Genomic DNA, 141,244 nt, shown 5'->3' with positions numbered 1-141,244 from the left:
ACCGAGGAAGGCGAGCGCGGGACACCAAAATACTTTGCGCCGGAAGTAGCTGCACGTGAACTATGCGGTCGCCCCGCAGATATTTTTGCCCTTGGCTGCATATTTCTAGAGATGATGTGGATGTACGTTGAGACAAATACCCTCGAAGATCTCAAAGAGCTCCGCCCGAAAGAGGACAGCCTTTTCAACTTCTCATATCAAGCCAACCTCGATCAGAAGGATGCCTGGTTCTCGAGACTCCCGGTTGCAGCCGTGTTGGATCGTCATCTCGCCCTGGAAGTTCGACAAATGTTAGCGCTCGAGCCAGAAATTCGTCCTACGGCATCGGAGCTGAAAACTTTCCTGACAGCGATCGAGGCCCTGAATATCGCATCCACGGAGCCTCTACTACACGCTAACTGCTGCATACCGCGGTCTCTATCTAGCGAAGGTAAAAAACCGCTCCCAGAGCAGCAATCGCAGAGTGACGCCAATCCATCAGCAGCCTCCAGCGAGCCTCCAGCAGCGGCTACTGATGTGGTTCTTGGCTTCGAGCGCTGGGAAGCTCTTCCACCACATTGGGAGGGCCTGACATCATACTGGATTCGCCGCCTAGATCTGAATTCTGAGGTATTGCAGCGAGACCATTTAGTGGAGCAGATGTTGCGACAGATGACCGACCTCACGGCCGCGGGCGCGAACCTCTTTCATGCCGTCGTCGAGCTGCAGCGCTTGCGTGCGTCGTCCGAGCGCAAGTTCCAGAGGTGGTTCATTGAGACGCGGCAGGAGCTTAAGGAGAACCTCGGGGAGCGTGGTAGGCTTGTTGCCGCGTTAAAGGCGGAAAAGGCACGACGTAAAGTCGCTGAAGCCAATGCCGCATCTGCTGAGGCAGCATGGAGAGAAGCGGAGGGGAAAGTCGCGGAGAAGAAAGACTCGGAGAAGAAAGACGCAGGTAAGAAAGACTCAGATAGGAAAGAGACAGGGTGATGGGGATCACTCAAAATTGAGGAGTTGAATGAATCGATGGTGTTTTGATGACGTGGCTTTCTTTTATATCCACAAAGGGACAGTAATCTCTGCTACGATCCTTCTAACTATCAGGTCACACAAGCAACAGCCTCTCCTCCCGACTGCATCAGAGCGCAGGAAATGGCTCCGATTAAAACACTTATGTAGGTGAAGATTGTCGCAAACGGCATATAAACCGTCGTATCTGTTACCATTACTTGCTAGAGAGGCGTAGGCAGTGAGGAAGAAATAGGTTGCGACTGAGAAATAAATATTCGGAAGTTATTATCAGTTAGCCGAACAGACTCTACAGTTGCTAATATATTAGAAGTTGTAAAGGAATATCTATGCTTTAATAATTAGATATAATAATCTATACAATTATAGTAATAATATTAAATAGTATAGTAATCCTAGCTAAGACGAGTGGGATAGGACACTAAAGATAGCATAGATGTCAGGTGAAACCTGAGTATATAGTTATATAGCTGCGAGGCACAGGCGACTCGCATGCGACTCGCCTGTGAGGCACGTGCTCTGCACGTGCCTAGGGAAACCCCTTCCTTACCTCGCACCTCAGACTCCTCCTTCTCCCTTAAGGATTCGTCTCTGTCTATACAATATACCTATTGTTCTATCATTGGACTCCCTATCCACATCCTCACCTTACATTCGAATCCTTACCAATCCCTTTGGGAGGATAGCCGGTTTAATCCTTCCACGATGCCTCCGAAGACAAGATCAACGCCTACGCTCGACGGCAACACGCCTACGACACGACGGCAGAACGCCTCAGGGTCTAGTGCTAGAAGCACATCAGCAGAATCTACGCGACCTTCCGAATCTCAAGACAATCAGATATCTACGAACGCTAGAGACCAGTTTGACTTATATACCTAGGCTTAATAGGAGCTTAGTAAGGTTACTAGCGTCCTACTAAATACTACTGACCTAAAGGAGCTAGATGAGCTGGCTAATAAAATAGCTAACTTACGGAGCATTATTAATTTAATAAAGCTCTCCTGTTATCTCTCTAGCGAAGAGTATAAGTCGCGCAGCGAACGTATATAACAAACAAATCTCGACGCCCTAGTTAAGAAGTTACCGCCTAATATTAGTGGCACTACTTAATAGAAGTTTAACCGGTAGATTGCCGCAATTAAGAATTAATTTAAGATCTATAACACTAACTACAACTGCGAGCAACGTACGCGCTAGGCCATTAAAGGTCTTATAAAAGAGAAGATAGTCGCCTAACTAGTATATCGCCGCCTAGGCGCCAAAGATAAAGGTCCTCTACTATAGGACGAACTTAAGACTATAGTACAAGACCAGATTAAGAACCCTATAGTAAGACGCTTTAAAAATGCTACTATATACTATATAACTGTAATAAAGGAGAACTAGAAGTTTAACACCTTCTTAGCCCATATACGTAGCTTAGAGGACCTCTTCTTATACACCCCTTTTATCAACCCTAATTAATAGGTAGACTTTTAGTTCTTACGCCTCCCAACCTACCTATAAGCAGAGCTCTTCCGCCAAAACTTTGCTGCATGGGTGAGAACCGCTAAGGACCTCTTCGCAGAAATCCGCTATATAGAGTAACTACTTAACACTATAAAGCTTACGGAAGATTGCGTAGTTGGTAGTAGTAAATCCTTGCGTTTAAAGCGCGGTCGTACCTTAAGCTCTGTAGGATTAGGTTTAGAGGACAGAACCTTAGGAAGGCGACGCTTTCCTAACCAAACTCCCGGGGAGACTACTCAACAGCTAGATGGCTCAGAGGACCCCCCGGACACTGGCGCTACGTATATAACTCACACGAGGAACGCAGATAGCAGCTGTAGTAAAGATCACTGGTAGCAAGCCACCCAAGACTAGGATAACGCATACCCCTGAACGCACACCTTGCGTAGGCGCATCGCGACCCGACGTCAAAGAACGAGACGAGGACACCGCATACCCTAAACGCACATCGTGCGCAGGTATATCGCGACCTGACGTCAGATGCTAAGACCAGGACACCGCATACCCTGAACGCACATCGTGCGCAGGACATCGCGACCTAACGTCAGATTCGGATACCGTATACCCCTGAACGTACACCTTGCGCAGGCGCATCGCGACCCGACGCTAGATGGGGAGAAAAGGAACGCATTGTGGTACATATCGCGATGGATACGCCCCAAGGTAAAGTCCTCCTACGTGCTTAATACAACAATAGGTGCCAAATCAACCCTTAATGCTATATAAAAGTTGCGGGTTATAGACCTTGTAGGCGGTTTTAGTGCTACTACACCGATAACCTGGCGCCGGCGGACCGGAGCGTCTTGCCATTCTCACTAAAACTTTAACTAACCTATGGCGCTAGACCCTTGGCCTAGGCAACGGTCCCCCGCGACAACCCTGCGAGTTACTTCACTGGCACTAGCTTTGCGCAGAGCCTCGTGCCATAGTAAGTGGTAGTAGTAGCTACCTTAGCTGAAACGGCTTACGGAATACCCCTAAGTTACTAGTCTATCTATGGAGTATAAGGGACGCCTTTATATGCTCTACACGTGACTACCTAAGGGCGAGCTCTTGCTAGTAACACTTAAGGACTCCTAAGGCATGATAAGGTCTGGCCTTATTAAGGACCTCCGTAAATACCTAAGTACTATAATACCTACTAACGCTTAAATCGCACCGCTATATACCTTATAGTAAGCTGCAGCCCCTAAGGCCCCTATACGAGCCTAGTAGTATTACTTACTTAACTGTTATAGATCTCCCTAAGGCTAAGACACCTCTTTATCCTTATAGACCGTTTCACAAAACTAGTATACTACTACTTAGCCTTGCAGCTAAAGCGTAAGCGAAAAGCAAGCGCTGCTGCTAAGATATAACTTATATACCATTCTATGTATATACTAGGTAGAGAACGCGCAAGGCTAAAGTAAGGGTTAGCGGCGGGTTTAACAGGTATACAGCCCTACTATCCTAATCTGGCTGCATATAAGTAACCTATAACTTACCCGTAAAGTATATACGGCGCTACGCCGGTATAGCGTAAGGCTAAAGTAAGGGTTAGTGGCGGGTTTAACTGGTATACAGCCTTACTGTTTATAAATCTGGCTATATGCGAATAACCTATAACCTACCTATGAGGTACTAGCGACCTACCTACATAAGCGAGCTTTTGGAATATTTCTTATCTACTAAATTTAGACAATAGTATTAAGCTACTAGCTCTACCTATTAAATAGACTAATTAGGATTTTCTATACCGGGTATATAAAATTACTATTAGCTTAGTGAAATATAGGGAAGTTTTAGCAAGCCAAATCTAACCAATTAGACAACTTTAACCGGCGGTTAAAGTTCCTTAATATCTTCGCGCAAGTGTACTACCTATCTCTCTATGCGCAAAATTAGAATGCTCTTTCCCTTCTGATTTTTTCCTTATTAAGGTTTTTATAGGGTTTTATTAAGGCCTAAGTATATAAAGGATTAGGGACAACCCTTTTTAAAGGGGGGGGCATTATTTGTTACGGACGCTTTAAGTACAATATTACGACTACTTGGAGAAGAGATGGAAGAAGCTAGTTAGTTAATTTAGGCACGGTCCAGAATAGAGCCAATAGAACTATATGACGAGGAATAGTAACTAAGGTTATATAATATGCTATGTATTAAACGAGAGGAACGAGAGGAACTTATATACCTTACGTATAAGACGTATATTACGTATAAGAAGGATTTCATAGAAGTACGGTTATGTATTTAAGGACCCTCAGTCCCTACCTAGATAGTTCCTTCTTTATAGTGATTCTTAGAATATAATTAGAGTTAATCTATTAGGCAATTACTCCACCAGTTATTATTACGTTCTTAACTTTTATACTTGCATTTCCTACACACCTAGCCTAATAACGAGCCTATTGTAGTTCTTGCTATAAGGTTCCGTTATATAATTACTACCTAGTTATAGTATTAATATAAGAAGTTAAATAATATACCACCAAAAGCAGCCACCACGACGCTATTAACGGCAGCAACTACTTTAAGGACAGAAGGTGATACTAGTATGGTAGATACTAACTTATAGCAACCTGTAACGGTCGGACAGCTATAGGAAATAGTTAACTAGCTAATAGCTAATAATATAGTGTTAGAAAAAAGACTTAACGGGATAGGAGCAGCAAAGATTAAGCTATTATTAATTAAGAGATTTATAGGAGAGAGGTTAAAGCTTAAAGGATTTCTTATATAAATACACTTTAAGGTCTTATAGGAGGGAGTAAAGTTACCTATACCCGTAGATCGGATAGCCTATATAGGACTATTCTTATTAGGAAAAGCACTTAAGTGGTTTAAACCTTACTTTATAAAAATACAGGCAAACGGAATGACGACCACTAACCAAGATATGCGATTTATATTCTTAAGTTAGGAAGGATTTGCAGAATAACTTACGCAGATATTTAGAGACCCGGAAGAAATAACTATAGCGGAAAGAAAACTCTAGAACCTCATATAACGAACTTTAGCAATTAAGTATATAATATAGTTCCAGACACTAGTAATATAAGTAGAGTGGAATAATAGGGCGCTTATGGCATAGTATAAACAGGGACTTAAGGCTAAAGTTTAAGACGTAATTATTCTAATAGAAGATGCGGACACCCTAAAGGAACTAATAGATTAGGTAATTAAGATTAACAATTAGATCTACTAAAGGGAATAGGCTAAGAGAGGTTAGGATAGAGTTCTATAGTTATATAAGGCGTAGAATACGCAATAACAAAAGCTAAGTTAGAAACTATGGTATAGCGCAGAGCTAATAGACCTAAGTAGTACTAAAGAAGCCTATAAGAGATAGAGTAAACTATAGAAACCTAGAGGATAAGGATTAAGTAATTAAAGGTCTAAGGAGTAAAGGCTAAATTAGGGATCTTAACAGCAGAAGACATTTAGGCGGACTCTATAGTAAGAGAAATGGTTTAAAAAAGGAGCTTATATAAATTACAGAAAACAGGGTTATTACGTTAAAGACTATAGAAGTGGGCAGAGTCACTACGTAGTAAAGGGTATAAGACTAGCAGATAACATACACATATAGAGGGATAACAATATGCTGTGAGGAACAAAAGAATGTTTAATTAGAAGTTTTGCGTTTTGTTATAATAACGTATACTAAATTTATAAGGACGCTAAGTATAGCGTAAGCTATTAGCTATAAGAGCCAGCACCTATAGGATATAGAGGAACTAATAAACTAGTTCGCAGATTAGATATTAAGGACGATAAATTTAACCTAAGCGAAATATTCTATAATGATAAGGCAATAAGGGCCGCTTATTAGGAGCAAGTAGACCTTAGAGATGTTATACTAGAGGTAGAGGATAATTCCACTATAGAATAAGGAACATTAGTAGGGATCGAAACCCCATTAGATATAATGTCTATCGCTTTATAAGATATAAGAGAAGTAGAACAGTAAACTACTTTAGCACTCAATAAAGGCAAAAGGCTAAAGGCTTAAGATTCTTAAGATAAGATAAAAGACAACTAAGATTCTTAAGACAAGATAAGGCATACCCTAGGACCTATAATGGACGAAAACCGATAGAGTAGGGTAGTAGCTTAGTTCAGAAATATATAAATAAGCTTAGGATAAAGTTTCCCATATATATAAGACTCTTAAGACAAGATAAGTAAGATTTAAGACTCTTAAAACGAGATAAGAACACTACAGACGCCTAGTTAAACTAAGGCAGGAGCTAAGCTTAAGTTAGAAGTAAGCTCAGGATTAAAAAATCTAAGGGACTAAGATTTTAGAGTATAAATAAGGGCACCTATAGATAAGAGGCAAGAAGCTTCTTTATAGATTAGAGAATCTGTAATATAAATAGCAGTTAGACTAGGAGATAGATATATAGACCTAGAAGACTTACTAGGGGAATGTAGTGTTTAGCCTAAAGATCAAAAGTTCGATACTAGGATTAAGAAGTAAGATAACTTTAAGGATTAAAGCGCAAGGCGTAAACTAAAAGAAACTATAGAAGAGTTTAGGCAAAGAATTATTATATAGTAAGAACAAAAACTAGATAAGAGATCTAGTATATTAGGACGTATAAAGGACAGAGCACTAGTATAAAGAATTACTAATAGGTTAAGAGCAGGCATACTAAGAGCTAAGTGGCTTATTAAACTGGAAAGTGAAAAGGATCTAGGGATTCTAACTAGGTTCGAAAAACAATATATAAAGGGCTATTATAATATAGTAATAAGAAGATACTTTCTTATAAATAGACCGTATACACTCTAGTAGCTGTACTAAAAGTAGTATAGGCAAAGGCATAATGATAAGTGGGAAGATTTCTATATGTAGTTGGATAAAAAAGTTATTTAAGACTACCCAATTATAGAAAAGGCTATAACGTATATTAAAGGAGCCTTAATTATAATATTAAAGGATCTAAAGGAATGTTTAGAGGACTAAAGAAGCGAGAGACGCATCTTAGTACCTGTGAATAAAGTTATAACGTTTAGATTAGCACGACAAAGGTTTAAACTTAGGGATAAAAATAAGCTAAGAGTTAACCTAAAGCACCTAGTATACTACACGTTATTATAGATTGCGTGTATAAACGATATATACAAAATATATAAGAATCCAAAGGAAAAGAATTGGAAATACCCTATAAGAATGTACTGGATAATAAATAAGTAATAGTATAGGAATGCCAAATATATATATAGATGGCATCTAGTAGAGGTCTAAGAGGAAGGAAGCGTAGTACTTTAACTAGGAAGATTTCTTACGGAAGAATACTTAGACAGACGATAGTGGTGGGAATGCCTAGAAAATACGTGTCTATAGTATATTAAAGATAAAAAGCGAACTAGGCATTGGCTAAAAAGTAAGCCAAGTGCACTAGGATTAAGCAGCCAATAGTTAGGAAAAGTAGAGGCCTATAGGACTAGAGGGAGCTAGTGGTAGAGCCTTAGACCCTTAAAGGAATTTAAGGACAATACCTAAATTTATAAATTAATTAGTAAGATTAGTAGTTTAAAGCGCTAATAGATAGTAGAGTAATACAAAACTATATCTTACTAGTAGTAGTTAAGAGAATAGGACTAGCTTATAGATAAAAGGAGCAACTTTACCTATTAGTTACGATTTTAGGGGATCTAATAACCTATAGAGGAGGGATTATTAATCTTAAAATAGGACCTATTTAGATAACTATTAAAGGAAGACAAATTAAGATGTCTTTTAATATCCTACCATTAGGACGGGACGAGGCAGTATTAGGTATACCTTAGTTATAGGAATATAATCTAAGGATCGATTAAATTATAGGTCAGGTCGATATTAGAGATACTTAATGCTATAAGATACGATAATAAGCCAAGTTAGTATAGTACCAAGTAGGAGCAACCTATAAAAAAATAGAAAAAGGACTAAGTTATATACCAAAGAGATACTACAAGTATGGCAAAAAACTATAGTTACCAGAAAGTGAAAAGCTATTAGAATATGTAGTATAGGATTATAAGATAGAATTAAAACCAGGGATAAGTCTAAAGTTCTTTCTAATCTATAAGCTTACCGAAGAAGAAGGTAGAGCGCTAAAAGAGTTTATTTAGGAAAATCTATAAAAGGGATATATTAGACCATCGCAATTATTAGCGGGTTATCCAGTACTATTCGTACTAAAGAAAAATGGTAAACTAAGGCTATGTATTAACTATAGACAGTTAAACAGCATTACTAGGAAGGATAGGTATTTTTTACCCTTAATTAGCGAAATCTAAGACAGGATAGGTAATGCGCAAATCTTTATAAAGATAGATTTGAGATAGGCGTACCATTAGATTAGGATTAAGGAAGGCAACGAATAAAAGGCAGCCTTTAGGTTAAAGGAAGGACTATATAAACTATTAGTTATATAATTTAGGCTTATAAACGCACTAGCAACGTTCTAGAAATATATTAATAATATATTAGGAGAATACTTGGATGAATTTATTATAGTATATTTTAATAATATTATTATCTACTTAATAACTAAGGAAGAATACGGGGAATACGTTAAATGGGTTTTAAAGAGACTATAGGAAGAATAGATACTAGTAGTAATTAAGAAATATAAGTTCTTTACTAGAAAGACCAATTTTGTTTAATTTATTATTAAACTAGGCTAACTTAGTATAAATCTAAAAAAGATCAAGGCTATAGTAAATTGGTAGGAACTAGAGAACGTTATATAGTTAAGATTGTTTCTAGGGTTTTACAATTACTATAGAAGGTTTATAGCGCAGTAGTTAAAGGACATTAAGCTATTTACGCGGTTAATAAAGAAAGAAGAACTATGGGCATAGGGAGAGAAGTAAAGAGAACTCTTTAAGAAAGTTAAAGAGTTATTTACCTAGGAACCAGTTTTTAAAATCTATTAATTAGGACTAGAGACGGTTATAGAGATAGATGCATTAGACTATACACTAGGGGCGTGCTTTATATAAAGGCATTAAGATAAATAGTACCTAGTAGTATACTATAGTTGGAAGATAATACTACTAGAGCTAAACTATAACATCTATAATAAGGAGTTATTAGGTATAGTTACAGTATTAAAGGAATAGAGGGCATTCTTATAAGGCATAAAGAAACTATTTATAGTTAAGACGGATTATAAGAACCTAACAGGATTCCTAATAATGAAGAAACTTAACTAAAGACAGGTTAGATGGGCAGAGATGCTTACGGAATACTATTTTAAGATTTAGTATACTAAAGGTATAGATAATACGCGGGCAGATGCTCTAAGCCGTAAAGCTAAACTATAAAATAAGGAAAAGCTATTAGGGGCTTTATTGCGAAAAGATATAGATAAATTGATTAGGTATAATTATCCGAAAATTATAGCAACTTAAAAAGATAATAAACTAGAGAAAGTCTACAAAATACTAGAAAGCTTTTAGGTATAAAGAATTCTAAAAGTATAGCTAGAAGATCTATAAACGGATATATACGAAAATTAAGAAGTAAAGTATATCCTAAGAAGTATAGTAAAGTAGTTTATAGAAGACTTCTATAAGGGACTAATTTAAGGACATAATAGGGCTACGGGCTTAGTGTTAAGACTCTAGAAGGAATACATTATTAACAAAATCTGGAGAATAGCCAGAAAAGTTATAAAGGAATATTTAGATTGCTAAAGGAATAAACTGACGAGGTATAAGCTATATAGAGGGCTATAACCTATCGAAATACTAAAGAGACTATGGGAGGTTATATTATAGGACTTTATTATTAAGTTGCTAAAATTAAAGGACCCTATTACCGGATAAGATTATAACGCGATCTTAGTAATAGTGGATAAGCTTATAAAGTGGGGATACTTTATAGCATATATAGAAGAAATCTCAGCGGAAGATGTCGCTAGAATCTATATTAAAGAAGTATTTATAAGATATAAAGCACTAAGCAAGATTATATCGGATAGAGATCTAAGATTCGTAGCAGTATTTTAGGAAGTGTTTTTAGCGAAGTAAGGAGTTTAAGCAGCAACTTCCACTATATATTATCTATAAATAGACGGTTAAACGGAAAGATTAAACTAGACACTAGAACAATATCTAAGGTATTATATCAATTATATATAGAACAATTGGGTATCGCTATTATTAGTTATATAGTTTGCATATAATATAACACCTTAAAAAGGAATAGGCATATTACTATTTAAGGCAAATTATGGATATAAGCTAAGAACATTATTATTACCACAGTAAATAAAGAAAACGAGTAGTATAGCTAAAGAAAAAATAAAGGATTTAATAAATCTTTATATAGACCTTATAGAGACAGCTAAGGTAGTATAGCAGAGAATAAAAAGGTACTATAATGCTAAGAGATCTAAGGGACTAGATCTTAAGGAGGGAGATAAAGTATAGCTACTATATAAAAATTTTAAGAGTTGACAACTAAGTAAGAAATTAGACTATGTTAGACTAGGACCTTTTAAAATTATATAGAGGATTTCACCGGTTATGTTTAAGTTAAACCTACTAGCTAAAATGAAGATCTACCCTATACAGCACATTGTAATACTAGAGCTAGTATATAGGAATGTTAAGCTACCGGTTTATAAAGCAGACACGTATAGAGGACAAGAAGAAGATAAATAGCAAGTTTTAAAGATCGTTAATTATAAGGACATTAACGATAAAATATAGTATAAGGTTAAGTAGATAGGCTACACTAAGACTACCTAGGAGCTACTAGAGAATTTAAAGAACGCTATAGGAAAGGTATAGGAGTATTAAAAGAAATTAGGTTAGGCAGCATTAATAAAAAAGAATTGTTAAAGAATAAGTTACTTAAGGGGGACCTAAGAAGAGCAGTTACCGAACTACTTAAATCTGTTTCTTTCTCTATTAGAGGAGAATCCGTTTTTTTATTACTTAGTTTCTATAGACCTTATTTTATAAGTTTCTACTCCTTAGAATAAACCTTCTTATAAACCTTTTTAAGACAAAGTAGACGAGCAGACGCCGCAATTTAAATATTTAGGGCCTTCTGTTCCGCGTCACGGGAATGTTTTAACTTAGTAAGGGCTTATAACAGTTCACTATCTAGCTATATAGTAGTAGATTAAATATAAGACCCTAAGACAAATTAATTAGGGAACCAGACGACTATTAAGAGTAATAGGTCGCGTATATTTAGTATTAGAAGTAAAGCAAACGTTATAGAATAAATAAATATTTACTTTAGTACACTCTAAGCAAAAGGACGGTTGTTATAAAGATAGGTTCGCCAACGTAATATAAACTAACCCCTCTTTTAAATAACGAGAACACGGAGACGGCATAATCTTACTAAGAGATAATATTGCAGTAATAGTGCGGGCACGACGTTAGGCGTATAAAGAAGAAATTGCTTTAGGTATAATAAGTAATAATATTAACCAAATTAATTAGACGGATATTACACCTCTAGTAAACAACTTAGAGATATTTTAAATCTTTAAGGACGAAGATAAAGAGGAGGGAGATGGTATTACGGACGCTTTAAGTATAATATTATAACTACTTAGAGAAGAGACGGAAGAAGCTAGTTAGTTAATTTAGGCACGGTTTAGGATAAAGCCGATAGAACTATATAATAAGGAATAGTAACTAAGGTTATATAATATGCTACGTATTAAATAAGAGGAATAAAAGAAACTTATATACCTTACGTATAAGACATATATTACGTATAAGAAGGATTTTATAAGAGTACGGTTATATATTTAAGGACCCTCAGTCTCTACCTAAATAGTTCCTTCTTTGTAGTAATTCTTAGAATATAATTAGAGTTAATCTGTTAGGCAACCACTCCACTAGTTATTATTACGTTCTTAACTTTTATACTTGTATTTCCTACACACCTAGCCTAATAACGAGCCCATCGTAGTTCTTGCTACAAGGTTCCGTTACAGCATTATTAGGTAAAACCTAAGTATATAGTTATATAGCTGCGAGGCATAGGTAACTTATATGCAACTCGCCTATAAGGTATATACTCTATACATACCTAGGGAAACCCCTTCCTTACCTCACACCTTAGACTCCTCCTTCTCCCTTAAGGATTCGTCTCTGTCTATACAATATACCCATTATTCTATCATTAAACTCCCTATCTACATCCTTACCTTATAATAGATTACTATCACAGAACCCTACCGTAGGGGCCTCTATAGGAGAGCCCTATACTCTCGCGTACACCTTACGTACAGCTTATGTCAGCTACGCGTAGGTATAACATATCTCACCAGTTAGTGGCGCATACTAGTTAGTAGCGCATCCTAAAACCCTACTAAGAATTAGAAAAACTACACCTTAATATCTTAATAACGGCTTAATAATGGATTCCAAAATTTTATAATTAGCCTTTTATACCTATTTTAAACCTCTTATTAGGTTTAAAAAGTAATCTATTAAGTAGCTCTAGAGATATCGCAATTTAGCTTATAATTAGGGGCTAAACCCTAATATTTTAATAACGGCTAGGCTTATTACACTAAAACTTTATTAAAAGTCTTAATGTAGGTATGAAAGGCTAATTATAAAATTTTGGAATTTATTGTTAAGCCGTTGTTAAGATATTAAGGTGTAGTTTTTCCGATTTTTGGTAGGGTTTTAGGATGCGCCACTGACTGGTGTGCGCCACTGACTGGTGAGACACGTTATCACCTCCTTACGCCCTCGACCCTTACGATCGATCGCGTAACGTCTTGTAGACTCCTCGAATATATACGCTCTGTAGCTACTGCCTCCGTTCCGTAACATTATGTTGCGCCTTTTTACCACTAACGCTTAGCCTATAACTAATTCTACGTCTTTATAATACTGTAGGCGCTGCTAAAAGTAGCGTATCTATAAATTACCTTACTTTATACTTCTAAGGAACCTATAATAGTAAGATAATATTCCTTATTAGCCACTATATTAAACCTAAAGAATAATCTAATACCTATACTTAACCTATAACGCCAATTAATCCTAGGAGAATTTAATTTATTAGCCTTAGCCTTAACCCCTAAAAAGATAGACACTAATAATATCTTATCTTTTATTAATTATATAACTACGGATAAGCAAATAAAAGGGCTGCTACCTATTAAAATTAAAATATAAAACGCTAAAACGTTTATAAAAATAGTAGTATAAGATCCTAATAAATACTACTACCTTTTATAGAACTACTACTTAAAGCTTATACAAGCTAAGATATATACTGCCTAAGATTATAATATTATCTAAGACCTATAAGCTTATAAGGCGCTCGCTAATAATATATATTAAGAAACTAAAGATAACCTCTATATGTCTAGATGCGATATTTAATAGTTAAAGAAGAATAAGATTATATTAATTGCTATAGTTACTAAAAAAGAAGGCATAATTAAATACCTATAATCTTAGCTTAATAAGCATATTTATAATAACGCTAGATACCTTTTTACTATATATAACACTACTTAAGTCTTTATACCCCTAGCAACTTTACCTACTTAACGCTTAATAGAGGGTTAGCGCTAAGTAGCTTTATTTAATAGGAACCCCTACTAAAGCAGTAATAATAAAAGCTATAATAATTGGACCTAAACTGCTACTATAGGGTTTAATATATGCTACCTTAATCCCCTAATCTTTTAGGGAGACCGTAAGGAATATAGCTACTAGAAAATATAAATCCGTAAAAAACTAACTTAGAGCGCCTACCTTTTTCCTATAAAAGATACTAAGATTGGCTATATTATCGGGCAAATAAAGGGTATACTATTTAATAGACTCTTCGCCTAATAGGAAACTAGTAGCTTTTAGAAGTAGTAGTTTTACTAAAAAGTCTTTAATAATTTTAGCCTAATATACTATAACTATAACCTACTAGTTACTAACTAAGCTAAACTATATACCCTAAAGATAAGCCCTACTAAATTATTTAATAAGTTTTATATTAAATTCTAGGAATATACTAGAGCCCTTATCTAAGATAATACTAAAGACTAGGAAACTCTTTACCGCACATACAACCTTACTAAAAGGTAGCGCTACACTTTAAAACTTACGCATACCCATCTTACTATTAAAAACAATCGATTTTCTAACTTTTAAGACTTAATTCCTACTGCCTAGCGAGCTAGAGGTGGATTTATTTATCGTTTTACCCCCTTTCCCCTAATAGAAAATTCTTCTTAGGGGTGGTCCTAGCTTATAGGCGAGGCATAGATAGGAACACCAAAACCAAATACTAAAACCACGAAATATAGAGGCTAGATTTTCTACTACCTTTTAGCCTAATCTCCCCAGAAATCTTCTAGTAGGATTAGTAAGGAGAAAAGGTATAAGGATAGTAAAAACTAGGAACCCCTATATAAGATACAAAATGCCAAGGCCTAATAGGTCTAAAAAAAGCCTCCTATAGAAATAATTGACGAAGAGTCTACATCCACTTTTTCTCCCCCTTCTCCTTCTCCTAGCCTAGTTAGGGTAGGAGAAAAAAGAGGACATCCTTAGTCTTCTCCTAAAAACGAAAACTAAAAACCTATAAAAAAGACAATAAAACTAACGCCTACTACGGCTAGCACGGCCCTTTCTCTAAAACAATATCTAAACGAGGCTTTAGAGAACCTAATTAAGGCCTATAAAGGGATATAAGATAAAGAAAAATAAAAACAAGTTGGACGTCTAATAGACTATACAGAAAGTATCCTAATAGGAGAAAACCCCTTTGCAAAAAAAGAAGAAGAAAAGGCAAAAGAAGTCCTAAAAGGACTAGTTGAAGAAGTAAGAGCTCTCCGTAAGGAGGTGGCCTCTACTAAAGAAACCTACGCAGAGAGGCTAAAGAAGAACCTCCCTACTTCGTCGTCCCCTCTACCCTCGTCACTACCGTCTCCTGCCCTTTCTACTTCTACTAGAAGTAAGAAAAAGCAGCTATAAGAAAGGAAGCTAGTCCTAATTACAGACAAAAAGGACTAACCTTTAGATACCTTCTCTATACAAAACAAAGTTAACTAACTATTTGCATTAAAACTGTAAGTAAAAAAGCTAGTACTAGCGTCTATAGCTAGAACTAAAGGAAAACAAAATATTCTCCTTACGACTATAAAAGAGTATAATGCAGATTTCCTAGTCAAATATAAGGAGATCTGGCATAACTGCTTTACCTTTTAAAGAGAACAAAAATTAGAACTATAGGTTTAAATTATAGCCCATAGGGTTCCTACCCTACCTTTCTTAGGAGAAGGAGGCTCTAAGCTTCTAAAAGAAGAAATCGAGACCTTTAACCCTATAAGGATACAAGGACTACCTAGATGGATTTTATTTAGCGAAAAAAGACACAATCTATAGACTAGATTTGGCTCTATAGTTTTTACTATAGAGAACGAAGAAAAAAGACAAGAAATCCTTAAGTAAAAAGAGATATTAATCGCAGGTACAGCTACTAAGGTAGTAAAATACCTCAAAGTCTCTCCTACTACGCAGTGCACTAGCTGCCAAAAATTTGGCCATATAGGAGACAGATGCTCTACTAGAGCCTATAGATTTTATGCGGCTGCATATTTATCTAAAGACTACTTCTGTTCTACTTATATAATAATAGGTAAGGCCTGCAAGTATACTACCCCTCTTTGCATTAACTGTAAAGAGAACCACTTTACTAATAGTAAAGACTGCGAGGTCCTTAAAGCAGCTAGGCTAGTAGGTAGTACTAGTTTATGTCACGGCACTGACCTGACGCGTTGTTATGGCTCGTGTACGCGTATGCATGAGCACGGACCTGACCCCTGAGCGACGTGTATATATACCACCTCACCTCCTACATAGATCCTCACACGACATCGTTTGTCAATTATATACAGTCACCTCGTACATCGTACCTTGACAGTCCGCACGTACTGTGACAGTATGTCGTGTCATCTTATACGCCCCTGGTAGGGCTTTATTTCCACCGTTCCAAAGCTACGTTCTAAAGCTTCGACCCTACCCCGGGCGGGATTCTTACCCTTGTTCTACGACAATCTCTGCACGATTAAGTTAAATCCATTTGAGTTCCCGAGCCGACCTCCGTCTCCTCTTTGAGTTTTTAAGCTGGCAGCAGGGAGACACCCTGCGGGCTATAGTTTCTCTTCTTAATCTAAGTTTCCTAGGCTAGTAGCAGGGAGACACCCTGCGGGCTATGGTTTCTCTGTCTTAGTCTCCGAGTCTCCGTATCTAGCCATGCTACTACTTCACATCTAAGTTTCCAAGCCGGCTGCAGGGAGACACCCTGCGGGCTATGTTCCTTGTGTCTTAATTACAGTGTAAGACTATAGGTTACGATCTCGATCTCTCTACCCCCGTCTCCATCTTCGAATTTGTATAGATAGTACTTTAAGTTTACCATGACAAGAATCTACGTCTTAACCTCGATCTCCGTACTCCGAGCCTGTTAAATCTATACCTTGATCTCCGCACTCCGAGCCTTTCGAGTCTACGCCTTAACCTTGATCTCCGCAACTTTGAGCCTTTCGAGAGTTAATATCCGCAATACACCCCGCGGTTACATTTTTTTTTCCTTTGTCTCCCCCGTTTTACCCCTTCGCCTTCGGCTTTATTTAGTGCTCGAGACGAGCACTAGCGGAGAGCGATATAGTAGGGATATAGGTAGGAGGGTCTAAGGACTGTAAGGACGAGGACCTTTAAGGACTGGAAAGACGAGAACCTTTGAGGACTGGAAGGATGAGGATATATGGTCTATTTTTTTTTACCTCTGTGTTTTTACTGCCGTCACTTAGCTCACAGGAGCTCGCCTTGTTGGGGAGGGATGTACTGTCACGGCACTGACCTGACGCGTTGTTATGGCTCGTGTACGCGTATGCATGAGCACGGACCTGACCCCTAAGCGACGTGTATATATACCACCTCACCTCCTACATAGATCCTCACACGACATCGTTTATCAATTATATACAATCACCTCATACATCGTACCTTGACAGTCCGCACGTACTATAACAGTTTAGAAGGCTTTATAAAAGAATAAGATAAAATAAATAGGATTCTAGAAGGAGGTAACTCCTACTAGGCTTTTAAAAAAAGATATTAGGGAGCAAAAGGACAGAAATAAATTGCAAAAGGATAGTAATAGGTGTTAGGATTTCTTATAGTTTTTCCTACCGTTTTCTCATTCCCTAGTAGTTGTAGTAACTTGGTTTACTAAGGAACTATAAACTACTAGGATATAGCTACTAGTATATATTAAGCTGCCTAGAAAGGATTTATATATATAGAACTATAGCGCCATAGCCTAGAGGCTGCATGCGCAGTATTGTACGTAGTATAATACAATAGATTAAAAAAAAAAACTAAAGACTAGGAGGATCTCCTTAAAAAAGTTACTTATTACCTTAGTCACGTAGCTACTAGCTATAACTATAACAATATTTATAAAATAGTAGCAGCCCTATAAAAGATTAAACGATAACTAAATTAGATTGCTACTATTAACTTTTATTTAAAAACCTCTTTATAGAAGCCCTCTAGGCCTATTAAACCTATATATACTAAGCCACTAACACCTACTACCTTAAGTACTACTAGAGCTAATATTAACCTCTCTATACTAACCTTTCTATAAAAACTCCTAGATAGAGAGCGTAAGCTACTCTAAAAACTAGGACGCTACTATAGATGCCGTTAAAAAGGCTATTATTATAATAACCTAAACTACCTAATAGCTAGGTTTAGTACCTACTGTAATGGAACCTTATAGTAAGTACTACAATAGGCTCGTTATTAGGCTAGGTGTATAGGTGATGTAAATTAAGTCAATAACGTAATAATAACTGGTGGAGTGGTTGCCTAACAGATTAACTCTAATTATATTCTAAGAATTACTATAAGGAAGGAACTATCTAGGTAAGGATTAAGGGTCCTTAAATACACAACCATACTCCTATAAAATCCTTCTTATACGTAATATACGTAAATCCCTTTTGTTCCTCTTATTTAATATATAATATATTATATAACCTTAGTTACTATTCCTTATTATATAGTTCTACTAGCTCTATTTTAGACCGTACCTAAATTAACTAACTAGCTTCTTTCGACTTTTCTTTAAGTAGTTATAATATTATACTTAAAGCGTTCGTAATACCATCTTCCTCCTCTCTATTTTCATCCTTAAAGATCCCTAATATCTCTAAATTGTTTACTAGAGGTATAATATCCGTTTAATTAATTTAGTTAATATCGTTACTTATTATACCTAAAGTAATTTCTTCCTTATACGCCCAACGTCGTGCCCGCACTATTGCTGCAATATTATTTCTTAGTAAGATTATACCGTCTCCATATTCTCGCTATTTAAAAAAGGGATTAGTCTATATTGCATTGGTAAACCCATCTTTATAATAACCGTCCTTTTATTTAAAGTGTACTAAAGCGAATATTTATTCGTCCTATAATATTTGCTCTACCTCTAATACTAAATATACGCGACCTATTACTCTTAATAGTCGTCTAGTTCCCTAATTAATTTGTTTTAGGGTTTTATATTTAATGTACTACTGCGTAGCTAAATAGTGAACTATCTTAAGCCCTTACTAAGTTAAAACGTTTTTATAATACGGAATAGAAGGCCCTAAATGCTCGTATTACGGCATCTACTTAATTGCTCTGTCTTAAAAAGGTTTATAAGAAGGTTTGTTTTAAAGAGTAAAAACTTATAAAATAGGGTCTATAGGAACTTAGTAATAAAAAACGGATTCTTTTCCGGCCGAGAAGGAAATAGATTTAAGTAGTTTAGCAACTGCTCTTTTTAGGTCCCCCTTAGGTAACTTATTTTTTAGCGATCCTTTTTTATTAATACTACCTAACCTAATTTCTTCTAATACTCCTATACCTTTCTTATAGCGTTCTTTAGGTTTTTTAGTAGTTCCTAAGTAGTCTCGTTATAGCCTATCTACTTTACTTTGTACTATATTTTATCGTTAATGTCCTTATAACTAATAATCTTTAAAACTTACTATTTGTCTTCTTCCTATCCTCTATATATGTCTACTTTATAGACTAGTAGCTTAACATTCCTATATACTAGCTTTAGCATTATAATATACTATATAGGGTAGATCTTTATTTTAGCTAGTAGGTTTAACTTAAACGTAACCAGTAAAATCTATTACTTAATTTTAAAAGGTCCTAGTCTAACATAGTCTAACTTCTTACTTAGTTATTAACTCTTAAAATTTTTATATAGTAGCTACACTTTATCTCCCTCCTTAAGATCTGGTCCCTTAGATCTTTTAGTATTATAGTACCTTTTTATTCTTTCTTATACTTTCTTTACTAATTCTATAAGGTTTATATAAATATTTATTAATATTTTTATTCTTTTTTTAGCTATACTACTCGTTTTCTTTACTTACTATAATAATAATAATATTCTTAGCTTATATCCGTAATTTGCCTTAAATAGTAATATACCTATACCTTCTTATAGTGTTATATTATATATAAACTATATAACTAGTAATAACGATACCTAATTATTCTATATGTAATTAATATAGTACCTTAAATACTGTTCTAGTGTCTAATTTAATCTTTCCGTTTAACCGTCTGTCTGCGGATAATATATAGTAAAAGTTACTGCTTTAACTCCTTATTTTGCTAAGAATACCTTCTAAAATACTGCTATAAATCTTAAATCTCTATCTAATATAATCTTATTTAGTGCTCCATATCTTATAAACACTTCTTTAATATAAATTTTAGCGATATCTTCTACTAATATTTCTTCCGTGTATGCTATAAAGTATCCCTACTTTATAAGCTTATCTACTATTACTAAGATTATATTATAATCTTATTCAGTAATAGGGTTTTTTAACTTTAGTAACTTAATAATAAAGTCCTATAATATAACCTCCTATAGTCTCTCTAGTATTTTAATAGGTTATAGCCCTCTATATAGCTTATGCCTTATTAGTTTATTTCTTTAGCAATCTAAATATTCTCTTATTACTCTTTTTATAATATTTTAGATTCTATTAATAATATACTCCTCCTAGAGTCTTAATACTAAGCCTATAGCTCTATTATGTTCTTAAGTTATTTCTTTATAGAAGTCTTCCATAAAGTGCTTTACTATACTTTTTAGGATATACTTTACTTCTTAATTTTTATATATATCCATCTATAGATCTTCTAGCTATGCTTTTAGAATTCTTTATACCTAAAAGCTCTTTAGTAACTTATAAACTTTTCCTAGTTCTTCCTAAGTTGCTATAATTTTTAGATAATTATACCTAATTAGTCTATCTGTGTCCTTTTATAGTAAAGCCCCTAATAGCTTTTTATTATTCTGTAGTTTAGCCTTTTAACTTAGAGCGTTTACTCGTATATTATCTGTACCCTTAGTATACTAAATCTTAAAATGGTATTCCGTAAGCATCTCTGCCCATTTAACCTATCTTTAGTTAAGTTCCTTTATTATTAGAAATCCTATTAGGTTCTTATAATCTGTTTTAACTATAAATAGTTTCTCTATACATTATAAGAATGCTTTTTATTTCTTTAGTGCTATAACTATACCTAACAACTTCTTATTATAGATGTTATAGTTTAACTCTAGTAGTGTTATCTTTTAACTATAATATGCTACTAGGTGCTATCTATCTTAATATTTTTATATAAAGTATACCCCTAGTATAAAGTCTAATATATCTATCTCTATAACCGTTTCTAATTTTAGTTAATAGATCTTAAGAACTAGCTCCTAGGTAAATAGCCTCTTAACTTCTTTAAATAATTTCTATTATTCCTCTCCCTATACCTATAGTTCTTCTTTCTTTATTAACCGCGTAAATGGTTTAATATCCTTTAACTATTGCGCTATAAACCGTCTATAGTAATTGCAAAACCCTAGGAATAATCTTAACTATATAACGTTTTCTAGTTCTTACCAATTTACTATAGCCTTAATTTTTTTTAAATCTATACTAAGTTGGCCTAATTTAATAATAAATCTAATAAAATCGGTCTTCCTGGTAAAGAACTTATATTTTTTAATTGCTACTAGCATCTATTCTTTTTATAGTCTCCTTAAAACCTATTTAATATATTCTCCGTATTCTTCCTTAGTTATTAAGTAGATAATAATATTATTAAGGTATACTATAACAAATTTATCTAAGTATTCTCCTAATATATTATTAATACGCTTCTAAAACGTTGCTAGTGTGTTTATAAGCCTAAATTGCATAACTAATAGCTTATATAGCCCTTCCTTTAACCTAAAAGCTGCCTTCTATTTATCGCCTTCCTTAATCCTAATCTAATAGTACGCCTATCTCAGATCTATCTTTATAAAGATTTATACATTACCTATCCTGTCTTAGATTTCGCTAATTAAGGGTAAAGGATACCTATTTTTTCTTATAATGCTGTTTAGCTATCTATAGTTAATATATAGCCTTAGTTTACCGTTTTTCTTTAGTATAAATAGTACTAGATAACCTACTAATAACTGCGATAGTCTAATATATCCCTTTTATAGGTTTTCCTAGATAAACTCTTTTAATACTCTACCTTCCTTTTTAGTAAGCTTATAAATTAGAAAGAACCTTAGACTTATTTCTGGTTTTAACTCTATCTTATAATCCTATACTATATACTCTAATAGTTTCTTACTTTCTAGTAACTATAGTTCTTTACTATACTTATAGTATCTCTTAGGTACGTAACTTAGTCCTTTTTTTATTTCTTTATAGGTCGCTCCTACTTAGTACTATACTAACTTAGCTTGCTATTATATCTTACGGCGTTAAGTATCCTTAATATTAACTTGACCTATAACCCAATTAATCTTTAGGTTGTATTCCTATAACTAAAGCATTCCTAGTACTGCCTTATTATTCCCTAATAGTAATATATTAAAAGACATCTTAATTTATTTCCCTTTAATAGTTAGCTAAATAGGTCCTATTTTAAAATTAATAATGCCTCCTCTATAAGCTATTAGATCTCCTAAAATTATTTACTAATAGGTAAAAGTACTCCTTTTTCTTGTGTGGTAGCCCTATCCTTTTAACTAGTACTAGTAATACGTAGTTCCTTATTACCCTACTATCTATTAGTGCCTTAAACTGTTAATCTTACTACTTAACTTATAGGTTTAGGTATTATCCTTAAATTCCTTTAAGGGTCTAAGGCTCTACTACTAGTTCCCTTTGGTCCTATAGGCCTCTACTTTTCCTAACTGTTAGCTACTTAATCCTATTTATACTTGGTCCACTTTTAGCTAATACTTAGTTTGCTTTTTATCCTTAATATACTATAAATACGTATTCTTTAGGTATTCCTACCACTATTATTTATCTAGGCATTCTTCTGTAAGGAATCTTCTTAGCTAAAGTATTAAGTCCCCTTAGCTTTATACTTCTACTAGGTGCTAACTATATATATACCTAGCGTTTTAATACTTCGCCTTATCTGGTACCTAATATATCCTTACTAGATACTTCTAGTTCTTATCTTTTGGTGCTCTATATATATTATATATATTATCTATATATGCAATCCATGCCAATATATAGTATGCTTAGTGTCTTAGGTTAACTCTTAGCTTATCTTTATCCTTAAGTTTAAACCTCTCTTATATTAATCTAAGCGTTATAACTTTATTTACGGGTACTAAGATTTGCCTCTCGCTTCTCTAGTCCTCTAATTGCTCCTTTAAATCCTTTAATATTATAATTAAGGCTCTTTTAATATAACTTATGACCTTTTCCGTAATTAGGTGGTCTTAGATAACTTTTTATCTAGCTATATATAGAAATCTTCCCACTTATTATTGTGCCTTTATCTATACTACTTTTAGTATAGCCGCTAGAGTATATACGGCGTATCCATAAGGAAGTATCTTTTTATTACTATATTATAATAGCCTTTTATATATCGTTTCTTAAACCTAGTTAGAATCCTTAAATCCTCTTTATATTCTAGTTTAGTAAGCCACTTAGCTCTTAGTATGCCTATCCTAGGCCTATTAGTAATTCTTTATATAGGTACTCTATCCCTTATACGTCCTAGTATACTAGATCTCTTATCTAGTTTCTGCTCTTGCTATAAGGTAATTCGCGCTTGGAATTCCTCTATAGTTTCTTTCTTTTCGCGTCTTATAAGTAGATCCTTAAAGTCTTCTTACTTCTTAATCTTATTAATAGTCCTTATTTATATCTTAAAGTCTTAGTTTTATAGGATTCTTAATCCTAAGCTTGCTTTTATCTTAAGCTTTGCTCTTACCTTAGTCCAACTAGACTTAGGTGTTCTTATCTCGTCTTAAAAGTCTTAAATCTTACTTATCTTGTCTTAAGAATCTTATACCTATAGGAAACTCTATCCCAAGCTTATTTATATATCTTTAAACTAAGTTATAGCCCTACTCTATCGGTTTCTGTCCGTTATAGGTCCTTAGGTCTACCTTATCTCACTTTAAGAGTCTTAGTCGTCTCTTATCTTATCTTAAGAATCTTAAGCCTTTGGCCTTTTACTTTTATTAAGTAATAAATTAGTACTAGTAGTTATCTGCTTGCTTAATCTCCGTAAAATACTTTCCTTTTATCTTATAAAGCGATAGATACTATATCCAACGGTGTTCTAATGCCCGTTACTAAACCTTACTCTATAGCGGTCTTAGTCTCTACTTCTAATATAACTTCTTTAAGTTTTATACGTTTTTAGTAAACTGCCTTTATTACCTTATTATCTGTAAATATTTTACCTATATTAAACTCGTCGTCTTTAATATCCGGCCTATGTAATAGTTTATTAGTTCCTCTATATTCTAAGGATTTTAGCTCCTATAGCTAATAGCTTACGCTATACTTAGCGTTTTTATAAATTCGGTATGCGTTATTATAATAAAACGCAAAACTTCTAATTAAACACTCTTTTATTCCTTATAGTATACTATTGTCCCTCTATACGTATATATCCTCTACTACTAGTCGAGTTCCCTTTATTATATAGTAATTCTAACTATCTTTATAATCCCTTACAAAATAACCTTATTTCCCGCAATTTATATAAGCTCTATCCTTAAACCACTAACTTTACTATAGAGTCCGCCTAAACGTCTTCTGCTATTAAGATCCCTGGTTTAGCCTTTACTCCTTAATCCTATAATCACTAAATCCTTAACCTTTAGGTTTCTATAGTTTCTTACTCCATCTCTTATAGGCTTCTTTAGTACTACTTAGGTCTATTAGCTCTGCGCCATACCATAGTTTCTAATTTAGCTTTAGTTATTGCGTATTCTACGCCTTATACAACTATAAAACTCTATCTTAACCTCTCTTAGCCTATTCCCTTTGGTAGATCTAATTATTAATCTTAATCGCTTAATCTATTAATTCCCTTAGGGTGTCCGTATCTTCTATTAGGATAATTACATCTTAGACTTTAGCCTTAAGTCCTTACTTATACTATGCTATAAGCGCCTTATTATTCCACTTAACTTATATAGCTAGCGTCTAGAACTACGTTATATACTTAATTACTAAGGTTTATTACGTAATGTTTTAGAGTTTTCTTTCCGCTATAGTTACCGCCTCTAGGTCTCCAAATATTTATATAAGTCGCTCCGTAAACCCTTCCTAGCTTAAGAATATAAATCGCACCTCTTAATTAGTGGTTATTATTCCATTTGCCTGTATTTCTATAAGGTAAGATTTAAACTACTTAAGTGCTCTTCCTAATAGGAATAGTTCTGTATAGGCTATTCGATCTATAGGTGTTAGTAGCTTTACCCCTTCTTATATAACTTTAAAGTGCATTTACGTAAGAAATCCTTTAAGCTTTAATCTTTCTCCTAAGTACCTCTCGATTAATAGTAACTTAATTTTTACTACTTTAATCCTATTAACCCTTTCTTCTAACGCTGCATTGTTTATTATTAACTAGTTAACTATCTCTTATAGTTATCCGACCATTCTAGGTTGCTATAAGTTAGTATCTACTATACTAGTATTACCTCCTAACCTTAAAGTAGTTGCCGCCGTTAATAGCGTTGTGGTGGCTGCTTTTGGTGGCATATTATTTGACCTTTATATTTAATACTGTAACTAGGTAGTAATTATATAACGGAACCTTGTAACAAGTACTACAATAGGCTCGTTATTAGGCTAGGTATGTAGGTAATATAAATTAAGTCAACAACGTAATAATAATTAGTGGAGTAGTTGCCTAATAGATTAACTCTAATTGTATTCTAAGAATTACTATAAGGAAGGAACTATCTAGGTAGGGACTAAGGGTCCTTAAATACACAACTGTACTCCTATAAAATCCTTCTTATATGTAATATACGTCTTATATATAAGGTACGTAAATCCCTCTCGTTCCTTTTATTTAATATATAGCATATTATATAACCTTAGTTACTATTCCTCGTTATATAGTTCTACCGGCTCCATTTTAGACTATGCCTAAATTAACCAACTAGCTTCTTTTAACTCTTCTCCAAGTAGTTGTAACATTGTACTTAAAGCGTCCGTAATACCTACCGCCTAATACTTAACCTAATGCCCTAAATACTAAATATATCGCTATATACTACTACTATATAAAATAAAGATATAATAATAATAGTAGAATTAGATATAAAAGCGGAAAATACTAAGTCCTAGCCTTAAGTTATAGGTTAAAACGCCCTAATAATAAAGGGATCTATATATTGGCCTACTTAATAAATAACTTAGTAAAAATAAATAGACAAAAATAGATAGTTTTACCTATAATAGGAACTACTGCTAAAAAAATAATATAAAAGCCGTTTTATAATTAATTACGGAGCTATTAACTAATTTATAAATACCTAACTTATGCGTACTTATAACCTATCTACCTTACCCCTTATTAAAGCCCGCGCCCTATAACTCGCTAATAGTAGTTATACCGTATAAAAGATTACCTATATAGTATAACTCTACTTAAATATAAATAGGTACTAAAAAGAGCTTTAGACCTATATTATACTACTTACTAACTACCCTATTATCCTTAGAATAAGCTAGCTTAAATAATATAACCCTACTATTAACTAGGAAAAGAAAGAAGTAACCTTTAACTCTAAATACTATAAAGAGACTTACCTAGGGCATAGCCTAGCCACCTTTATTTACTTCTTAGAATATTAACCTACGGAACCCCTTATTACTCTACCTATAACTAACTACTACTATATAAGTACCCTAGCCTTTTACTATATAGTATATAGGAAAGGCTAAACTATTACCGCAGCTTCCTAATTATAACTATATAGGCTTAATAAAAAATAAAACTATGTCCTCTATAGTAATAGGATAGATATAGTTAACCTTTTAGAAAATAATACCCCTATAGAACTCTACGGACTTTTACCTTTAGACTTTAAGAAGTTTATAAAACTTAAAAAAGAACTTACTAATAAAGAACTCCGTAAGCTCCTCCCTAAAAAATATTATAACTTTATTAATATATGCTTATAAAAGGGTATAGATATACTCCCCCTATATTAACTTAATAACTATACTATTAATATTAAATAAGGAAAAACGCTACCTTATAAAAGACCCTATTTAATATTAAAAGATAAACTTTTAATTATAAGAAAGTATATTAATAAGCACCTTAATAAAGGATTTATTTATCCTAGTATATTACTAGTAGCTGCCCCTATTCTTCTTATTAAAAAACAAAAAAAGGTATTTAATTCTATATTAACTATAGAGGATTTAATACTATTATAATTAAAAACTAATATCTAGTACCGCTTATATATAAGACCCTTAAGCGGCTTAGTTAAGCTAAAATCTATACTAGGCTTAATATTATCGCTGCCTTTAACTATCTTTAACTATAGGAAGGTGATAATTTATATTACGCTTTAGCTAATTTAAATATACTATTATACCCTTTAGTATATATAACGGCCTAGGCACCTTTTAAAGCTATATTAATAACGCCTTATAGGACTACCTTAATAACTTTTACTCTACGTACCTAGATAATATACTTATTTATAGTAATAACCCTTTTAAGTATACTAAATATATTTAAAAAGTCCTATAGCGCCTTAGGGATATAAGACTTTATATTAATTTAAAAAAATTTAAATTCTTAGTTATAGAAGTAAAATACCTTAAACTAATTATTACTATTAAGGGTATCTATATAGACCCTAAGAAAGTATATATAATTACTAAATAGTAAGCTCCTAACTATATTAAAGACATATAAGCCTTTTTTAGTTTTACTAACTTTTATTAAAAATTTATATATAACTTCTTAGGTATAGTAGTACTATTTATAGCAATAATATAAATAAAGGGCCTTTCTATAAAAGGAAGAAAAACGCACCTACGCTTTACCTAGACGTCTAAATATAAGAAGGCGTTTTAAGACCTTAAAAATACCTTTACTAAAGCACCTATTTTAGCTTACTTTACACTAAGATAATAACTCTATTTTAAAACTAACTCCTTAAACTATATTAATATAGGCGTCCTTTTCTAAATAAGTAATAATAGTCTTCTTTACCTAATCGCATTTTACTCGTCTAAGCTTATATTATAAAAGTATAACTATAAGATCTATAATAAAGAACTCCTTATAATTATATAAGTGTTTAAATTTTTTTAATTAGAATTCTTTTTAATAGAGCTTAACTAGCTAACTAAAGTCCTTACGGACTATTATAACCTTAAGTACTTTATAACTATAAAGTAGCTAAACTAATACCAAGTATATTAGAACGAGTTTCTCTCTAGTTTTAACTTTAAAATTATATATAGATTAGGAGTATAAGGTACTAAACCTAATAGCCTAATACGCCGCTTATAAGACCTTCCTTAGTCTAAAAATAACCCCTATAATTAGTTCTAATAATAAATAATTCTAAAAGCATAAATTTTGGCCCTAGGTATACTACCTATAATAGAGCTAATTATACCTTAACTTTATACTATAGAACTAAAGTTACGTTTTAAAATTAATAAACTTATTATTACGGTATATAACACCTCTATTAATCTATTACTATATTAACTTATTACCGTAAAGACTACTAATATCTATATACTACCTACTAACCTCTAAAGCTTAGGCTAAATTAATATAGCAGCCTTAGAAGTAAAAGAAAATAGGCTCTATTATAGAGGTTGTCTATTTATCCCTAACTTAGAAAATCTATAACAGTAACTAATCTAAATGGCCTATAACCTCCAATTAAGCAGCTACCTAAGTAGAAAAGGAACCTATAAGCTTCTTAGCTAATACTACTTCTAGATAAAAATAATAGACTTAGTTAACCGCTAGTTAAAGTTCCTAGACATCTTAATAATATTCCAGTTACGTAATTACACTTTACCGCAATTTAACGGCAATTTAACGGCAATTTACCCTTACGTAGTAATATATAACAGTTTAACTCTATAAGGGCTCCCATAGAGAATTAGGTATAAATCTCTACTTAGGCCTAGTTTCTATAGGTTTGCGTAGTAAAAGTTACTAATTAAATCCTTTATATTTTTAAAGTCTTCTTATAGTTACCATTCTAGTTAATCTATATTAAATCCTATATATATAGCTCTATAGTAAAGCCGTCGTCCTCTACCTTTACTAAAGTATTTAGAGTTAATAATTTATTTAACGGTCCACTCCTTATAGTTCTTATCTTTATTCTTATCTTAGATTAGTACTAGTAAGGGTTTAGGCTATATCTACCCTAGTAAAAGGTTAGGCTAATAAAGGTATAGTAGCTATAGGTAAAATATAGGCTATATCCTATAAGTGGCTAGGGTAAGTAGGAGTTCTAGCTTATATACGGCTCCCCTATTAATAACTTGTTTAATTAAATAGGGGCTAAGGTTCTTATAATTAAGTAACTTTATAGGCCTCTATAGAGAGATATTATATATATTTAGCTATACCTAGTTACTAATATATATTTTTAGTGGTGGTATTTTATAACAGTTAGCGAAGTAGGCCTACTTTACTTAAGCCTAAGCTATTTCTCCCTTGTAGTAGTTAAGTAGATTTTTTATACGGTCTATATACTAGTTAGTAAGTAGCATCTTAAGGCATTTTTTATATAGTAGTTTCTTATTAATAGGTTCTAGTAGCTCTATGCCAGATTAGGGGTAATAACCCTTATTCGCGAAGAATAGGGTAAGTCCTATAGTAGTTAAGACGTAGTTATTCGCTGCAAATTTACCTAGTTATCTTAACTATAGGCGACTACCTATTATAGGTATGCTTTTATGCTAGTATTAGCGTTTTTTAGTTACCTAGTGGTTTTATAATAAAAGGATATAGATATCTTAATAAAGATGCTAAGGCGTTAACAGATTCGTCTCTATATATTAGAGTTAAATTATATACCTTAGTTGGACGTAATTAAGTTAGGTAACCTATATAGTTAGTAAACTTTATAAAAAAAGGCGTTAGTAACGTTGCTAACGGCTATACCTTTAGTTAGAACGTAGTGGCGCTCTTTTATAAGTTAGTATATTATTATAAGGATATTCTTATAGGTATGGCCGTATTATTTATAGGGTAGTAGGTTAATAATAAAATCTATAGTAATATCTGCCTATCGTTATATAGGTACTAGTAGAGGGTATAGTAATCCTTAGTACTTTATATTAAAGGCCTTAGCGCGCTTATAACTATAATAGGCGCCTATAAAGTATTTAACTAAGTCTATTATTTTTAGCTAGAAGTAGTATCGGCTAAGGAGCTTATAGGTTCCTTTTTTACCTAAATAGCCGCTTAATCGGAAGTTATAGGCTATTTAAATTAGTTACTGTTATAGATTTTCTAAGTTAGGGATAAATAGGCGGCCTCTATAATAGAGCCTATTCTTTTTTACTTTTAAGGCTGCTATATTAATCTAGCCTAAGCTTTAAAGGTTAGTAGGTAGCGTATAGGCGTTAGCGGTCTTTATAGTAATAAGTTAATATAGTAATAAATTAATAGAGGTATTATATACCGTAGTAATAAGCTTATTAATTTTAAAAGGTAACTTTAGTTCTATAGTATAAAGCTAAGGTATAGTTAGCTTTATTATAGGTAGTATACCTAAGGCTAAATTTTATACTTTTATGATTATTTATTATTAGAACTAATTATAGGGGTTATCTTTAAACTAAGGAAGGTCTTATAAGCGGCGTATTAGGCTATTAGGTTTAGTACCTTATACTCCTAATTTATATATAATTTTAAAGTTAAAACTAGAGAGAAACTCGTTCTAATATACTTAGCATTAGTTTAGCTACTTTATAATTATAAAGTACTTAAGGTTATAATAGTCCGTAAGGACTTTAGTTAGCTAGTTAGGCTTTACTAAAGAGAGTTTTAGTTAGAATTCTTTAAATGCTTATATAATTATAAGGAGTTCTTTATTATAGATCTTATAGTTATACTCTTATAGTATAAGCTTAGACGAGTAGAATATAACTAGGTAAAGAAAACCGTTATTACTTATCTAGAAGAAAATGCCTATATTAATATAGTTTAAGAAGTTGGTTTTAAAATAAAGTTATTATCTTAGTGTAAAGTAAACTAGGATAAGTACTTTAGTAAAGGCATTTTTAAGGTCTTAGAACGCCTTCTTATATTTAGGCATTTAGGTAAAGTATAGGTACGTTTTTCTTCCTTTTATAGAAAGGCCCTTTGTTTATATTATTGCTATAAGTAGTGCTACTATACTTAAGAAGTTATATATAAATTTCTAATAAAAGTTAATAAAACTAAGGAAGGCTTATATATCCTTAATACAGTTAGGGGCTTACTATTTAGTAATTATATATACTTTCTTAGGGTCTATATAAACACCCTTAGTAGTAATAATTAGTCTAAGGTATTTTACTTCTATAACTAAGAATTTGCATTTCTTTAAATTAATATAAAATCCTATATCCCTAAAGCGCTATAGAACTGTTAGTATTACCTAGGGGGGTATTGCAATTGCAATATAAGGTAACTGGTTCTTGGTTTATTCGTGTCTTATCTCTCTACTAAAGGAGAAAGTAAGGGGTAGTAAAGGTCGGGCTATTTATCGGGCCGTAGGTAGTTAGGTAACCTACGCTACGTATATAGCCCCTACCGTATACGCTCTACGCTATTCATCTAATAACAATATTTATAACCTCTACTTGTATAAACACTAGCGACATTTATAAAAAGGAAAGAAGGTAAGAAAGTATAAAGAAGAAGTATATAGGTTAACAGGTGCTCGGGGCAGTAATCGCGGATATTTTAGGTATTGCGAATATTACGGATATTGTAGACGTTGCGGATATCGTTACGGATATTGCGGATATTGTAAATATTGCGGATATTACGGTGGAAATAGGTAGGTACGTATAAGGTGTTACCGGGGTATCCGTAGGGGAAAACAGGTAGAAGGGCTAAGTCCTATCCATTATTATTAAAATGATAGTTAAGGAAGTCGATATTAACTGTAAGGTTCTCTATATTAACCTTATTACCGCGCCTTGCTATACTAGGTTCTGTACTACTAGGTTTTATACTACTAGGTTCTATATTACTAGTAAGGCCGTAAATAAAGGCATTGTTGTTTATAAACGTGACTATATTCTTAGCGGTTTTAATTAGTATTGGCCTATTTAAAGTTATAAAGTGCTTAACACTATAGTCGTCGTAGAAGAAATTGCCGCTAGTAGTAGTTAGAACTATATTCTTGTTAAAGTTGTTATTAATATTGTTATCCGCGAGGTACTAGTGGATATATCTCTTAAATCCTTCTCTTGCTTTATTACGTTCTTCTTTAGTATACCTAGTTAACTAACAGTCTCCTTTCTTACATACGAAGCACGTCCTAGCGTTATTGCCGTAACGATTATTTAATAAGCTTAGTTGAGACGTCGGTTGGTAGTAGCGACGGTTAGTAAAGAATACATTAGCGGGCTATTCTGTAGGCCGTAAGAACACATTAGTAGGTTGTCCTATAGTACTATTAATCTTTCTATAAGTAATAATTAACAATTATAGGCTGTTTATAAGGCCGGTAAGTATAGTAGGTGGGTTAGAGCAAGCTGCCTAGTAAGTAGCGACGTCTTAGCAAGCGACGATAAGCTTATTATGGAGGAAGTCATTATTATAAAGGTTGGCGTTAAGACCATGCTGTAAGTGACGGAGGTTGTTAAGTAATAGCTGTAGGCAGTCCTCTGTAGACTTACCCTTTTTTAAGAGTTATAGCGTTCTACTTTATTAGAACTCCACGCTTATATTTTAATCCTTTAAAGTAGTTGCGTATAGCGTTATAGATGTCGTTAAAGGTAGTATAGGTTGCCTTATTTTTATAGTAGAAATTAAGAGCAATACCACGTAGCATTATTAGAAAGCCTTTAATCTTTACCGCTTATAGTATATTAACTCTATTATAAAGGTCGTTAAAGATTATAAGCTTGCGGTTAAAGTTGTTATCCTCTTCACTATATTTGCTTTCCTCTATATATATCTTTACTAGGGTTACTAAGTCTCTACCATAGTTGCTAGTAGCTGTAACTTTTATAAAAGGAGCTATGACGTTTGTAGGGGGAGCCGTGACGTTTATAGAGGGAGTTGTGACATTCGTAGGCGAGGGGAGCTCAGCCGTAGGGGGAGGGTTATTTAAGACAGCTGGAATTAGTACTGGGGTAGTAAATAATATTAAGGGAGTTAATAAACGTGATTTAAGACGACGGTTAATAATATATAAATTAAAGGGTCCTTTATTACTAAGATATAGCTTAATTTCTACATCTGACTATTCCGTAGGGTCGTCCTTATAAGCGACGTCGTATAGTCAGACTTGCTAATAAGCAAGCAAGCAAGCAAAACACCCCTCTGCTTGCTTAATTGCCCGATTTAGAAGCCCTTTGCTTGCTTGCTTACTTATTAGCCTTAAATCATATCTACTTACTTGCTTGCTTGTTTATTACTTACTAAGACAGTATAGAATTTAAAGTTGAGGTTTTATAGAAAATCCGTTATAGCTTTGCCCCCTAGTAGTGTATTGCCCACTAAGCCCGTCTACTATTAATTAATTATAGTATAAGCTCGTTCGCACTGCTTAGAGGCAGTTTATAAGGCAGATGCGGTAAAGGCAGCGCGTATATCGTGATCTTAGTATGGTGTAGAGGATCGGGAGGTAGTAGAGGAAGTAGGTATAGTAGCTGCTCCTTTATTAGCTATTAGCTTTATATAAATTAATAAACTTACTACCTTTTCTAGCAACCTTCTTATAGCCTATCTTCTTTTAAGAACGCGTGCATTGTAAAGCAGTAATTATTATTAGCTGCAACCTAGATCGACGAGGCTCTAGTAGATCACCAGCTTCACTAAATCCTTACTTATAATCTGCGCTTATAGCTAGTATAGTTAGTATATTAAAGGCGAACTAGGCGAGGCGTAGAAACTTAATTTATATCTGCCACTAGTACCTAATTAGATCCTAGGCTAATGGGTGTTCCTTTAGTAGAGGATTAAGCAACTTCTACTATATATACTCGTCCTTATAAGCTATCTAGCTTAGTGTTAAGGCACTAAAGTAGGCATTAATATAGCTTTTACGGCCGGCGGAGGCTTACACGCGCTTTAGAGGCGGTGCCTTAGGTTCTACTAATAAAGGTAGCGGATGATCTTTGTACTAAAGCTAGAGAGTTTAAAAGGCAGCGTCGCCGCTAATAATCTAATCGGGCCTACCCTTCCGCGCGTTCTGGTAGAAGCGCTTAAAATAAGGATATAGAAGGACTGCTGCGTAATATACTAGAGTATTATTAAGCTTAAGGTAGTAGTCGTTTAGCTTTACCCAGGCTGCGTTTATATTAATTATAAAATAATCCTCTATAGCTTCCTAATTTGGATAGTCCTCTATTATAGCTTTAGCGACACAATCCTTCTTTTCTTTAAAGACTCTAAGCAGCCAATTAAACGTAGGAATAACCTCCTAAATTGCGCCGTGTTTACTAGCCTTGCCTCTGCCTTCTACTAAGCTTATAGCTTCTTTAAGAGGGCTAAGGATCTCCATATATTTATTAATAATTAACTAATTATATGCGTTTAAGCCGCCAACGGCGATATAGCGGCGAGGCTTGGGTACCTTCTTGCCTTTGGATCTGAGGGAGGCTGTTTCCTTTTTATACTTTATAATCCGGTACTAGGAAAACGAATTAAGAGGTGCTTGGAGCTTAGTAGCTTGTTTAAAGGCAGCGTGGTAGCTATTTTAGCGGGTCTTAATAGGCTTAATAAGCTGCTTAATTCGGAAGCCGTCCTACGGAGGCATGTTCTCATCGACTTAATATTGCTTAAATAGCTGCATAAGCTAAGGCGTGTTAATTAAATTAATAAGGTTATAAAGTGTACTAAGCGGTCCTTCCTTCCGCCACTGCTCTAGGAACTCTTCTTCTTCCAGTATGTTTATATCCTCGTTTTTAAAAGCTTCTTTATCCTTTCCAAACATAAGCTGCTAAGCAACTAGATTTAGGATATAGTAAGCGCAGCGCGCGCGCCTATAGGCCTTGTTAAAGTTAAATTTGACTGCCAGATAATCCAAACAAGTATTATTTATACGGGCGTTGTCAGTAACAAAGTAGCCAAGCCGCTCCTTTGTAATCTTAAACGTATTAAGGATATTATTAATAACTTTCGCGTAGTTAATTCCTAAGTGCTAGCCGAGCTACGCGGGCAGAGCGAGCATGTAGTCCACTACACGGCCTTCCTTATTAAGGTAATATATATACACGCCAGTAAGAGCAAGTTTGCCGTTAGGAGTCTGCTAGCCATTAAAGGATATATATAGGAGTAATTTAGCGGCAGCGAGAGCCCTAGTAATAGAGGGGAGGTATGCTTTGTAGTTGGCTAGTATATAGTCTGCCACCGATTAATAATTAAGCCAGATTACGCGCTTAGCCTTAGGATTCGCAATTTGTATTATACGGCGGAAAGATAGGGTTTTAAACTCTCGCAGTAGGTGGTTGTTTTTAGTAAGCTAATTAATAGCTGCTTACCTAAATATAGATGCATTAAAGCCGTCGATAATCGCGTTGGCAGCTTCTTAAGAGACGTATTAACCTAAAGCCTAGAGATACTTAAGAACAGTTTGCCCACGCTTCTTTAATATAATCTTTCCATTTTTATTATATTTATGGCCAGGAGTATTTTTAGCAAGATGCGTTTAAGCAGCAGTATTAGCATTTAATATATTATAACGACCAGGGCCTCCGCAGTTAAGAATTTTATATTAGTGGCAGTACTTATAGATAAAAATAATTTGCTCTAGCTTTACCTAACTTTGGCACCTATACCCGTATTTATAGATAAAGCTAGGCGTCCGCTTTAAGCTATAATAAGGCTTTTAAAGATCCGGTAGTCGTTTCCAGTTAATGCCGTTATAATTGTTAACATTATCGTCGTCTGTAAGCTCGTTAGGTGCGGCAACTTCTGACGGTGGAATTATAGGGGCTAGTAGGTTTTCTGCGGGTATCGCGCTCACGTTTGCGTCGGTAGGGTCCTGTGCTATAGCTATAGCAGCGGCTAAGCGGGTTCTATTGAATTGGTGGAGTTAGTAGTAGATAAAGATAGGAAGGCATTTATTGTTTATATAAGCTACGCGAGACTTTTAGTTGGCGCGGAAACCCGTTTTAAATAGGCTTAGCGATTGCCTAAAAGGGCTTATTTGCACTATTTGCATTACTTTAGACACTGGAAATTAACCCCAAAAATACTAAAGGTCTATTACCAACTACTACTACTACTAAGTTAACTATATATAAGTAATTAATAAGCAAGTAAGCAAGCAAGGCCTTCCTTTACTTGCTTACTTGCCTAAATAAGGTCTTCTTACTTACTTGCTTACTTCCTGCTAAGATAAGCAAGTAAGTAAGTAAGTAGGGGTTTGCTTGCTTATTAGCAAGTCTATATATAGTACTTATAGTACTAACTTACTCTTTTTGTTAAAGACCTATACTCTATTATATCGGAGCAGTTATTTAAGTCTTTTAATTGTAGACCTATTAGTGTTCTTAAATGTTTGTACCTTAAAATTATTAAAGTCCTCTTAGTATAATTCCCATAGGCTTTTATCTTTAAAGTTATACTTAGTATACTTATTAATTTTAAAGTTAATATAGTTGGTAATATCTTCTGCAGTGGTCTCGTTAGTTAGGGTAATTCCGTTGCCCTAGCGCGGACGTTAGATTCCTATGTTGGATATAATAACTAATATAGATCGTGGTGTAGGTAGGGGGTGCTGCTGACGCTGCTAGGTTGTAAGGGGTACTGGCACTCAGTAAAGAGGTCGTACTAGGTATTAATTTGTGTGATGGACGCGAACCAAACGAAGCCTTGGTAGGAGTCGGTTCTTTAAGTTCCTAGGGCCTTAGTAGGAAGGGTTCTCCTTAGTAAACGCGATGAGATTGACGGGCCTTGGTAGGAGCGATCGCGTATTATCTCTCTTCGTAATAACACCGGATTTTGATCTGTAATATCACTGATTAGTGTCGGTATCACCTGGGGGGGTACTGTAATTGCAATATAAGGTAACTGGTTCTTGGTTTATTTGTGTCTTGTCTCTCTACCAAAGGAGAAAGTAAGGGGTAGTAAAGGTCGGGCTATCTATCGGGCCGTAGGTAGTTAGGTGACCTACGCTACGCATACAGCCCCTACCGCATACGCTCTACGCCATTTATCTAATAACAATATTTATAACCTCTACTTGTACAGATAAGGACCTTTTAAATGTATTTAGTATACTTAAAAAGGTTATTACTATAAATAAGTATATTATCTAGGTACGTAGAGTAAAAGTTATTAAGGTAGTCCTATAAGGCGTTATTAATATAGCTTTAAAAGGTGCCTAGGCCGTTATATATACTAAAGGGTATAATAGTATATTTAAATTAGCTAAAGCGTAATATAAATTATCACCTTCCTATAGTTAAAGATAGTTAAAGGCAGCGATAATATTAAGCCTAGTATAGATTTTAGCTTAACTAAGCCGCTTAAGGGTCTTATATATAAGCGGTACTAGATATTAGTTTTTAATTATAATAGTATTAAATCCTCTATAGTTAATATAGAATTAAATACCTTTTTTTGTTTTTTAATAAGAAGAATAGGGGCAGCTACTAGTAATATACTAGGATAAATAAATCCTTTATTAAGGTGCTTATTAATATACTTTCTTATAATTAAAAGTTTATCTTTTAATATTAAATAGGGTCTTTTATAAGGTAGCGTTTTTCCTTATTTAATATTAATAGTATAGTTATTAAGTTAATATAGGGGGAGTATATCTATACCCTTTTATAAGCATATATTAATAAAGTTATAATATTTTTTAGGGAGGAGCTTACGGAGTTCTTTATTAGTAAGTTCTTTTTTAAGTTTTATAAACTTCTTAAAGTCTAAAGGTAAAAGTCCGTAGAGTTCTATAGGGGTATTATTTTCTAAAAGGTTAACTATATCTATCCTATTACTATAGAGGACATAGTTTTATTTTTTATTAAGCCTATATAGTTATAATTAGGAAGCTGCGGTAATAGTTTAGCCTTTCCTATATACTATATAGTAAAAGGCTAGGGTACTTATATAGTAGTAGTTAGTTATAGGTAGAGTAATAAGGGGTTCCGTAGGTTAATATTCTAAGAAGTAAATAAAGGTGGCTAGGCTATGCCCTAGGTAAGTCTCTTTATAGTATTTAGAGTTAAAGGTTACTTCTTTCTTCTTCTAGTTAATAGTAGGGTTATATTATTTAAGCTAGTTTATTTTAAGGATAATAGGGTAGTTAGTAAGTAGTATAATATAGGCCTAAAGTTCTTCCTAGTGCCTATTTATATTTAGGTGGAGTTATACTATATAGGTAATCTTCTATATAGTATAACTACTATTAGTAAGTTATAAGGCGCGGGCTTTAGTTAGGGGTAAAGTAAGTAGATTATAAGTACGCATAAATTAGGTATTTATAAATTTATTAGTAGCTCCGCAATTAATTATAGAACGGCTTTTATATTATTTTTTAGCAGTAGTTCCTATTATAGGTAAAACTATCTATTTCTGTCTATATATCTTTACTAAGTTATCTATTAAGTAAGCCAATATATAAATCCCTTTATTATTAGGGTATCTTAACCTATAACTTAGAGCTAAGACTTAGCGTTTTCCACTTCTATATCTAACTCTACCGCTATTACTACGTCTTTATCTTATATAGTAGTAGTATATAATAACGTATTTAGTATTTAGGGTATTAAGCTAAGTATTAAGCGGCGGCTACTAAACCTAGTTATTAGGTAGTTTAGGTTATTATAATAGTAGCCTTTTTAACAGCATTTATAGCAGCATTTTAGTTTCTAGAGTAGCTTACGCTTTCTATTTAGGTGTTTTTATAGGAAGGTTAATATAAAGAAATTAATATTAGCTCCGGTAGTATTTAAGGTAGTAAGTATTAGTGACTTAATATATATAGGTTTAGTAGGCCTAAAAGGCTTCTATAAAAAGGTCTTTAGGTAAAAATTAGTAGTAGTAATCTAATTTAGTTATTATTTAATTTTCTATAAAGCTACTACTATATTATAAATATTATTATAGTTATAGCTAGCGGCTGCGTAACTAAAGTAATAAGTAACTTTTTTAAGGAGGTCCTTTTAGTGTTACGAACGCTTTAAGTACGATATTACGACTACTTAGAGAAGAGTTAGAAGAAGCTAGTTGGTTAATATAGGCATGGTCTAGGATGGAACCCGTGGAACTATATAATGAGGAATGGTAACTAAGGTTATATAGGGTGCTATATAAGGAACGAGAGAAATAGGAGGAACTTACGTACCTTACGTATACTACGTACTTTATATATAAGAAGGATTTCATAGGAGTACGATTATGTATTTAAGGATCCTTAGTCCCTACCTAGATAGTTCCTTCCTTGTAGTGATTCTTAGAATACAATTAGAGTTAATCTATTAGGCAACCACTCCACCAGTTATTATTACGTTATTGACTTACTTATAATACCTATATACCTAGCCTATTAATAAGTCTACCGTAGTTCCTGCTACAAGGCTCCGTTACATAATTACTACTACAGTTACGGTTTTAATAAGTTAAATAATATGCTACCAAAAGTAGCCACCACAACGCCATTAACGGCGGCAACTACGTTAAGATTAGGTAATAACACTAGTATGGCAGACACTAATTTATAACAACTTATAACAGTAGGATAGTTATAAGCAATAGTTAACTAGTTAATAGGAGATAACGCGGTACTTAAAAATAGGATTAATGGAATAGAAGTAGTAAAGGTTAAGTTACCATTAATTAAGAGATTCTTAGGGGAAAGATTAAAGCTTAAAGGATTCCTTACGCAAATATACTTTAAGGTTGCGTAAGAGGAAATAAAACTGGTAATAACTATAGATTAAGTAGCGTACGCAGGATTGTTCTTATTAGGAAGAGCACTTAAATAGTTTAAGCCTTACCTTATAGAGATATAAGTAAATAGAATAATAATAACGAACTAAGAGGTACAGTTTATGTTCTTAAGTTAGGGAGGATTCGCAGAGTAACTTATATAAATGTTTAGAGATTTAGAGGCAACGACTATAGCGGAAAGAAAACTCTAAAACATTACGTAATAAACCTTAGCAATTAAGTATATAACGTAGTTCTAAACGCTAGTAATATAAGTTAAGTGGAATAATAAGGCGCTTATAGTACAGTATAAATAGGGACTTAAGGCTAAAGTCTAGGACGTAATTATTTTAATAAAAGATGCGGATACCCTAAGGGAACTAATAGATTAAGTAATAAAGATCAATAATAGGATCTACTAAAGGGAATAGGCTAAGAAGGGCCAGGATAGAGTTTTATAGTTATATAAAATATAGAGTATATAACAACCTAAGCTAAATTAGAAAATATAGTATAGCGTAGAGCTAATGGACCTAAGTGGTACTAAAGAAACCTATAAGAGATAAAGTAAGAAACTATAGAAACCTAGAGGTTAAGGATTAAGTAATTACAGGATTAAGGAGTATAGGCTAAACTAAGGATCTTAGTAATAGAAGACGTTTAAACGGACTTTATAATAAAAGTAATGGTTTAAAGAGGGAGCTTATATAAATTGCGGAAAATAGGGTTATTTTACTAGAGATTATAGAAGTAGTTAGAGTTATTACGCAGTAAAGGGAATTAGACTAGTAGTATATAATATAAATATATAGAGGGATAATAGTGTGCTGCGAGGAATAAAAGAATGTTTAATTAAAAGTTTTGTGTTTTGTTATAATAACATATACTAAATTTATAAAGACGCTAAGTATAGTGTAAGCAATTAGCTATAAAAGCTAAAGTTAAGAGGACTTAAAGGAACTAAAGAGTTAGATAAAGAATAAGATCGACTCTATAAGCTAGATTAAGATATTATAGTAATATGCGGATAATAATTAGTAATAATAATAATAGAGTCGGAGTACTTATTAATTAATAGCGACGAAAATAATAAAGGAATTAACTGGGGGTATCTAAACCTTAATAACGTAATAGAAGTAAAGACTAAGACCGCTATAGAGTAAGGTTTAGTAACGGGTATTATAACACCGTTAGATACGGCATCTATTACTTTATAAAATAAAAGGAGTAATATCTAGAGATAATTAAGCAAGTAGATAACTGCTAGTGCTAGCTTACCACTTAATAAAGGTAAAAGGCTAAAGGCTTAAGATTCTTAAGATAAGATAAGAGACGACTAAGATTCTTAAGATAAGATAAGGTATGCTTAAGGACCTATAATAGACGAAAACCGATAGGATAGAGTAATAGCTTAGTTTAGTAATATATAAATGAGCTTAGGACGAAGTTTCCTAAAGGTATAAGACTTTTAAGACAAGATAAGTAAGATCTAAGACTCTTAAGACGAGATAAGGACACTAGTAAAGCCTAGTTAAACTAAGGCTAAAGCGCAGCTTAAGAAAGAAGTAAGCTTAGGGTTAAAGAATTTAAGGGGTTAAGAATTTGGAGTACGAATAAAGACACCCGTAAGAAAGAAGTAAGAGACTTTGCTATAGATTAGGGAATCTATAATATAAATAGCAGTTAGATTAGGAGACAGATATATAGACCTAAAAGACTTACTAGGTAAACGAAGTGTTTAACCTAAAGATTAAAAAGTTAATATAGCGATTAAGAAGTAAGAGAACTTTAAGGATCTAATTATAAGACGTAAATAATAAGAAACTATAGATAAGTTTAGAGCAAGAATTATCGTATAGTAAGAAAAGAAACTAGATATAAGATTTAGTATACTAGGTTATATAAGGGACAGAGCACCTATATAAAGAATTACTAATAGGCACACTAAGAGCTAAGTGGCTTACCGAACTAGAAAATGAAGAGGATTTAGGGATTTCTATTAGGTTCGAAGAATGATATATAAAAGGCTGTTATAACGTAGTAATAAGAAGATACTTCTTTACGGACAGACTGTATATACTCTAGTAGCTGTACTAAAAGTGGTATAGGCAACGATATAATAATAAGTAGGAAGATTTCTATATGTGGTTAGATAAAAAAAGTTATCTAAGACTACCTAATTATGGAAAAAGCAATGAATTATATTAAAGGAGCCTTAATTATAATATTAAAAGATCTAAAGGAATAATCAGAGGACTAGAGAAGTAAAAGGCGCGTCTTAGTATCTGCGAATAAAGTTATAATGTTTAGATTAGTGTGATAGAGGTTTAAACTTAAAGATAAAGACGAGTTAAGAGTTAACCTAAAACACTTAGTATACTATATACTATTATAGATTGTATGCGTAGATAATATGTGTAAGATGTATAAGAATCCAAAGGAAAAGAACTGGAAATACCCTATAAGGATATACTGGATAATAGATGAATAATAGTATAGAAATGCTAAGTATATACACAGCTAGTATCTAGCAGAAGTCTAAAAGGAAGAAGATTTAATACTTTAACTAGGAAGATTCCTTATAGAAGAATACTTAGATAGATAATAATAGTGGGAATATTTAGAAAATACCTGTCTATAGTATATTAAAGACAAAAAGCGAACTAGGTATTAGCTAAAGAATAAGCTAAGTATAATAGGATTAAGTAGCTAATAGTTAGGAAAAGTAGAGGCCTATAGGATTAGAGGGAGCTAGTGGTAAAGCCTTAGACCTTTAAAGGAATTTAAGGACGATACCTAAACCTAAGAGTTAATTGGCAAGATTAATAGTTTAAAGCGTTAGTAGATAGTGGAGTAATACGGAACCATATCTTACTAATAGTAGTTAAAAGAATGGGGTTACTATATAGGCAAAAAGAGCACCCTTATCTATTAGTAATAATTTTAGGAGATTTAATAGCCTATAGAGGAGGCATTATTAATCTCAAAATAGGACCAATTTAGATAACTATTAAAGGGAGATAAGTTAAGATGTCTTTTAATATATTACTATTAGGGAATAATAAGGCAGTATTAGGAATGCCTTAGTTATAGAAATATAATTTAAAGATTAATTGGATTATAGGTTAGGTTAATATTAGAGATATACAATAACGTAAGATATAATAATAAACTAAGTTAGTATAGTACTAAGTCGGAGCGATATATAAGGAGACTAATTAAGGATTAAGCTATATACTAAAGAGATACTATAAGTATAGCAAGAAGCTATAGTTACTAGAAAGCGAAAAGCTGTTAGATTATATAGTATAGGACTATAAGATAGAGCTAGAACTAGGAATAAGTCTAAGGTTCTACCTAACTTATAAGTTAACAGAAAAAGAGTTATAGGCACTTAAGGAGTTTGTTTAGGAAAATCTTTAAAAAGGATATATTAGACTATTGCAGTTATTAGCGGAATATCCAGTACTATTTATACTAAAGAAGAATAGAAAACTTAGGCTATGTATTAACTATAAATAGTTAAACAGCATTACTAGAAAGGATAGGTATCCTTTACCCTTAATTAGCGAAATCTAAGATAGGATTAGTAACGCGTAAATCTTTATAAAGATAGATCTAAGATGGGCGTACTATTAGATTAGAATTAAGGAAGGCGACAAATAAAAGGTAGCCTTTAGGTTAAAGGAAGGACTGTATAAACTACTAGTTATATAATTTGGGCTTATAAACGCATTAGTAACATTTTAAAAGCGTATTAATAATGTATTAAGAGAATACTTAAATTAATTTGTTATGGTATACCTTAACAATATTATTATTTATTTAATAAGTAAGGAAGAACACGGAGAATACGTTAAATAGGTCTTAAAGAGACTATAAGAAGAACAGATGCTAGTAGTAATTAAGAAATGCGAGTTCTTTACTAGGAAGACAGATTTTGTTAGATTTATTATTAAACTAGGCCAACTTAGTATAGATCTAAAGAAGATTAAGGCTATAGTGAATTAGTAAGAACTAGAAAATGTAACATAGTTAAGGTTATTTTTAGGGTTCTATAACTACTGTAAAAGGTTTATAGCTTAATAGTTAAAGGATATTAAGCCACTTATAAGATTAATAAAGAAGGAAAAACTATAGGCATGGGGAGAGGAATAAAAGAAACTGTTTAAGAAAGTTAAATAGTTGTTTACCTAGGAGCCAGTTCTTAAAATATATTAACTATAGTTAGAGATAGTGGTTAAAATAGATATATTAGACTATATACTAGGAGCGTGCTTTCTATAGAAATATAAAGATAGATAGTACCTAGTAGTATACTATAGTTAAAAGATAATACTACCGGAACTAAACTATGACATCTATAATAAGGAGTTATTAGGTATAGTTGCAGCACTAAAAAAAATAGAGGTTATTCTTGCAAGGTATAGAAAAACTATTTATAGTTAAGATGGATTATAAGAACCTAACGGGGTTCCTAATAACGAAAGAACTTAATTATAGATAGGTTAGATGGGCGGAGATGCTTATAGAATATTATTTTGAGATTTAGTATACTAAGGGTATAGAGAATGCATAAGTAGACGCTCTAAGTAGGAAGGCTAAACTATAAAATAATAAAAAGCCATTAGGGGCTTTATTGCGAAGGGATATAGATAAATTAATTAGGTATAATTATTTAAAGATTATAGTAATATAAGAAGAGAAGACCTATGAATTATTAGAAAGTAATTAGATATAAAAAATCCTAAATGTATAAATAGAGGATCTAGACTTAGAGTAGTACGAAAATTAAGAAGTAATATATGTACTAAGATCTATTATAAAGGAGTTTGTTGAGTTATTTTATAAAGGACTAACTTAAGGATATAATGGAGCTATAGGCTTAGTATTAAGACTTTAAGAGGAGTATATTATTAATGGAATCTAGGGACTAGCTAGGTAAGTTATAAAAGAATATCTAGATTGCTAAAGGAATAAACTAATAAGGTATAAGCTATATAGAGAGCTATAACCTATTGAAATACTAGAGAGACTATAGGAGGTTATATTATAGGACTTTATTATTAAGTTACTAAAGTTAAAAGATCCTATTACCGGATAAGATTATAATATAATCTTAGTAATAGTAAATAAGCTTATAAAGTAGGGATACTTTATAGTATATTTAGAAGAAATATTAGCGGAAGATATTGCTAAAATCTATATTAAAGAAGTATTTATAAGATATAGAGTACTAAGCAAGATTATATCGGATAGAGATTTAAGATTTATAGTAGTATTTTAGGAAGTGTTCTTAACGGAGCAAGAAATTTAAGCAGTAACTTTTACTATATATTATTTACAAATAGACGGTTAAATGGAAAGATTGAATTAAATACTAGAATAATATTTAAGGTATTATATTAATTATATACAGAATAATTAGGTATTACTATTACTAGTTATACAGTTTATATATAATATAACACTATAAGAAGGAATAGGCACGTTATTATTTAAGGTAAATTACGGATATAAGCCAAGGACCTTATTATTGCTATATTAAGCAAAGAAGATAAGTAGTACAGCTAAGTAAAGAATAAAGAGTTTAATAAATCTTTATGTAGACCTTACGGAAACAGCTAAGGTAGTATAGCAAAGGATAAAAAAGTACTACAATGCTAAGAGATCTGAGGGACTAGATCTTAAGGAGGGAGATAAAGTGTGGCTACTATATAAAAATTTTAAGAGTTAACGACTAAGTAAGAAGTTAGACTATGTTAGACTAGGACCTTTTAAAATTATATAGAAAATTTTATTAGTTATATTTAAGTTGAACCTACTAGCTAGGATAAAGATCTACCCTATATAGTATATTGTAATACTAGAGCTAGTATACGGGAATATTAAGCTATTGGTTTATAAAGTAGATATATATAGAGGATAAGAGGAAGATAAATAGTAAGTTTTAAAGATCGTTAGTTATAAGGATGTAGACGATAAAATATAGTACGAAGTAAAGTGGATAGGCTATAATGAGACTACCTAGGAGCTACTAAAGAACCTAAAAAATGCTATAGGAAAGGTATAGAAGTATCGGAAGAGAAAAGGTTAGGTAATATTAATAAAGAGAAATCGCTAAAGAACGAGTTACCTAAGGGGGACCTAGGAAGAGCGACTGCCGAACTACTTAGAGTTGTTTCCTTCTCTATTAGAAGAGAATCCGTTTTTTTATTACTAAGTTCCTGTAAACCTTATTTTATAAGTTTCCACTCCTTAGAATAAACCTTCTTATATACCTTCTTAAGACGAAGTAAATAAGTAGAGGTAGCAATCTAAGTATTTAGGGCCTTCTGTTCCGTATTATAGGAACACTTAAGCTTAGCTAGGGCCTACGCTAGATCGCCATTAAGCTTCGCAGCAGTAAATTAAACATAAGACCCTATAATAAATTACTTAGGGAATTTAGAGACTATTAAGAGTTATAAGACGCGTATACTTAGCGTTAGAGGTAAAGCGAATATTATAAGACGATTAAACGTTTGCTTTAGTGCACTCTGTATAGGAAGAGGGCTGCTAAGATAAAGGACTTGCTAACGCAATATAGACTAACCCCTCTTTCGCATAATAAGAATACGGAGATGGTATTATCTTACTAAGAGATAATATCGCAGTAATGGTATAAGCGCGACGTTGCGCGTATAAAGAAGAAGAGGCTTTAGGTATTATAAGTAACAATATTAACTAAATTAATTAGATGGATATTATACCTCTAGTAAACGACTTAGAGATATTAGGTATCTTTAAGGACGAAGATAGAAAGGAGGAAGATGGTGTTATAAACGCTTTAAGTACAATATTATAACTACTTAGAGAAGAGTTAGAAGAAGCTAGTTAGTTAATATAGGCATAATCTAGGATAGAACCCATGGAACTATATAACGAGGAATGGTAACTAAGGTTATATAAGGTGCTATATAAGGAACGAGAAGAACAGGAGGAACTTATATACCTTATGTATACTGCGTACTTTATATATAAGAAGGATTTTATAGGAGTACGATTGTGTATTTAAGGACCCTTAGTCCCTACCTAGATAGTTCCTTCCTTATAGTGATTCTTAGAATATAATTAGAGTTAATCTGTTGGGTAACCACTCCACTAGTTATTATTACGTTGTTGACTTACTTGCAATACCTATATACCTAGCCTATTAACGAGTCCACCGTAGTTCCTGCTATAAGGCTCCGTTATATTTAGTCTTTAGTATTATCTTAGGCGAGGGCTCCGGTATATTCCTAGAATTTAATATAAAATTTGTTAAATAATTTAGTAGGGTTTATCTTTAGGGTATGTAGTTTAGCTCGGCTAGTGGCTAATAGGTTATAGTTATAGTATATTAGGTTAAGATTATTAAGGACTTCTTAGTAGGACTACCACTTCTAGGGGCTATTAGTCTCCTATTAGGCGAAGAGTCTATTAAATAGTATACCCTTTATTCGCCTAATAATATAACTAATCTTAATATCTTCTATAGGAAAAAGGTAAGTACTCTAAGTTAGTTTCTTGCGGATTTATATCTTCTAGTAGCTATATTCCTTATAGTCTCCCTAAAAGACTAGTGGATTAAAATAATATATATTAAACCCTACAGTAGCAGCTTAGATTTAATTATTATAGCTTTTATTATTACTACTTTAGTAGCGGTTCCTATTAAGTAAAGCTGCTTAGCGCTAACCCTCCGTTAAGCATTAAGTAGGTAAAGTTGCTAAAGGCGTAGAGACTTAGGTAGCGTTATATATAGTAAAGAGGTATCTAGCGTTATTATAAATATGCTTATTAAGCTAAGATTATAAGTATTTAATTATGCCGTCTTTTTTAGTAACTATAGCAATAAGTATAATCTTAGCCCCCTTTAACTATTAGATGTCGCGTTTAGACACACAGAGGTTGTCTTTAGTCTCTTATCGTGTATTATCGGCGAGCGCCTTATAAGCTTACAGGTCTTAGATAATATTACAATCTTAGGCAGTATGCATTTTAGCTTATATAAGCTTTAAGTAGTAGTTCTATAAAAGGCGGTAGTATTTATCAGGTTTTTATACTACCTTTTTTACAAACGTCTCGGCGTCTTATATTTTAATTTTAATAGGTAATAGCTTTTCCGCTTACTTATCTATAGTTATATAGTTAATAACGGATAAAACATTATTAATATCTACCTTATTAAGGTCGTTGTAATCTTTTAAGCTACTAGGCTTCCCTTTAGGGGTTAAGGCTAGGGCTAATAAGTTAAATTCTTCTAGGGTTAATTGGCGGCGTAGGTTAAGTATAGGTATTAGATTATTCTTTAAGTTTAATATAATAGCTAGTAAGGAATATTATCTTACTATTATAGGTTCCTTAGGAGTATAGAGTAGAGTAACTTATAGATACGCTACTTTTAGCAGCGCCTATAGTATTACAAAGACGTAGAATTAGTTATAGGCTAAATATTAGTAGTAAAAAAGGCGTAACGTAATATTATGGGACGTGGGTAGTGGCTATAGAGCGTATGTATTTAAGGAGTCTATAAGACGTTACGCAATTAATTATAAGGGTTAAGGGCGTAAGGAGGTAATATACCTACGCGTAGCTAATATAAGCTGTACGCGAGGTGTATATAAAAGCATGGGGTTCTCCTATAGAGGCCCCTATAGTGGGGTTCCGTGATAAATAACTACTAACCTAGAGGTTAAGTATATATTCTTAGGCTAAGAAGAATTTATAAATATATTTAATAAATATATAGAGATCTAGAAGTAGTTATAATAGCTAAAAGAAAGCTATATAAACTAGTATAGTAAAACCTCTTTAATACAATACCGTTTTTGCAGCCGAGCATATCGTAATACTAAGGGTATTGTTATACTAAATAGTCACGTAATACGTTAATAAGCAGAAAAAGGGAGGCTAACTACCTTAAAAGGGTATAAGACACTTACTATATGGGCTAAATAGGACTCTCCCCATACAAAATCTTATCTAGTTGTAACGATTTTGGTAAAGCTACCTTAACAATATTATTAAAAGTTAGATTATCGTAATATTATACCAAAAAGGCTTAATTAAGGGGTGTAGATTGTAATATAGAGGATATCGTTATATACCCCATATCGTATTAAGGGGGTTTAACTATATAATAAATATTAGCAATAGAGTATATAATATAGTTTTAAACGCTAGTAGTATAAATTAAGTAGAACGCTAAGGCGCTAATAGTATAATATTAATAAAGACTTAAAGAAAAGGTCTAAAATATAAAAATATTAATATAGGATATAATAGCTATAAGATAAGATAAGATATTTAATTACGCTATTACGGTTTCCGTTAGGGTCTATATAGCGGGTTTATATAGGTATATATATATATATATATATATATATATGCATATATAAGAGGGAAACCATATAGCTAGGCCAGATAAAACCTTTCCTTCTTCTATTATACGGCCTATATAGCCTCTCTTATAATTAGTGGCTACTAAGTATAAGTAAACGTCTCTTTAAGGCGCTATAGAAAGGCTATCTTAATATATCCTTTTAGGTTTATCTAGCGGGGTATATAGCTAGGGCTTAGATTTTGTTCCTAGCTGCTTTAGTTATTTAGGTAGGGCGTAGGCTAGTAGTATAGAATTTTAGGGGGGAATAAAAGGGGGTTTATAGGGGTTTAATATATAACATATAACCACTAACTATATTATTATATTGTTCTGCGCGGCTCTATAGCTATAATAGTGCTAGTATTAGGGTATATTACTTACTAGATTCTGCCAAGTTCTACTAAGTTACTATTTCTATTAAATTCTACTAACTTACTAAATTCTATTAAATTCTGCTAACTTACTAAAATTCTATTAAATTCTGCTAGCTCGCCAAATTCTATTAAATTCTACTAACTTGCTAAATTCTGTTAACTTCTATTAGCTTACCAATTATTAAGTTCTGCTAAATTCTATTACATTACTAAGTTCTACTAGATTTTACTAGATTCTACTATACCTGTAGTATTTTACTATATTTAGCAAATTGCCGACATATTTAGTAAATTGCCGCCATATTACCGCCATATTGCTATAGCTTGCTATACTCTACAGTTCTCCCCCTTTTAGAGCACTTCTTAGCCTCCTTTCCCTATTGCCCTAGTTAGCTCTATTACTAATAAGAGGTATAGTAGGAGGGTTATTTATATAAACTAGTCTATAACCACCTTAGTAGCTTTTAGCTTAGCTAAGAGCACTCTATATAAGGACGTTCTAGTATAGTAATATATTTCCGCTTAGCTAGCGGTATACCTAGGGCAGAACACTACTATATATATTATTAATTGTTAGTTATAGCCATATAGGTAGGCCGGAGTTAGGTACCCTAGTACTTTTTAGTAGTAGAGGTATCTATTAAGCCCTATATACTTAGTTCTAAGTAGCGTATTAATTGTGCTCCCTACTTTAGTAAGCCTCGCATAGTGTTTAAAGACCTTTTTACTCCATGGCTTAGCCTAGGCCGTTATATAATAGGTAAGTAGGCTCTAGTATTTTCCCTACTCCCTTTTCCACCGCTTTTTAAATACCTCTTATACCTTGGCCCTTCTGCTCTTCCTATACTAGGCTTTAAATAGATTTGCTAGCCGATTATCTATCCCTAAGATAGTAGCCGCTATCCTCTTAAGCTTACCCCGTCTAGTAGGCCGTATTACTAGCTTTATTCTAGGCCGGAGCTAGTACTAGTAGGCTATTATAGCCCGTATAGTATTACATTCCCTCTTAATATACTCTCTTACTAACCCCTCCTATATCCTCTCCGCGTAGGCTATAGCTAGCTTTTTAAAGTATATCTAGAGTGGCGGAAACCCCATCTTATACTCTAGTACTACTATTAGCGTTAATTTATACGCCCCCGCAATAGTGCAAAGGTATAGGTTTTACACTACGTCTAGTTAATACAGCTTAGTTTTACTTATCTCCTTAGGCTTTATTTACTCCGGTAGCGAGTATTAGGTACTATATTTATATAAGATAACTAGCCAGACTACGGCGGAGTATATTGTCCGCGCCTTTTAGAAGGAGGCGCCCTATATAAAGGCCATAAGCCAGGTTAGTACGGCCATTTAGGTAACCGTCTTTACCTTAATAATGTTAATATACGGTCCCTATTTAAGCTTTAAGTTAACCTATACCCTTAGTATACGTAGGTTACTAACTAGCCCTCTATAAAGCTATATATATTAACTATAGCCTTTATATTAAACTTCTTATGGTTCCTTATAAAGTAAATAAGGTAATACTTTTTAGGGGTAAATACTACCCCGTACTGGCGTGCCTATATTATATATACTTTATACGCCCTCTCTAGGGCTTTACAGTTCTCCTCCATGGTCTTACTATATATTAGTATATTAGAGTTATTAACGAACCTAAACGCTGTAGTAGTACCCCCTTATAGCTCTGGTAAAGGTATATAGGCGAAAAAAAGAAATAGAATTGGTAATAGTGCTAAACCTTAGGGTATACTAGTGTTTATCTATATTATTTACGCTATATAGCCCCTAATTAAGAGCCTTATTATTTAATCTTAAAGGAAGGACCTTATAAAACCTACTATCTAGTTAGGTACGGCCTGGGCCTTTATATTATAGATTATTCTTTTATAGAAGACTCGGTTAAAGGCCCTAGAAATATTAAGGCTTAGTAATGCCCTTACTAGGCTTATAAAAGGCTAAATATATCCTTTCTAAAGATTGTCAACTATATATTAACGTAATACTGCTAGCTTATTTTTTAATAGGTTATATAGTAGTCCAAAAGGAGGTTGCTTATCTCCTATATCTATTTTATGCTTAACTAATATAGGGTTAAGTAAGATTTGTGCGGCCTTTTTATTAGAAATATTCTCTAAGTCTATATATTCCTATAGAATCTCTAGTTCTTTAACTATATATAGCCAGATATCCAAAAATAAATACCTATATCCCTATTCTTGGTATTAAAAATTGTATACATAGTATATACCTACCCTTCTTCTTATACGTAGCTTAAAAAAGTCTTTTAATATATCTGGATTAACTTATTAAAGCTATAGGTATCCTAAAATAAGGTTATACTCCTTAATTTCTGCGGCGTAAAAGCGTATCTCCTATATATCCTATTAACTATCACGGTCCTAGCTAGCTACGGGAAAAGTCTACTCCCTATAATATAGAATCTAGTAGCCTCTAATGCTTTAAACAGTGCGTACTTATAAGCCGCTAAGGTCTAAATCTAATTCTTTTACTAGTAGTTAAGAGATAAACCTTATGGTCACGCCGCTGTCTATAAGGCAGTCTTATATTACCTATTTATTATTAACTTAAAGGGAGATAGAAATAACTATATAGTAGCTTACTTCCTTCTTCTCTTGCTAGCCTAGTATAAGGAAGTAAAGATCTACTAGGCTCTCTCTTTTCCCAATTAAGCTAACTCTTACTACTTTTACTAGCAGAAGTACTTTATATAGCCCTTTTTCCCACAGTTATAATAGACGCGTAACTTATTTAGATTAGGTTTCTGCCTATTATTATTTTAGGGTTAACTAGCGTTACTCTAGGGCTGCGAAGCCTGCTTATATTATTTTTCTATAAAGCGGTTAGGTTAGAATCTACCCCTATTCTTAAAGCTAGGTTTAGTTTTACGCTCTTTATTATTAGTATCTTATTCCTTTTACTTACCTAAAGAGTTTCTTTTAGTATTCTTAATCTAAATAGCTTTAGAGATAAGCTTTTCTTAAAAGGTAAGAATTTTACCCTTCTCTTATATAGCCTGTTAAATCTTAAGTTATAACTTAGTAAGTAGCTAGTAAAGTTATATAGCGTTATCCCATAGGTTCAAGTAGGGTATATTATTTTTTAGCTCTTTTAAGTAGTTTATAAACTAGACTATACTTTAGCCTTCTTGCTATTTAGCGTTATAGTATTACTAGTTATAATCCATCCTTTAATTAGTAGGGTCTTGGACCTAATTAACCAACTAGGACTTAAGTTCGCTAAATTTAAGGGGCATAGTAAGTTTCTTCTTATAGCGTGTTTATAAACTCTTAATAGTGCTACATAGAAAGGTAGAAGCAATTAGTATCTAATTATACTCATTAGAGTAACGTTTTAGGTCTAGCTAAAACTTAGTTTTATATTAATAGATAAAATAATTATAGTTCTAAAGACTATTACTATTATACTTATTAGGTTCCTTTATACGGAATTTAGGTTTTCCTAACGTTATAGTATAGTATAGTGTTACCCCTTTAAGCCCGCTTCGTGTCTAGGGTGTCTATACTTCTCCTAATTGTCCTTATAATTATTCTTAGTAGTTTTAATATACTTATTTTAATTACATCTCTAACTCCTTTATTTTTTATAGGGTCTCATATAGTGACCGCTTTAATAACTCCCTAGCGGTAATTGTTTTTAAAGGTCTTGTAAGGTTAGATAGACTAGCCGTAGCTTCCTAGTCTACTCCTTTATAAGTAGAGGGGATACGCTTTTCTAGGAAGACTTTATTAGCCTTTTACGGTACAGGCGTTATTTTAGGGGGTAAGGAGGTATAGCCTATTATTATCAATTAATAGCCGTAAATTCCCTCCGTAATGGATTATAAGCGATTAAAATTATAAGAGGCTAGTCTAACTAGAATATATAATTATTTAATTAATAGTATAAAATAAGAGTTATAGGTAAGTAGAATAAGCTTTACTTAATAAAGGACAAATGCTTTCTAACCTCTTCTATTTAGAGACTAATTGCTAGTTCTTCTTTAGAAGAGAACTAGCTCCCTATATAATCCTTTTAAGACGCTAGTAAAACCCTTTACCCCCTATCTATCTACAGTCGCTTTGGAAAAGGATGGGTTTATATTAGAAACCATAATCAAGTACAGAAATTTACCGAATCCTTACCTGTTTGAACCACTTTTCTATACCCGCGCATGATACTACCTATCCTCCATACTAACACATCGCCATCACCTATTTTTTAAAGCTATGGGTAATCCTGCTTGGTTAACTAAACAGAAGTTAATTATATAAGCTCTAATTGACCTTAGCTGCGACAATTTCTATATAGAAGTTAAGACCCGCGTTCCTTATTCTACTCTTTAACGTTAAAGGGCGAATTTAAGGAGGTATAGCTAGATTAATCCACCGATTAGGGGGAATGGTAGGCCACTACTGCTTATAGATAAAGCTCTAGATATATAACGTTAGGTGGTAATATTAATATTAATTTTACTAATAAACGCGTACTAATTAGGGCCTCCTTAAATACCTCTTATATAGCCTAGATACCTATTTTAAAGAAATACTCTGGTTTTTATACGACGAATATAATATAATAGTAGCATAAAGTACACTATTAGCTAGATTAAAGCGAAGAAAATAGAGTAGAAAGGTTATAAGGATAATTATATAATAGCGTAACCTAGGCCTAAAGGACAACTAGATTATTTAAATCTATAGCTATAAACACAATTAGTTTATCTTTATTAATAAATCAGCTTATAATAAAAAGACGATAAATAGGAAGTATAGATAGGCGCTAATTAATAAGCCTACTAAAGAAATATCGGAATTAAAGAGATCTAAAAGATAGAGCCTACTACCAGCGTATACCTATTAGGGCTATATACCTGGCTAGTTAATATACTAGGGCGCTATTAACGGGCTAATGTTTATTAAGTGGATAAAGAACGAGGTTTTTACTTATATGCAGCTTTATTTACAGCCTTATTTAGTTCTAGTAATAGATAATACGTTAATCTATTATAATAAGGTACGTAGTATCTATAAAGGATAGGTACCTAATACTATTATTTACTTAAACCTAGGAAGTTTAACGCCTCTATAATACTACTAGTATTAGGCTTAAATATCTTCCTCCTTACTTACCCGATTTTAATCTAATTAAAGCTTCTTTTTATAACTTAAAGCAGTAACTACGTACTTATTAATTTAAAGCTAAACTATAGAATAACTTTAGTAACTTTTTAAGCCACGCGGTAGAGTAATAAGGATTTAATAAGAGGGCAAAAGGCCATTTCTTATAGGCAGTAATTAAGAGGTAGTATAAAAAGGTTAAGGTCTGGTCTTTTATAATATATCTATATAGAATGCTTACTAATTAAGACGTTAAGTAAGGCCTCTACTATAGCATTATAACGTCGCTAATTTATTTTAAAGTCTTCTAAGTAGTTTACTATGTAATTAATAAGCCTATATATTAAACTAATCCTATATAGCTTTGTATAACCCATACTACTATTAAGTAGCGCATGCTTAAGTAACTTAAAGTTATAGTCCTCCTTAATTAAAATTAACTCCACTTTAGTAAAGGCGTTAGCAATAACTGGGTAGTGGCTTTATAGCTATTTAGTAAAGGCGCTAAGCTTACTATTTAATTGTTTAATATCGCTGCGGGCGGGGCTACTAGGTAGTAGGCTTGTAGGTATAGTTAGGGGTAGATAGTAATAGGTAGGCATTTTAGAAGATAAAGCTAGAACTAATAGAGCGCTTTATAATAACGGCACTAATAAGGATCTTATATTTGGTATAGGGTCCACTATAAAATAACTATTAGCAATAGTTGGTTGTATAAAAGGAGGCATTGCCGCCTATATAGCATTCTATACCTATTATAACATCTACTAGTTCTACTACTGTATTTAGTTTATTAAAACCATTACCGCTACTAATTAGTCTTACTGCAGAATAGGATTGGCTGGTAATTATATAATTATAGTATAAGCCTCTCCTTATCGCCGTCGTCGTCTTAAGGGGAAGCTTATTAATTTATTTATGCTGCTAGAGTTACTTTAATAGTGCTTATAGCTGTCCAACTTTATATCTTTTTTATCCTCCCTATCCTATATACGTTTACTATACCTAATCTTTAATAATAGCGGTAGATCTAGTATGTTAAACGTGGCCTTTTTTTATTTAATTGCTTCTAACTAGCGCGCCTAGTAGTAAGATTATAATAGGTAGTGCTTTAATATAAATTTAAGACAGTATATAACGCCGTGCTTTTTATTCTTACAGTACTGTTAAAGGCAGTAATGACGTTTAAGTAGTAGGTATAGATATTTGCCTTTAGCTTCTATACAATTATATCATTTAGCAGCCTCTTTCTATATTTTAGTAGTAGTTAATCTCTTCTTTTTGCTAATAACTTCCTCCACTATACCTTTGTAATTCTTATTAGAGGACCCTACTTCCTTACCGGCCGCTGTTTTAGTTAAAAGACCTACTGCTTAAAGCGCTGCCTTAACACGCGCATTAACAGCCGCAGTAATTTTAGCATCTCTAGCTTTAGTAAACGCGTTAAAAGGCGCAGCAGCGGTCTTATATTTGACTATAAGATTAACCCAAAAAGCCTTCCTCGCGTACTTTAATTGTGTCTCTATTATTCCCCCTACTTTACGCCATTTGTCTGCGTTATTAACTTCTTTAGGTATTATAGGATCCTTTAGACTTAATGTAATAATAATAGTTAATTAATTAAGCTAGAAAGAACGAAGGCCGTAATATTTACTAGCTTAACGCGCATTTTTGGTAATAAACTCCTAAAATTTAAAGACTCTAAACGGCGATGTATTGGTATAGAGGATGGGTGGTGTCATGCGCGGGTACAGAAAAGTGGTTTAAACAGGTAAGGATTCGATAAATTTCTGTACTTAATCATGGTTTCTAACATAAACCCATCCTTTTCCGAAGCGACTGTAACTATATCTTTTAGAACATAGACGGAATATAGATAAAACCTACTATTTTACCTAATATATAACTTTTAGGGGATTCCGTTATATAGGCTCCGTTATAAAAGGGGGTTCTCTTTTTATAGTAATTCTTAAAATATAGTTAATCTATTAGGTATATACTCCACTAATTATTATTATTACTAATTTTATCTATATACCTAACGCCTAATAACGAACCTATTATAGTATTTCCTATAAGGTTCTGTTATACTACTCTAATTATTACCTACTCTTTACTATTTTATATATAACCCCTTAAAGCGGCGTATAAACTTTCCTTTATAAGTATATAATCCCCTATAGAGGCGTATAAGCATACCTTAGTAAGGGAAGCGCGTAATAATCGCGAATATTATTTAGTAATATAAAACTAAAGAGAGCCTTATTACTCTACCGGGGAGGCACCTAATCGTTAATTAATACTTTAGCCTTATTTTCTTTGGCTTTATAATCACGAGGTGAGGTTGCTCGGGTATTTCCATTTAATATTGGTGATCAATCTATATACGGCTAGTGGAAGGCTTGATCGACACGCACTTATAACGAGATGCGCCGAGGTGGTGTATACCTACTAAAACCAGTCGCTTAGCGAGCGGATAAGTGACCTTTCTATAGGTTAAACACTCAGCACGCTCAGCCGAGCCTCCGATATTCGGTTGGATTTGGCTTCATGACTGCATCCAGACGATTATTCAGACGGAGCAATCTCCTACGGCCTTGAGTCTCGAAAACCAGTAATATCGGCTATACCCCAAGCAATCCCTTTTTCCGAGAATGCACTGCGGCAGCTCTCTATCGGCCTCTGCATTACCCTTTGTATCTACTCCTTCGTATCTACCCACTCCTTTGTCCAAGCTCTCTTAGGCTGCCATTCGAGGTCCCCCTCCAACTCAGCACGATCTCTAGCCGTTTCAGAAGTGAAGGAAACCTCTGTGGTCTTTACGATTTGAGCATTCTCGGTTTTGGTCCCAACTCCGCGCGTAGAGGGCAGAATACTCTCGTCGCTCTGAGTAGAGCTGTTCCGTCCCAGTTTGGTATTTTGAGTAGTTGAGCACATGGTACTCAGTCGGTGGCCCTGGCCGTCGCCATAGCTCACATATCCAGAGCGCTTGGTACGGAGTGCGCTTGACAAGAGACCAAGACGTCCAAGAACCTTGTCGAATAGCTGTTTAAGGCAAGGTATGCAGGCTGCAATGATACTGCGAAGATGTGAGGACGTGATTCAACGGGTTGTTTGACGTGAAGATGGTCCACTCACCCAAGCTGCACTTCCATGACGCTCCATATTGAAAGACCGATGCCGTCCCTCAGGGTATCCCCAGTAACTCCATAGTGCTTCACTAGGGTCGTCTTGAAAATAGAGCCGAAGCTAGCAATGAGGCCAAGGCCCATGATGCACGATAGCGCAATCTTTTCGCGCAGTGGCCGTTGAATGCGCACAATGAAAGTTAAAGGTAGAAGTGAAAATGCAACGTCCGTAAGGATAGTGACTGCGGCGGTGACGTATATGCTGATCTGACCCACTATGGGCGGCTTGCATGTCGCTCCTGGGATGCTTGGGTCCCATACCGCTGCGACGGGATTGCAGAGAGTTAATTGGAAGACATTGATCGTAACAGCCGTAAGCAGCTGGAGGATTACCATCAGGTACAAAAATATCATCCAGTTTCGGCTGCGCTGGATGCGAATGAGCATGCAGGCGATGCTGATTTTAGTGAAGGCCAGAGCCCAGGCAAACGGAGGTTGGCTGATAAACAGGAATTTCTCGGCTTGCATGGCCGGTCCAGGAGCGATGTAGAAGTTATGGCGACCCAAGCCATAGCCCGTACTGGTCATCAAAAGGGCCCATTCTACCATATCACAGATCTGAATCGATTCTCCTTAGCAGGACGTCAAAAGCATGTTTGGGGCTAAACTTACAACCGCTGCAGTGATGAAATAGTCATCCCATCCAAGACGCAACACAGGTCTCGAGCGGGTGTACATACGGGCTCCATAGGTACTGAGAGATATCAGATGCAGGGTCGCCGTGAGCCCTATCAGAGTAGGAGCTTCATTGGTATCCGGGCCAGGGGCTACGGTGGCCATTATGACCAGATACTATAAAGCTATGGCTCTTGATCAACAGAAGCACATAACAAGAAGGATGGGGTGCGCAGAGAAATAATCAAGAAATCTAGCTAGCACGAGTGTAGACCGACAAATGCGATCGAGCTTACAGCCTTGCGGGATACTGGGCAGTAGAAATAGCCAGAAGCAAACGTGCCTAGAAAGTAGCGGGGACCGTGGGCTACAGCCATGCGGTTCCAGCACAGTGCTTAATGTTGACCGAGCAGGTTGAAGACCGCCATGATGGTCCCTTGTCTAAATGTATTAATGCTCGATTTATTGCAGTTTGGTAAATTGAAGGTGACGAAGGGAGGGAGGTAAAACGCAAGGACGCGCGGAGGGTTCGCAAAGGGCAGAGAATTTTTTAATTTACGCCCGTCCGAGGAGGCCTGAAGACTGGTGTAGCATCAATCCGTTTCGATCGCCCATCCCGAACGTTCTGTTAGCATCTGTTAGCACCTGTTAGCACCTGTTAGCACCTGTTAGCATCTCTTAATATCTCTGACTCGCAGTGATCTTTTTGGACTGGAGTGGAGTGGATTTGAGTCCAAATTACTTTGTAGTTTAGCTCATTCCTAAATAGGACTAACGCTCGCCTATCAAGGCTAGCAGTCCGCTCCACTCCACTCCGCTCCAAAAAGATCGCCGCTAATCACAAACCTTGAGCGATTTTCCCTCCCTCACTCTACCCGCCTCTCTCATTGGTCCCAAGCAGACTCGCTATACTTTAGCCCGCATAAGTAGTCTGAGTGCCTCGGTTGATCCGAACCCTGACCGACTCCCGAGAGAACGGTCGCGACGGTCAGAGCCGTAAGGGTGCTGCACAAATGGTCGGGGGCAGTTCGGAGCGGTCAGGGCAGCCAGGACGGTGAGGACAGCAGCCAGGCCCGTCAGGATAGTCAGGACAGTCAAGATGCACCTTCACGTTTCATGTTTTATAGGCCTGCCTTAGTAACCTAGTACTCAAGCATGTACCGGTAGGATATTTGTCAAACTTCCACAATCTTGCCCTTCTCTTTCCCACCCTCGTTCTCCGCGCAGAAGNCATGTAACCATAGCTCTCTTCCGTCCAAACTTAGCTCTGGCATCAATTCCACGCCCTTCAAGGCCTCTGCCCCCAGGGCTCCCATAATTGCAGACTCAACGATAGCAAAGTCAACGCACTCTTCTAAACTACACGCTTTGTACAGAAGCTGTATAGGCTCGGAAAACTCGCGTCGGAGAAGCTCGGCGGCTTGGTGACCTGACAAAGCCTTCGTGTCATTTTCGTAGAGATCACTATCATCAGAAGGCCTTTGGAGTGTCACAACTGCCGCTTCGATATGCTTGATAACCTCTTCCGACGTACGTCGTGGAGGAGGCGGCAACTGTGGCGACGGTGGCGGCGGTGGCCGAATCGGAATGGGCGGGATTGAGGACATTACAGAACTGAACATTGATACCTGTGGCATACCTGGCAGCATATCGTTAGGACGATATGGGTTTTGAGGGCTTTGTCGTTCAGGCATCTGTTGGCGCTGCTGCGCAAGCGACGGGTTTGATGGCGTTGATGGACTTGGCGGTGGGATCAACGTGCTTGTGCTTGAGTTCCATAATCGTGTACGCTGTTCATTTAAAGTCGGACCATATCCTGGAATGTGGCCTTGGGGAGCGTATCCACTAGCGAACGGGCACAGGTGCCACGGGTAGCACGAATGAGGCTGATAACGAGCCACTATTGAATTGGCTGGTTGTATTCTGGAGCCCCTCTGAAACTGTTTTCATTTTAGCCAGGCACATGTTCAATACAGCATCGACGAGTATAAAACAAAACCACATATTAAACTTACCCCTTCAGGACCGACAGAGCCAAGGTCACCAAAAGTCCGATCTATGCACCGTCCGACCGCCTTCAGCGCCTTTTGTGCTGATGTCTCTATGCCGCGGTAGGCTGTGAAATCATCATTCTTTGTAGGATGGAGCTTGATGCTGCCAGGGTTGACCATGGACGACCGGTCCAAACCGGCGGACATTGTTTCAAAGAGCATCTGTCGTGGAAAAGGTCAGCAATTTCACCCACTTCAAACTGGGGTCGAGCGAGCATCACGAAATCACCTCTGCACTCGGAAGCCTGAAGCCACCATTGCCAATAGTTGCCAGTATCATCCGATTGTTCTCTAGGAAACTCCGTTCCCTTGCCCCATATGCCCGTAAGAGATGGATCAATTCCTCCGCGCGCATCCGTATCTTAGTTGCATGTCTGCGTTCGCCAATTACTTTACTATTTGCAAATCCTCTTTCTTTTTTTCTCCATTTTTCGCACCAGTCCATAGCAGCATCAAGCGGTGCTACTCCCAATCCCCCATTAACATCCGCGCCAGCCTCGATTAGCGTCCGAACAACCTCAAGATTCCCACTTCGTGCCGCCATGTTTAGCGCGGTGCAGCCCATACGGTCGATCTCATTCAAACACCTCTTATCAGCCATCATACTTAAAACGTATTTCATGGTTTCACCAAACTTATAGCTACTTCGATAATGTGACCAAACAGCCATAGCGAAGGGATAGAGCAGGTTTCCGCCAGCCGCAGGCCACCCTATAAAATTCACATGACCGAAACCCTGTCGGGGGAGTTCCTCTAACAGATACTTAACTCGGGATATCGGAACGTCAGGCCATTGATTAAGCATTCTGAAAGCAACAGTGGTTCCTCCTAACCACCCGGCAGCGGCATCCTTGTTAGCACCGTGTTGTAAGAGGAGACTAGCCACGTCGTATAATCCAATCTGGACAGCCATTGCGAAAGGCGTCCATTCTGCAGTGGCCGTAGCACCCATCTCATCAACTGGACATCCCCATTCGAGATAGCGACGAATGAACAATGGATTTCTTTGGCGCACGGCAAGACATACTTGCAAACCAGTGAATTTGTCCACGCCGAAGAGATGATCGAGGGGAAAGAAACGATATTCATAGAGTATATCGAATATCCCGACGAACCCACACATCAATGAAGAGCTGTATATGCCTTCTATTACTTTGGAGGGGAACCTCTTGGGTTTGTTAAGCTCGAAGCGGGCTATGAAATAGCGAAATAAGTGCACTTGATTTCCACAAACAGCCTGATTGACCAATCCAGTTGCATCCACTAACTGGTCTAGCGTTGGACTGTGCATTTGCAACAATACTTCAAAGGTCTGGGTCATAGCAGTATTTACCTTTTCACCATGCCGAAGAAGCCTTGGGAGGTGGTACAGACCATTCTCGGTGGCCGTAACTAGTACTGCGGAGAGAAATTCGCTAGACAAAAGCTGGGGATGCATCGAGGAGACCCACGATCTTATGATATCCAGAGTATCATAGAAGTACATGGAGGCTGCAATTAACACGGCTCTTTTGACATTGTCCTCATCGGGGCTAGAGTCTCGTTCTGTCAATACTTGAAGAAGCGGTAAATTTCTGTGCCAAACAGCCCAGTGAAGTGGTGTTCCAGAGAGCTTCCCGTAGAGCAAAACATCATCCGATTGATCGCCTTCCCAATGGTCCAAAACAGCTCCAGCATCGATAAGCCGAGATGCTAACTCTGGGACTCGAGGATCATTGGACATTGCCAGAAAGTGAAGTACACCAGGCTCATCCCAATCGGGAAACGCAGAAACACCTTCGTCTAGAAGGATTTGGCATTGATCAAAGTTTGCTGTTCGACAGTACACCAAAAGCATCTTCTGGCAATCTTCAGGGGATCCAGTGGACGCGTCCAAGACATTAGCTTCTATCTTAGTCTTCCAGTTGCTTAAATTCTGCGGAAAATCCGTAGACAGGGTATGGAAGGCAAAGTACGACCCCTCACCAGCTGCATCTTCCAACCAGGCCAGATTATAGTCTCCTGCGAATTTCATTTGGTTGATTTTGCAGTATTGGTGCACAATTGAACGGTGTGTTTGAGATCCCAGTTCGCACAGCCGTAAAAGGAGGCGATAACAATTTTCTACGCTTTTATCTCCTAGCTGAATAATAGGGCTGACCATCATGTCAAAGTAAAGGTTCGCTGCAAGAAGACTGGTGGTTGAATTAGATAGCATGGCCGTTTCCAAATCCTGGGTGAGCGAATATATGACCGATGGTCTGCCTTGTAATGGGACAAAATCCCATGGAAAAGCTTCGATTAACTAAAAAACCCGCTAAGAGTCAGGACGGAGCTTAGAGATGGTGGTTATAACTTACTTTTCCTAGAATTGTTTCAGCATCTTCTGACAAATCCCGTTGGGCTAAACCGCTTAATTGAAGGTCGTTGCTAGCCTCTATTTTGTGATGCATCGTTGCGGGCACACCGGATAGTGCATGTATCGCTGCTTCTAGACTTCGCTGAGCAGGATCCAAATTGAGCGTCGCAGCGACTACCGCACTGGCGAATGTGACACGTAGCCCTTCAATCGATTGCATGACGATTTGTGGGAATATTTCATTTGATTTCATCTGTTGGACAAAATCATTTTGATCGTAGGTAGTACGTGGGAGTCGCTCAAAGGGATTTGCACAATTAAGTAAGACCCGCCATACTGTAAGTCCGAACGAATAGACGTCTGTAAGTTGCATACCAAGGACTGACAGTTGAGTTTGAGCTTCGGGAGCGCTCCATAGCCGTGTACATCCAGGCAAATAATGCTGCTTTTCTGGCGATGGATTGACGACTGCTAGACCGAAATCTGATACTTTCGCAACATATTGCCGTGTTGGATGGCGGCAGATGAGAACATTCTCTGATTTAACATCTCCATGAATCACATTGCAACGGTGAAGGCTTTGGAGTCCGTTTGCCACGTCCAATAGTAGTCCTCGGGCCAAATCAGGTTGTAATCCATTGAGATCTTGTTGAAATACGTCGAGCGTACCAAAATCCGCGTACTCCATAAGGAGTAGGGGCCATGAAATTTTGAAGTCATCGTAATCTTCCATAAAGTCTAGCCCAAGAAGACTTATGATGTTATCTTGACCAACCAAATCTGGATGGGTCATCACTCTGAGCTCCTGCAGGGTGGTGTGGTAGTATTCCCTTTGGAAATCGTCATTTTCGGATTTCGACGTGAAGTTTGGAGATTTGATACAATAAACTTCTGCACCAGCTTTCCGGACTTGCTCAGGAATCTCATCTAGCTTTGCGAAGGGACTCGCATAGACTACGAAGTGGTGTCCGACACCAACAATAGGTCTTTGACCAGAGAATTGTACATCATTAAACGCGCAAGCACCAGAGAAGAACCCCCCAGCCTTGTTTTGCCGGAAGAAGATGTCCAGTATTCGGGTAAGAGGTGGTAGTAGCGGTTGCGATCGGTGTCGAGCATCAGCCTTGTGTGCGGGATGTAGCAGAGTTATGGACGAGTACGCAAGCGACTCTGCTGGTATAGCTTCCGAGTGCTGTGCTCCTGCCCCTATCCCGGGAAGGATTGTCGAGCTCATTCTGGCTACTTTGGGGCTTCTGAAATCTGAACAGAACCTAAAGGCATGGGAAGTCGAGAGGACTTTAGATAGGTTCAGGCTGTGTGCCGCTGCGCGTCGCCACTAAGTCTTGGCAATGTGAAGTGTCTCAGCCTCCAGTTGTTGAACGATCAGAATAGGGTGTTCACGCTTGTGATAGGCAGCGTTAGGCAGCAGGAACTCAGTCCATTCTGCATCCCTCGCGCCACAGTCTTGGATGTTTGTGTTTCTCGGTAACTCATTCCCAAACCGGCCCTCGTCTGCAAGCCTCACTGTGAGGGTTCACACCGTCCCCAATCAAACATGATGTTATCCGGTGCCACAATATGAAGCTGGAATAAAGGCGCGAACACTTTCGGAGAGGTGATGTTACCTAAACTGTACTGATACTCTGCATTACACAATGTTTAAAGGGAGGGAAAAGAAAGATCAATGTCGTAAACGTCCAAAAAAAAAGCACAAAACAATTAAACATGGCATTCCTTCAAGGTCTTAACAACTTCCCAGTAAAAGCTCCGTTGAAGGTTAAGAATATAGTCAGGTTCACCCTTTTCATGATCTTGAAAAAGTTGCATGCCGTCAAATCGCCCATCAAAACACTTCCGCACAGCTATCATGTATTTCTCGCCCATGGAAACACCAAGAAGTGGTACTTTTTGACTCAGGAGTCGGTCTCGAAAGGCAGGCCCGGTCTGGCCTGCTTGATAAAAGTTTGCAAGGTGACTCCAGGTACCTATCTCTAAGAGCACGGCACCCAAGCTATAAATGTCGTGAATACAATGATAGGGCAAAATCGGCTTGCCTCCTAGGCCTTGAACATCTGGGTGGCGGTAGATACCAACGTCTGGGTCTGGGTGGGTCTGTGACGAGACAGAAGTTGGGTCATCCGGTCGGGCAAGAGCAAAGCCGGTGAAATATGGGTTCATGAGAGATGGAATGTTAGGTTGAGATTGAGAGTTATAGACACTACTCGTGTAGGCAGATTGCGGCGTAGCAGAACAGTCGGAATCCTGTCTAAAGAAAAGAATATTATGAGAGTTGACACTCTTGTGAAGCCAGCGGCTCGAGTGAAGTTCGTAGAGCGACTCAGCAAGAAAACCAGCAAGCTGAAAACGATCGCCAAGATACGGACGTTTCTGTTTGGCAATGATTTGGAACAATGTCAAAGGAGCGAATGGACCCGCCTGGTTAGCATTTAGGTGTGGATAGCGAAATACCAAGCCAAATCTTGGGATTTGGTTGTCCTCCAAATAACCAAGACAATCAAGAATTCGAAAGCCTGGCGGTTTGGGCCCTTGCTGAAGCATCTTAACTAGGGCTTCCACCTTGATCTGCAAGGCAGCTTTAATCTGCCCAACAACATTCATTTGGTTGTATGGACGCCATTCGACCACCACAAGCGAAGGTGCATATCCCGTGTTCATTGATAATTGAGCCCAGGCACGGCGTTTAGGGGTATCATTGGGGAGCCTCAGCATTTGAATCTGACGGAAGTCCATGAGCAAATTCCGAGATGGGGTGAAATAAATTGGCGAGCTAGTTGGCCCATTCTCAACTGCTGCAAGTCCCACTCCGCCGAGATACGCTGTTGTTCTCTGCCCCATTTGGCCGTTAGATACAGCATTCTGGAGATACTGAACGCCTTGCAATCCCTCATCCACAATTGCCGTCGCCAGAGCTTCGGCCTCGATTGCAACAGTCTGAGACGGCCGTCTGATTAGAGGCGAGAATTGATAAAGCGCGTCATTGTATTGAGTGAGCTGATTAACGAGACCCGCAAATTTGTCTCTGTCGTAGACTGCCCACTTTAGCTTTCGAAAAAGTGAACAACTTTTCTGAACTTGGAAGACCATAGTCGCCTGCCTTCTGATCTCACGGTTTGATACCTGCGGATCGCGTATATTTGATGCCGGAAGTTCCTGGATTCCATAGTGTTCTCGGAGCCGATCAAAATCCTGAAGCAAATCTTTGATCTGCATCAAAGTGGAAACAATCATCTCATATACAGGCTGAGACAGATTTTCCGGGTTTATTCCATCGCGATAAACGTCCGAATTTTGGCCCCAGACTAGAAATCGTGTATGTTGCAGTTTGAAGAGCCAGAACAGCGCATTCAATTGTCTCCCAGTTGTTCTGATGTCGGAGATCGTTGTGTAGGCTAGCACACAGCTACTAAAGACTTGAGCAGGAAGAGTGAGGCTGGCAAGTACCAGGCCAGTAGCGCCAATAGGGTCGACCATCGTGAGGTGTGGTATCGCGACTTATTTGATCCTGCAGGATTGTGATATATATTTTGGTGGACGATATCCGACTGTTGAAACGATTTACAGCTGTGGAGCTGTTGAGTTGTTGGTGTTTTCTGCTGTGTTTTCTGTCTCCGGCTGGGAGGGGAACACAGGCTGGAATTCTCCAGCGCGGCATACATATTGTGGCTTCTCGAGAGAAAGTGGGCTTCTGAGCTCCGCCACGTCTTCCTGGAAGTATCCCATTGTGCAAAAGAAAATTGGCTCTTGGCTCTTGGCATTCAATTCTGGAGTTTGCGTTGTACTAAGTTGATAAAGTTATCCCTTGCATAGATAGTTGCGTCCATAAAACTGTCGTCCGTGCGCACCAATTAAAGGGCTACATTCGTGGGCGGTCATGCGTTCTGCCATACTTTGGTGTTCTAAAGCTTTGCGCACGGGCCACATTTGCATGGACTCTATTACAGCCTCCTGGCGCATCCGGTGGTTAGCGTGTTTTATTAACTTTCCCTTAAACAGCAAAAATACCAAAACTTCCCCTACAAAAAGGCCGTGCAGATGTGGCTGCGCTAACCGCCGGAATTGAAGAGACGCTGTATGCAAGGATAGTAATGGGAGAATTCTCTCGTCCTATTAATGCGATGGGGGATAGAATTTTTATCTAAACCTTGAGAAGTTCCAAACGGAAATAGAAACGTGCATATGGCTAGGCGCCTCAATGAGATCATGTCTTATTTCATAAATCAGACGCTCCGTATTATACTTCGAGCGAACCTGGACGTCCCTATATATATTTTAGCCCTATATCTATTATATTAAGGCACAAGATATAGCGTCGTAAAAGGTGAGTTAGATTTTAAAATGTATCTTTGCAGATTTTAGACCGACCATCCATATCTAACTTTTTATATAAATAGTTGCAATATAGCTACCTAGTGGAGCGGGTAGAGAAGCTAAAGGGATTTCGCCTCATAGTATTTTTTGGAGTAATTAGATGTAAAAAATGTCGTCAGGTTTGGCAGTGGTCTCAGATGCTTCGCAGAGAATTCAAGGAAGTATAGGGAGCAGTATGCACGTGCCCCCCATTCTACGCATCTGGTTGAAAGCGCGTGTTGATCACGCTAATCAAAATACGTAGATTATACCTAAAAAAAGGTAAAAATACGTTAAAATGGCCGTGCGCATTACTTCAAAGGGTATAAACTCTGCCGTTTGATCATCAAGATCAACACGCGCTTTCAACCGGATGCGCCAAGGTGGTGTAATTTATGAGATAAATCACGTCGTGTTCAAAGGTCTACTGTAACCTCCAGCTAGCAACTGCAATTATCTCACTCTGGTCCGACTAAGTACGTCCATTAAGCACCAGGTCTCCTCTTGGTCGTAATTCCGTCAGTATCCTAACCTTGTACAGGCTGTCGCTGCTGACGAAGCTAACCAAGGCCCGAGTTGCATCTAGCAGATATTGCCTCCAACCAAGCCTTGCTGGCAAGGCCAACAGCTTCATCAGTGCTAGAGCGTTCTACTAAATGCACGTACAAGGAAACTAAAAAAATGGTTCTAGCTTGCCCGAGAGTATGTGTGATAATGAAATCTCGGATAGCGTCCTTGACGGATGGATATGGACAGCTGAAATGCTGTTAGGTGAGTCGATTTTTATCAATTTGAAACGCATGCCATCAAGTTTAGTGTACTATTTCTCTGTAGTCATGAGATTCGGGATCTCACTGACTTTAGTGAATACAAGGTCACCAGATTTCAGGGTGAGATTAGAGTCAGTGACAAGTCCCACATAAGGGTGAGAGGAATAAGATTTATCACAATATCTAGGCTTTCCCAAAGAAAAGAGATATGAAGGGTATACCCGCGCCTAAGAAGCGCAAGACTACAACTGTCTCTGCTCAGGATAATGTTGCTAGGATTAGTCTCTTAAGCGAAGGTATGGACTCTAGGAATTTACGGCTAAGTTTGAAATTTCAACTACTTTTATAGTCGCTGATGATTCATAAGATGCTTGTGGTGATATTCGACATAAGATAAATGCGCACCCTAAGAAAAGCGACGGCACAAGCTCAATTTCTCTGCGATTTAGTGGCATAGTACCACACCCAGAATAGGCGGATCCAAACAGCTTCGTGACTTTGTTAGCAAGAAGGTCGCTAGTTCCGGAAATATAAGGTGCATATTCTACGCCAGCTACTTCTTCGAGAAGTTGCGCATCATGGGGTGAAAGAAAGTCCGCGGGGCATTTAAAGATGGAAGAGATTTACGGTGCGGAGGGTGGAATGAAGACTACAGAGTCATCATCCTACAAAGGAAATATATAGCAGCGGCTGGAAGCTCAGTTATGAAAGACAAGAATAGAAGGGTTCACGTCTATCGTCCTAGGTATTGACCAGCTCCACACTGCGTTGTGTATTTAAATACCTGTATGCGACCAACAGGAAGACAACCATTAATGAATTCTCGAGGAGCCGAAATAAAGACAAAATAGGCAATGAGAAGATTCGCAGCGCTCACTTAAAGCTGCCTTAAAATTTCTTGTAGCTTCCAGGTACCTGCCATGGTCGTCGGCAGTAATCAAGCCAACGTATGCTGAGGCGGCGTTCTTTTTCCTCGAGAATGTCATTATATGCGAGAATCGACAGCCGCCGTGCATGCTACTCCTCCTTTGATCCCAGAGTCGAGTTCCCAGTAACCTCTCCCCAGAACGCCGGTGTATTTATCACATGTCGTATATGCCTCTGATGCATGTCTGCGTTCGCATCTTCTCTAAAGGAATTATACTAGTCCGGCTAGGCGGCCCGCGCCTCTCACAAAGAGGCAGTAGCCTCGACAGCCCCAGCGCCTTTAAACGCCTTCGGACTTGTCACAATGACCTCGACGGGGTATTTCCACTCCATGAACTTTGCCCAGCCTATCCATCAAGTTAGCCTCAATATTCTAGCTTCTTAGACACTGGCTCATCCATTCGCTAAATCTCAAACCATCAATGCATTCTTAAAAATCCCTAGTAATCCCAACCGAAAAGGAGGATTACCACTCACTCCAGTATGCACACTTCCGCCCAAAATACTTCCCCACATAGGGCACCACAACCATAGTTAGTAGCAGCTCCAATTGCTGGAGCGACTCGCGCCATTCCCGTTCAGCATCAGATATTTCATCGTCATCAGGGAGAGAAGATGTAGTGGATGTTGAGGGGAGCGAGTCGACTTCGTCGGCGTCGTCTGAAGGTATGATGAAGGAGCTCGAGTTCGTCATGGACATGGTGATGGCAGGGATGGACAGTAGCAGATAGCTAAAACACTGTAGGAGACTGAGAAAATCTCGAGGCGACGAAACCTAGGACATTGGAAGTTGGTGTCCTAGGTAGGAAACTGGTAGAGGCGTTGTCGCCGACTGTTGAGAGCGCGCCGATGGCGATACCTACCTGGTAAGCATGCACCGAAGCTTAGCCAGAACATTGACACGTGATTAAATCTTGGCACTGCATTTGTCCGACTCATCTCTCAGAATCTCTAGCATCCGATCTATTCCTTACCCACAACACTGCTTGAGCGATCGTATCCTTAGAGACTACAAAGGAAGAGGGCAGAGTTCCTAGAATACCACAATCATGGCTGAAGTTGTACGTCATTTTCCTTTCCGTGCACCACGTCCAAATTTCAGTTTCCAGTGGCGGACATGTTTACCAGCACCGTCTATACCTCCCCACTATCAGTTTCACTCCGAATATGTTGAGCTTTCAACTAACAGCTTCTTGTAAAGGTCGAAGCACCAGTCGAACGTAAACCGCGAAAATCAGTCGCGTTTAGCGAGGGCACCACCATAGTTGATAGCGACGGACAAGTTATAGAACAAGCAGCAGGAATGAACGGACAAAAGAACTCCGCAGAGTCACACGCAGCCGGTAGGTCCTTTATCGAAAGTGCGCCCAGTGAATCGTTGGGTTAGCCCACTTCCTTATTAAATACTTATGGACGTGCGCTAATGTCCCCAGATGATGGTGCCGGAGAGAGGGCGGACCCGGTTGACGAGGTTACCGACATGTTCAAGGACCTTGCGAAAAAGAAAAAGAAGAAGAGCAGCAAATCAAAGGATGGGGAGGATGCTGAGACACCTGCTGGCGATGGGGAATTTGACCCCAGTGCTCTTAAGAAGAAGAAGAAAAAGAAGGCTCCAAAGTTAGATGCAGATGACTTTGAGGCAAAACTGGCTGAAGCAGCTGGAGATAAGGCAGACGGCGAAGATGACGCTGAGCCAGCTCCCATTGAGGAAGGAGACATGATGAAGGGCACCGGAATATGGGCTCATGACAATACTCAACCTATCAACTACAACCTTCTTCTCAATCGCTTTTTCACGCTTCTACACTCGCAACATCCAGACCTCGCCTCTAGCGGCTCAAAGAGCTACAAGATTCCTCCGCCGCAGTGTCTCCGCGAAGGAAACAAGAAAACAATCTTCGCCAACATTGCTGAGATATGTAAACGAATGAAACGAACAGACGAACATGTCACCCAGTTTCTCTTTGCCGAGTTAGGTACGAGCGGAAGCGTGGACGGCAGCAGACGCCTGGTCATCAAAGGTCGATTCCAACAAAAACAAATCGAGAACGTATTGCGTCGATACATCGTTGAATACGTTACATGTAAGACGTGTCGTAGTCCAGATACCGACTTAAACAAAGGAGAAAATCGTCTGTACTTTGTCACATGCAATTCTTGCGGTAGTAGACGCAGTGTTACGGCTATCAAGACCGGTTTCTCAGCACAGGTCGGCAAGAGAAAGAGACAGCAGGGTTAAGCCATATATGTATTCTTTTCATTCACTTTCATTGATTCTCTTCAACTTCGGCTCGGTCGTCTCTAGCTGGCTGAAGGCCCACTGCATTTTCTTGCCTAGGCAGGATCATGGTCCTCTTGATTACAAACGGCACAAACTTGTTTATGGTTTTACGGCAAAGTATGATAAAAAACGTAGCATAAATGGCGAAAATTAGGTTCAAATAGCTGATAGAGACACGTATCGGTCGTGTATAACGAGTAGACCAGCTTCCCAGTAACATATACACCTCGAACCAATGAACAGTTCCGTCTACCAAGCGTAGTCCGCGTAACCGCATACAAAACTAAGATTGCACCCCTCTCAATTAGTAACGCAGGCGCTTAACACAGTGATGATTCCTACTATTTTGCACCGTGTTTTGAACCAGTCCACCATTCATCCAGTCGAACGCGATGCCTGGATTATTATTAGACCAAGCAAGCTAGTCCCAGTCTCCGATAAGCGCCAGATGCCCTGCATGGGAGCCTCTGAGCTTTATGGCCTTGTCTTCTTGAGGTACAAAAGCGAATTGCTGCCAGCATATCGTCCACCATTTCATCCCAACTGCTACAAAAGTTTTCTGTCTCTGTTTTGCATTCTTGGTCTTGCTGTGCTTCCCGCGATTTGATAGGCTTGTGATTTTGAAAGCCAACTGCTGCGGGGTACCAAACGGCGCTTAGAGGTAATACATTGAGGCTGTGCAGTCTCACCCCATATTGCTCTCACAAACCTGTGCCGCTCTCTATTTTACCTCCGTGATTCTCTGGATAGATAGAATAGGTGGGCAAAATATTTTCAAGAACCGAACTCCAGCATGTCAGGTTACGGGCAAGGAAGCCCTCCACCGCAGGGGAACTACTACCCTCGTAAGCAAGAAACCTTACCAGCTAGGGTCGATTCGTAGCTCACCACGTTGCAGCTCCTCCCGAAAAGCCCACATATCCACCTCCAGGTACTTCAGCGCGTTCAAAATCCTTCTTCTAGAGAACAGTACTGATTTTCTATAGACCAGCAACAAGGACAAGGACAAGGACAGCAGCATTTTGCTCCTCCCCCGCAGCCAGGGCAGTTCTACCCTCCTCCGCCGACCTCAAGCCCACCTGCGCAGAACTACCCCCCTCCACCTCAACAACAACAGCAGCAGCAGCAATATAGCGACCAGCAGCGCGCTTCCTACCCCCCACCCGGCGGACAACCACCCCCACCCGGTGGAAATGTAGGACAGCACCCCGGATATGGTGGGACAGCACCATCTCCTTCTCCTCAGCCTTTAAATGTGAACGTGCCGAGCCAGATGCCCGGCGGCGCGCCAGCACAGGTACACTTCATGGGCGCTGGAAACACGACACAGGATGATGTTGGAACCTTCAACGGCGGGAGCTTTAGGATTAGCCATCGGGATACGAATACGATTCTGACGATACAGTTGGCGGCTGGGTGTCCAATAGTTGCCAAACCAGGTGCGTGTTCTCAATCGCCATTGAGCATCTTAAAGAGGGCGTAGGGAAGGCAGGTTCTGACATTGGAATATAGGTGTTATGATTGCTATGTCCGCACAGGTTACCCTCAAAGGCCAGGTTAAATTTAGCATGAAAAAGTTGCTGGTTGGCGGCGAAATGACACATTCTACTTACACCGGTCCGGGCGAGCTCCTGCTTGCGCCCAGCGCCCTTGGCGACATCTCGCATCTACAACTTACTGGCCGCGAGCAGTGGAGCGTAGGGAAGGATGCGTTCATAGCTGCCACCCAAGGTATTGTTAAGGAATACAAGAGTCAGAATATTGGCAAGGCAATGTTCTCGGGCGAAGGTCTATTTGTGTACAAGATTTCGGGGCAGGGTATCTTGTGGGTAGGCAGTTTTGGAGCCATTATTCGCAAGGATGTAGGTTCTACCTTTTGGGCCGCCAATCATTTTGTTATGTGTACAAAGATATTTATTCAACCATACAGCTTCACGAGAACGAGAGATATATCATCGATAACGGCCATCTTGTTGCTTGGAACTGCAAATACGTACTTGAGCGCGTCGCTAGCGGAGGGATCATCTCTGGCCTGTCCTCCGGCGAAGGCTTGGTGTGCAAATTTACAGGTAAGCTCCTTTTAAGCGTACTGTAGCTCCGCTAAAACAATACTAATAAATGCAGGCCCCGGCACTGTCTTTCTTCAGACCAGAAACCCGCAAGCGTTCGCTCAGTGGCTCACAACGGCTGGGTCTGCCCAGCCGATGTAGAGATTCATAACAGAGGCACTGGATGCCTCATCTTATTCTGCTCTTCTTTACCTCTTCCTATTTATTGCCTTATTAACGTGGTGCTTGGCTTAACTAGCGAAACCTCCAGTTCATCGTTAGCCCCTTGATACAGTGTCATTATTACCAATGTGCATATGAGAGCACGTGTGCCAAAATACGTTGAAGCACAGATGAGGTATATGAAGCTTTTACTTGTAGACAAATTCTCTGACATCAAAGTTAACTTGGTGTGAGTGGAAGTTATTTATCGCCCCATATTTCGTTATTTCACATGCTTGAATGGGTTAATAAGTCTTCCTTCGTTAATGTATCATGTGGAGCGGTTGAGATGCCCTACTATTATCGATAAGAGCTGGCCAATAGAATCAATAGGATCAAGGCTCTGTGACCATACGCGTACTTTTGATTCTACCGTTCGCGCACGGTCCGCCTCTCGTAGCGGAAGGGATGGCTCCACTCCGTGCTCGTCATTGGCATTTTCAAACCCTGATCTCAACTATTTACAATTAAATACGAGATAGTAGGCTGCATGTTAGCAAATTTAACCCCATCTTTAACTTCATTAAACAGTGTTAGGCCTCGCGTTTATTCCTTGAAACAGACTTGGTAACAAGCAAGATGTCAAGCCCGCTTTGACTACTACGAGCACCTCGCACATCGTCACGGACCTTTAGAAGTGCCTTGCACGGGTGCACCTACTATATACTTGTTCATGCGGGCTTGATAGCCTGCTTATTACCACGTCTGCCTTTAGATTCCCTTGAGCCTTTACAACTGTCTCGAACGCCCTTTGACTTAAAATTTTGAAATAAGAGAGAACTAGCGCCAGAACAGAAATATAGTATTCAATTCCCTCATTTTTACCTTTTCTGCATGAGCTGTTGCTAGACAAACACAGTTCCCACCCGCTCCTTCAACTTTGGGCGTCGCATAACGCTCTATAGTCCCAGAGTTTGACGGTGCCATCCTGAGATGCAGAAGCGATAAGCTCGCCATTCGGTGAGAATGCCGTAGCCCAGACCAGATTTTCATGGCCTTCAAGTGTCTTGTGCAGCGCTCCTGTTGTACAGTCCCAGAGGCGGACGGTATAGTCGTAAGATGCAGAAGCAATAAATTTATTATCTGGCGAGAATGCTACAGCTATGACTGCGTCAGAATGACCCTCGAGCATTTTATATGGCACCCCTGTTTCAAGGTCCCAGAGACAGATAGTTTCATTATTTGACGCAGACGCGATAAGCTTGCCGTTTGGCGAGAATGCCATGCCTAGGATCAAACCTGGATGGCCCTTGAGTGTCCCACATGGCTCCCCCGTTACAGAGTCCCAGATCTGGATGTATTCGCGGGACGCGGATGCAATAAGCTTACCGTCTGTCGAGAAGGCTATAGACCAAACTACGTCCGAATGGCCCGTAAGCATTGTTAGCATTGCTCCCGTCGCAGAGTCCCGGAGCTGAACAGTGTAGTTGTCAGACGCGGTTGCGATAACCTTGCCGTCCGACGAGAATGCTACCGCCCAGAGAGAACCTAGGTCGGCCTTGAATATTTCGCGCGGAGTCTCTGTTGTAATATCCCAAAGCCGCATAGTACAGTCACGGGATGCAGAGGCGATGAGCTTATCCCGTAAAAACGCTACAGCTAGAACTGAACCCACATGGCCTTCAAGGATTCCATGCTGTGTTTTTGTCCCTGTTGTAGAGTCCCAGAGCCAGATGGTATAGTCGTCGGATGCAGATGCAACAAGCTGGCTATCCGGTGAGAACGCTACAGCAAAGACTGAACTCGAATGGCCATCAAGCGTTTGCAGTAGACAGCTCGGGTCTTTTCCCACTTTCGCTAGCTCTTCAGCATACCTCCACTGCCTCTGATTTCGGTACAGTGCCACCAAGCTGTCCAAGCTGTTTAATGCGCCCGGACGCTCCATCTCAGAAGTCATAGCTAAGGCATCAGTGGATGCCCCCTGCCCTATAAGAATTGCCATCGCAAGTCGATGGTCGTTGCTCATAGCCCTTTGAAGTGCTGCATTTATCGCTTCTTGCTCCCGAGGTCCTTGACCCGCAGCATTTTCAGGAGTAACACTCTCAACTATCCGTCTCCACTCGAAATCACTATAAATAGGATTGCAATCACATGATACTGGCGGTAGTGCTGTGAATGGATGATACCTCCAGCATTGGCAGATGTCATCAGCCGAGGGCCGTTCAAACGGGTCATATTGGAGCATAGTCTTGCAGAGGAAAATCATTGTCCCATACCAGCCATCTTTAGGGCCAATTGATACAATATTGTCAATCCATTCGGAGATGCTAGTGCATTTATCAGCGTAAGGCCCAGGGAAGTTATCATTTTGCCTTGAGAGAATGTCGTGACCAATGAAAGCAGTGAGCATTTCCAGGAAAACGGCCCCAAGAGCGAACACATCTCCCCGGCGGCCGAACCGTTTGCCGGTAGCTGCTTCGGGAGCTCTATATTTTGGTGTGCCGCCCGTGTTGGTGTATGTGGAGAGAGTATTCTCAGGCAAATCAAGCGATATACCAAAGTCGGTCAAGAGAACCTTTCCAGACAAGATAAGTATGTTGGCCGGTTTGATGTCCCGATGTCGGATATTATTGTTGTGGAGGTAAGATAGTCCACCGATCAAGCACCCAAACCATTGAGGTGCTTGCTCTTGTAGTTGAGCCCGTATGCTAGACCACTCTCCAGGGTTTTGGGGCTCCAAAAGATCTTTTAGAGTTCCTTCCGCTACCGGTTCTAATATAATTGCGAATTCACGGCCGCAAATGTAAGTCTCAAAGAGTTTTACGATATGAATATGCTCGGCGCGTTTTATAATCTCAACTTCATTCCGGATTGCGGAAAGTTCTTTCTGCTGCGCCAGGGTAGAAAAAGACAGTTTAATCTTTTTCCGTGCGTATGTTCGCTTCTGCTGGGAGGAGACATGGCCCCATAGTTCGACTTCATCCACTGCGCCGAATTTGCCCTGTCCTAGATGTCTTTTAGATCTGTAAGGGATCTCTGCGCTTTTCTCGTATATAGAATGCTTGTATGGCGTCATAGCCATCTGCAGCATCGGTATGTGCCTTCAAGGACGGTGGATTTGTAGAACATCTATGGAAACAGGAAATAAGATACATATTAGTAATTGTGTTTATATAAATCTAACATAGGATCATTGCAGCCCAGAAGGAGACTTACCAGGTCAAGTGGAAGAAAGCTAAGAGGTCCAATCTATTCCCTGCTTTTCTCCACCATCGAAGCGAGGCTTCGTGCCTCGGCCTGGATAGAATACCTTGGAACTGCGTTCCCAGTCATTATGGCTGTCATCTAGAAATAGAGGAGAGGATCATACATAATGAGGACAACGGGCGACGGCACTCTGTTACGGTGGGCAGCGGGGGAGGCGGTTTCAAAGCTCTCTAAATTAGGGAAATCTTTCTATGAAAGTTTTGCTTCTTTACTACAAAGTGGTTTTGGGAAAGCCTGATATAATAACAAAGCATCTCACTCAAGGCTCCAGCAAACTCGAAACGAGCTGTGCGGCTAACCGCGCGGTACCTTTGAGGCTGAGAGCGGGAGTGGCACAGCAACCCCTTTCAAGCATAAGTAAAAATCACGTGTTTGACGTTATAACTTAGACAGTGGGCACATACAATGATATAATTAGGAAATGGAAGCAAGCTCTTGCATACACGTACATAACTGCCTATTCGCGGTTAGTCACCTTATGATGTCCCTGCACTGGGTTCAGATAAGCCTTTCTAGCTGCTAAGTCAATTGTCCGAGGGTTTATTCGGTTTCCTGCCTGTTAGCATCCATTACTGGGTCTAAGCGCTTGACGATCGCCCTCGCGTAACGATCGCCCGCACAGAAATCTTCAATATTTCAATAATTTTTATCTCCACCAATATGACCCCAATTGAGGCCGCGCTAGATTCATTAAAATCGCTAAAGCTTAGAGAAACTCCTAATTATACCAAAATATCAGAAAAGTACGGTTGTAACCAAAATACGTTATCGCGGCGGCACCGAGGTGTTCAGGGCACTATGGCATAAAAGCTTAAAAATTAACGACTCCTTAATAACACCCAGGAAAAAGAGCTTGTATAATACATTAACAGCCTTTATAAGCGAGGATTACCCCCTTTAAGACAAATAATACGCAATTTTGCCTCTAAAATTGCCTATAGGGAGGCAGGCAAGTCATAGGCTAATCGGTTTATTAAGAGATAGGAGGTTAACCTTATATCTTAATAGACATCTGGCATAGATACAAATAGGAAAAGAGCTGATTTAGCCTTTAAATACTCATTATATTTTGAGCTGTTATAATATAAAATTAAATAATACAAGGTGGATCCCCGGCATATATATAATATAGATAAGAAAGGCTTCTTAATTGGTATACTATTAAGGATAAAGCGGATCTTTTCCAAACAAAGATATAAAGAAGGGGGCATTAAGCAGATAATTCAGGACGGTAATCACGAGTAGATTACAACAATTGCATATATTTGCGCAGACGGAAGCTCTCTTACTCTAGCACTAATTTATTAAGCGCTTACTAGAAACATACAAGACACCTAATTATAGGATTTTAACCCTATAGTATATAAGGCCTTTTTTACCTTATCTCTAAGTAGCTAAACGAACAATAATTTAGGGCTAAGATGGCTTAAATAGGTGTTTAATTAGGAGACAAAAGTAAAAGTATATCGGGCCTATTAACTCCTAATACTTGACGGCTATGGATTATATATTATAAAGAAGTTTATAAAGTACTATGACGATAATAGAATCCTCCTAGCACTCTACCCACCTCATTCAACTCATACGCTACAGCCTTTTAACGTTAGTATGTTTAAGCCTCTCTTAATAGCTTACTTAGCTAAGCTAGTCAACTTTATAAATAAACGCTAAGGTCTCTATACAATTACAAAAAGAGACTTCTTTAAGCTGTTTAACAAGGCCTAGCAGAAGTCCTTTAAGTCAAATACTATCCTCTCGGCCTTTAAGAAGTGTGGGCTATCTCCTTTTAACCCTTAAAGAGTCCTATCTTGGTTTAATATAAATAAGAATAAACAGCCTTCTTTAAGTAAGTCTTCAAACTTAGTACTTAGCGCATTAGATTGGAGAAAGATTAAGAGGCTTTTACGTTAAGTTATTACAAATATTTACAATAAACGCTCTCGGCAACTTAGTTAAACTATCCACTTAATATCTGTATATAATGTACTCCTAGAGAATAAGAATAATTATCTCTAAAAGGCTCTTATTAACGAGAAGAAGAAACGCTAGCATAGTAAAGCTCTTCTGCTTAAAGCACCCCTATAGTATAATAGTAGAGTAATCTTCTAGTTACCAAATAAAGTTTAAGAAGCCTAAGAGCGTTAAGCTTAAAAGGATGCTAACGCGGAGGCATTATAACACCAAAAAAAGGAGGAATAAGAACGTAAGAAGGCTAAGAAGGCTGAGAAGGCCCGTATACTAGAGGAAAGGAAGTATATAAGGGCTACTGCAAAGGAAACTCGACTCTAAATACAGGCCCAAAAGGCGGCTGAACGAGAGGCTGTAAAGCTACGTCGGCAATCAACTTAACACTAAAAAAAGGCCTCCAAAGGTAAAGGCAAGCAGAAGGTTGTTACACCAGAAATTTCTAGTGATAAGGTAGATAAGGTAGATGAGGAATTATCTATAGAGCTGGTAGCCCCCACCCTAGCTTGAAGTCGTCGCAATAGACAAATTAACCTCCCAAGGAGGTTTCGTACCTAATAAATTGCCCTACGAGAATCTCCGAGCTCTGTAGATTATTACACCAAAAAATTGACTCAATTTACGATTTCTGTAGAGCTGTAGAGCTTCAAAAGTTGAACGTGGTTATACCAAAAATCGATCGTTACGCGAGGGCGATCGTCAGGCGCTTTGACCCAGTACTTGATCAATGGCTGGTAATTCTTATTACATTCCAGCTTACCATTCAACAACAAACTTTTCCATCTCGCGTCTCCACAACTCTTGTCCCGGGTTGCTCAATTTTCCACCGGATATGGTTTCCGTGGCTCTTCAGGCGAAGTTATTACCCGGTGGGCTGTATTATGCGGCGCCACCATCGTAAACTATTCCCGGCATACCACAAAAAAAAAACCTTACCTTCCATTAACCTCACGCCTTCAACTCTTCTGATTTCGCATTTCTTACTTGGAATAAGCTCCAAATCGCTCTCAATTGAATGAAAACATATCGACCTAGCCCCTCAAGCATTAATTAGAACTGACAGAGCTAGCAACTATAACTCAAGTTCCAGAGGGCCTCCCAAAGATGCAGTACCGCCTCCTTGGACGCTCCGGGCTGCAGGTTTCCGCAATCTCACTGAGAGGATGGCTTACCTGTAGTGAGCACGTTGACGACGGTGTGCTGGCCCTCTCTGCAAATAAAGTATGCACAATATCCTACACCATACAGCATTTATTAATCAAAATATGGCAGTATAGATAATTCTCATTCTTGTTTCAAAGCGGCGTACGATGCCGGGATAAATTTCTTGGACTGCGTGGAAGGTTATGCTGGCGGAGAAAGCGAGAGAGTGATAGGAAGAGCGATCAAGAGGTCCGGATGGGAGACGTATGATATCGTTGTTTCAACTAAGGTAAGAACGCTCCTAATCAAGTCAACCTGAGCGGTAATGAACATCCACCGTTCCGATGGAAAATTTTGGGCAAGGAATTATTTCCGGGGAAGGAAAATTACTTCAGGATGCCGAGCAAAGAGCCAAAACATGTTTGTCATAAGATCAGCCAGAGACAAACCACGAGATGATACCGCTTTCCAACATCCATGCTAGGCAATCCTCAGATATACTAAGGCCAAGCCAACGGCAACAACCCTGCCAATAGCGGTGGTCTCTCCCGCAAACGCATTATCGAGGGCGTGAATGCATCCCTCAAGCGTCTCGGTCTTGAGTATGTTGACTTGATATACGCTCATCGCCCCGACCGCTACACTTCCATGGAAGAGATTGTCCGTGCCTTCAACCACATCGTAGACACTAAGAAAGCCTTCTACTGGGGTACGCCCGAGTAGCGCGCCGGCAAAGTTGAGAGAGCTTGGAAAGTAGCGGATCAGTTGGGGCTTGTTGACCCGTTAAATGGAGCAGCCGAGCTACAATATGCTACTGCGCGAAAAAGCGGAGAGTGAGTCTGAATTACTGTACAAGGAGCATAGGTTAGATATTACGAGCTTTAGTCCGCTGAAAGGGGGCATTCTGACCGGAAAGTACGTTGAAGGGTTCCGGAGGACAGCAGGCTGGGGAAGAGTCAAGATAAGTATATTGTGGGGTTGAGAAAGACTCAAGAAACCGAGCCGTTGAGGAAGGAGATGGAAATTGTGAAGAGTTTAAAGGGGAGATGACGCGAAAAATTCGACGATATACTAATAACTTTGGTCATAGCCTATTGCGGATAAGTTAGGTGTGGATCAGGCGGCATTAGCCCTGGCATGGGTGCCGAAAAATCCAAATATTTCGAGTGCAATCACGGATGCATCAAAGCCAGAGCAGGTGTTCAAGAGCGTCAAGGCCTTGGATCTGCTGCCGAAGTTGACGGATGAGGTCATGGAGGAGACCGAGAAAGTATTGGGGACAAGCCGGAGCCACTTCCACAACGCCTCTTCTAGATATAAGGTTTGGAACCTTCAACTCTTATGTTAGTGCTGAAAATGAACGCATAGAACGCATTTCTTTATTCGGGGGTCTCGGCTTGTATTTCTTACGTATAAAAAGTTAACCTAATACTAAATGGGGTAAATACAAAACCCACCCTCAAAGTTTCCTTCATTTCGACCTCCACCCAATAAACTGAATCCACCTATCTACCTAATTTGGCAATTGGTTCAATATAGCGCAACGCCAACATAGCTTAGTATAACGCCAATCTCTGTGCTAAGTTATAAACAAGCTTAGAAATTCCCTGAAACCTAGCGCGCTATATTCCCCCTTTTGTAACCGATTTAGTAGGATGACTAAAGAACCCCAATTGGCAGGAAGTGGATTCAGTTTATCGAAATAAACGAAACTTTGAGGGTGGATTTTGTATTTATCCTACTAAATATTGGGGAGAAAGTTCCAAACCATCATCCCACACCTCTTTGCACACTGCTTGTTTGCGTCCGAATAATAAGTAAATTAGGCTCCTTTTCATGGTGGTGCCGCGGCCTTTTCCGCATCCAATGGCCCCTGATGAGGAGGAATAGGCTGAGGTCCCTTGACGTAGTCAAAAAAGCCCGCCCTTGTGTTAAACACAACGTCCTCTGGGCCCTCTATCATCTTGTTCCCACCGGAAAGCAGGTTATAGGGGAAGCCCAACTCAAAGGGATATCCAGTGTCGACCTCATCAATCTCTTCCTCTGATAACCTTAAGCCTAGTGCTTCAATGTTGCCTTTGAGGTGCTCGATCTTCCTGCCACCACAAATTGGGAAAACATACGGTGCTTTTTGCATGACATACGCGAACGCTACGCTTGTGATGAGCGTTCCTCTCTTCTTTGCAATCTTCTCCAGAACTACTGCCACTGCCTCCTCCTTTCCGGTTCTCACGGCTGGTAGATTCCTTCCACCGTCCTTGCCAACCTGCTCTTTCGGTTTAAAGTACCCACCACCCAGAGCACCCCAAGGAGCGATAGCCATTCCCTCAGCCTTGCACATTGGAATGATGTCACGCTCGAAGTCTCGTTCGGCGGCTGACCAGCGGCCTTGATAGACTGAGAACTGACGCAAACCATGCTCGCGTGCATGATCGTTACACTTGGCAACGACCCACGCCGGAGTGTCTGAGATACCTAAGTAGAGGACCTTTCCGGATACCACGAGGTTGTTGAGAGAGGTCATGAGTTCAGGAATGGAGACTGTGTAATCCCAGATATGAACGTAATACTACACAATATCCCAAGATCAGTGTATTTCTACTAGCCACAGACTATGAAACCTACAAGATCGATGTACGAAGTTTGTAACGTTTTCAAACTCTTCTCAATGCTCAACAGCATGTTTTTTGCTGAATTGCCGGCGAAATTGGACAGTTGCATTTTATCACCTTTGTGACCCATGAAACTTCCAGAATATTTTGTGGCAATCACCATTTCATCCCTCCTTCCAGTTTTCTGCATCCATTCGCCGATCCATTCCTCTGATTCTCCGTATTGATAATTAACAGCAGTGTCGATGAAGTTCCCGCCCTGCTCGTAGAAGTAGTCGAGCATTTCGAAGGCGGTTTCTTTACTGCACTCTCCAAGGATGTTCTTCCAGGAGTCACCAAAGTTCATGGCTCCGAGACATATAGGGCTAACTTTAATAGCAGCAGTGGGTGCAAGGATACGATGACGACCGAGAAGGCTTTTGGGAGGCGGTGGTGGTACAGATGTCATGATGGCTGCGGATTTTCGGAAGTGATTTTATTTTCGTAGAGTGATGTAGAGAGAGAGAGATTGATATGTCCCTAGTATGGTGGAGTAGGGAAAGCGTGTGGAATTGCTGTTGCCTTTATAGCCTCTGAGCATTCGGATCGGCAGTTGACGTTTCGGGTTTACCGTTCATAACTCCGCAATATGAGACTGGATTTAAACGGGAATCGGAGAAGCATCCCTGAAAGTGTCAGGTGCTTCAGTTGACGAAGGAACGAGGCTTTAATTGCCCACATATTTACCTACTTGGATACGTTCCTGCTTACGAGAGTTTACAGCACCTTAGGGAGAGACTCGCACTAAGAATCTAAGTCTCGTAGATCCCTCTCAGCTAGTCATTGTACAGTGTGTACATCACGTCTGTCTTTCCATTTTTCTATACTTCTATTTATATGCTGCCGCTCGTATGAAGTGCTTTAGTGAACACGTTATTGAAGTTGTTGTCTTCTGGTCGGCTATGATCTTTTCATTCAATCAAAAGTGATCTTCTTGCCCTTAGCTTCGACGATTGCCCCTGTTGCTCTCGGAGCATTTGCGAGAGCTGCCCCTGGTTTGATTGTCCGTGCGTCAACCTTGCGGTGTTTTTTATCTCGGAAATCTAATGTTTGCTTCTCTCCCCATTTCGCATGAGCCAAGCGTGAAGGCCTAGCCATCTCTCCAGCTTCAGTCATACCCATGTCGCCGTCAGTATCGGCATCACCGTCCTGAAATTTCCCTGTGGCATCCTTCCCAAAGCGCTTCTTGTATCGTAAAGTTGCATCTTCAGCAAACTCGCAACGCAGAGCTCTACCTTTGAGCTTATTTACGAACCACTTCCTCTTCTTGTGCTTCTTCGATTTTATAGATGCATTGCCATCCTCGTCGCTATCATTCTCAGCCTCGCTTTCCTCGTCATCTCCTTCCATGGATTTGTAAGTCCAGCCAGTAACTGCGGCTTTAGCGGCATCCAATTCTGCGAAGGTGACCCACGCAAAACCTTTACACTTCCCTGTATCCTCAAAGGTAGCCATGTGCAAGTCGGCAACTTCGCCACACTGAATATAGTGCTCGATGAGGTCCTCCTTAGTGACATCAAACCCCAGGTTGCCTACAAACACCCGCTTATTCGGCGGCTTCCCTCCGACTGTTGAGACTGAGCTCTTGCCGCCCTCTGTCTCTTTCGGCTTGTCTGGACGTCCCTCAAAACTTTTTGCGTTCTTTATGAGCAACCTTCGGCCTACCATCAATGTCTCGCTGAGAGCGACGGCAGCATTGAGTGCTTCAGAGTCTGTGAAATCGACATAGGCAAAACCTTTGTTCTGCGGCTTAGTTATCTGCTTGGAATTGGCGGCGTTGTTTGGTTCTGGCATGTGTACTCGAGTAATCTGTCCATCATTGATGTTGGAATGATCGGTGAGAAAGGTGCAGAGGGTGGCCTTCGTAGCGGACCAAGGCAAATTCCCGATCCATACACCGTAATCCGAGCGCTTGGCAGTTTTTAGGCCGTCCTTGGGTGCTGTTGAGCCACTCTTCTCTGGTGAATTCTGACCCTGAGTAGGTGAGGTCGCAGAGGGAATGGGAAGTGGTTTGCCTTTTTTTGCTCTCCTCAGTGCTTTCTTGGAAGGCGGTTCAGGGAGGGTAATATCGATTTCAATCTCATCTTGTGGGAGAGCGTCTCTTTTCCTTTTTTTGGAGGGAGGTTCAGTTGGTATGCTCACTTGCTCATCGACGGCATCAACTGTTCTACTTTCGGTGTTCGGTAAACTGGTGTTCTTCTTGGACTTCGTATCCTTTTTGGGCTTCTTGACGACTGTCTCGGAGAGCATGATGGTGGGCTGGGGCATGAACAGTGGGGATGGATATTTTTTGGAGCGAAATAAATTCAATAAATTGCCGAGAATTAGCCGCATTTCTCGCTAACGAAATTTCCGAAAGAATTCCAAGTTCGCAGCAGCTCAACAGCTTCCCGCCCTGCAGGTCCGGTACTGCCAGAGATTCATTGACTCTCTCTCCTTTAAGTTTCATGCTACCTCGCTCTTCGACGCGCATTTTGAGTTCTTCCTCGTTTTTAATATCCTCAGCTTACTCGTCGACCCGCTGCGTCACTATCTCATCGCTTTCTTAACCGCACTCCACATTGCTTGTCCATATAGCCGCAGAGACCACTACATGTTCTGCTCTTTTCATCCCTCAGTAGGATGGAGCGTGGGCCAGTTTTGAACTCCGATGACGACTCTAGGACTGCATCTTTAGGGTGCAAGCGACCCCGCGAACAGTCAGATGAGGAACAACCACACCATGCTACCGCTTCTCCCGAGCCCCCTATTTCGCCGATCCCAATCCCGAAAAGAGTGAAAGTGTCAGATCGAGACACCCCAGTCACAATTGACCTTCGGATTGAACGGGATGGCGCATTTTCGCCACGAGCAAATGAACCCGTTGGATTTGAAGATGGCCAGGGTCACAAACTCTCTCCACAGCGGCCTGGACACGTAGTAGAACATATAAGCGAACAGAATGAGGCAGCATCCGACCCACCAGTATTTCCGCCACTTTACCAAAGCAATAATACTTCGGGATCCAACAAAATCAGATTGGAAGGCAACCGGTCTGTGTTTGAAAGCAGTGCCGATTATGTCCCGTTCATTGACGATGGAGCCCTGACTCTAGGTGATGCCTTGTTAAATAATCAAGACATCGACTCAACCAAGCAGACACTCCAGGAAGTAGCTGTGGACATGTCTTCAACCCGTGAACCCCTTCGACAGCTCACAAAAGCCGAGAAACAACGGGTTAAGGAATATGAGATTATACAAGCGCAAAAACTCCCCAAGTCTGCTACAGGACACCCACCCGAAACCCCGAGGTTTCTCGTTTGGTTCGTTTTACCTCAGGCTCCCGGGAAAAAACGCGGTAAAAAGGTGCAGTTTCATGATGCAACGCGAGCACTTTCATCTCACATAGCATTTCTGGCCGCGGAAGGCCTTGTTGGATACTACTTAAGCCCGAAAGTCCCTAATGGGGCAAAGGAGTGCAGAGCTTTGTTGTATTACACCAACAGAACTCAATTAAATTCAGCGATGACAAAACTCCGATCCGAGCCTCTGAAAGTCGGGGGAGCCACAGCCAAGATTTTCGTTGCGGAGCCAAGTGACTCCAACACAGACGGTTGGACGTCTAAACCCGCGCATCGTCGCCGCTACGGCGAATCTAGGGCTTTGGTTTTTCAAGGTCTGCTGGAGTCAGGCCGGCTTCTCCGACGAAATTACCCTCCCCTACAGGATGTCGCATCCTGGGAAGATTTGGCTACGCCTAACGTGGATATTCTAAATGAAGCCGAGAATCTAGCACATTCTTCAAGTACAGATAGTATTGACGATGAATCTGCCTCTCAGATCGAAGAGAGCCCCTTGCTCTTAGCTGATATAACAGGAAGAGAGTTACGAGCGAGGCTTCGCCAGCTCTTACCTATAGAACGTGAGCTTCAGGCTCGTTACTGGGGGCTCTCACATCCAGACGACTTAGTGCGATGTGCAGTCTGTGCTCGTGAAGGTCACATGGCGGAGACATGTCCATCACGCACTTGTAAAAATTGCCAGGCGCACGATAAGCACTTCTCTTCTGAATGCCCGACGCAGCGAAAATGTCAGAAGTGTCGTGAACGAGGGCATCTTCTGAAAGACTGCCCGTCGAAACTAGCACGCTCCGCAGCGGACGGTTTTTTCTGTGATCTCTGCGGAGAATCAGGGCATGTGGAAGAGGAATGCTCTTTGCTTTGGCGGACTTTCTTCCCGGAAGATGTTTTGAGCCTGAACAAGGTGGAAACTATCAGTTGCTGTTGCTACCAGTGTGGATCAGACCGTCACTGGGGCGACGATTGTCCTTTGCGCCAAAAATCAAAACGCGTCAATGTTGACACATTCTCGGATAGGCAGGCAGGCAATTATCTCCTTGCTCCTGGTGATCCTAAATCCAAGAACGGAGGGAAAGGCATTTGCATCAAGGGACGTGCTGATAACGTTGAAAGTTTTGCTCGTGAGGAAGAGGACATGGTCTTTCAGAGAGGGAAAAGAGCTAGCCAACAAGATATCCTGTCCTTGGGGAAGAAGGCTGAAGCCGTGCAACCATCCCGGACAGCTAAAAAACATATGAAAATTGGCCTCTCCTCTGATATTTCGATTCGTGGTCAAGGCTCTGCGGCGGACCTTAGCTCTCGCCCTACACAAAACCATCGTATATTGCAGTCAAATAGGGGAGACCACTGGACACAGCCTACATACTATCAACAGCAGCGATCCAGGTCTCCTGAGCCCTACGACCGCGGCTACGATGACTATCGAGACCGTCTTGACACCAACAGAGGCAACCGTGGATCAAGCTGGCAGCCTCCACTCCCTAACAAACCTGTCTCTCCGCCACGCCGACCCTCTCATTCATCCACATGGCGGCCACCACTGCCAAATGAGCCTGTCCCTCCTCCTCGGCGACAGGCCCCAGTGAGCAAGCGTGGCGGTGGTTGGCAGCCAAATCAGCCTCCTCAAACGGGCGCAGAAGTGGCGAAGAGGCAAAGATCAAAGAAAAAAAGTGGGGGTCGATCTTAAATAGAGAAATAGGTTCCAAGCCGCTTTATAGTAGTATCCAGCTTCCCGAAGTCGGAAGCATATGAGAGCTGCAAAGGGAATGAGCCTTCGCGGAATCTCACAGTGCCTCAATATCATAATGAGGTACTCCGCTACATGATGAACAGCATACGGATATAATTGTTCGCTCGGCCTTTTGGATAATAACTACATGCAATTCCTTGGCGGTTTCAAAACCACATTAAGCTCAGCGAATAGCGTTATAAAATGCCTCCAGCCTCGATTCTTTATGTGCTTCCGGAGAGGCGTGAGCTCGTATTCGAAAACGTGGAGTAATTATTTAGTTGTAAGATACCACAATCTAGCAAGAGATACGTAGCACGAATTCTTATACTCTTTATAAAATAAAACACCATCATCGATCTATCACACCCTGAACTTCTCACGGATTCATATCCAACAGTATCCGGTGCAGATATAATAAGCCGACAATTAATAAGTGCCTTTCTTTATCTAAATAATACTCAGCGGCTTTGTAGGTGACGGTCACGATCCTGGGCGCAGGCGAGGTGTTGTATGATTTGCACGTGACAACACGTCGCACCTGTGTATGAATTGTGCCGGTCTACGTATCAGTCGAGGTGAATATGGCGAACACGCCGTTAGAAATACAACACGCCGAAGCCACTAGTACAATTCGCCGGCTTACATTCCTTTTGCCTCTTTCTGTTGGCTTCGATCTGCTGAGCTTGACCGGATTGTGAAGCGGGAGCCGCGAGCTTTGACCCCGTCTGTTTCGTACGCCGCTGCCTGCTGAAGTCGATCGACCTCATCAACCTCCCCTCTTTCCCTCATCTCCACTCTCACTCTCTCCAACCTCCTACCACAACCACCTGGAGTCTCACCTTTCGTTCAGTATCGCGAATCTCGTATACAGGCTCTCTTGACGAGAGTGTGAAGCTGACCGCCCTAACTCTCTATACGTCACACAGCCCTCTCACAGGCCTGACTCCACCTTCGATATGGCCACCAACGTCCCTGTCACGTTGGATACCTTGATCACCATCAAAATTGTAATTCAAAGCAGTAACAGAAAGTTCAAGATTCCTCTGCGAGATCTTGGAGCCCATGTTCTTCCCGACAAGGTGCGTGGTACTCATGATGCCTCGAAAGTCCCCGTGAGGCTAGGGAGTCTCGAAGCTATTAAACAACTTTGATTGTGAACAAATCTAATTCGTCTTCATCACACACAGCTTCGAGCACTTCTTGCCATCCCCTCCAACCAAGAGGTCGTTTTCGAGCGCTACTCCGATAGTGCCGGTGCCTACATAACTCTAGACTCCGAAAACGCCCAGGTCTACAAGACTCTGTTCCGTGCTGCTAAAGCTAAGCTCAAGCTACGTCTCAGAGCGACTGTCATCTCGAATGAGGCCGAGCCATCTCCATCTCCATCTGCACAACCTGCCCATAGCCCTACACCTAGCCCACCTGGACCATCCTCGTCTCGGTTTAGCAGCTTGAGCAACCTGACTGTGTCTCCGCCCCCGCTACCCACACAGTCTTCGCCAGCGATCATTCGCTCTTCTCTTCCGCCACGCCCTACAGGAACGTACAACTACAACCGCATGGCTGCTTTCAACCTAGCCATGCTTGAGTTGAATAAACCCACTGTTGCTCCCCCGCAGCCATCAGGAAACAAATCCGAGCCTGAGGCTGAGGCTCCTGTACCTCGATCTTTCCCAGCCCGCGAAAGTAAGACCTCGTATATCGATTTTTGTGCCTAGCTTTACTAATTTAAAATGTGCAGATTTCTTTGCTGGTTTTCCAGAGGTACGTCGCGATGCCGACTTGGCCTTCCGCATGAAAGATCATGTACCTGCACCTCCCTGCTCATGGGTGGTGTACTGCAATCAGTGCGACAGCCCTATGGCCAACGAGCATTTCCATTGTAGCATTTGTGACAATGGTGATTATGACCTCTGTGCGAGCTGTGTGGACAAGGGCATCCACTGCCCTGGTGCAGGTCATTGGATGGTCAAGCGATTCGTGAAGGATGGCACAGTTGTCAACAGCACCACTGAGAGAATTGGTCCAAAAGCCAAGGTTGAGACTGAGTCTGAGGCTGAGAAGGAAATGCCAGGCGCTTTCACTGAAGAGAAGAAGCCGGAGATCTACGAAGCCGAGCAACCTACGCGAACATGCAACTGTTGCGTAAAAGGTGAGCGGCCCTAACCCTCGTGTTTAAGTCCCTACTAAAATTCTTCTGCAGTTTTCCCAGAGAAGGAATTTGTTACTTGCATCACCTGTGAAGATTACGATCTTTGCATGGACTGCCATGTCGGTACAAAGCATGGCCATCATCCTGGCCATGCATTCAAAGCCGCAACTTCAGACACAACCCTTACTGCTCTTGCGGACTTCCTTTGCTGTGAAGGCCGGAACGTCCGCCACGCTGCTGTCTGCGATGGTTGCCAAAAGGTATGATGTCCAGCATCTAAACTGAAATTTTCAGGCTAACGTGACACAGTTCATCTATGGAGTTCGTCACAAATGCCTCAACTGTCCCGACTGGGATTTCTGCTCTACTTGCATCAAAAGTGCCAAATTCATCCACCCCCACCATCGCTTCGTGCCAATCTACGATCCTCTACCAGAACCACGCACATCTGCTGTCAGACATTACGGTATCTACTGTGATGGCCCACTCTGCAAGGACAAAGAAAATATGTCATACATCGAAGGAGTGCGATACAAGTGTGCTGTCTGTCACGACACAGATTTCTGCGCTAATTGCGAGGCCATCCCCACGAACAGACACAACCGCACTCATCCCTTGATCAAATTTAAGACTCCCGTCCGGAACGTTAGTGTTACTACTATGGGCGAAGACAAAAATGGTGTGGCGATGACAACCATGGGTGATTTGCCAGCAAGGAGGTCTACGGCTACGGAGACCGTTCCTGTAGCTCCATCCGCGAATGCTGCCACCCAAGTGCAAACAATTGTGGACTTGAAGCCAACCGAGGAACCAGCGGCGAAGCCCCTCAAAGAAAAGATTGAGATCAAGGATCTCCTTGCTGAACCAATCCACGAGAAGATAAAAGTTCAGGATCTTTTGGCTACTCCTGTCCCTGAGATGGCTAAGGTCGAAGCTGCAAAGCCTGAGACTTCACCTGCCTCAGAGGTATCAACTACCGAAGCTCCCAAGTCTGCTCCTTCTGGTGAATTGAATGCCCATTTCATTCGCGATACCATTCCCGACTGCACAAAGGTGTTCCCAGGCCACCGATTCATCCAAGTGTGGACACTCCGGAACCCTGGCCCACATGCTTGGCCTGCTGGATGTAGCGTCCGATACGTTGGGGGCGATAACATGTTGAATGTCGATGATAGCCACCCGTCCAGCGCTACGGATATCGCGGAAGCAACCGAGACCAACGTAATTGAACGTTCAGTAGAAGTTGGAGAGGAGATATCTTTCCGCGTTCTCATGAAGGCTCCTAAGCGTGAAGGAACTGCAATTTCCTACTGGCGTCTTAAGGCTGCTGACGGTACACCTTTTGGCCACAGACTTTGGTGTCATATCGATGTCACTAACGCTGCCATTCCTCCTGTTCCAGCACCTGTCCCGACACTCGTTTCCAGTGGTGCCCAGCCTCCCTCTCCTATTTCATACACGCCTCATCCCGAGACTGCCGGCGAGAATTCGAGCGAGTCTTCGCGCCTGCAGAACATGCCTGACTACCAGATGCAGTTGATGCTCTTAGAAGCTCAAAATAAGCGCCGAATCCTGATGGCTAGACAGGAACAGGACAGCACAACGGCTAGACGGAGCGCTCCGGTTTCGACTGAGACACAGGAATCTCTTCCACCCCCCCCAGAGGACCATGCTGAGAGAGAGCGGTTTGCTCACAGACTTTTGGCACTCCGTCAGGCTGCCCTTCAGCGGATGCGAAAGGATATTGAACGTGAACACGCTAAGGCACAAAGGGAGATCGAATCTAAGAACGAAACACCCGAAGCGGAGTCTGTGGAGGCCCAGGCAACGCCTTCTCCAGTTCAAGTTGAAGAGGCTGAGAAGCCACAGGCCCAGGAGGAGCAAGTTCAAAAGGAAAAGAGTAAGGAAGAGCCAGTGCAAGAGCTCAGGTCTAAGGGCAGCGTCATGATATTCCCACAGCTTGAAAAGGAATCACCAGTCTCTAGCACCTACGAGGCTGTCAGTGCCAAATCTGAGATTGAAGAAAGCAAGTCTGAGAATGCCACACTCGCTGCTCCCTCTGAGCATGAAGACGCAGAGTTCTTCGAGGATGCTGAGAGTCTTGAGATCATGGATGCATCAAGCGATGATGGCTTCTTGACTGATGAGGAATACGATATCCTCGATGCCAGCGACGAAGAGATGCATTAAATGCATACTCGGCATGCAGCATATGCTACTTGCGAATTCGTGAAGAGTTGACTATATATTTACAAACCTTCCAGGCAAAGGATAAAACCGTTGCCGTTGCAGCATTCATTATACTCAACTCTATCATGGCGCTGCAGCAGTTTTTACTGGCCTTCAACCCACAAGACCACTTTGACGAATCCTCGGCGTTTTCTGGCTCCGGTTCATGAATCTCATGTTATTCTGCTGTTTTTTAAGTCGCTCGGTTGGGCTGGGGGAGCTTTGGATTTAAGATAACTGTCGCGGACACTCATTTGATAAGGTGGATAAAGGATTACACCGGTCATACACACTCCTTCCCGGGCTTCAGGGGCGCTCCCAGGCGCTTTCTGGTTGCTGATGCAAGGTTTTTTGTCTCTCAAGTGTGCTTGCTTTAGCTTTTTCTCCCCACTTCTGCGCGCGTAATAGTATGACAGCAATTGAATTCTCTTCCTAAATATGATACGGTGAAACTGTTGCGATACTAATTTATCCCTACAAGTACCGTACTAATATAATTCGCGCCTACGGTCTTGGGACGTTCTATAGAATTATTTGAGAGAGCCTGGGTATGGCGAAGGTATTCTTATCACAATTCGTTAACTAGATACACTTGAGATGCCGTACTGTCGTGGGCAAAAAAAACAATCTGAATGTTTATGAAGCTTGTTGGGTCGGCCTGAGAGATTGTGAACACAGAAGCTATATTATTTACAAAGCTAGGGAGTGTCCAAGCGCTCATTTAGCTTTACTGCTAGCTCTTCCAGCTCTCCCATACAGCAATGGCCAACGACTGCTCCTACAAGCCGCTGAGCAATTCGGCTTTCAAGTACATTAAGTTCATGAAGATCTGCGAAAGTATATTGAGGCTTAGGTCCTCTCATATTCGAATGTCGCCTTTCATGCTTCGATCGGCCCTTTTCTTTCCGTGCTAATGAGGTCATAGCTAAATATAATCCCGGCCTAGGCGTCAATCAGAAATGAGGCCAGAAACGTGTCGTGCTCCCAGGACCCGACGGCATCGTCTTATTGCCGCAAGATGCAGATCCCTCATTGCAGCCATGGTACAAAGACAGGCAGGGGAAAGAGCACAGAACAAGCAAGTGGCAAGACGAGCGGCATTGCTCGGTTGTTAATGGGCGGATTTAGAAGTCCTACCACACTACTGTAGCAAGCGAGAAGGACCGGTTTTCACTCGAATCGGCCCTCCAGGCATGCCGTGCCAGAAGCTTGTTCCGGAGTGTCCAGCTGGACGATGACGCAGCCCACCACGAACAGCATGTCGATGACTACCCGACTGTTATGAAACAAAAACACTTAAATCCAGTCCTGTGGTCCTGTCAGAATGCAACGTCCAGATTGAGATACCCCGGCGCAGTGTAGCATGACGTATTAAAGTCTATTGAAGTATTGGCCTGAGGGAACATTGCAGCAAGGAGCATGAAGCTCCAGGCTGGGGAGAAATAAGGCCTCCCACGCACCGTTTTGCAGAGGGTTAGCAACCCGTGGAAGGACCCTGCTATATTGCTACTTTGTTGCTCTCTTGTCCCACCTTGGTCCCTGGCTCCATCGCGCACCTAGATAGCCTCCTTATCGAGATGCGCCGACGTGGTACCTAAATCGGCGTTGTTGTGACGTCTAAAGCCAGCCCAGGGCGGCATCGCAGGGGCGCGGCGAGTGAGATGGTTGATCATCTGTGACTGTCTGTGCGGCAAACTCTCGATTCGGTGTGTACTCCTCTTAGTACCATCATGCCTTCCGTCTGCTGCTTAGCTGCAAGCTTGCCGCGACTAACATCATGGCATGCCCAGCTGCTCCTGCTCTAGGATGAAGAAGTAGTGCTACGGCAAGCATTTCGTACTCCACTCATCTTTCACTGCTTCTCTCTGCTTGACTACACAAATTTCTACCATTGTCAATACCTCAAACATCAACCTTTCTCTTTTATTAAAATCCAAACACTTGCAATAAACCACTTAGTCATTATGAACAACCTTCAACGCATCAAGGTCATTCACAACCCTAACTACAAGCCTTCGGGCATCAAATCTTATGTCTATCTCTTGAGGAAGTGTAAGTATGCCCTTGTCTCCTTCCCCCCCTGGGTCTACTTTGTCAAGTTTCGTTCTGCCTTTCGGCGTTGGAGTCCGACTGGCTAGCGGAAGATGATACTGATGCTTCATAGTCAACTTTGGTCCTACGGTGGAGGGCCCATATTTCATGGCCAACAGACTCCATCAACAAGGCAAACATGGACACCATAAGCAAGTTGGAAGTCACTGGTGTCCAAAGAAATCTACTGCTGAAGCGAGTAAATGCTCAGGGCACCACCGGAGAGGTTGGTGCCGATGATCAGCAGAACGACTCTATGTATCTATGCCTAGTCCAGACTGGTACTCCAGCTCAGACTCTCAATCTTGACTTTGATACTGGCTCTTCGGATCTTTGGGTAAGTAGCATAGTATTGAAAGCATTTACCTATTTTCCAATAGGGTGACAAGAGCGATGTACTAATACTTGTGATTTCATTAGGTCTGGTCCACTGAGCTCGACCAATCCACTCAGTCCTCTGGCAGTGGAAGCCACAATATCTTTGACTCAAGCAAATCCAGCACTTACAAGAAGGTTCCGGGCAGCACTTGACAGATCCAATACGGCGACTCCTCCACTGCGTCTGGCGACGTTAGCATAGATAATGTCACCATTGGTGGTCTGACTATCAAGAACCAAGCCATCGAACTGGCCGGGACCCTTTCCTCCCAATTCCAACAGTCGTCCGGTGATGGCCTCCTTGGCCTGGCTTGGGGCAGCATCAACACTGTGAAACCCACGTCGGTTGCGACTCCAATCGAAAACATGATCTCCCAGCAAGACATTCCTCGCAATGCCGAACTTTTCACTGCCTATCTCGGCAGCTGGCGCGACGCCAATGAAGCCGACAGAGGTGAATCCTTCTACACCTTTGGCTTCATTGATCGAGATGCGATCAAGGCCGCTGGTACGGACCCATAATACACGCCAGTGGACAATAGCCAGGGATTCTGGCAATTTGCATCAATATCCGCTAGTGTCAATGGAAAGACCATTGATCGCTCTGGCAATACAGCTATTGCTGACACTGGTACTACGCTTGCTCTTGTTGACGACGCAACCTGCAAGGCCATCTACGACGAAATCCCAGGCTCCAAGTATGATAGCAACCAGCAAGGCTACGTCTTCCCGACCAACACCACCGCGGATCAGCTTCCAGTCGTCACCTTTGCAGTTGGCGACAAGCAATTCGCGGTTCAAAAAGAAGACCTGGCTTTCGCGGGCGCTGGCAACGGTATGGTTTATGGTGGTATCCAGAGCAGAGGTAGCTTGACCTTGACATCCTCGGCGATACTTTCTTGAAGGGCATCTACGCCATCCTTGACTAGGGTAACCGGAGGTTCGGTGCTGTGCAGAGGGTTGAGGCTACTCAGAATCTGGCGCCGCCCCCGCCGTCCTCTTAAATGGATGAAACTCTACTATATGGCTAAATCGTTCTAGAAGATTGACGAAATGGAATCAGGATGAGCTAAATAGGCACAGTTCAATGACGGCCGAAATACATTTGGGTTTTTCCGGCTTTCAAATGCTCTGTACTAATTCTTTGTATCCTCTTCCCATAGACGCTGCTTTCTGTAACTCTAGGTAACCAATGAATGTCATGGTCATGAACAATCATTCGTCCAACTATCCAAATAGGTTAAGGTCACGTGTACCACGTACCCTGATAGACGTGATGCCAAGAACAAAAGCAACTATTCTGCATTCCCCTCGACGCTGCTAATGAACGGAAATCGATCAACACAAAGTCCCAGATGTATATTCTCAAGTATAGTCTCAGGCAAGCAGTCCCTGAGGCCCTTCTCAAATAATTGCTTCGTTCATTTTCCAGCCACTATGACCAAAGAGAGCAGCCCCAATAGGCCGAGGCGGTTTGCCCCATTGAATCCTGAAAAGCAAATCGAGGGCGAAGATCTCGGCCCACGGCTGAAGGGGATTGTTTTTGATGTAGATGGGACTTTGTGTGAGTGCTTTCTGGTCATTTTATTCCGTCAAGTGTCATCCATCTTCCTTCTGGAGCTACAGTACAGCCTTCTACTTATTCCGTCACATCGAGACACACCTTCTTGATTTTCTTTGGTTGTAGGAAATTCAGAGTAGCTTGAAGAAGCTCAATACTTCTATATATTCTTAGAATGGATAAGGCAGGTGAAGGCATCAAAGACAGTCGCCAAACCTCTTACAATTTATAAAAAGCAATGCTCGATTTACGCCTTTTTATTTGAATTTGCCTCCACAACTCAATATGACATCGATTAACTCCTCATACCATGAAGGCGAGCCCCAAAACTACATGTTTGCGGAGATGAGGTATGCCAGTTTCCTTTTCACCATTCTTTCTCCTTTTCATTGATGTTATTTCTGAAGTATCTCATTTTTTATTCTTCCCATGTTTTACTAGAAATGCTTCTTCTCCTAACCTCACAATCGCATCCCTCTTTCCATAAAACCAACCCATCCTCAACCATCCAACTGACCCTACCTAGAGCTGCCCTCAACATCACCAAAGGGACGGACATCCTAGACCATATCTACACGCTCCCGGACGAAGAGCAAGAAACCGCCATGGAAAAGATCCGAAACATCGAGCGCAAAGCGATGCGGGTGCAGAGGCCGCAAGCTGGGCTCGCAGAACTGATGGCGTACGTCGACTCGCGCGGGCTCCGCAAGGGAATCTGCACCCGGAATTTCGAGTGCGTCTTGCTTCCCTCTCTTCTCTCTTCTCCCTTCTCCCCTCTCCCCTCTTCCCTCCACCTACCCCACCATTCCTAGCCGGGTATCTCCTCGCCCCAGCCCCTCCATACCAGATCCAACCTCCAGCACCGCCCCAAAAGAAGCCAGGCCCCCCACTAACCCAATCACCTCCCCAGCACACCGGTCGCGCACCTCCTGACAACCTTCCTGCCCACCCACGCCTTCACGCCCATCATTACGCGCGAGTTCCGCCCCCCGAAGCCCGACCCGGCGGGGATCCTGCACATCGCGGCGCAGTGGGGCGTCGCAGCATCCAGCCTGCTGATGGTCGGGGACAGCGTCGACGACATGACGGCCGGATACCGGGCCGGGGCTGCGACGGCGCTGCTGGTTAATGAGGCTAATGCGCATTTGGCGGGGCATCAGCATACGGATTTGTGCGTGGGGAGGTGAGTGGGCGGTGGGTGGTGGGTGGTGGGGTTGATTATGCCTTTTGATTTGCTTTACTCACCTTCAGTTCCCTTGCCCTGCCTTGCCTTGCCTTCCCTTCCCTTCCCTTACCTTATCTTCACCCCCTGCCTCTTTTCGTTAGCTGGGTCTAGGTGCAGGGAAAGCGGGCGAGGAAGGATGACTCGTGCTGATATGAACTCGTAGGCTCGACGACCTAATTCCGATTCTGGAGAACGGGTTCGAGGGACAGATTGGACAGGGGGAGGAGAATCCGGACACGAGAGCGCAGGCAGAGGCGGTGCTGAAGCAGGAGGGGTGAAGTAGGGGGTTAGTTAGCTAGCACCGGCGCACTGCTGAGCGCCTTGCGATCCGCAGTACCTCTACGAGAAAATGACGGTTCAGAGAAAGCGGACCGCGCAGTTCTTGACTCGTGTAACTATTTTCGGTGTTGTGGAATTCGATATATGCTATCCTATCCTACCTAGCAACATTCTCGGCATCCCTCTCCCCCTCCCTCCTCAGCACGCCTTTTTCCTCCCCCTCCTCCCCCGTCGCCGCAAACAGCCTCCCAATCGCCTCAACAGTCGTATTCCCCCCACTAAACACGACCCCGACATTCCACCCCTCCTCGCCCCCCTCCCGCTCCACCACCCGCCGAAACCCCTCATCGAACAGCACGGCCGCCAGCCCGACCGCCGCGCTCGGCTCAATCACAACCTTCATCCGCTCCAGCACCAGCCGCAGCGCCGCCTTGATCTGCCGCTCCGAGACGGCGTACACAGCACGGACTTTCCCCGGGTCGCTGATGACGGACCACGGGATGGCGCCGACGGGCGTGCGCAGGCCGTCGGCGACGGTGAGGGAGCGGACGCTCGTGACGCGCGTCCCCGCCGCGAGCCCGCGCCGCGCGTCGTCGGCGCCCTGGAAGCTGGGCTCGGCGCCGAAGACGGCGGTGCCGGTGCCGGAGAGGGCGGTCGCGATCCCCGAGAGCATGCCGCCGCCGCCGCAGGGGGCGACGATGGCGTCGAGACCCCTCCCTCTCCTGCCATCCCGCCCTCCATCCTCATTGGCATTGGCATTGTCGTTGCCGTTGCCGTCCCTATCGCTATCCCCACCCGCACTCCCATCAACGCCTAGCCCCGCATCCCGCCCCAGTATCCCCTCGACCTGCGCCTCCATCTCCAGCGCCAGCGTGCCCTGGCCGAGGATGATGTTCGGGTGGTCGTACGGCGGGACGAGGGTGGCCCCGGTGCGGGACATCACCTCCGCGACGACGGCCTCGCGCTCCTGCGACGTCGAGCCGCTGAAGATGACGTTGGCGCCGTAGGAGCGCGTCGCCGCGATCTTGGACGGCGTGCTGATGGACGGCATGACGATGTGGGCGGGGATGCCGCGCGTGCGCGCCGCGAGGGCGAGGGCTTGGGCGTGGTTGCCTGGGTGGGGGAGAGAGGTGTTAGTTGGTTGGTGGTTCAATGCTGGGGGAGTGTGCGTGGTGGATGTGGAGGAGGGTTGCGTGGACGAATGTCGAGGGTCCACGCCTGCTAGCTTGCGGTATCTAGTCCTGCAGAAGGGGGTGCGGGTAAGGGTTAAAAAGGGCAAAGGAAAGGAGACAGCTGGAACACATACCAGAGCTGTGCGTTACGACGCCCCTCTGCAGCTGCTCGTCGCCCAGGCGCGCGATGGCGTGGAATGCTCCGCGCGCCTTGAACGCGCCCACTTTCTGGTAGTTCTCGCATTTGAAGAAGAGCCGCATCTTCGGCTTTGCGGGTTCCTGCCCTTCATACTCGGTTCCTTTTAGCGCTTCGGGCGATTGGGGCGTTGAGGCGAGCGTGGACAGCGTGGTGCTGGTTAGAACGGGCGTGAGGTGGATATGTGGTTTGATCAGTTCGTGTGCGGCGATTACGGACGAGTGTGTGAGGGGCGGGGCGGAGGCTGGAGAGCCCATGGTGGAGGATTAACGGTGGCGGAGGACTGCATTTTGGGGGCGGGCGGAGGTTTATCAATTAGAGGTCTAGTGACTGGGGGGTTTGCGGTGTTTTGCTGACTGATGGTGTGCTCTGGTGCATTTCAGCAGGCCGGTTGAAGATGCCGAAATCGGTCTTGGCATGGTGTTCTCCCATCACCCTTCAACATCCGCCCTTTTCGTCAAAAGGACAATAATACTTTGATTTTCTTTATAGATTAGTGGGTTTTGTTAGAGATCATCTCCACTCTGAATAAATATACACGTCAGAATTTTATCTCTTAAAGGCATCCTTTGGAATTATTCTCTCTGCGCCCTCCTACGCATTCCGCGCCCTCTCAATTCCCATATCCCCCTTTCGACGTCGTGAAGCTCCCCTGTTGCGTCAAACTGTCAATTCTTCCCAACAAGAACTCCAGCTGCCTATATGCGGCACTAGGCTGGTACTGCGGCACCATATGACCTGACAGTCTCGTCTCAACCCACGTCAATCCTCGCTCAGTGTGTGTCGTACCCATCACGCCGCTTGCCGCCATCGTACTCGGGCTCACTTCGTCATGATAAGGCACGAAGAAGTCCGCTGAAGGAGCTTGCTGAAACCCTTGCTTCCCGTGCCATGTCATGTTCTGGATCATAAGGAGGGTGCCATTAGCCATCAAGATGTAGTCGAGCTCGCCGTGCGCGATGATGGTCCTCTTAGCTCGCTCAACAACCTTCGGCAGCACAGACAAGCCTGATGGTGTGGATGTGTCGGTATCTAGCACTCCGTTTGAGCACTCCTCCCACTCTTGGATTGGCGCGTTAATGGCTTTCTGCACGTCGGTCCGGTTGAAATAGATGCTTGCTCCTGCTGGCTGATATAGAATTGAGCCGGGGAAGCCGAGCACGTCCCAGAGCAGAGGGCAGGTCGTGGCGATTTGATACATATTGAAGCAGGGGTTTGTCAGCAGAGCGGCGTTGAAGATGTCATCCCAGAGGTCGCAGCCTGGAACTGACGAATTTGGTGGAGAAGGGAGTAGGCCGGGAGGTGGAAACGTGAGATACTTGTCCATGAAGTCCGTATAGCCACACTTTTTAGTACGCTTGTGAATATCAGCCGTGAATGTCGTGTTGAGGTTAAAGAGACTGTGCCAGTAGTCGACGTAAGGAACGGCGGGTACTGTCGGCTACGTCAACTAAGGCTCGTCTTTCTCTTTGGAATTGAGATCCTAATTATAATTCAAGGGGAAAAGTAGGATATATAGGGTTAAAGAAAAGGCTTACTTTGCCGCTGTACCACATTGTAGCTCGTGCTAGGGTCATAAATCAAGATGGATTGAATGTCATAATATTTCTTGTTCTTAGCGTTGAACATGGCGTCCGCAATATATGGCACGTAGTATCCAGCATAGCTTTCTCCAGCGATATAGATTTTCTTGTTCTGCAGACCAAAGGTATCTATGAAATTCTTGAAGAAGCCAAGGAATTGCGCCGCAACCTCGTCTTCGTTGGTTGCAGTCGGGGCTCCCTGCGAGAATCCGGTGCCTACAGGTTGCTCAACCCAGATCATGTTGGTCAAGTTTACCCAAGTCCATGGGTTGTAGACAGGCTTGAAGGTGCCGTATTGCCAGATCACCGGCCCGTTTTCTTGGAAGAAACCTTCGAGTGAGGAGCAACCCGGCCCGCCGTTTAGCCAGATAGTGATTTCATCATGCGCAAGAGGGTTTGAGGAGGGGAAGAACCAGAAGTAGAGCTCACTGGCATTAGGAGCAGATGAAATGGGGAGAAGGCCAGCGTAGGACTCGCCAATGTCAAAGTCCACGTCTGGGAGGCCGGTGCCATTGACGGCAAATTCTAGATAGGGTCAATATTTTGTGCTTGTAACATTCACACTTTCTAGAAACATTCTCCTTACTTGTGGTGTTCACAGTCTGCGGAATGAGTGTAGTCGTTTCCCGCTTCACCTGCTGGCCCGGCTGCATTGGGTATCCATGTTTTGGACGTGGTGGAGTGCGGTCTGCCAGCTTCTTGCCAACATGCTGAGCGCTTCTAGCAGCAACGGAGCAGGTGAGACCGCACAGGAGTAGCAATGAGAAACCGCGCATGATTTAACGAATTATCAGGCTCCGCAAATTCAAGTTAAAGCAGAAACGAGAACAATTGAGTCTTCCGAAGCTAAGCATTTGCAGAATCTCTTCAATTAATCCAGGGTGCTTTTGGTTGCTCTAGAGAGAAGACTGCAAAATTGAGCTCGCTGGCTTGCTCACAGAGAACGAGACAAGATCAAGCTCCAGTCCGGCGCAAAAGTGAATGGGAGAGCAGCGTGAGGGGATCGAGGGAAAGAAATGAGCGGGAGTGACGTCACAAGAATACTTCAGAGCCGTATGAGGTGTTTATTTACCTACCTCTCTGGTCATACTAGGCGAAAGCGAGGCCCTTATAGGCAGGCACATACACTGGATGAGGGAATTGTAAGCTAAGAAATGGACACGACAAGTGATGTTCGTATGCAATGAACCGTGCGGAACTGGTAGTGGTAGGGCAAGCAGGGAATTGCAGATCTCCATCTCGCCTCCCTGTTGCACAAGTCGGAAAACGCGTCGGGGCGGACTCAGCTCTCTCAATGGTGTCGTGTGCCTCGAACGACAGCAAGCTGACCTTCCCATACAAGCGGGTAATGACTATGTGTACCTAGTGAAGTGACTGGCTGCTCCGTCTATGTCGGGCATAAGCCTGATGGCCGTGATATCTCCAAGCCACTAGTGAAAGCCCTAAGCCGCCTGTAATATCTCGATGCCGCCAGCCAGCTTTGCTGCAAGCCGATGGCGGGAGGTACTGAGGGATAAACAGCAAGGGTGCGCTATGCTGTAAGGGGCAGTCCAATATGATGCGCCGACGGCAAATGCCAGGTGTCCTACCTCGTTCCGTTGATTCAAATCCTATGCAGGGGACATGGAGAAGCACGGCTGTAATTACCGTGAGAATTGATTGTTGGCAGTGGGCATGTTTGGAGATGTTTGCAGCCTTCACAAAAGCTACTTTTCAAGAACGAAAAGCCGTTTGAAAGTAAACGAGCAGCCGTCCTAGAAGTCGGGTACGTCGAACGGCGTGAGAGTCACCACTAAGGTCGGCACAGACTTGTAGTGAGTCCATGATGGCTTGCCAAGGAAATACGCTCTCCGGCTGTGGCGCTTTGAGATCGATCATCACGCGAATCATGCAACTGTCAACACTGCCAGGACTGCCCCACCATCTACCAAATGGAAATCACAAGCCGGTCTTCGTGATACATCATCTTCACGATACACTTCTATCTGATGCTGATATGCTACGTGAAACAACCAATATTATTTTGATACCCTGTCGATTCTGCTCCTCCCTCACGCTCGCCGGTACCCTCCATGCCCACCACTCATCACGAGCTTCAATAGCTTTTGGAAATCGGGCGTTCCATGCCCCGTCACCGGGTCCCAACCTGCCGTCGCATTCCACGAAGCATACGGGACGTGTGGTGTCGGTAGTCCGGAGAAGATGTCGATGCCTGAGCATCCGCTAGATCCACCATTGACAATGTCTGTCAAGCCTTTGTACCCTTCGCTGTATATCCACGGGTTCAGGAAACCAAGAGGAGGCTTGCCTGCCGAAAGCCTAGCGTTGTTGAGGAGTGACACCACCGAAGCAAACGTAGGTGCCGAAGCGCTGGTGCCACCAACAAGGATTTCCGAGCCCTTGTCAACGACGTGGAAACGGTAGGCTTGCGCCGCAACATCGGGGATGCCCCGTCCGTTCGGGTTATACAGGCCGGTCCATTTAGGGCCCAGAATTTTCATGTAGCCCTCGATGGCCGCGTCCTGGTACGATGGTCGCGCAAAACGGTCAGAGAATCCTCCGGAGGAGAAGGCAATGGCCTTTTCAGGTAAGACTTGATAAGTACCGCCAACAGCCGTGACATAAGGGCATGATGCTGGGAAAATGGGAAGGAAACGAGTAGTGTTCTTGCCATCGTTCGTTTGGCAGGCAGATCCAACCCCGGTGTCGCCGCTGGAGAAGAGCACTGACACGCCCCGGGACCCGAGCTGCCCGATCAGATTGCACACTGATTTTGAATATTTCTCTGGTACACTCTGCTCGTCCTCCCCATATGAAGTAGTAAGAGTCTGGGGAAGCGCGTCATCGGGCTGATTCACAAGCCACGTGAAGAAGTCAAGATACGGCTCGTTTTCGTTGGCATCTGCATTGGGCTGGTCGAGATCAGGAATAAGTAATCCGCGGCCTGGAGTACTGTAGAAGTTGTTATGCATAGGAGCCGTCAAACCGACAGTATACTGAATATCCAAGTTCGCCTCAATACTGTTATTCCGTGTGTTCTGAGGGAGGATACCGCCTACATTCATCATTAACATGACACCCTATTGTCAGACGTCTCACATACCATTAACTCCTGTCCACGTAAAATTTGTACCAACCGCCCATGGCGCATACTCGGCCTCGAAAGTTGCTAAATCAGCGAACCTAGCGTATTGCTCCAAGAAGCCGCTAATGCCAAAGAGACTTCCAGCTTTTGTGTCAACCTTGTAGCTTGCGAAGTCGTATAGCTGCCTGAGACAGGTGGGCGTAATGGTAGCATTGCACGACGTTACATTAAGGCCAGTCCCAGCCTTACCAAGGTACTCCTTGTCGATAATTTGGTTGCGGTGAGGACGGATTTGCCCAAAGCGAGTGGTGGGCTGGATCATGTCAATATAGTCATGAAGCTCCTCAGGCACCGAATATTGAAGAGTTCGTGTCTTCTTCAGCTTCGGCCGCACGGTGCTTTGATAAACCATGAACCTGGTGTCCATCATCTTCTCGGCAGTGGATACGGGGGCAACGAAGTTGATCCATTCACCATCATCCTCAATGTCGCTACTGCGAATGCCTGAGTCCTCTAACCAATCCATGATTGCCCCTGTAGCTTCGACAGAAGGCCGGAGCATAGCCTTGAGCTCATCGCGCTTCAAGTGCTGGCCATATTTGGGGTGGCTTGGAGTTGACACTTCCATAAGAGTCTGTTCAAACAGATACTGATTTGGCTGTAGTTGCACGCATATTAGCCACGTCATACATCTGACTTTGATTCGCTAAGAAAAAAGATGCGCACTTTTGCTTATTTCGCTCCGCACCCTCGTGGCAAGCAACATACCTGGGTGACAGCTATGCGAAAGTGCAGTCGCTTGTTTGGATCGGACGCTCTTGCTTCTTCCCAACCGTCGGGAACGCCACGAAGAGACTCCACGACCTTAACATTCGAGTTCTGCAAGCAATTGACTGCTCCAGCCAAGGACAAAAGTCCCACGAGCAGCACTAAGGCCTGCATCTCGCAATAGCCGATCAATTGACAATCGACAAAATTGACGAGCGAGAGACAGATTTAAAGAGAGAAAAAACTCGACAGGGTCTCGGGCAAAAGCTGGGGAAAGTAGCCCCGGGTCGGCGCGTGTTGAAGGAAATCAATACGCGCGATGGACACTGATAATATGGTGGGGGAGGGTAGGTATGATATATTCTCATGGGATTCGACGGTTAAACATGATGGCGGAAAGATACCGTTACCTTGCAATAACTAGCAGGCGGTGTTTGTGAACTGTCATATGTTAGGATCATTGGTGCAACGGTGCAGATCGTTGGCTGCTTCACAGAGCCATCTTTCATGCAGGTCCAAGCTAAGTCGTGGGGTTGCCACATCTCTGGTGTGACAGAATTTCAGGATTCTCCGAGGTATGTAGTTTTACAAACCTCCATACGGATTGGCTGGCGGGTCTGACCCATATTAAACCCAATTTCTCTGGATCGAGCAGGTGACGAATGTGAAGCAGAGGCGCGGTAAGGCGACAGCCAGTTGTGTGTCGTATCCTGGAACGACTTGAGAAAGAGTTGGCTATGCATGCTGCAGTGCTAATCACAATCTTGCCGTTGGTTGAGTCTCAAGCAGGAAGGTTATCGGAAGGGTGAGAAATTAGGAAGGCCGGGGAACCTCTCGCTGACACTTTCTATCACGTGCCGGCTTGGCGCTTTCTCCGACCTGGCCTTTTACATTTCCATTTGGCTTCTGCCATATTGACAGGAAGCTATTGTTCTTGGTCCACCTGAAGCCCCTAAAATTCCCATCACCTATCTATGCCCTCATGCCATATCCCTGGTGCATCTTCACTCTCTCCCGGAATCACCTTCCTACCCCGGCACGCGATACCATTTCATTGGGGAGAGATCATGAATCATCCATTTGGATAAGATCTGTCTCTATAAATGGATCAGCGTGCAAAGCTTTACACAAGAGACTACCCGAGAGCTGATCTCTGCACGACCGTTTGCAATACTCACCCGGCTGAGCAACGCGTCCGAGTAAAGCCACGTTTCAAGAACCGTTTTCTACTGAACGACTAATCTACACCAAGGTAAACTGTCCAGGCTGACTTCAAACCTATTTGGTATCATCCTTACTACTTTGTTGATCATCCGAGTCTCCCGCCTCTATCCTGTGGGTCGTGGCATTGCGCTTGAGCCTGCCATGGGGGTAACAATCTCGGATGGTCTTATGGATGAGGGACAATACATTGAAATCAATTGCGCTCATATAGGCCTAAGGGATATGCAGGAGGGCCATGTGGTTCGAAAATTGTAGATGCCTTTACTCTTCCAGAGCTTCTCCGAATAGCTACATACTTCCGAATATGGTCGAGCCAAATGGTTATTTAGCAGTGGACTTGGACCTTGCAGATGTCTCCCAGCAATCTTCAGCAATTTCCTTAGAACAGTCGTAGATTCTTTACATCATTGAACCGACGTTTCACGAAATCAAATGATTGAACCAGATCTTTTTGTCAAGGACAACCACACATTTCCTATACCAGATTGCTTTACATGCCAATATCTTCTGGCTGACTTAACTTTCTCCTATCTAATCCCGATGGTTTTACGGCCAAGCCTTTGGTCCCAAATTATCCCACCAACAGATACAAGGTGCTGAAGGGCAAGGACAACGGTTGTTGTATTCGTATTCATGTAAAGCGGCATTGCATCGTGTCACTTGCCAGGTAATTTCGAAACCCTCTAATTGGCCAAAAAATGAACGCCAAGCCGCGGGGTTCTGAAAGCTCAGCTAAGATGAGAAAGTTTTACCTTCCGTCAGTGGAGCATAAGTTATTATCCCAGTAGATTTTTAAGCCAAAGAGATGATAAATCAGCGATAGCGAACGAGAAAGCCTCAAACCACTTTCGGGGCATGGCTCTGGCTCATCTCCAGCACTGTGAGACATGCAAACTCCTCAGCGAACGTCCGATTAAACCAAGCCCGCAGTTCAACGCACCCTCGGTGCAAGATCGCCCTATGAAGGCTAGATCGCCCAGAAAATTCGTAATAGACAGAGAATCTATAAGCTCCAATGCTCGGCGAGGTTGCCATTTCTCTTGTCTTCTTCAAAAGGGCTGTTCCCAGTTCATGAAAGAGCCCTTCGAAAATTTTGAACGTTTAGAGTTCTTGTCAGATGGTCCGAATAGCCCTTTATATGTAGACCTATATAGGGGGATACCCGGATCTGGTGATCCTTCCACCGATCGTACGGCTTCAATGGCCTTCTACACGCATATTGGTATGTTTGAAATCCAATTAATATTTTCTCGTTTAGCCATATCTTAGGTCCTAATTAACTCCGTTCATTCTCGCACAGGTGAACCAAACTTCTGGCCCATCGTCGGAATTGCCCGGGAAGTCTCTACCGACTCATCTTCAAAAGACTGTTTAGACCTTATCTCTGGCTGGATCAGAGATTGCGCAAGAAATCATCCTGCTTGCCACCGTCCAGATGCACAGCCTCTTCCTACACGAGTGATTAAAGTAGGCTCTAAAAATAACGAGCTAAGATTATACGCTTCAAAGAATGAGAGTTCAAGATATATTTCTCTTTCTCATTGTTGGGGCGGCGTGAAGTCAATGACACTTACCAAAGAGAATCTCAACAGCATGATAGCTAGAATCCCGTTTGCTGACCTGCCGAAAACATTCTCCGATGCGATCGACATCACCCGCCGTCTAGGCGTTCCATACCTCTGGATTGATTCTCTCTGCATCATCCAAGACTCGGCTGAAGACTGGGAAATTGAAGCTGCTAAGATGAGTGATATCTACGCAAACGCCTATCTTACTATCGCAGCCGATGGCGCCACGAATAGCCATGGTGGTTGCTACGTTGCTGGCAAAGGTCGCGACGCCAAAGTCACGGAAGTCAAGTGTACTGACGTATTCGGTGATAAGTGCCACATCTATATCCGCCCGAACACCGGTTACCCAGAACAAGTCCACATCCCGGCTCATGAAAGAACCAAAATAGGCCTTCACAGCAACCTGGCATCTCGTGCGTGGGTTCTCCAAGAACGGGTGCTTTCCCACAGAACGTTGCATTTTACCTCAAAAGAAGCTACATGGGGGTGCGAAACCCTCATACGGTGTGAATGCCAAGTACGTCCAATGGAAACAACACAATGGAACTCCAAGCACCGATACTTCCAACGCTCTTCTGGAGCAGCAAGTCAGCCGGGTTCAGGCCTGCTGGAATGGGGAAGCCTACAAAGCTCGTCCAATAGCGCAAGGACGCATCTAACCGTTCAAAACGCCTTCACGCAACTCGACCTTACTTTCTCTTCTGATAGACTTCCCGCAATTGGTGGACTCGCGGCGGCGTATGCGAAGTCCACTCGATATACGTATCTAGCCGGGCTTTGGAAGGAGGATTTACCCTCCGCATTACTCTGGGAATTCGATCGCCAATCCATCACTAAACGTACTAGCCGCAGACATGAGCACTACTATGCGCCAACTTGGTCGTGGGCTTCGATAACCGGGCCGATAAAGTGTGGGTGGCAGCCATTTGACGATGTTATGGATTTTGAGGTTCTGGCAGCTGGCTGCGTGCCTGCCGGAAAGAATCCTTATGGGCCTGTGCGAAGTGGGTCTATTGAGGGGATTGGCGTAATGGCCCCTATCCGTCTAGGAAAACCAGTACCCACTGATAGTGCAGAGACCAGCGAAACCGGGGAAGGATACGTTGTTCTTCCCTCTTCGAGCACTGTATCTGATAAGGGACTTGATAAGCATCAACTTGATGCTGCCTTTAACCCGGACGTCCAAGGGGATGCTAGCGAGATCGTCGAAGTCGAACAATATTTCTTGCTCATGATATCCCAATCTGAGACTGGAGAATCTAGCATCGTACTTAGGCCTTCAAGTACCACAGCAAATAGTTACGAGAGGGTTGGGTCCTGTCGTACATTGCTCTCAAAGGAGTTCTGGGCTAAGCAAGGGAGAAGGGAGAGGGTGGCGCTTGTATGATGGAGTTCATATGGATTGTATTGGGCCCTTTTGCTTTTGGTGTCCCAGTTTTGCCCCTGTGAATTGCTCTAGATACTCAACACAAATTCAAAACCCCTCGTATATTTGACCTTGAAGTACGTCGGAAGCTTTTATAATACACTACTCTTAACATAAAAAGGTCTTAAGGCGGTCATCCAGTGGCTTATTAGCTAAAATGTACTAGACCAGTTTTAGGTTATAAAGGAAATAGTAATAGAAGGCAAAGGGGCGAGCAATAGGCCCCCTAATAACTCTATAGTGGTAAAGTAAAGTTTACGATACTAGCGCGTCCGTAGGCTTATTACGGCAGCAGTGGTTCCTAAGGAGGTTAAAAAGTAAGGTAGTAGAGCACCACAGGCGACTTGTAGGCGCTAAGTAGGCGAGTCCTAAAAGGCGGGGAGATGGATTATAGGGTTTTTTAAAACAGAGTTTTCTCCCTATATGTAAATAAGGAGTAGTCCGCGTGGGCCTAATAGGGATCTAAATCGGACGTTAAGCAATGAATAATATATAATATATATATTATTAATTGTCTTACTAAGTATATAATTATTAAAGGTATATAAAATAATAATAAGTTCTTCTAGTAGTCTCTTTACATTTATTAACTCGCTTTAGGGTCTCTATTTAATATAGTTATAGATATATTTATAAGAGTATTAATAAAGGAGGTATTTTAATTTTTGGTAGAGCCTTAATAGCAAACCGCACCTACCGTGGGGCGCTTTGTAATTGCAACAGCCGCACGACGGCCCCATGCCCGAACAGGTCGGCCCATGACAGCGGCGTCCGGCCATCTATATCCGTCGACTCGATGTTAGCGCCCCTGTCGAGAAGCAGCCGCACGACGGCCTCGTGCCCGCTCATGGCGGCTCGCATCAGCGGCGGCCGGCCATACGTATCCGCCGACTCGATGTTGGCGGCCCTGTCGAGAAGCAGCCGCACAACGGCCTCGTGCCCGTCCGCGGCGGCCTGCAGCAGCGGCGTCTGGCGGCCATACTTATCCGCCGACTCGGTGTTGGCGGCCCTGTCGAGAAGCAGCTGCACGACCGCCTTGTGCCCGCTCGCGGCGGCCCACGACAGCGGCGTCCGGCTATTCGTATCCGTCGACTCGATGTTAGCGGACCTGTCGAGAAGCAGCCGCACGACGGCCTCGTGCCCGCTCTCGGCGGCCCACAACAGCGGCGTCCGGCCATTCGTATCCGTCGACTCGATGTTGGCGGCCCTGTCGAGAAGCAGCCGCACGACGGCCTCGTGTCCGCTCGCGGCGGCCCACGACAGCGGCGTCCGGCCATCCGTATCCGTCGACTCAATGTTGGCGGCCCTATCGAGAAGCAGCCGCACGACGGCCTCGTGTCCGCTCGCGGCGACCCACGACAGCGGTGTCCGGCCATCCGTATCCGTCGACTCGATGTTGGCGGCCCTGTCAAGAAGCAGCCGCACGACGGCCTCGTGCCCGCTCGCGGCGGCCCACGACAGCGGCGTCCGGCCATTCGTATCCGTCGACTCGATGTTAGCGGACCTGTCGAGAAGCAGCCGCACGACGGCCTCGTGCCCGCTCTCGGCGGCCCACAACAGCGGCGTCCATCCATTCATATCCGTCGACTCGATGTTAGCAGCCCTATCAAGAAGCAGCCGCACAACAGCCTCATGTCCACTCGCAGCGGCCCACAACAGCGGCGTCCGGCCATCCGTATCCGTCGACTCGATGTTGGCGGCCCTGTCGAGAAGTAGCCGCACGACAGCCCTATGCCCGCTCTCGGCGGCCCACGACAGCGGCGTCCGTCCATTTCTATCCTCCAGGTCGGCCTTAATATCGCTTTGAGCTAGTAGCATCTTAACGACCGTCTCATGCCCCCCTCTTACCGCGTGCGATAATGCCGTCCGTCCATCTTTGTCCCCCAAGTTGGCCTCAACGTCGCTTCGTGTCAGCAGCAGCCATAAATTGTCCTCAAGTCCTCTTTCTGCTGCGCGTAATAGTGCTGTCCGTTCCCCGAAATTCATTAAATTTGTTAGCGTACCATTAGGGTAGATTTCTGGAGCGATGCTATCGCATTTCCCAAGGTGTTTTGATTTCCGCATACGTGTCATGTGCCCTTTTCGGATACATATCCTTCTCATAGGATATTGTGACGGTCTAAATTTTCTTAGATCAAGCCGTTCAAATTCTTCACTCCGAACTCTCTCAAATCGCTCCATTGTCAGAAATAAATCTTTCACGTATATGGCGATCGGTTTATCTTCCCCACCTCTTTCTTTACAATGAAGGATCGCGAGCCCTAGTCCCCGACGACCTATACCGATAAAACGGAGTTCCAAATGGATCCCTCTACTACTTATAGTTAAAGGGCTGTTAAGGGTCTTGAAAGGATTGAATTGGACAATGTTGTCGGAGCCGATAAATGCCGCTGGAGAGGTGGCTAGAAGTCCGCCGCGATTATCAGTAGATTTCCATGCAAAGAGACTATGATCATCCGAGATTCTCATAATTTCCTCCTGGAGTCTAATAAAAGCAGTTTCTCTTTCTCCGTAGATTAGCGGCATATTGATGCCAAATATGCCCAATAAGCAATAGGCACGATCCTCAATTCTCGATGTTTTTCTCTTCGCAGCCCATGACATTCTTTGGGCGATGCTAATCGTTTCAAGGTCGTCGTCTCCTAAGAGAATACCGATAGGTATACCGGTGCAGTCGGATATACCTTGTTGTCGGCTTTCCTTGGTCCCCAGCTCCTTCCATTCCTTATCAAGAAATATTACGGTCGACGGAGCGATTAACTCTTGAAGGGTCCATCCTCTAGTAAACCACCTACTACCCGAGAATTTGGCTTTCGATGGCACATCGGCTAGATAACCGTAGCATACGTCGGCTTCTTGGTACCAATGGTACATAGAGTTGATTGCTTCAGAGAGCTCCGCGCTACTTGTCTTATCAATACAGCACGTATCTATCCAAACATATTTAAATCCGCTGGCCTTAGCTACGGAGCAGCAGCTTTTAACCTTCTTATATCCCTTCTTATTCGCTGCGCGGGTTCCTTCTATATCCTGGAAGGTAACTTCTTCTTCATCCCAGATATGTGACAAGATAGCGTACCGCGGGACTTCGTCGTCTCTGAATTCTTTTACCTCAAGGTTGTCCGTATTAAGAAGACGCATGGTTTGCTACAGGTATCTTTAACAGTTTGATCACAGGACTCTAAAGCAGTAGAAAACGAAAGCGAAGGCTATATGGTTTCACTGACGGAAATTGGTTGAAACGCGAGAGCCTTGAGAAGGAAAGGAGAATGGAATGAGGTGGAGATGTCGCGATGAATTCAGTCTTACGGGCGGGGTGTTGGGGCACAATGCAGCACAGCCACAGCCACAACTGGTACGTCAACTTACATTGTAGCTCTGATCGGACCCATAGAACTCGTACAGAACAAAATGATCGCCTACGCCGAAGCCGAAGCTTATCTTGGCAATAACTATAATGCTGTTATTTAGCACAAAGAATAAGAGCTTAATAGCCAGGAGTGTCAAAAGTAGGCGGCCTGTGGAAATGGGTGTTGGGGCAAGCGGGTAGGCTAGCAGGGAGGGCGGCCGACCCGCTCCGGCCATACCCTTGTCGAGATGGTGTCAGATAGTTCATGTAGAGCTATTCATTGATGAAATGGGTTGATTGATTGATGATGTTGACCTAGGGCCCCTAGGGAGAGATTGACGATGCACGACCCCGTGCACGTGACTCGTGCACGTCCTACGCCACCGAGACTACAGATTATCTGACACACCCCCTTAGCTTTGACCTGGTCGAGGACGAAGCTAACCACCTTCTCGTGTCCGTCAATGCGTCAATTGAGCTGTAATCTCATCTGGATCCTTCCGTCTTGCTCTAACCTTCTCCCTAACTCTCGTCCTGTCCTTGTCATGCTCTACCTTTATAAGCACCCTTTTCATACGTGTACCTACGGCCTTGAATCCCTTAGGCCTTTTGCACTCAACCAGATACCAACAGTCAGGAAGGGTATGTCCCCTCATATCGCATACCAGGCATTTTTAGGTACTTCGACCTTTTGGAAGACGTCTCTTCAGTCAAATTTGTACCTGCCCTTTTTCGGCTGCGAGATAAGCTGTTCCCTCTTCCCTTTTAGACTTCAGCAGCAATAGAGATATCCTCTTCGGACTCTCCTTCGAAGTCTACGTTAAATGCACTCCCTCTGGTAGTCGAGGATGGTACGACTTTTAAGAGGTTTGCGAATGCTTCCCGCAGCTCCATTGCTACTTTACAGTATTCTGATAAATAAGCCTTTTCGGTATCATCTGCCTGTTTCGTGTACAGAACAAAATAGGTTTCGCTTATAGGTCGTATTGCATTTGCAAGGTCCATAAGCCAGATCCCATTGGTCATCTGTGGAAGCTTATACTTCTCTGCCATCTTCATTGCATGTTCCCATCGATCAAGCCACTGGGTGATTTTTGTCTCCCTGAGTCCCTTCAGCGATTCTGTGTATTGTAGCTATACCTTCCTTATCATAAAGGTCTTTGATGGCTCAGTGTCTTCTTTTAACCGAATTAGCCATTCCTTGACTGTGAGGGAAGGGTCGAGCAGCAGCTTCTTCTGAATCGATACTGTGGACGTGATCTGGGTGCGGATCTGTTGAAGATGATCTTCCTATCTTAGGAAATACTTCATGTCCTGGTCGTAGTATCGTCTGCTGTTGTCGTACGCTTTCTGCTGATTCGTCGAGAGCTGTGCATATAAGGTTGCATTCTCATTGAAATCTGTGACTTCTGGATGGGGTGGTTCTTGTAGTAGACCTCGTTGAGGTGCTGCATTGTCTGGGTCAACGTGGGCCCAAATTCGCTGATCCACGAGGGCTCTGAGTTGCCAAAGCCATTGCTCCCAGTCTTCTGGTTTATTGAGGACGATCGTGGTAGACGAACTCGACGTCGGTGGAGTCATTTGACTGATAGGCAAATGGGAATTGTAATGGAATTCGTCGTCAGGATCGTCCTTGTCGTCAGGATCGTCCTTGTCGTCAGGATCGTCCTTGTCGTCAGGATCGTCCTGTGACAATTGAGGTAGAATCTCGTGGAATCTCGTGGAATCTAGTGTAATCTTGTGTCAGAATCGTCCTGTGACAATTGAGGTAGGATTTCTGTCTGAGTCTGCGTCCTAAGACGATGAGGTGTCAGAGTCTGACGATGAGGTAGAATTTCTTCAAATGATTGAGTAATAGCTGAATAGCTTCTTGTGTCGGCGGACCGGGCTCATAACTGTCAGATAGTTCATGTAGAGCTATTCATTGATGAAATGGGTTGATTGATTGATGATGTTGACCTAGGGCTTATCTCAGTTGACTCAGACCCTCAGAGAGAAAATCCACCTTACCTCCTGCAAACTCCTGAGCTAATAAGCGGCTAGCACCGCCACACCTAAGCCAATTAGCGACTGGCGCCGCAGCTAATGTACGCCGCAGGCGTTAGTGCTTGCGCTAGCTTTAGTAGCTAATTACAGAGCGCTAAGGTGGATTCCTCTCCGAGGGTCTGAGAGATTATAGGCGCGTTTTGTAAGGGCTGTACAGCCTCACTAGTGGACGACAGTTGTATCGCCTTTAATGTTGTACTTTAACCCCTAATACAGCACTTCTCGGCTCGCCAATACCTCCATTTGAAAGCTCATCTCCTACTCTATATATTGCATTCGCAATAGAGCCCGACCGTGCCCCTAATACCCCTACAAACGTCCCTACAAACCTGCACGAACGCATGCACAAACGCCTGCACGAACGCCTGCACGAACGCCTATATAAAGCTCTGCTCAAAGCTCTGCTTGAAGCTCTACTCAAAGCTCTGCACGAGGCTCCACTTAAAGCTCTATCGAAGCTCTGCTCGAAGCTCTGCACGACGCTCTGCTCGAAGCTCTGCACGACGCTCTGCTCGAAGCTCTACTTAAGGCTCTGCACGGAGCTCTGCTCAAAAGCTCTGCTTAAAAGCTCTACGCGAGGCTCTACTTAAAGCTCTACTCGAAGCTTAATACGGAGCTCCAAAACTCTCCTAATACGCAGCACTAATATACTAGGAAGTCTCTATAATTGTCTACACAAACGGCTCTATAAACGTCTATACGATCAATTAACCAAACGCCCGTACGAACGGCTTTATAAACGTCCATACAATTAATCAATTAATTAGTCACCCACACGAACGCCCGTACGAATGTCTGCACGTCTGCACGTCTGTAATCTACACGTCTGCATGCCTGCACATGGCTCTGCACAAGGCTCTGCACGAAGCTCTGCACAAGGCTCTGCACGAAGCTCTGTACAAAGCTCTGTACGAAGCTCGGTACAAAGCTCTGTACGAAGCTCTGTACGAAGCTCTGCACGAAGCTCTGCACGAAGCTCTGCACGAAGCTCTGCACGAAGCTCTGCAAAAAGCTCTGCATGAAGCTCTGCACAAAGCTCTGCACGAAACTCTACACGAAGCTCTACACGAGGCTCTACTAAAGCTCTGCACGAGGCTCTACCTAAATCTTCCCCCCTACTGCGAAGCAAATCCATACCTACTAGTATAGGTATAGTATAATTAGGTGAGCTGTTTGTAATAGGGTATAAGAGGTACCTTAGGAAGTTTTAGGGTAAATAGAGGTGTGGTGGTGGAGTACGGTCGCTATATCGATGAGGCTGGTTGGGCAGGACCGGGTTCAAAAACGCGTCTTTGAACTTTGAGGCTGTACTTCGCCCCCTAATACGTTAGTTAGCTAGTTAAATTTACTGGAATATACTAATAGAGGATATTATAATTTAATTGCATCATAAACTATAACCGTAGCTGCTAGATTGACCCTGTTATAGTTGCTTAAAGTTAACATACGTTAAGGATCGGGCCCGGTTTACAGCAAACGCGCGCCTATAATCTCTCAGACGCTTCGCAGAGGAATTTGGGGGTTGCAGGGGGGGTAGGGGTAGCGCGACGTTCTATTGGCTCAGGAGTTCGCAGGAGTTGGCAGAGTGGGGCTGTGGCAAGAGAGTGGGGCCATGCAACGCCGTAAATTTCTCGGAGAAGCGGCTGAGGCACCTGAGATAACCTAGGGCCCCTAGGGAGAGATTGACGATGCACGACCCCGTGCACGTGACTCGTGCACGTCCTACGCCACCGAGACTACAGATTATCTGACAGATGGCGAGGACCCGCTCCGGCCACACCCTTGTACGGCTCTGTAGTGAGAGGAATGGCAGCAGCAGCAGCATCAAACCGCTTCGCACCGTTATCATCGCCTAGGTCATCACCAGCAGCAAGCCGAAGCAACTCACTGTCGCGTTCTGACGCGTCCCAACGATCGCGAAGCGCGTCACGACCACCGTCTAACACCTCTGCATTATCTCGATACCTCGCAAGACGTCTGGAAAACTATCTGTCAATATGGATATATATAGACCTACCTCCATAGCAGCTAGCGATATGCGGCTTTTCCTACTCTATGAAATCTGGGAAAGATATTTGCTTTTATTATGTCTGTAATAAAGTAATAAGCGTATAATAGATGGTTACTTTAGGAGAATGGAGCAACGATAACCTCCTCGACTCTTATGAGGAGGATTACCTCCTAGTAGATACAATATTTAATATGATTAATAATATTCCTAAAATCTACACACCAAATAGCCACCCTCGTTCCCGAACCCTAGAGATATTGTCGCCACTATTACTACCACCCTCCACGAGCCCGCTCTAAGAACGCCCATCAGAATACGCTACTGCTACTCCTCCCCCTCTTACCTAGAAGCTCCCGCTGGAGCTATACCTTAATATACTTAGCTTTACTTTTATAACCCCGCCTATACTACTAATATCTATCTATAAACTAATCCCTAGCTTAATGCGGACGTTTTACAGCGTCTTACTAATATACTATATAAGATTAGCAATCCTTTTATTACCTTATACCAAACTACTACTAAACGGCTCTAGGCGTAAACTATATCTACTCTATTATAGATTATTTTTAACCTATAAATAAAGCTAATTTTTAAAGTAGGGGCTAATTAGCGCTATAAAAATCTACTTATAGTTAATAAGGTTATAGTTATTATTCCTAATAAGTATAAAAATTCTAGCTTTCGTAATATTATTCTTACGAACTATAGGCCGCCCGGTAAGCCCCCACGTTACTACTATATTAGCTTAACTTACGCCGCCTATATGCCGCTATACTATGTGCTGCTCTTTCCTTATGGTAACCCTAGCTGGCACTAGGGTATATAGCTCTATAGTAATTCCTATACCCGCTAGTATAACCACCTTTCCTAGTAAGCTTACTTTTGGTTTTATCTTTATGTTTATAATAGCTCCAAATTAGTACCGTTTGCCTTTTGGCGCCTATTTTAGCAATATATTATTAACGCCTAGGCTTTATATAACTAAAATAAGCTTAACTAGATCCGTTCCTATTAGCCTAATCTTTATATAAACCTATATAACGGCATTACAGATGCTATTTTCCGCGGAGATATTAACCCTAATTCTATTAGCTGCCGCGTTATTCTTCCTTTAAACTACCTTAGTAGCGCCCGCTTTATTAGCTAGTACTACTAGGATTTTATAGTAATAGTCCGCCGTTACGGCCGTCTAAGCCTATTTATTACTTTTATGGCTATTATAGTGCTGCAATGAAGTAGACTAAATAACTACGTTATAGTATAAAGAGGGGAAGAAGGTGGAAAGGGGGTATTATATATAAATACTAGGGCTGGCCGCTAAGTCACTAGTAGTAGGCTAGCTAATAGTAGGAAATAGTATAAGATAGTATGAAATAGTGTACGTTAGGTTAGTGCCGTAATAGTACTTCTCTCCCCTAGATGGTTTGGTTCCTAAACTAAATAAATAACTTAAAAATAGGCAGTATATGGGGTTGCCTATTTTCTACTATAAAGATATTAGTTCTACTTACCGCCCTTAACTAAGCTAATAGCGATTTTTTATACCAGGCATAGAAAATCCTAATTAGTTAGTTTAGTAAATAAGGTTAGTAAAACTCTATACTACCACCTAAATTAATCCGCGTAGCGTTTCTTAGCAAGAATTTAGCTAATTAAATAACTTTAACCGCTAGTTAAAGTTCTATAATATCTTAACCACCACAAATTTTAGTACGGTGGTTGGCCGTAACCTTAGTATAACTTTTCCTTATCTTATGCCTAGTCTAGGGGTCCTAGCTTCTTAGGGTATTACTTATAAAAGCGCTATACAGCTTATTTGCAATCCTTTAGGTTTTCCTCTAGCTGCTAGGTTATATCCTTATAATATTTCTATTTAATCTTATAGGTTAGGCCCTAGGGGTCTTTATTATATACATTAAGGATTTTCTTAAACTCCTATTTATCTTCTATATTGCCGTTATTATCTCTCTTTGCCACTCGTCCTTATATATTACGGCGCTCTATAGTATTAATATTTACTTAGCTAGAGATCTCTTTAGCAGCTTAGAGGCGGACCTTAAATATATAAAAGGATTTATTTACTTAAATATAGTTTAGGAGGTCTACTATAACTACCCCTTAGTATACTATAAGTACGGGGTATAGGCTATCCTATTTATTGTCCCATTTCTTCTTAGGTTTATTTATCTTTATATTTTTTAAGCTAACTATAACTATATCGCCTTTATAGAATAACGCGCTCTCATCCCTATAGGTATTAGTATTATCTTTATAGCGTTACTATAAAATCCGGGCTAGGGCCTTAAGCTATATTAATATCCGCTTAAAGCAGTTAGCTATAGAGTCTACGCAAAAGAACTCCTTCTTTACTTATACTAATAGTATTAGTAGGCGGGGGCTAGTAGGCTTAATTCTAAGGCAAGGGTTAAAGCTATAGTTTATAAAAAACGGGGAGATACCTATACTCTTATTAACTTAGTTATTTATAGTAAACTTAATAAGTAGCAGGTAGTTAACCTAGTCGCCCTATATAAAGCTAACAAAAGCATAAAAGTATTTATTCATGGTAGCGTTAATAATTTTAGTCTAGCTATCCGTTTTTAGGTATTTGGCTAAGCTTAGTTATAAGGTTATTTTAAGGCGTTTACTTAATTATTACTAGAAGTTGCTAATAAATTATATACCGCGATCGGAGATAATTATACTTAGTGCACTATAAAGCTTATATACATTATTAACAAAGCTATTAACTAGCTCTTCTGTTAAAAGTCCTATTACTAAAATAAGGTGTTGTATTTTAGTTAGGCGGTCTATAATAATAAAGATATATTTATATACCTTACCGTAGCGTTAGTATACTGGTAGCGTTATAATATAGTTAATTAAGATATCGGTTTATAGGTAGGTAGGTAATTCTAATAGCTTTAAAAAACCGAGCGGGGTAGAACGGGGGGTCTTAGTGCGAAAGTATAGGGTACAGTCTTTTACAAAGGTAGCCGTAAACTAGGAGATTCCTAGCTACTAATATATTTAGTTTAAGAGGTTAAAAGTCTTAACCCGGCTAGGGTAATTAGCAGGGCCGCTACTATAAGAGCAATAGGTAACTTCTAGGTAAAGGTCTAGGGCGTTAGGGACAAAGAGATATTAGCGGAAGTAGATTTATCTATTAATAATACTATATTCTAACTTATTATAACAAAGTAATTTCCTAATCTTCTTTAGCTAATGGCGAGCTTTCTAATCACGTAGGGCCGCTACTATATCTCTTACGAGTTCGTTCTCCTAGTATCTTAGCTAGATTAACTTATTTAGTAACCTTTTTAGCTATTTTGGGGTCTAAAGCGGCTATAAACTCTACGTCGTTAGAATTATAGAACTCGTATAGTAATTCTTCTAAGATTATAGGGTTAACTTTCTAGGGTGGTATAATAACTTAGGCTTGGTAGCGGAGGCGTTTATTATTGGCGTCCTTAGGCCTTATTCTTAGTAGCTAGCTTAGGGCGTTAGGGAGCATAGCTTTACTATTAGGTCTATATATAATTATAAAGTTAAACTATAAAAGGAACTCTGCCCACCAGACTTAGCGCTAATTTAGCTACTTAGTAGTTATAAACGTCTATAGGTTCTTATAGTTAGTAATAATTTTAAACGGCTCCTTAGTCCCTTGCAGCTTAGGACGCTATTTCTCTAAAGCCTTAATAATAGCTAAGAGTTCTTTATTATAGATCTTATAGTTACACTTTAATATAAAGTGCTTTACGGAGAAGAATATAATTAGTCTTAATTTTCCATTATTATTGTACTAGGAAAGGACTCCACTAAAAACCTAATTTAATACGTCTATTTCTACCACTGTTTTCTTTATATAGTTATAGTATGCTAGTACTAGTACTAAAGTAAAGGCTCCCTTAAGGGCCTTAAATAATTTAGCTTATTTTAGTCCCTATAGCCATCCAATATCCTTCTTTAGGAGTTTTATTATAGGTATAGCAATAGCAGAGTAGCCTTAGATAAATTATTAGTAGAAGTTCACGAAGCTAAGAAATTGTTATAGTTCTTTAATTAATATCGGGTCCTTCTATTTCTATAAGGCCTATACCTTCTTAGGGTTTATAGTTATACCATTAGTTAAGATAATTAAGCTAAGGTATTTTATTTTAGTAGAGTAGAACTTAGACTTATTAATATTAATCTAAAGTCTAGCATTACCGAGTCTTTAGATAACTTTATTTATATATTTAGTGTACTTAGCGCGTGTTTTAGAAAAGATAAGGACGTCGTTAAGGTAGGCAATATAGTAGTTATTAAGGGCGTTATATAGAATATAGTTAATATAGTTTTAAAACATAGCGGGTGCGTTATAAAGGCCAAATAGTATAACTAGCATCTTATAGAGTCCAAACTGGGTAATAAATGCTATAAGCTACTTATAGCCCTTTATAATCCAGATCCGGTTAAACGCAGTAATTATATTAAGTTTAGTAAAGTACTTAGCACTATAAAGTGCGTCAAGTATCTTATAAATTAGTGGCAGTAGGTACTAATTCTTAATAGTGACTATATTTAGGCCTTAGTAGTTATAGTAGATTTATATACCGCCACCAGGCTTAGTAGCGAGGAGGAGTAGTATAGTAGCTAGTAAGGTTAATTTATAGATAAAACCCTTATCTAGCATCTTATTAATCCACTTCTTTATATACCTAAGTTTAGTAAGTAAAAGTGGTCTATTTTTATAGTACGGGGCCTAGTTTTCTAGGATAATCTTAATTTTATAGTCCTATAGTTGGTAAAGGGGCAGCTTATCTACGTTTTTAGGGAAGAAGTGCTTAATATATTTATAAAACTCCTTTAGTAGGCGTTATAGAATATCTTTACAGGTTAATCCTAGTTTGCTTTTTAGAATTTTTTTAATATTAGTATTAACTCTCTTCCGACATAGAAGCTTGGGTTTAGTTTTTAGATTTATCTTAAGAAAGTTATAAAAATAGAGGGAAAGCACTTTACGGGCTTCCTTTATTATATAGTCGCCTTTTACTAGCTAGCGGAAAGACCTTTTTAATAGGTTCGGTACTTCTATTAGGCCTATAAGTAGCTCTTTAAGTAGCTATTGGTGCTTATCTTATTTAACTAGTTCTACTAGCTCCGCTATATAGATCCTTATTACCTTTATATCTTTTTATTTATAGAACTAAGTAAAATTAATAGTATAAGTGTATTTAATATTATCTAGGTTAGGGTATATCTAGTTCTCTAGTGCTATAGCTAGGCTAATATAGCTTAGTCGGCCTAGGGGGGCGGAAATAAGGCGGCGGCCCTATATAGTACGCGCGGGAGATAGGTATAAGGTTAGGCGTTATAATAGCGCGGTTTCTATTATTTGGATCTTAGTAGTTTTATAGCTAGTCCTTACTATAACGCGAGCTGTAGTATATATATATAGTATATAGCTTAGTTCCAGGTATTAGGCTAGGCGGCTAGGGTTTAAATAGTGCCTAGGTTAGGTTTGGATTCTTAATAGTAGTAGTATAAAATAGACCTTCTTTCTAGGTCTTAGTAGGGCTAGCTAGCCCGTTATTTTAGTCTTAAGTACTAAGGTAGTCTAGTCTTCTACTATCTCGTTTCTTTATAGCTATATAGGCTCCCCTTTATTAGAAACGTCTTCTATTATTAGGGCTTTATATATAGTCCTAAGTACTAGGCTTAGTAGTACTAAGTATTTATATAAGGCGTCTCTACTACCGTTAGTTATTCTCTACGGAAGGTAGTGCCTAGAGTAGTAGTCTAAGTTAAAGCGGATTTTAAGTTTCCTAAAGCTAGGACAGGGCTCGTACTTCTAAAGCCAAGGTATACCTAAGATAATTAGGGTAGTAGGCGAGAGTTTAGTAATAAAAAAGAGCATGGCTTTAGTATAGAGGCTAATTAACATTTAAGTAGTAAAGTAGTCCGTAATAAGCAAAGTTAGAATACTATCTATAAGGCGTAGTAGCCTAGGTGCTAGTAGCTTCTTAGTTATAATATTATACTTTCTTATAATAGACTCTACGTCGGTAAATGCTATTATAGTACTACTAGAGTTTACTAGGCTTTATAACGGAACCTTATAGCAAGAACTACAATAGGTTCGTCAATAGGCTAGGTGTGTAGGAAATGCAAGTACAAAAGTCAACAACGTAATAACAACTGGTGGAGTGGTTGCCTAATAGATTAACTCCAATTATATTTTAAGAATCACTATAAGGAAGGAACTATCTAGGTAGGGACTAAAGGTCCTTAAATATACAACCATACTCCTATAAAATCCTTCTTATACGTAATGTACGTCTTATCTATATTAAACGTGACGTCCCTTACATTTAACGCAGCTAATACGTTCAACTATTATATAACTCGCTTACTATTTCTTGTTATATAGTTCTATAGGTTCCATCCTAGTCTATACCTATATTAACTAACTAGCTTCTTCTAACTCTTCTCTAAGTAGTCGTAATATTATACTTAAAGCGTCCGTAATACCATCTCCCTTCTCTTTATCTTCGTCCTTAAAGATACCTAGCATCTCTAGGTTGTTTACTAGAGGTATAATATCTATCTAATTAATTTGGTTAATATTATTACTTATAATACCTAAAGCAATTTCTTCTTTCTCTTAGGTTAAGCGTCACCTTTATACTATCTCCTTAATACTCTTACTTAGTAAAGTAATAGCAATCCCTTACTCTTGTTGTGCGAAAGAGGGGTTAAGTTACGTTATAATTGCGAGTCCTTCCGGTTACTAACCCTCCTCTTATTCTAAATACACTTGCGCTAATATACGTTTATTATATAACGTTCGTTCTACGTCCAATGCTAAATATACATATCCTATTACTCTTAATAGTCTTTAAGTTCCCTAAGTAATTTATTATAGGGTCTTGTGTTTAATTTACCGCTACAAAGCTTAATAGTAAGCTGGCCTCTACACTGCTTAAGGTTTAGCGTGCCTTAAAAGAGTCTATATGTGTCCTTAAAGCCCAGCGTCTAGCTTATACTTATCTTTAGCGTTTAGAACGTGTCTATAAGAAAGTTCGTTTAAAGGAGTGGAAGCTTATTTAATAAGGTCTTTAGGAACTAGGTAATAAAAGAACGGATTCTCCTTTAATAGAGAAGGAAATAGATCCAAGTAGTTCGGCAACTACTCTTCTTAGGTCCCCCTTAGGTAACTTATTCTTTGGCGATTCTTCTTTATTAATACTGCTTAACCTAATCTCTTCTAATACTCTTATACCTTTCCTATAGTATTCTTTAAATTCTCTAGTAGCTCCTAGGTAGTCTTAGTGTAGCCTATCTACTTAACTTTATACTATATTTTATTATTAATATCCTTATAACTAACAATCTTCAAAACTTGCTATTTATCTTCTTCCTATCCTCTATACGTGTCTGCTTTATAGACCGGTAGCTTAACATTCCTATATACTAGCTCTAGCATTGCGATATACTATATAGGGTAGATCTTTATTTTAGCTAGTAGGTTTAACTTAAATATAACCAGTGAAATTCTTTTCTTAATTTTAAAAGGTCCTAGTCTAACATAGTCTAATTTCTTACTTAGTTATTAACTCTTAAAATTTTTATATAGTAGCTATACTTTATCTCCCTCCTTAAGATCTAGTCCCTTAGATCTCTTAGTATTATAGTACCTTTTTATTCTCTCTTATACTTTCTTTACTAATTCCATAAGGTCTATATAAAGATTTATTAATGTCTTTATTCTCTCTTTAGCTGTACTACTTATTTTCTTTACTTACTATAGTAACAACGATGTTCTTAGCTCATATCTATAATTTACCTTAAATAGTAATATGCCTATCCCTTCTTAGGGTGTTATATTATATATAAACTATATAACTAGTAATAATAATACCCAATTACTCTGTGCATAATTAATATAATACCTTAGATACTGCTCTAGTATCTAATTCAACCTTTCCGTTTGGCCGTCTATCTGCGGATAATATACAGTAGAAGTTACTGCTTAAACTCCTTACTCCGCTAAAAATACTTCCTAGAATGCTACTACGAATCTTAGATCTCTATCCAATATAATCTTACTTAGTGCTCTATATCTTATAAACACTTCTTTAATATAGATTCTAGCAACATCTTTTACTAAGATTTCTTCTATATATACTATAAAGTATCCCTACTTCGTAAGCTTATCTACTATTACTAAGATCGCATTATAATCTTATCCAGTAATAGGATCTTTTAATTTTAGCAACTTAATAATAAAGTCCTATAATATGACCCCCTATAGTCTCTCTAGTATTTTAACAGGTTATAGCCCTCTATATAGCTTATACCTTATTAGTTTATTCTTTTAGTAATTTAAACATTCCTTTATAATTTTTTTAGCTATCCTCTAGATTCCATTAATAATGTACTCCTCCTAGAGTCTTAACACTAAGCCCATAGCTCCATTATATCCTTAGGTTAGTCCCTTATAAAAGTCCTTTATAAACTATTCCGCTATGCTTTTTAGGATATACTTTACTTCTTAATTTTTATATATATCCGTCTATAGATCTTCTAGCTATGCTTTTAGAATTCTTTATACCTAAAAGCTTTCTAGTATCTTATAGACTTTCTCTAGTTCCTTATCTTCTTAAGTTACTGCGATTTTCGGATAATTATACCTAATTAATCTATCTATATCTTTTCGCAATAAAGCCCCTAATAGCTTTTCCTCATTTTATAGTTCAGCTTTGCGGCTTAAAGTATCTACCCGCGTATTATCTATACCCTTAGTATACTAAATCTCGAAATAGTATTCCGTAAGCATCTCTACCCATCTAACCTATCTTTAGTTAAGTTCCTTTATTATTAGAAATCCTATTAGGTTCTTATAATCCGTCTTAACTATAAATAGTTTCTCTATACCTTACAAGAATGCTCTCTATTTCTTTAATACTGTAACTATACCTAATAACTCCTTATTATAGATATTATAGTTTAACTCTAGTGGTATTATCTTCCAACTATAGTATACTACTAGGTGCCATCTATCCTAATACCTTTATATAAAGCACGCCCCTAGTATATAGTCTAATACATCTATTTCTACAACCGTCTCTAGTCCTAGTTAATAGATCTTAAAAACTGGCTCCTAGGTAAACAACTCTTTAACTTTCTTAAAGAGTTCTCTTTACTCCTCTCCCTATACCTATAGTTCTTCTTTCTTTATTAACCGCGTAAATAGCTTAATATCCTTTAACTACTGCGCTATAAACCTTCTACAGTAATTACAAAACCCTAGAAACAATCTTAACTATATAATATTCTCTAGTTCCTACTAATTTACTATAGCCTCAATCTTCTTTAGATCTATACTAAGTTGGCCTAATTTAATAATAAATCTAATAAAATCGGTCTTCCTAGTAAAGAACTTATATTTCTTAATTGCTACTAGCATCTATTCTTCTTATAGTCTCTTTAAGACCCATTTAACATATTCTCCGTGTTCTTCCTTAGTTATTAAGTAGATAATAATATCGTCGAGATATACCATAACAAATTTATTTAAGTATTCTCCTAATACATTATTAATACGCTTCTAAAACGTTACTAGTACGTTTATAAGCCCAAATTACATAACTAATAATTTATATAGTCCTTCCTTTAACCTAAAGGCTACCTTTTATTTATTGCCTTCCTTAATCCTAATCTAATGGTACGCCCATCTCAGATCTATCTTTATAAAGATTTGCGCATTACCTATCCTATCTTAGATTTTGCTAATTAAGGGTAAAGGATACCTATCCTTTCTAATAATGCTGTTTAACTATCTATAGTTAATACATAGCCTTAATTTGCCATTCTTCTTTAGTATAAATAGCACTAGATAACCCGCTAATAACTACAATAGTCTAATATATCCTTTTTATAGATTTTCCTAGATAAACTCTTTTAACGCTCTACCTTCTTCTTCGGTAAGCTTATAGATTAGAAAGAACTTTAAACTTATTCCTAGTTCTAACTTTATTTTATAGTCCTATGCTATATATTCTAATAGCTTTTTACTCTTTAGTAACTATAGTTTCTTACCGTACTTATAGTATCTCTTTAGTATATAGCTTAGTCCTTTTTCTATTTCTTTATAGGTTGCTTCTACTTAGTACTATACCAACTTAGCTTATTATCACATCTTACAGCGTTAAGTATCTTTAATATTAACCTAACCTATAATCCAATCGATCCTTAGATTATATTCCTATAACTAAGGCATACCTAATACTGCCTCGTTCTATCCTAATAGTAGGATATTAAAAGATATCTTAATTTGTCTTCCTTTAATAGTTATCTAAATAGGTTCTATTTTAAGATTAATAATCCCTCCTCTATAGGTTATTAGATCTCCTAAAATCGTAACTAATAGGTAAGGTTACTCCTTTTACCTATAAGGTAGTCCCATTCTCTTAACTGCTGCTAGTAATATATAGTTCCTTATTACTCCACTATCTATTAGCGCCTTAAACTATTAATCTTACTATTTAACTTATAAATTTAGGTATTATCCTTAAATTCCTTTAAGGGTCTAAGGCTCTACTATTAGCTCCCTCTAGTCCCATAGGCCTCTACTTTTCCTAACTATTAGCTGCTTAATCCTAGTGCACTTGGCTCATTCTTTAGCTAATACCTTATTCGCTTTTTATCTTTAATATACCATAGACACGTGTTCTCTAAGCATTCCCACTACTATTGTCCGTCTAGGTATTCTTCCGTAAGAAATCTTCCTGGTTAAAGTATTAAGTCCCCTTATTCTTAAACTTCCGCTAGGTGCTAACTATATATATATTTAGCATTCCGGTACTATTACTTATCTATTATCCAGTATATCCTTATAAAGTATTTCTAATTCTTTTCTTTTGGATTCTTATACATTTCGCATATATTATCCACGCACGTAATCTATAATATCGTATAGTGTACTAGGTACTTTAGGTTAACTCTTAGCTCGTCTTTATCCCTAAGTTTAAACCTTTATTATACTAATCTAAACGTTACGACTTTATTTACAGGTACTAAAATGCGTCTCTTACTTCTCTAGTCCTCTAAACGTTCCTCTAGATCCTTTAATATTATAATTAAGGCCCCCTTAATATAAGTCATAGCCTTCTTTATAATTGGGTGGTCTTAGACAACTTTCTCATCCAACTATATATAGAAATCTTCCCACTTATCATTATGCCTTTGCCTATACCACTTTTAGTACAGCTGCTAGAGTGTATACGGTCTATCCGTAAGGAAATATCTCTTTATTACTACATTATAACAGCCTTTAGTGTGTCGTTCTTTAAACCTAATAGGAATCCCTAGATCCTCTTCTTATTCCAGTTTAGTAAGCCACTTAGCTCTTAGTATGCCTGCTCTTAGCCTATTAGTGATTTTTTATACTAGTGCTTTGTCCTTTATACGTCCCAATATGCTAGATCTCTTATCTAGTTTCTGTTCTTACTATACGATAATTCTTTACCTAAACTCTTCCATAGTTTCTTTTAGTTTGCGCCTTACGCTCTAATCCTCAAAGTTATCTTACTTCTTAATCTTAGTATTAACTTTTTAATCTTTAGGCCGAACACTATATTCCCCTAATAAGTCTTCTAAATCTATATATCTATCTTCTAGCCTAATCGCTGTTTGCGCTATAGATTCTCTAATCTATAAAGAAGCTCCTAGCCTCCTATTTATAGGTGTCCTAATTTATACCCCAAATTCTTAACCCCTTAGGTTCTTTAATCCTAAGCTTACTTCTAACTTAAGCTTAGCCCCTACCTTAGTCTAACTAGGCTTAACTAGTGTCCTTATCTCATCTTAAGAGTCCTAAATCTCACTCATCTCGTCTTAAGAATCTTATACCGTTGGGAATTCTTATCCTAAGCTTATTNNTATNTCTTTAAACTAAGCNNCTACTCTNCTCNATNNGTTTCTGTCNNTTNTAGGTCCTTAAGCTTACCTTATCTCGTTTTAAGAATCTTAGTTATCTCTTATCTTATCTTAAGAATCTTAAGCCTTTAGCCTTTTGCCTTTATTAAGTGCCAAAGTGGTTTACTATCCTACTTCTCTTATATCTCGCGAAGCGATAGACATTATATCTAGTGGGGTTTTAATCCCTACTAATATTCCTTATTCTATAATAGAATTATCCTCTACTTCTAGTATAACATCTCTAAGGTCTGCTTGCTCCTAGTAAGCGGCCCTTATTACCTCATTGTCACGGAATATTTCGCTTAGGTCAAATTCATCGTCCTTAATATCCAATCTGCGAACTAGTTTATTGGTTCCTCTATATCCTATAGGTGCTAGCTCTTATAGCCAATAGCTTACGCCGTACTTAGCGTCCTTATAAATTCGGTATACGTTATTATAACAAAACGCAAAACTTCTAATTAAACACTCTTTTGTTCCTCGCAGTATATTATTATCCCTTTATACATATATATCGTCTACTAGTCTCGTACCTTTTACTACGTAGTAACTCTACCCACTTCTATAGTCTCTGACATAATGACCCTATTTTCCATAATTTATACAAGCTCCTTCTTTAAACCATTTCTCTTGCTATAGAGTCCGCCTAAATATCTTCTGCTGTTAAGATCCCTAATTCGGCCTCTGCTCCTTAAACCTTTAATTACTTAATCCTTACCCTCTAGGTTTCCATAGTTTGCTCCATCTCTTATAGGCTTCTTTAATACCACTTAGGTCTATTAGCTCTGCGCCATACCATAGTTTTTAACTTAACTTTTATTGTTGCGTACTCTGCGCCTTATATAACTATAGAACTCTATCCTAGCCCCTCTTAGCCTGTTCCCTTTGGTAGATCTAATTATTAATCTTAATTAACTAATCTATTAGTTCCCTTAGGGTGTCCGCATCTTCCATTAGGATAATTACATCTTAGACTTTAGCCTTAAGTCCCTATTTATACTATGCTATAAGCGCCCTATTATTCCACTCTACTTATATTACTAGTGTCTAGAACTATATTATATACTTAATTACTAAAGTTCGTTATATAAGGTTCTAGAGTTTTCTTTTTACTATAGTTATTTCTTCCGGGTCTCTAAATATCTGCGTAAGTCGTTCTACGAATCCTTCCCAACTTAAGAACATAAATCGCACGTCTTAGTTAGTGGTCGTTATTCTATTTACCTATATCTCCGTAAAGTAAGGTTTAAACCACTTAAGTGCTTTCCCTAACAAGAATAGTCCTATATAGGCTATCCGATCTATAGGTATAGGTAACTTTGCTCCCTCCTATAAGACCTTAAAGTACATCTACGTAAGGAATCCCTTAAGCTTTAACCTCTCTCCTATAAATCTCTTAATTAATAATAGCTTAATCTTCGCTGCTCCTATCCCATTAAGTCTTTCTTCTAACACTATATTATTAGCTATTAACTAGTCAACTATTTCCTGTAGCTGTCTGACCGTCACAGGTTGCTATAAGTCAGTATCTGCCATACTAGTGTCACCTCCTATCCCTAAAGTAGTTGCTGCCGTCGATGGCATCATGGTGGCTGCTTTTAATAGTATATTGTTCGACTTCTTATATTAATACCATAACCGGGTAGTAATTATATAACGGAACCTTATAGCAAGAACTACAATAGGTTCGTTAATAGGCTAGGTATATAGGAAATGCAAGTATAAAAGTCAACAACGTAATAACAACTAGTGGAGTGGTTGCCTAACAGATTAACTCCAATTATATTCTAAAAATCACTATAAGAAAGGAACTATCTAGGTAGGGACTAAGGGTCCTTAAATACACAACCGTACTCCTATAAAATCCTTCTTGTACGTAATATACGTCTTATCTGTATTAAACGTGACGTCCCTTACGTTCAACGCAGCCAATACGTTCAACCATTATATGACTCGCTTACTATTCCTCGTTACATGGTTCCACGGGTTCCATCCTAGTCCGTGCCTATATTAACCAACTAGCTTCTTTTAACTCTTCTCCAAGTAGTCGTAATATCGTACTTAAAGCGTCCGTAACAGGCTTACTATATTAATATAAACTTAGGGGTATAGGTTACACAATAAGGAGAGTTAGGTTTAAATAAGAATGAATTTCTTATTACTATTTACTAATCTAAGATTAAGTAGCAGCTTACTAATAGAAAGGACTAATTAATCTAGTAACAGGGACCTAATCTTCTTATCTTCCTCCTTATATAGTTTAAACCCTTAAATATAACTTAGTTTAAGGGTTTACCTTTTAATAACTAAGGTATGGGGCTATCTTAGCAGGGCGGTCTAATATCTGTCTAGCTAGTAGTATTGGTCTTAGTCTTAGTTAGGGTATAGGAAGATAATACCTTACTAATAACGTAGCTGTGTTTGTATTTACTAGTACAGAGTTGCTAATACTAGGCGTTATTAATGGGTTAGGCTCTTATATAGGGTATAGTTTAGAGTAACTAAGCTATAGGGTTAAAGGGGGGAGGTTATCTACCGCGGCTATAATAGGCTCCGCGGTCGCCGCGTTTATAATAGACTCTACAATTACCACATCCGCGGTTATTAGTTCGCGTTATTTAATAGGGTAGTATTAAGACTAGGTTTACTATCTTAATAGGGTTATAGGCGTCCTTTTAGTAGCTAGGTAGGCTATAGGCAAGGTATAATCTATTATTAATATAGCGCTTATACTCCGTATCTAAAATTCTATTAAGGTCTATAGGTTCTCTAGTTACTACTAGGGTTAGGGTTAATATAGGGGTAGAGGCTTAGGTAGGTAGGTAGTAGTTAGCGTTCTTCTTAAGGTTGGCTTAGTATATATAATTTGTAAGGTTCTTAGCGAATATATTTATCTATTTACTCTAACCTATATAGTCACTGTTATTAATTTTATAGGTAAGTCTAAGTACTAACTTTTCCATCTTTAGAGAGATAAACTTTTAGAGTAGGTCCACCTTCTATTTATCTATCTTCTTAGCGCGGACTATTAGCTTATTAAGCTCTCCCTTTTAGAACTAGTAATTACGCTCGCTCTAGGGGAAATAGTTAAGCTTATTTTTTACGACCTAAGTTATATTAAGGACCTTATAGTAGGTAGTAAGGTCTTTAAGTATATCTTCCTTAATAGGCCATTTCCACGCAGATATATTGTTTAGGTTCTTATATATAAGCTTTAGGCCCTACTTAATAAACTTATAGGCCTTATCCTTTAGTATATCCGAGATATAAAGGATCTAGGACTAAACTATATTAAAGTAGTTCTAGTCCCAGTTAAAGACTCCCTTAATCTTAATATACTAGGTTTTAAAATTAGCTTATTGTTTTAGTAGGGTACTTTTTCCGCTAAATATTAGCGGGTCTTTAGATCTCCGTTTTTTCTGCTAGATTACTACCATTATTATAGGGGTTAATTATTTTAGAACGGCAATAGTCTCTACTTAAGAGTTAATAGTTCCTATTTAGGAAGCGATAAGGGTACTAAGGTTTTTATTAGCTTTCTTATTAGTAGTGTTTGTATTATATATACACTATAGTCCTACTTTAATATTATTAAGAAACTCATTAGTATAGTTAATAAGGGTAAGGTAAGCTTTACTAGGCTTAAAGGTCTTAGGGTATAATAGGGAGCGGTAGATTATCTACGCGATATTAGGGTATATCTCTATAAAGAGGTCTATAAAAACGTCGCGGGGGTTCTAAATTTCGGCCATTTTGGTATCATTAGTGTCGCCCATCTAGGCGCTAGGTAAAAACTAAGGATTATTTTAAAACTATACTAGGGACGTATTGGTTTTAGTAAAGGTGCGTATAGGTCGCAATTACTTTAGGGCGGAGGTCAATTAGCTAGGGTATAAGGAATTAGTAATCGCAGTAGGGCGTAAATTAAAGATACCATAAACTATTACAGTGCTGTAATAAAGTAAACTAAATAACTACGTTGTGGTATAAAGAGGGGAAGAAGGTGGAAAGGGGGTATTATATATAAATAGTAGGGCTAGCCGCCAAGTCACTAGTAGTAGGCTAGCTAATAGTAGGAAATAGTATAAGACAGTATAAAACAGTATACGTTAGGTCAGTGCCGTAATAATAGCTAATCCGCGGTAGGACAAAATTACCTATAAGCTTTTACTTTACTAAACTACTATTAACCGCCCTAATCTAGTTGCCTGTGTCTTCTATATAAAGGTTATCTACCTTTTAAATAACCTTAAGAAAAAGTAGATTTTTAGTAGATTCCTTAGCTATATTTAGACTATTAAATATTAAAAACGGTACCTACTATATCTCTACCTTCTTCTTTTTTTATATCCGGAGGACCGTAATACGTTAATAGATTCTATAGTTGTTAATCATTATATATCTACAGAGCTCCCACGGCCTTAGGATAACCCTATTAGACGGCTTACTAATATTATACGGACTATAATAGTCTATAGGCCCTGCGGTACTAATAACCTAAATGCCCCCTATATAGTCGCCAGTGCTCTAGGCCGTCCGCTAATCTACTTAAAGTAATTTCTAAAGCTATTCTGCCCCGCAACGGCTGTATATAACAATAGTTACCCTTAATATTACCACTACAATAATTTACGGTTATAGCCTATCCGTATACCGGGCAGTAATAATGCTACTATAAACCTTAATAACCGCTAGATTATACTATATAATCCCTATTTTAGCGTAAAGTATAGGGCCTATATTAACGTTAAGGTCTACACCTCCGTATAGGCCGTAAAGTATATCTATAAGTATATTTATAAGGGGACCCAAACAACCGTATAGCTCTTAGACAATAATAATAAAATTAATAAGTACCTTTATAGTAGATATATTGGCCTTATAGAGGCCATCTAGCGGCTATTTAAGTTCCTAGTTTATAAGGAATACCCCCTTATAATATAGCTTACCGTATACCTTTCTGGCTAGTAGCCCGTTTATTTTTAGCTAAATAAGTCTATAGATAACCTATAATAGCGCCTTAAAATAGCCTATTTAACTTTAACCGCTTAGTTTTAGTATAACTCTAAAAATATAAATAGTCGTACTACGCTTTACTAGGACTTCCCTTATAGATATACCTTTATAGTAAAAATACGCTAATAGCAGCACTGCGTCCGCCTAAAAGATACCGTTATTAGCCGTATATATTACTACAGCCCCATTATTAGCGAATAGTATTATTTATAGCTACTACTTACTATTATTTCTAGCGCTACCTCTTTTAAGTACCTCTATACTATCGCTGGTACTATTTACCTAACCTTTTAAGCCGCTTGCGTAGCTTTAAGGCTTCTTAATAATAATAATAAGTAGGTTAACTACTTATAGAAAGTATCCGTATTTGCTACCAGCGCCTAGCTATAGTCCTTTTTTATAATTACCTTAGTTTATAGCCTTATAAGCAACCCTTCTACCCTTTAGGTAAAATTTAAGCCGTCTTTCTACGACGATCTCCTTTATATTTTAGAGCGTCGGCCTAATTTTCTAGGTAGTATTAACGATATATATCTGGATTACGGCCTATATCTTATCTAGCGGGTGCTTATAGACTATAGTAAAGCTCTTATAGATTACTTTTTACCTCTGCTATAGCACCACTAGGACCTTATAGATAATAACCCGCTTATTGCCGTAGAGCTTAATTATAATACTACTAAAGAAGGCCGCCTTTTTATAGAGCTGCGTTTCTAGCTAAATTCTAATTAGGCTGCCTACTTTACTATAGTTACTACCGCTATAGATATAGACCTATAAACCGCCTATTTTTTTATAGGGCCTTATAGGTACTAGTAAAACCTTTCTTTACCGCTATATCTGCTACTACTATTACTCCCACGGCTATATTATTCTCTATATTAATTACCTCTTCTAGTATAGCTGCCCTTTTACTATCTAGCGGCCAAACCACCTACTTCTATTTTTATATTCCTATTAATCTATATAAGGAATCCGTATATAATATGCTTAAAGACTCCTAGCTAGTACAGTTACTGCACTTTACTGCCCTTATAATTTAGGACAAAGTGCTAATATAGCACCGTTACTGCTTTAAAGCACTATATGCTTATAAATGTCCGTTTTAATACCTAGGCTCTTTTTAGCGGCGTTCCCGTTATTTTAGGTAGTAATTTTACTTAGATCCTCCCTATTGTAAAACAGGGGACCTATACTAATATTATTGCGGCCTACTTACAGCAGTCATTTTTATAGCCTTCCCTCTATATTTTATCGCTAAGCTCGGACCCCTGGAACTCGGTTACCCCCCGAACTCGGTTACCTCACCAAATCGGCCACACCACTTTGGAAGCTATTTACACTCAACGAAATCAAATCGATTATTTGCTCTTATATGCTATTTAGTATATCGACTTCGGGCTTTCTATCTAGCGCATTTTAAAGCTTTAATTTTGGCTGCTTTACCCTTATTTTAGCCTTTTTCCCCTCTACCTCCACTATAGCTTAGTTAATTAAATCTATATATTTTAATATTATATTTAGATCTACCGTTATCTATTTATAAAAATTTAGACTTTTAAGGTCTTTAAGTTACAATTAAAAGCTATATATTTAAGCGTCTATATATATAGCCTTTATAATAACTCTATAAAGGTGTTAACTTATTTTTTTATAAAAGTGACTAAGTCTTTTAATTAAGTATATACTTATTATAAAGGCCTTAAGCTACTTAATTAATAATAATTCATTGCTTAACGTCCAATTCGGATCCCTATTGGGCCCACGCGGACTACTCCTTATATACATATAAGGAGAAAACTCTATTTAAGAAAACCCCGTAATCTATCTCCCTACCTTTTAGGACTCGTCTATAAGGCGCCTGCGAGTCACCTATAGTACTCCTACTACCTTACTTTTTAACCTCCTTAGGAACCACTGCTGCCGAAATAAGCCTACGGACGCGCTAGTATTGTAAACTTTACTCTACTACTGTAGAGCTATTAGGGGGCGCCCGTTGCTCGCCCCCTACCCTCTATTACCATTTCCCTTACAACCCAGAACTAGTTTAGTATATTTACTACTTAATTATATTATAAGGCTTCTTTAGGGTTATTATAATATTAAATTACTTACTATTAGCTTTTTTAAAGCTTAATCCTATTATTAAAGCCCTATTTTTAACCTAAAAAGATTTATAGCCTTTATATAGCCTTTATAAGTAAATACTAACAATATACTAGCTAAATTTAATTATTTTTGTTATAAGGCCTTATTTTAGGTATTATAGTAATACTTAATAAAATAATACTTTATAATTAGACCTATATAGTTAAGATATATATACTTTATAATTGACTAAAAATATCTTAACTTAATAGAGGAGGAATAAAATAGATTTAAGGGTTATAATATTAAACAAAGTAACTAAAAATAAGCCATATATAATATATTTTATATTTTAATAAAAATCTAACTATATCATGGCCTATCTAGCTATTAAGGAAATATAATTAAGCTTTATTATTAAATAATTTAGTTTTTGGTATAAAAATAATAACAATTAGCCTAAATATAATATAATTAGCCATTTAACTATTCTTTTACATTATATATATTGAATAAAGTACTTTACTTTAGTATACTTATATTAATTAAGGGTATATTCCTTTAAAATAAATTCTTTCCTTAAGGGTAAATATTGTCTTTATAATAAATACCTATTTATAATTATTAAATAACTTTATAAATAACTTTTTTTAAAGATATATCTTATAGTAATTAAATTTATATATATGCTTAATATAGCTCTAAATTTGTCTAAAATTTAGGTGTTTTTTGCCTATATATTAACCTTTTTTACACCCTTTTATAAAGGCTATAAAACTTTTAAATTTACTTTAGTTATACCCTATTAATTTATATACCTTCTATTAATTAGGTATATATAAATTTTATATAAAGATTTTATTTAAAGTAGCTAATTACATATATTTTACTAAGGGGCTTAGTATTACTACCCTAACCAAAGACCTAAGCTATTATTTTTTTATAATTATGTATATAATGGGAATATTTTTAATAAATCCTATTTAAGTACCTAATTAGTAAGGAAGGCCTACTATATAGGAGTTAATTGCTATTTGCATTGGTATATAAATTGTTATAATAGCCTGCTATTTAATTGGTTGCTTAAAATTGATAGAGGAATACCGTATACAAGTATAGCTTTTCGCGCATACTTATAAACACTAGATTTGAAATCTACGATGGCCATTTATTAACCCGAGGTACGAGTGGTCTATATTTTCGGGTTAGGGGTCCTAGAATTCAAACCCCGCCAAGCTAGCTTCTAATTGGTTGGAAAGTAGACTTCTAATTAGTTAGAAAAAAAGCGCGCGTGGTAAGTTACGGTAGAATTCACGTGACGAACATTAAAATATTATGAATATTAAAATATCTTAGCACGTTCCTTTTTATTAACCTCTATTAATACTACTATATATATAGTAAACATAGCAGATCTTACTGTAATTAAGTGTAGTAAGTGCTATATCTATAAGCCCCGCCTTAACTTTGTTAAAGACGGCCCTTTAAAGAAGCTTTTAAAGCTATATCAGTTATGTCAGTTAAAGGCGCGTCTTCCCTATATACTACTTCTACTTTTGCTTTATCTTAGGTGCCTCAGCCGCTTCTCCGAGGAATTTGTGGCGTTATATGGCCCCACTCTCCCGCCACAGCCCCACTCTGCCAACTCGTGCGAACTCCTGAGCCAATTAGCGGCGCGCACTAACTCCTACGAACTCCTAAGCCAATAGAACGTCGCGCTACTCCCTAGCCCCCCTATAACCCCAAAATTCCTCTACAAAGCGTCTAAGAGATTATAGGCACGCGTTTGCTATAAACTGGGCGCGATTCTTAATATATACTAACTTTAAGTAACTATAATAGGGTTAATATAGCGGCTACAGCTACGGTTCCTGATGCAATTAAATTATAACATCCTTTATTAGTATATTCTAGCAAATTTAACTAGCTAATTAACGTATTAGGGGGTAAAGTATAGCCTTAAAGTTTAAAGACGCGTTTTTAAACCTAGTTACGCCCAACTAGCCTTATCGACACAGCGACCGTACTCCACCACCACAACTCTATTTACTACTAAACTTTATAAGGTATCTCTTATACCCTATTACAAACAGCTCGCCTAATTACACTACACTTATACAACATTTGTGGCGCATTATTAGTTAAGTACGCTCTTTTAGGGACTCTTACGAGCTTCTATAAACTCCTAGGCTAATTAAAAGAGCTTCTATAAACTTCTGTAAACTCTTAGGCTAATTAGAAGAGCTTCTATAAACTTCTATAAACTTTTAGGCCAATTAGAAGAGCTTTTATAAACTTCTACGAACTCCTAGGCTAATTAGATAAGCTTATGCAAGCCCTTAGGCTAAGCTAGGTAGATACCGAGATACGGGCCTAAACTAAAGAAGAAGAAGAAGGGTGCCGACCGTTGGGGTTAATGGTATAGATCTCGGGGTAGGGTAGTAGAATCGCCTACACCATAATTATTAGCTAATCGTGGTTCTATCCTAGAGACTCTATAGTTAATTTAGAGTCTAAGCGTAAAGCAATTACTATTAGTTATTTAATAGGTAGGGTGCATAGAGAATGTACCATTCTAGCATAAGGTTGTTAGCCTTTACCTTTAGCAAATTCTTCTTTAAACTTATCTATGGCTTAAAGACTTTAAGCCACGTAATAAGTAGGTGCGTACTCTACGTTAGCTTATATTTAGGAAAGGCGATACTCTTCTTATTGCCTATATAGGCTTTAGTAAAAGTCTAATCTTCTATACGTATTCTATCCTTACCGGTAAGATTACTATCTAGATAATACCGTTAAATAAGCTTAGCGATAAGCAGTTAGATAATATTAAGAAGATAGATAGGTCTAATCCGGTTCTTATTAACGCTAAGATAAGAAGTTAAGAGAAGGATCTAATTGTAAAGATTTAGGAAGGGGTATATATGTATATACTTCTTAGACCTAAGTAGGCGTCGATAAAGTTATTTTAGGACGCCTTAAAGGGGCTAGAGCTGTAGTCTTGGATTGGGCTAGTTGCAATTAATAAATATTATCTAGTAAAGGATTAGGAAAGCTTCTAACTGGCTTACTTAATACTAGGCGAGCTGCAGATAATCCTCCGTCTAAGTATTATCTGGTTTGCCTGTTTTATAACACTTAATAAGAAAGCAAAGAGATTAGTCCTATTACGCGCTAGGTTCTAAGCAGTTGGCGTTTATCTATACTAAACTAAGGTTATAAGAATATCTATTGATCGTCCGGACGTATTTATATATATATAGCCAATTTCTAGGCGAAAGGTAGACCTATAGGAGAACCTATATTTTCTATTAGACGACTATATAGACGGCAACGGAATACCTACACCTATACGTATACTAAAGACAATAGTCTTTATTAATGGTCGAATTTCTATTCAGGACGTAGCAGAGTACCTCTAGAATATACTGCTCTAGAAGTCCAAGGCGTATATAAAAGGGGCTAATAATAATAATAAGGCCTTTTGTATTAGTAGCGTAATTTAGGAGTTTACCGCTACTATATAGGAGTATAATCGCAACTAACGGTATATAGAGTTTAAGAAGCCTTCTTCTATTATCTAAATTATAATAGCTATAACCTCCCTTAGTATAGGCGTAAATGTCGCTAATATTAAGCATGTAATTATTTGGGGGTTTCTAATTATAAAGAGCCTGGGTAACGCGTAGCAGCGGATTGGTTAAGGCGGACAAGAGAAGAATCGCACTAGTATAGGCTTTATCTTCTTGCCGTACTAGGCGTTTAATATAGAGGGAGTAAATAGGCTAGGACGGAAGCCACTATTACTATATATAAAGCCGCGGCCTACTTAAGCGCCTTAAAGAGGACGTAATAGCCTACCTACTAGATATAGACGGAGTTAACTTATCCAGAGTTATATACTTAGCGACATTAATAATACAGAAAGTGTTACCTCGGAGAAATTAGCTATAAGTTGCGATTCTATAGCTAATAGCGACCTTCTATTCTGGTTAAAGGCTAAAATAGCTAGTCGCGAGAAGATATTAACTAAATGGAAGAAAATGGTGAATGGTAAATGCTATTAAAAGGCCTTCCTTACCTTCCTAGGAGAGGATAGGTTACCACCGGCGGTTTTAAACTATGTTATTCGCGCCCTAACTAATTAGTGTTATAATTAATGCAATCCCTTATTATTTCTTACGTTTATATCGGCCCCTAATGCTCTAGCACTACTTTATCGGCTAAGGGCTAGTACCTAGCCTAATATTGTATTGGGGTTTATTAATGAGTAGGCGGTTAAGTAGGCAGAGTTAATATACGCCAGTAAATATTAACGCTTCCCTATACCATCGTCTGTATTTATAGATAAGAAATGTCGCTGGTAGCTTATGTATCTATATAATAGGACTACGCCTAATACCTTCTAGGAGACACTTGTAGCGGGTTTACTAGAAAGTGCGGCTCCCCTATTTATCTTATAGCGATATCGCAATACCTATAGCGATTAGTTAATTAAGTAATTAAGGAGTATGGCTAAGATGGTTAGGACTACTTATAAGAGTAATCTGGTATAAAAGAGACGGGTAAAAGCTACTTAGGGCGAGGCCTTAGTGGTGCGTAAGTTGCTAGAGCAGCCGTCTATACCGGCGGAGTATACTACGTATGTTTAGCGATGGGATAATAGTCTTACTATCTAAGTTGCTATACGGGAGGCAGCATAGAGTATAGTGGACATACCAGCTTCGCTATTTAGAAGTTAGGTTACTAGTAGGATTAGCGCGCTAAACTCTCTATCTAGTACTCCACTTCTAATCATACCAAAGGGTATTAAACGCGCGGCATAAGTACTTAAGGATATTTAGAGACTGATCTCTACACCTATAATATATGGTACGTCTGCTATAGGCTCTTAGAATATTACTACTCCTAACACTTAGAATACTGTAGTTCTTAACTCCCAGAATACGGCCGGTTTTAATTCTTAAGTCGTCACTATTCTTAACTCTTAAGTTATAGCTATTCTTAATTCTCAGCCCGCTGTTTTAGTTGCATCCTAGTTATAGGTCTTAACGCCTAGCCGGAAAAGATAAGCCAGTAACTAAAGGGACTCGCCTGCTAAATATTAGATAGTTATATAGGAGAGGGATACAAATATAGATGCAGTACTTATATTTACTCCAAAAACTAGATCTAGGCGTGTTAGGAAAGCAACACTAAGGGGTAAAAAAAATTTCCTTACAGAATCATAGATAGAGGTAGCTTAGGGTTTTATATAATAGCAGTTTTAAATAACAGCTTAGGAGTTAGTAAAAGTCCTAGTAATATATTATAAAGGTAATATTTCTACCTTAGCGTGTTCTAATTAGTTTAGGAGTTAGTAAGAGTTAGTAGGGGTCGGTAGAAGTTAGCAGGAGTTAGTAGGAGTTTATATAGCAGATTTTATATAGAATCTTACCTATAAACCCGCGACCTCTGCTTAAAATGTTATAATATACTTTAATTGGCCTAGGAGTTTATAGGAGTCTTTTAATTAGTCTAGGAGTTTATAGAAGTCTTTAAAAGTTTTACGCTAGTGACTTAATTAATAAGGTAAATAAGTGTTAGATTGCGGTAAGTATTTATAAAGGTAAAGTAGATAAGCTAGTACTTATAGTTATCTATGCCCCTAAGTTCTCTCTATAATAACACTAATTTTTTTAAAAAATTATTTACAATAACTCCTCCTACGGCTTAGGTGCTTTCGCACTTAGTAAACTTTCTAATTAGTAAAGAGACTATTCTCGCCGCCGCCTTTACGCTCTATTACAGAGCCCTACATTTAGGTCGCGTCCGGCGTCCTCTATAAGTATTTTCCTATACTAAGTAGTTAATTAAAGCTTTAGTAAATTAACCTAAGCTTCTAACTACTTCCCTACTTAAAGAGGCCGTTTGCTAACTAATTCTATAGCCCCCCTCGCCCTTACCGCGCTCGCGCTCCCCCCGTCCCCGTCCTTATCCCTATCCCCACCCCTATCCCCTATCCCTCTCCTATAATGCCTCTTAGCGGTAATAACGATAATAATAATAATAACGGTTTTAGCTAGTGGCCTAATCTACTATACGTTT

The 141,244-nt window shown here is 39.8% G+C and overlaps 23 protein-coding genes across 23 annotated transcripts in view; 10 read left to right on the top strand and 13 right to left on the bottom strand.

Moving 5' to 3' along the window:
* The window catches only part of K441DRAFT_577511 (kinase-like protein), a gene marked incomplete at both ends in the record, with an annotated part of 753 nt that extends 423 nt beyond the window's left edge, over positions 1-330 (top strand). The window contains one exon of the mRNA XM_067644244.1: positions 1-330. This exon is cut by the window's left edge and continues 423 nt beyond it. Within this exon, the coding sequence (XP_067500347.1) occupies positions 1-330 (330 nt within the window).
* Positions 331-16,500: 16,170 nt separating this feature from the next.
* K441DRAFT_665583 (uncharacterized protein) lies at positions 16,501-17,367 on the top strand (the record flags this gene model as incomplete). The annotated part of the gene is made up of 3 exons (XM_067649520.1): positions 16,501-16,591; positions 16,841-16,891; positions 16,925-17,367. Coding segments are annotated over 2 exons (180 nt in total), but the record flags the coding sequence as incomplete, so codon positions are not given.
* On the bottom strand, positions 17,146-17,490 carry K441DRAFT_665582 (uncharacterized protein; the record flags this gene model as incomplete). The annotated part of the gene is made up of 3 exons (XM_067649519.1): positions 17,442-17,490; positions 17,283-17,376; positions 17,146-17,220 (listed from the first exon to the last, which is right to left on the bottom strand). Exons 1-3 carry the CDS (start codon positions 17,465-17,467, stop codon positions 17,149-17,151), a joined length of 192 nt encoding a protein of 63 aa, XP_067500345.1. The 5' UTR covers positions 17,468-17,490.
* Positions 17,491-57,282: 39,792 nt separating this feature from the next.
* K441DRAFT_617233 (uncharacterized protein) lies at positions 57,283-59,158 on the bottom strand. The gene is made up of 3 exons (XM_067645784.1): positions 58,697-59,158; positions 58,035-58,642; positions 57,283-57,975 (listed from the first exon to the last, which is right to left on the bottom strand). The coding sequence occupies exons 1-3, from the start codon at positions 58,862-58,864 to the stop codon at positions 57,597-57,599; spliced, it is 1,155 nt and encodes a 384-aa protein (XP_067500344.1). The 5' UTR covers positions 58,865-59,158; the 3' UTR covers positions 57,283-57,596.
* Positions 59,159-59,618: 460 nt separating this feature from the next.
* K441DRAFT_232519 (uncharacterized protein) lies at positions 59,619-60,655 on the bottom strand. Its single transcript, XM_067640651.1, has one exon. It carries the CDS (start codon positions 60,391-60,393, stop codon positions 59,875-59,877), a length of 519 nt encoding a protein of 172 aa, XP_067500343.1. The 5' UTR covers positions 60,394-60,655; the 3' UTR covers positions 59,619-59,874.
* K441DRAFT_232521 (uncharacterized protein) lies at positions 60,637-63,949 on the bottom strand. Its single transcript, XM_067640652.1, has 4 exons — positions 63,090-63,949; positions 60,972-63,034; positions 60,715-60,912; positions 60,637-60,639 (listed from the first exon to the last, which is right to left on the bottom strand). The coding sequence occupies exons 1-3, from the start codon at positions 63,879-63,881 to the stop codon at positions 60,801-60,803; spliced, it is 2,967 nt and encodes a 988-aa protein (XP_067500342.1). The 5' UTR covers positions 63,882-63,949; the 3' UTR covers positions 60,637-60,639; positions 60,715-60,800.
* Positions 63,950-64,595: 646 nt separating this feature from the next.
* K441DRAFT_665580 (uncharacterized protein) lies at positions 64,596-66,738 on the bottom strand. Its single transcript, XM_067649518.1, has one exon. It carries the CDS (start codon positions 66,578-66,580, stop codon positions 64,808-64,810), a length of 1,773 nt encoding a protein of 590 aa, XP_067500341.1. The 5' UTR covers positions 66,581-66,738; the 3' UTR covers positions 64,596-64,807.
* Positions 66,739-67,765: 1,027 nt separating this feature from the next.
* On the top strand, positions 67,766-68,813 carry K441DRAFT_698874 (uncharacterized protein; the record flags this gene model as incomplete). The annotated part of the gene is made up of 5 exons (XM_067653103.1): positions 67,766-67,932; positions 67,998-68,227; positions 68,291-68,346; positions 68,414-68,522; positions 68,701-68,813. Exons 2-5 carry the CDS (start codon positions 68,161-68,163, stop codon positions 68,811-68,813), a joined length of 345 nt encoding a protein of 114 aa, XP_067500340.1. The 5' UTR covers positions 67,766-67,932; positions 67,998-68,160.
* A 583-nt stretch (positions 68,814-69,396) lies between these two features.
* On the bottom strand, positions 69,397-69,847 carry K441DRAFT_577945 (uncharacterized protein; the record flags this gene model as incomplete). The annotated part of the gene is made up of 2 exons (XM_067644272.1): positions 69,397-69,500; positions 69,631-69,847. 2 exons carry the CDS (start codon positions 69,845-69,847, stop codon positions 69,397-69,399), a joined length of 321 nt encoding a protein of 106 aa, XP_067500339.1.
* A 288-nt stretch (positions 69,848-70,135) lies between these two features.
* On the top strand, positions 70,136-71,682 carry K441DRAFT_665577 (uncharacterized protein). Its single transcript, XM_067649517.1, has 3 exons — positions 70,136-70,214; positions 70,355-70,496; positions 70,587-71,682. The coding sequence occupies exons 1-3, from the start codon at positions 70,203-70,205 to the stop codon at positions 71,390-71,392; spliced, it is 960 nt and encodes a 319-aa protein (XP_067500338.1). The 5' UTR covers positions 70,136-70,202; the 3' UTR covers positions 71,393-71,682.
* A 606-nt stretch (positions 71,683-72,288) lies between these two features.
* On the top strand, positions 72,289-73,807 carry K441DRAFT_232454 (DUF124-domain-containing protein). The gene is made up of 5 exons (XM_067640650.1): positions 72,289-72,365; positions 72,421-72,873; positions 72,947-73,296; positions 73,365-73,503; positions 73,559-73,807. The coding sequence occupies exons 2-5, from the start codon at positions 72,708-72,710 to the stop codon at positions 73,642-73,644; spliced, it is 741 nt and encodes a 246-aa protein (XP_067500337.1). The 5' UTR covers positions 72,289-72,365; positions 72,421-72,707; the 3' UTR covers positions 73,645-73,807.
* A 771-nt stretch (positions 73,808-74,578) lies between these two features.
* Positions 74,579-75,589, bottom strand: K441DRAFT_617221 (HET-E protein; the record flags this gene model as incomplete). Its single annotated transcript, XM_067645783.1, has 1 exon — positions 74,579-75,589. The coding sequence occupies one exon, from the start codon at positions 75,587-75,589 to the stop codon at positions 74,579-74,581; it is 1,011 nt and encodes a 336-aa protein (XP_067500336.1).
* Positions 75,590-76,045: 456 nt separating this feature from the next.
* Positions 76,046-76,720, bottom strand: K441DRAFT_577691 (kinase-like protein; the record flags this gene model as incomplete). The annotated part of the gene is made up of 1 exon (XM_067644254.1): positions 76,046-76,720. A coding segment is annotated over one exon (675 nt), but the record flags the coding sequence as incomplete, so codon positions are not given.
* Positions 76,721-79,980: 3,260 nt separating this feature from the next.
* On the top strand, positions 79,981-81,435 carry K441DRAFT_689238 (Aldo/keto reductase; the record flags this gene model as incomplete). The annotated part of the gene is made up of 7 exons (XM_067652280.1): positions 79,981-80,071; positions 80,154-80,328; positions 80,556-80,700; positions 80,743-80,772; positions 80,816-80,974; positions 81,110-81,289; positions 81,388-81,435. The coding sequence occupies 7 exons, from the start codon at positions 79,981-79,983 to the stop codon at positions 81,433-81,435; spliced, it is 828 nt and encodes a 275-aa protein (XP_067500334.1).
* A 213-nt stretch (positions 81,436-81,648) lies between these two features.
* K441DRAFT_232359 (norsolorinic acid reductase) lies at positions 81,649-83,364 on the bottom strand. Its single transcript, XM_067640649.1, has 3 exons — positions 83,362-83,364; positions 82,645-83,296; positions 81,649-82,588 (listed from the first exon to the last, which is right to left on the bottom strand). The coding sequence occupies exons 2-3, from the start codon at positions 83,077-83,079 to the stop codon at positions 81,854-81,856; spliced, it is 1,170 nt and encodes a 389-aa protein (XP_067500333.1). The 5' UTR covers positions 83,080-83,296; positions 83,362-83,364; the 3' UTR covers positions 81,649-81,853.
* Positions 83,365-83,585: 221 nt separating this feature from the next.
* On the bottom strand, positions 83,586-84,920 carry K441DRAFT_577721 (uncharacterized protein; the record flags this gene model as incomplete). The annotated part of the gene is made up of 1 exon (XM_067644256.1): positions 83,586-84,920. The coding sequence occupies one exon, from the start codon at positions 84,918-84,920 to the stop codon at positions 83,586-83,588; it is 1,335 nt and encodes a 444-aa protein (XP_067500332.1).
* Positions 84,921-88,696: 3,776 nt separating this feature from the next.
* Positions 88,697-92,082, top strand: K441DRAFT_680067 (uncharacterized protein; the record flags this gene model as incomplete). Its single annotated transcript, XM_067651335.1, has 5 exons — positions 88,697-88,819; positions 88,928-89,426; positions 89,482-89,892; positions 89,944-90,152; positions 90,187-92,082. 5 exons carry the CDS (start codon positions 88,697-88,699, stop codon positions 92,080-92,082), a joined length of 3,138 nt encoding a protein of 1,045 aa, XP_067500331.1.
* A 2,003-nt stretch (positions 92,083-94,085) lies between these two features.
* K441DRAFT_689234 (acid protease) lies at positions 94,086-95,594 on the top strand (the record flags this gene model as incomplete). Its single annotated transcript, XM_067652279.1, has 5 exons — positions 94,086-94,173; positions 94,377-94,549; positions 94,747-95,044; positions 95,123-95,430; positions 95,520-95,594. 5 exons carry the CDS (start codon positions 94,086-94,088, stop codon positions 95,592-95,594), a joined length of 942 nt encoding a protein of 313 aa, XP_067500330.1.
* A 457-nt stretch (positions 95,595-96,051) lies between these two features.
* Positions 96,052-97,585, top strand: K441DRAFT_422055 (HAD-like protein; the record flags this gene model as incomplete). Its single annotated transcript, XM_067641550.1, has 5 exons — positions 96,052-96,154; positions 96,468-96,501; positions 96,678-96,884; positions 97,062-97,334; positions 97,540-97,585. Coding segments are annotated over 5 exons (663 nt in total), but the record flags the coding sequence as incomplete, so codon positions are not given.
* Positions 97,586-97,812: 227 nt separating this feature from the next.
* Positions 97,813-99,280, bottom strand: K441DRAFT_577838 (tryptophan synthase beta subunit-like PLP-dependent enzyme; the record flags this gene model as incomplete). Its single annotated transcript, XM_067644264.1, has 3 exons — positions 97,813-98,372; positions 98,457-98,768; positions 98,962-99,280. 3 exons carry the CDS (start codon positions 99,278-99,280, stop codon positions 97,813-97,815), a joined length of 1,191 nt encoding a protein of 396 aa, XP_067500328.1.
* Positions 99,281-99,458: 178 nt separating this feature from the next.
* K441DRAFT_232188 (alpha/beta-hydrolase) lies at positions 99,459-101,538 on the bottom strand. The gene is made up of 3 exons (XM_067640648.1): positions 101,193-101,538; positions 100,562-101,131; positions 99,459-100,457 (listed from the first exon to the last, which is right to left on the bottom strand). The coding sequence occupies exons 1-3, from the start codon at positions 101,380-101,382 to the stop codon at positions 99,637-99,639; spliced, it is 1,581 nt and encodes a 526-aa protein (XP_067500327.1). The 5' UTR covers positions 101,383-101,538; the 3' UTR covers positions 99,459-99,636.
* A 1,038-nt stretch (positions 101,539-102,576) lies between these two features.
* On the bottom strand, positions 102,577-104,826 carry K441DRAFT_232157 (tripeptidyl-peptidase-like protein). The gene is made up of 3 exons (XM_067640647.1): positions 104,460-104,826; positions 103,710-104,349; positions 102,577-103,661 (listed from the first exon to the last, which is right to left on the bottom strand). Exons 1-3 carry the CDS (start codon positions 104,631-104,633, stop codon positions 102,658-102,660), a joined length of 1,818 nt encoding a protein of 605 aa, XP_067500326.1. The 5' UTR covers positions 104,634-104,826; the 3' UTR covers positions 102,577-102,657.
* A 2,057-nt stretch (positions 104,827-106,883) lies between these two features.
* K441DRAFT_680062 (HET-domain-containing protein) lies at positions 106,884-108,641 on the top strand (the record flags this gene model as incomplete). Its single annotated transcript, XM_067651334.1, has 2 exons — positions 106,884-106,905; positions 106,984-108,641. The coding sequence occupies 2 exons, from the start codon at positions 106,884-106,886 to the stop codon at positions 108,639-108,641; spliced, it is 1,680 nt and encodes a 559-aa protein (XP_067500325.1).
* Positions 108,642-141,244: the final 32,603 nt, after the last annotated feature.

This window comes from Cenococcum geophilum (genome assembly GCF_001692895.1).
Source record: "Cenococcum geophilum 1.58 unplaced genomic scaffold K441scaffold_44, whole genome shotgun sequence".
Classification (NCBI taxonomy): Eukaryota; Fungi; Ascomycota; class Dothideomycetes; order Gloniales; family Gloniaceae; genus Cenococcum; species Cenococcum geophilum.
The sequence above is the reverse complement of the archived record's forward strand: the minus strand, read 5'-3'. Positions and strand labels throughout refer to the sequence as shown.

Coding starts and splice junctions, on each gene's coding strand:
- K441DRAFT_617233 (XM_067645784.1), bottom strand. CDS start 58,864: ATGGCCACCGTAGCCCCTGGCCCGGATACCAATGAAGCTCCTACTCTG. Junction 58,643..58,696: donor ATTTCATCACTGCAGCGGTT/GTAAGTTTAGCC, acceptor GAATCGATTCAG/ATCTGTGATATGGTAGAATG. Junction 57,976..58,034: donor GTCATGGAAGTGCAGCTTGG/GTGAGTGGACCA, acceptor ACATCTTCGCAG/TATCATTGCAGCCTGCATAC.
- K441DRAFT_232521 (XM_067640652.1), bottom strand. CDS start 63,881: ATGACCCATCCAGATTTGGTTGGTCAAGATAACATCATAAGTCTTCTT. Junction 63,035..63,089: donor CTGAAACAATTCTAGGAAAA/GTAAGTTATAAC, acceptor CGGGTTTTTTAG/TTAATCGAAGCTTTTCCATG. Junction 60,913..60,971: donor CCGAGTGCAGAGGTGATTTC/GTGATGCTCGCT, acceptor TTTCCACGACAG/ATGCTCTTTGAAACAATGTC.
- K441DRAFT_665580 (XM_067649518.1), bottom strand. CDS start 66,580: ATGGTCGACCCTATTGGCGCTACTGGCCTGGTACTTGCCAGCCTCACT.
- K441DRAFT_665577 (XM_067649517.1), top strand. Junction 70,497..70,586: donor CGCAGAGTCACACGCAGCCG/GTAGGTCCTTTA, acceptor TAATGTCCCCAG/ATGATGGTGCCGGAGAGAGG.
- K441DRAFT_232454 (XM_067640650.1), top strand. CDS start 72,708: ATGCCCGGCGGCGCGCCAGCACAGGTACACTTCATGGGCGCTGGAAAC. Junction 73,297..73,364: donor GAGCCATTATTCGCAAGGAT/GTAGGTTCTACC, acceptor TCAACCATACAG/CTTCACGAGAACGAGAGATA. Junction 73,504..73,558: donor CTTGGTGTGCAAATTTACAG/GTAAGCTCCTTT, acceptor TAATAAATGCAG/GCCCCGGCACTGTCTTTCTT.
- K441DRAFT_232359 (XM_067640649.1), bottom strand. CDS start 83,079: ATGACATCTGTACCACCACCGCCTCCCAAAAGCCTTCTCGGTCGTCAT. Junction 82,589..82,644: donor AAACTTCGTACATCGATCTT/GTAGGTTTCATA, acceptor GATATTGTGTAG/TATTACGTTCATATCTGGGA.
- K441DRAFT_232188 (XM_067640648.1), bottom strand. CDS start 101,382: ATGCGCGGTTTCTCATTGCTACTCCTGTGCGGTCTCACCTGCTCCGTT. Junction 101,132..101,192: donor GCAGACTGTGAACACCACAA/GTAAGGAGAATG, acceptor GACCCTATCTAG/AATTTGCCGTCAATGGCACC. Junction 100,458..100,561: donor CAATGTGGTACAGCGGCAAA/GTAAGCCTTTTC, acceptor CGTAGCCGACAG/TACCCGCCGTTCCTTACGTC.
- K441DRAFT_232157 (XM_067640647.1), bottom strand. CDS start 104,633: ATGCAGGCCTTAGTGCTGCTCGTGGGACTTTTGTCCTTGGCTGGAGCA. Junction 104,350..104,459: donor TTCGCATAGCTGTCACCCAG/GTATGTTGCTTG, acceptor GTGCAACTACAG/CCAAATCAGTATCTGTTTGA. Junction 103,662..103,709: donor TACGTGGACAGGAGTTAATG/GTATGTGAGACG, acceptor TGATGAATGTAG/GCGGTATCCTCCCTCAGAAC.